Source organism: Dendrobates tinctorius, unplaced genomic scaffold, assembly GCF_039654945.1.
Source record: "Dendrobates tinctorius isolate UK_male_01 unplaced genomic scaffold, ASM3965494v1 ptg000383l, whole genome shotgun sequence".
Classification (NCBI taxonomy): Eukaryota; Metazoa; Chordata; class Amphibia; order Anura; family Dendrobatidae; genus Dendrobates; species Dendrobates tinctorius.
In genome coordinates, this window is record NW_027362049.1 from 2,716,423 (window position 1) to 2,860,601 (window position 144,179).

The following is a 144,179-nucleotide window of genomic DNA, read 5'->3' on the forward strand; positions in this document are numbered from 1 at the left end:
AATAGCCAACCAGCTTGGAGTGAATAAATCAACTGTGGGAGCAATAATTAGAAAATGGAAGACATACAAGACCACTGATAATCTCCCTCGATCTGGTGCTCCACGCAAAATCCCACCCCGTGGGGTCAGAATGATCACAAGAACGGTGAGCAAAAATCCCAGAACCACGCGGGGGGACCTAGTGAATGAACTGCAGAGAGCTGGGACCAATGTAACAAGGCCTACCATAAGTAACACACTACGCCACCATGGACTCAGATCCTGCAGTGCCAGACGTGTCCCACTGCTTAAGCCTGTACATGTCCGGGCCCGTCTGAAGTTTGCTAGAGAGCATTTGGATGATCCAGAGGAGTTTTGGGAGAATGTCCTATGGTCTGATGAAACCAAACTGGAACTGTTTGGTAGAAACACAACTTGTCGTGTTTGGAGGAAAAAGAATACTGAGTTGCATCCATCAAACACCATACCTACTGTAAAGCATGGTGGTGGAAACATCATGCTTTGGGGCTGTTTCTCTGCAAAGGGGCCAGGACGACTGATCCGGGTACATGAAAGAATGAATGGGGCCATGTATCGTGAGATTTTGAGTGCAAACCTCCTTCCATCAGCAAGGGCATTGATGATGAAACGTGGCTGGGTCTTTCAACATGACAATGATCCAAAGCACACCGCCAGGGCAACGAAGGAGTGGCTTTGTAAGAAGCATTTCAAGGTCCTGGAGTGGCCTAGCCAGTCTCCAGATCTCAACCCTATAGAAAACCTTTGGAGGGAGTTGAAAGTCCGTGTTGCCAAGCGAAAAGCCAAAAACATCACTGCTCTAGAGGAGATCTGCATGGAGGAATGGGCCAACATACCAACAACAGTGTGTGGCAACCTTGTGAAGACTTACAGAAAACGTTTGACCTCTGTCATTGCCAACAAAGGATATATCACAAAGTATTGAGATGAAATTTTGTTTCTGACCAAATACTTATTTTCCACCATAATATGCAAATAAAAGGAAAAAAAACAGACAATGTGATTTTCTGGATTTTTTTTTCTCAGTTTGTCTCCCATAGTTGAGGTCTACCTATGATGTAAATTACAGACGCCTCTCATCTTTTTAAGTGGTGGAACTTGCACTATTGCTGACTGACTAAATACTTTTTTGCCCCACTGTATATATGTGTGTATATATATATATATAAGCTCACACAAAACACAATTTTATTGCCAATAAATACATTAATATTCAATATACAAAATGCTGTGCGGCATGAGTATACCATGGAAAACAGAGTTTCCAAAGCCAGGACCTAAACTAAAAACAAAGAAAAGAAAGAAGAAAATTAAAATCATCATAAGAAAGCATTAAAAGAAAGCTGTTCATTCAGACCCCTAGGGGCTACAGTATCCAGTCTGAAAATCCATTTAGATTCTACCTGTGCGAGACGTTTCTTAATATCACCACCCCTGGCATTCAAAATAACATGATCAATTCCTCTAACTTTCAACAGAGATTCATCACATTGATGAAACAGTTTAAAATGCCTAGGCAGTGTTTTCAGAGAGTCCACATCAGAGACATCTTGTGCTGCTCTGATATCAAGGACATGTTCCCTCACTCTACGTCTGAGTTCTCTTGATGTCAAACCCACATACTTAAGATTACATGGGCAGCTCGCACAGTAGATCACTGCAGTAGTGGTGCAAGTAATCTGATGCAAGATCTTGAAGATCTTATTATCATCAGAATTGGAGAAATCCGTACACCTTTCAATTTTGGGGCATGCTACACATGATCCACATGGACGACAACCCCATTGAGGACCCCGTGTACCAAAAGGATTAGCCACCTTCTTCTTGTAATGGCTATGTGTCAAAATATCACGAAAATTCTTAGACCTCCTATATGTAATAGATGGCCTAGGTGATAGATATTTAGTAAGAATTGGATCTGCCAGATTTGATCCATTTTTGGCCATTAAAGACTTACATCTTTTTGCCCGTAGATTGCTTCTTAAAAAACTTCACCATAAGACTAATGCTGAAGTGAATGATGATTTTAATACGGCGGAGGAAATTGAGGCATTGGATACTTTGAATGAATTGCTTTTGGAACAGGTCCCTAATAAAAGTAAGTTCCCTGATGCTTTGGTTCCTAGGTCAAAGAAATTTCCTCCTTTGACCCTTAATGCAAATATTGATCTGTTTGTAAAGTTGGTCAGTTCTGACCTGAAAAAGGTTCCAACAGGGATCTCTGAATACAATTGCACTTTGGCACAGGCAAAAGCAATTAAAGAACTATCTCTCAGAACAGATGTGGTTATTAAACCATCTAATAAAGGTGGTAATACTGTTATCTGGCCATGTACTATGTATGAAAAAGAGGTATATAAACTGTTGAGGGATACTAAATGCTACAGGAAACTTACTTTTAATCCTCTTAATTCCTTTTGTTCACAGTTGAAGACAATCTTGTTATGTGCGGTTGAGTCCTCAGTTATCACTCAAAAACAGATGGAGTATCTCACCTTGGAATATCCAACTATTGCGACTTTTTATATTCTTCCCAAGGTACACAAAAATTTAACCTGTCCACCTGGCCGCCCTATTGTGGCTGGCAATAACAACTTTTGTGAACCTATTTGTAAACTAATAGACTATGTACTTCATCCTTTGGTAGAAACACTACCTTCTTACCTGAAGGACACTAATGATGTTTTGAAGAAGATGGATGGCTTACAATTAGAAGAGGACATGATTCTTGTGACGTGTGATATCGAATCTTTATACACATCCATACGCCATGAAGACGGTCTGTTTGCCGCTAAGCAATATTTGATCATGTCTAATGAAGATGGTGAGTTCTGCAGTTTCATTGTGGATCTCCTCCAGTTTGCACTCACCCATAATTTTTTTATTTTTTCTGATCAGTTTTTCCTACAGCTCCAGGGCACCGCTATGGGGGCGGCTTTTGCGCCCTCATATGCTAATCTGTTCCTGGGGCTGTGGGAAAGGAAAATCTTTATAACTGACCCTTTACCATTGTGGATAGAGTGCAATACTGGAGGAGATACATTGATGATATTTTATGTATTTGGCAGGGCTCTATGGATGAATTGGACATCTTCATGAATCATTTGAATAAGAATGATTTGAATTTACATGTCACATAAAAGCAGGAAGATCTAATATCGAATTTTTGGACATTATTTTTCAAGTTGATGATGCTGGTTTTGTCTCCTCTGATGTCTTTCGGAAGCCTACTTCTACAAATAGTCTTTTACACTTTTCTTCATCACATCAACAGAGTCTCATACGTGGTATACCAGTAGGACAATTCCTTCGTATGCGACGTATCTGTTCTAAAGAAGAATTGTTTGAGAAACAGAGTATGGACTTGATTCGCAGATTTAGGGAAAGAGGATATCCCACTGCTTGTATCAAAGGGGGATATTGGCGTGCGAAGAACACAGCACGTCTTGAGACACTTCATAAACGAGGGAATGATAAACAATCCTCAGATAGGGTACGTTATATTCAAACCTTTAATTGTAAATGGCGTGAGATTAGTAATATATTGACTAGGCATTGGCAAGACCTTCAATTAGATCCAATTCTTACTAAATATCTATCACCTAGGCCATCTATTACATATAGGAGTTCTAAGAATTTTCGTGATAATTTGACACATAGCCATTACAAGAAGAAGGTGGCTAATCCTTTTGGTACACGGGGTCCTCAATGGGGTTGTCGTCCATGTGGATCATGTGTAGCATGCCGCAATATTGAAAGGTGTACGGATTTCTCCAATTCTGATGATAATAAGATCTTCAAGATCTTGCATCAGATTACTTGCACCACTACTGCAGTGATCTACTGTGCGAGCTGCCCATGTAATCTTAAGTATGTGGGTTTGACATCAAGAGAACTCAGACGTAGAGTGAGGGAACATGTCCTTGATATCAGAGCAGCACAAGATGTCTCTGATGTGGACTCTCTGAAAACACTGCCTTGGCATTTTAAACTGTTTCATCAATGTGATGAATCTCTGTTGAAAGTTAGAGGAATTGATCATGTTATTTTGAATGCCAGGGGTGGTGATATTAAGAAACGTCTCGCACAGGTAGAATCTAAATGGATTTTCAGACTGGATACTGTAGCCCCTAGGGGTCTGAATGAACAGCTTTCTTTTAATGCTTTCTTATGATGATTTTAATTTTCTTCTTTCTTTTCTTTGTTTTTAGTTTAGGTCCTGGCTTTGGAAACTCTGTTATCCATGGTATACTCACGCCGTACAGCATTTTGTATGTTGAATATTAATGTATTTATTGGCAATAAAATTGTGTTTTGTGTGAGCTTATATATATATATATACACACATATATGTGTTTGTTTTTTATTTTACTTTATTTTCACTTTCACTCGATCGCATGTGTGCTGCACTTTACTTTCTTTTTTGCACTTCATTTATATTCCTATATATATATATATATATATATATATATATATGTGTGTGTATTTTGCAATTTAGCATAATTGCTTTTATTGTGCATTCACTTTTTGTATACCTTTGGATATTTATGTTTATTGGTATTTAAGTGCTTTTTGTGCTTATATTCACCATTACGAGTTTTTATTTTTTATCTTATATTGATTATGTATTATTTTTGTATGGGTTGTTTTTTGTATTATTATTAGAGAGGAGATTTTGTTTTTATATATATTTATACATCTTTTGCCTATCGCCTTGTCATCAGAATGCTGCTGTCTATTTCACTATTGAGCGCTCAATAACGATATGTTATATCTATATATATATATTTTTTAAAATATTTATATACATATATACTTTCTGTTAATTGCTGCGCTATTAGAATACTACATTGATGACATTAGGCTTACATTTTATTAGTGAGTACTTAGCATTTACATGCTATGTTTATTTACAGGGGAGGAGAATTGTATGACGCGTCTTTATGTGTTAAGTACCCACCCCTGGTTGCGTCATTTTCGGTTACGCAGGCATCGACAGTGATTAGCGTCTTATGTTATAGTCCTCCCTACTGTCATTTTGACAATGTTATGCTCATATTTTATTGGTATGCGCACAATGGTGACCTGTTTTCCATACAGGGGAGGAGATTTGTATGACGTGTCTCCATCTGTTAAGTACCCGCCCCTGGTCGCGTCACTTCCGGTTATGGGGGCATTGGTTGTGACCAGTGTTTCAGGTTATATGCCTCCCTTCCTTCTTCCGGTTTTTGTGATGGCGGCGGTAGCGTGCGTTCCAAGTTGGAACGCATATGATTATACCGATATCCCTCTCTGATTTGTTGATTTTCACCATGTGCTTCCGGTTTCGGGATGACAGTGGTGACGCACTATATACCTTTTGTAAGATTAATAATCATCTTTTTATCACTTATATATTAATATGTCACTTTTTGGACGCTATTTTATCACTTGTGCTAATTGCTCTGTATTTTGCACATGGGCTTTGTTTATTGATATTAAATCTAGGAACTATGGTTTTCATTGGTTGGGGTTACATATATATACTTCCCCTATCTCATTTGCACTACACTCCTTGAAAAAGCCACGGTGGGCGAAACGTACGTTGGAGGAAGCCTGGACACATTGAGCCACACATTACGGGTATATATGATTTGGATTTATATATAATTCTTGCGCATCTTTTATGCACTTTATTAGGAGCTGATTTTTCAGCCCATATATATTATGCACTTTATTATTATTATTCTCATCATTTTTGTATGATTATTTATTTACAGTGCTCACTTTGTCCTTTTTATATGTATTTTTTACATGTATTTTTCTGTAGTTATGGTATGTTACTATGTCTGGTTCTGTATACTCATTGGTAATTATGTAATAAATTTATTTGAGTCTTAATGTTTTGGACTCCGTTTGGTGTATTCATTTTTTGAATAGGTTATTGTATTTATTATGAATATCCATTTATGACTTATTATTTGGTGAATTTTTTCATTTAGTTGTTGGCTTACTCATCATGTAGTATAATGCAGCCCCCCATAGAATATAATGTAGCCCCCTCATAGAATATACTGCAACCCCCTCATAGAATTTAAAGCAGCCCCCTCAGAATATAATGCAGCCCCCATAGAATATACTGTAGCTCCCTTATATAATATAATGCACCTCCCATAAGAATATTAAGTAGCCTCCTCATATAGTATAGTGCAGCTCCCCCCATAGAATATAATGTAGCATCTTCACTTCTTCATAGGATATAATGCAGCCCACCTCCTATAGAAAATAATGCAGCTCTCTGACAGAATATAATACAGCCCACCCCCCATAAAATATAATGTAGCCCCCCACCCTCCCCCCATAAAATATAATCCAGCCTCACAGTCCAGTACTCACTCACTGATAGATTAAAAACAAAAAAACACAATACTCACCCCTCTTCTTCATTCCCCGTGCTGCTCCAGGCTCTTCTCCAGTATCAGCAGCTGCACTGCCAGGCACACAGCAAGTGCGTGATGAAGTGACGTCATCGCGCATCCGCAGTGTCAAAACGAGGCAGAGGGGAATGATAGGGGAAGGAGCGTCATCTGACACCCTCTCCTCCATCATTGCTTTCAACTATATCGGCATCTATGATGCCGACACAGTTGAATGCGGCTCGCAGGTGGGGGGTCGGTGATGGCACTGGGCGGACCCCCCCGGCTCACAAGCCAGCGGCTGCGTGGTGTGCCGCTATTAGCGGTACGCCACTGGCTGGGGGGCCCCTGAGGGAGCGGAGGACCTAGGCAGCTGCCTAATCTGCCTGCCACTTACGCCGGCCCAGCCCGCAGTAGTTCCCAATTGTGGGCACGTACCCTTACGTTTTGACCAAACAGTCACTTTATCAAAATCTACATAGCCTTAGGCTATGTTCACATGTTGCGTTTTTGCTGCATTTTTTTTCTGCAGGCAAAATCTGCTCGGTTGGCAGTAAAGCAGCTGCTTATAAGAATAGATTTTTCTGAGTTTTTGCTGAGTATTTGCAGTGTTTTTGCTGCGTTTTTATTGTCTCTTATGCATGCTTGATAAAGTTTAGTGTCCCCCCAAAAACATGATGCAGCTCCCTTAGGCTTTTGCACCAAAACGCAGCAAAACCTGATATCCGTGTTTTTGCTGTGTTTTTGGCACTGAATCATGCAGAGGTCCATATGTTCAGTCTATACTTGATTATTTGCCTTTGAGATGGCTGGAAATAGCCAAGCACTGTGCTTGGCTTTTCCCCACCTTGCCATTGATATTGATTGAAGTGGAGGCTAAGTATATGGATCACTGCTCCCTTCAAACCCTGTCCTCTTAGCCTCATTGTCGGACATTACTGAGATAATCTCAGAAGCTGAAGGCCCTGCGATCAACAAGTTATTCCCTATCCGGTGTGTAAGGTGCCATGGATCAGCTGCTGCTCCATAACTCCCTGGCACTCTACAAATAAACGATTTCCCAGTCCATATGTGTCATGCTGCAAAGTTTGCTTTGCACTCCCTTGCAGGCCAGAGGCCTTCGCTGTATCTATAACATGCAAACATGAAAAATGAATTGCTTTACTGCATTAGAAGTATGAAAAATTGAGAAAGTTTAGCGCATAAAATTGCCAATTTATGTGTACCTGGAAGCCACGGTAAGGCATTTCTCGTTTTCCAGGACCTTAACCTAATGCCAATCCTCACCTAGACTAAAGTCTTCATCTGAATGGGAACCTATGTAAATCATCTACTTAGACTGTTAGCCGCAGGCGGTTTTAATCCAAGCAGGGCCACCACCCCTCCACAGAGATATAGACTTCAGTCTAAGGAGAGGATTTACATAGGTTCCCATTCAGATGAAGACTTTAGTCTAGGTGAGGATTGGCATTAGGTTAGGGTCCTAGAAAATGAGAAATGCCTTACCGTGGCTTCCAGGTACATATAAATTGGCCATTTTATGCGCTAAACTTTCTAAATTTTTCATACTTCTAATGCAGTAATGCAATTCATTTTTCATATTTCATGTTTGCATGTTATGGCGCTACAGTGTGCTTCCTTTTTTCTTTGAATGTATGAGTTGGTGACTCTAGGTTCAGCACCTGTTCACACTATGTTTATGCTTGGATATGACGGTCAGTTTTTTGAAATTTGATATTCGCTGTATCTATGTCCTTGGTTCCAGGTTCAGCCACACACACATGAGGGGACACCCGGTTCCTGTTAACAAGTTCAAAAACATCAGTCTCTAACATGCAGTATTGGGCACAGCACCCTCTGGTTCTTGTTCTATCAACACAGTACATTTCAAGCATTTGCGTACGTTCAGCTCGGACTGTCCCTACTTTAACAGATCCTGTTTGCCCTATGGACTCCCCATCCAGTACCAAAGCATTCCCAAGATTTGCTACATTTCTGTTATGATTGGGTCACTGAGGAGGAAAGCAAGACCAAGATAAGCAACAGAAAACCAGATAAGTTGGTAACTAAGCAGATTGCAGACCCCTGATCCTATTCACACAACTAGCAGTAGCCGTGGAGCATACCTACGATGATACTAGACGCCTCGACACAGCCGGAGAACTAAATAAGCCTAAAGCAAGAAAGGGGAAATCTAAAGTGCCCCAGAGCAGACCCCAAAGGAATAGATAGCCCCCAAACATATATTGTCGGTGAGACAAGATGAAAACACAAACGCAGGCAGGAAAATAGACTGAGCAAATGATGGGGCCCTCACTGACTAGACAGGACAGGAAAGGAAAGACACTGTCTGCAATCACGCAAAAAACCCTGCAAAAAATGCCCATCACATCTGATAGAAAAATACTGAAGTCACTAGACTTCGCCCACTATATCAGCACTCTGGTATATTCTGAAAGCAGAGCAAAAAGAGGCCAATCTAATAAGGGACAAAAACAAAGTGGCACAAGCAGTAACATAAGGATGGAAATTCAGTACAACCCCAGCCGGAGCTGGCTGACCACACAAAATTGAAATAGACAAAACCAGATCAAATGTGAACAATAGCAAAAGAACACTTAGCTGAGCATGCAGGGACTGAGCTGGAAACTAAGACCTCAGGAGGCAGGAAAAAATCACCAGCAGGGATAGAGGGAGTCGGCTGTCTTAAATCCAGTCATAAACTCCAGATCTCCAGTCATCCTCCTCATTATCAGGTGGCAGGCCTCTGTTAATTAGATCAGCTCAATTACCTCCAGTAACCACCAGAGAGAGCCCGGAAAGAGAACTCTGTCAATATAACCAGCTCCACTACCCTCACTAGTAACCAGAGGTAGGCCAGAAAGCGAATTTACAGCACATTTCCCTGTCCGGCTATCTCAGTATGGAAGGAAATAAGGCACACTCCTTAGTGCCTAGTTTGGGCCGTAGGCCCCGGACATTACAGGAAGGTCCATAGGAAATTTGGTACACCCTCATGCTGCCAGAACAATATGTACTCCACGTGCCTCCAGCCCACTGCACTTTGAACTTCAGCTTCACACGAACCTCTGACTACATCTCATTAACTAAACCAGGAAGTTATTCCTCTTTTCACTTTACCATATACCCTCCCAACCTGAGCTGGTCCTAAACACTATGTAATAAAAGATAAGAAATATTTGTTCATCAGGTCAGTACGATTACAGTGATACCAGGTTTATATAGTTTTTTTTTGTTTTGCTGCTTTTACTCATTAAAAACGATATTTTACAAAAAGTAATTAGTTTTTGCATTGCCGTATTCTGAGAGCTATAACTTTTTTTAATTTTTTTGCCGAATAAGGCTACTTTCACACATCAGGTTTTTGGCGTCAGGCGCGATCCGGCGTCGTGCCGGAGCGCCGGATCCGGCAAATATTTCATAAAACCGGATGTAAGGGATCCGTTTTTCTGCCGGATCCGTCTTGTTCTTGACAGACAAAACCGGATCCGTCTCATCCGGTTAATCCGGTTTTTGTTCCGTTTTTTGACGGATTACGCCGGATCCGGTTTTTAAAATTGACCCTTGTGGCCTTCCGAACGGGATTGGCTACTGAAAAACTATATATAGCGTGTTCCTACAGCCCTTCTTTGACAGGTTGTAGAGGAGAAAGTGCAGGTTGGAGAGAAGAGCAAGTTACTGGCGAAGATGGATGTTGTGATTGGAAATATTTTGAAGAATTTGGCGGATTTTACAGCGGAGGCGAATCGTTTGAGGGTGATTGTTCTGGAGAAGGAGAGAGCGAGACAGCAGCGCATTAGGCATCGTAGACGACGTTTGTGGATCCACCCCATCACAGCCAAGAGAATGACGCGTGGGGTCTATTCTACACTCTGCATGGACCTTAGACGAAACCCGGATACATTTTTTGGATATGTTAGGATGAAAATGGAGAATTTTGATTACTTGGTGGAGCGCATTGCACACCTCATAAGAAAAGCGGACACCTATTGCCGCTTCTCTGTTTCACCCGCAGAGCGTCTGATGGTGACTTTAAGGTAAGCCACATTTATTGGATGTGCACGCATCAGAGCACACTTTCACTGCAATCTTGTTGGTGGTAGTTTGTATCTCCAAGTGTTATAGCTGAGTTTTGGTATGTAATGCTGTGATTTAAAACTAATTGATTGTTTTTTAATTCCCCACAGATTTCTTGCAACTGGAGAATCCCTTTCGTCACTGCATTTCCAGTACAGACTCGGGATTTCCACCATATCTGGAATAGTGAAGTACACATGCCGTGCACTGTGGGACTCCTTAGCTGAAGAGTTTTTACCAGAGCCCACAACAGAGAGGTGGATTGAAATTTCAGAAAAGTTTCTACAGATATGTCAGTTTCCGAACTGCTTGGGCGCTGTGGACGGGAAACATATCCGCATTGTAAAGCCAGCCGGATCGGGATCGGAATATTTCAATTACAAGAAATATTTTTCAATTGTCCTCATGGCCATCGCTGACGTGGAATACAAATTTATTGCTGTTGATATTGGGGCCTATGGCCGCTCCAATGACTCTCAAGTTTTCAAACTGTCTGCCATGGGGCGTAAACTGTATGGAAACACCTTCCAGTTCCCACCCCCTAGACCGCTGCCGCAAACATCTGGTCCACCTATGCCATTTGTCTGTGTAGGGGATGAAGCCTTCCAGCTGTCAGAACACCTTTTGAAACCGTACTCTAGCAGAGGATTGACAAGAACAAAACGCATTTTTAATTACCGCCTCACAAGAGCAAGAAGAATGGTTGAATGTACCTTTGGTATTCTGACAGCCAAATGGCGGGTCCTATTGACTGCGATCAACCTCAAGACAGAAACTGTGGACGAGGTGATCAAAGATTGCTTGGTACTCCACAATTTTGTTAGCTGCAAGGAACCCATTTCCATTGAGGACACCTCTGAAGACACCACCTTGCAAGATTACCATGACATTACCACTAGAAGTTCTGTGACGGTTTCAGTAATGAGGGACAATTTTGCACTATACTTTATGTCACCTCAAGGCAGAGTACACTGGCAGGATGACAGAGTGTGAAAGATTTGTGCCCTTAACCAAACTTGTGTACCTTTTGTACCAACAGTATATACCTTTGCCAACCAAAGTTGGCTATCTTGTCATGGTCTTACTATTTTTACCTTTAGGCCACAGGTGTGTACCTGGTTGTGTTTTATGCAAAGTATTTCACCTTTTAACAAAAGTTGTGTACATCGTTAGGAAATCACCAACAATAAACACAACTTTTTAGGTGAAATACTTTGCTTCAAACACAACCAGGAACACAACTGTGGCAAAAAGGTAAAATGTACCCACAGTTATATACCTGGTTTTGAATACCTTTTTACCTTTGAAATACCCTGTATTTAACCTTTTTTTTAAACATAGTTCGCCGCAGAAAGAAATGACAGACAACCATTGTAAAAGGATAATTTAACTTTTATTTAAAATATTTTTTTTTTTGTAAAATGTTTTTAAAGTTTAGAAAACTTTTTTAATAAATGTTTGAAACCAACTGGGCATTTTTATTACAGCAAAAAACATTATAACTCGGTGTAGTGTGGGGTGGAAATAGTGCTGGAGGGGCTGCGGGACACTTCGACACTGGGAGTGTGGAGAGAGGACTGGGATTGTGGTGGGGAAGGAACAGTTAGAGGTGAAGGTGTGGAAAAAGCTACAGAATGGGTGGACATGTGGGAGGCAGAAGAGGTGGTGGGCGGTGGAGTGGAGGGTTGGGCAGGGACTGTAGGAGCAGATGATGTTGATGGAAAGTTGTAACGGGAAGGAGTTTGGTACGGGGAAGGAGTTTGGTACGGGGCAGGTTGCTGGAAGTGGGGAGATGTCTGGTACTGGGGAGGTTGCTGGTATTGGGGAGGTGGCTGTTGCTGGGGAGGTGGATGGTATGTAATAGGAGGGGGAGGATGGAAAGTGGCTGGAGGGGGTGCAGGTGGAGGAACTACTGTGGTGGGAGGAGGAGGTTGGGAGGTAACGTGCTGGAGAGCACCGTGGCATGAATGCATTACATGCATCTGCTGGGTAGGAGAGAGCGTTTCCATGCGCTCCACAACAGACCTGAAAAAGGTGTGGTTTGGCGAAGATCTTGCTTCTGAATGCATGGTTTGCAGAAGTGTCTTCACCTCCAGAATGCTGGAGTTGATCTGCTGAAAGCCTGCGGAGATTTGCTCTGACAAGACTTTTAGACAGTTCTGGAAAGATGCATTCAGATGCAAGAACTCTGGTGCATAAGTCTTTTCCTGACCCCTCTGCCGCTGCCGCCCAGTACCCGCAGGTGTACTAGAGGTGGCAGGGGCAGAAGGGTGGGGTAAAGGGAAATCGACCTCCTCACCAGCAGCTTCATGTAATGTAGGCGGCCACGATGCTCCTGTGCTGGTGGATGGGACAGATGGGTCGAATGTGTGGGAAGGCTGGGAAGGTGCAGATGTCCCGGGGCGGTCGAAGTGTCCCTCGGTGCCGGTCTCCTCAGGGATCGCCTCAGAAGGGTCCAATCGTGCAGGCTCCCGAGTGCTGCTCACCGTGCTGTGGAATAAAGAGAAAAAAAAACAATTAAAATAGTGACATGGTATGGCCCTGGCTGAAAAAAAAAAGTTACATCTAAACATTTTTTTTCACATGTGGTGTGTAATATTTACCTTCTGGTGACCATTGTTTCCCGGAGGAACGACAGGGCTTGTGCGTACTTGTACTTGCTCCTGCGTCCTCCAGATCCACTCGGGGCCCGCATCTCTTTATTGAACTCCTTCTTGAAACGATCCCTCACAGACCGCCACCGCTTCACAATTCTGTCCCCTGAAACGAGAAAGGAGTGGTTAGTATACAACATCAGTGTTTCCCAAACTCGAGTCCTCATGGTCCCCAGGGGTCATGTTTTCAGGATTTCCATAGTAAATGGAAATCCTGAACACATGATCCGTGGGGACCATGAGGACTGGAGTTCGGGAAACACTGGTTTACATCAAGCAACCGGTACTGTATATACTTACGCTCTTTAATCTGGGCCCGAGCATCGAGGTCCTCCCAGCAGTCCACAAGGAGCGAACAGATTTCCTCCCAGAGTCGTCGGGTAACGATCAGGTCAGCATGGCGGTGATCAGCCATATTCCATAGCGGCTCCCTTTCTCTGACGAGATCGATGAGGTGGTCCACATCAATCCCTCCATCCTCACCGTCAGAGTCGGGAGCACGCTGTGAAGGCAGTTAAAGAAAAAGACAAAAATAACATAATTTGCCTCCACAAAAGAAATGAAATAAAAAGTGCAAAAAAACAAAGCAAAAATATTTATACTTACACACTGGTGACCGCCGCGTTGCTGTCGCCGACGACCCTGGGAGGCACTGCGAGGACCTCTTTGCCGAGCACCAGATTGGGAAGACTAGAGAAGAAAACAAAAAATGTTATGTCTTTGGATGTAGGCATTTGTTTGCTGTGTGTGGTCTGCAGAACATTGTTTTCTATGTGTTGTGTGTAGTGTGATGTTGTGTTTCTGCGTTTGATGCAAAAAACTTACCAATTCTGAGCCCACTCCAGGTGTCTGTCCACCCCTTCCTTCTTCTTCTGGGAGCTCCTCTTCATCTTGTGATTCCTGTTTTGAAATAAAAGGCAATGAATAGACATATATTACAGAGATGATGGATTTTGGAAATAAAAACTTACCGTCGAACGCTGACGATGCGAGGGAGGGCTCCCAGAAGAAGATGTGCTGTCTTCCTGCTGGCCAGACTCCATGCCTGTGGGTGGTGGTACTGCTGCTGCCAGTGCTTCCAGTGCTGCCACTGTTGCTGCTGCTGCATCTCTTGGGCGGCTGTTGAATAAAGAGAAACAAAGGGGCAATGAATATCTTGATATTCCATGGCCCTAGTTTGGAGGAATGGGGGATTTGATAATTACCGTCTCTCATCTGCTGCTGGACTCCCCTCCCGTTGTTCAGCATGCTGCTCCATTTGGGGTGGTGGTGGTGCTGATGGTGCTGCTGCAGTGGTCTCCTGCCTTCTCCTGCGCCTGGTTGCTGTCTTGGGTGGCATGTTGGGTGTGGCTGAGGGTCCCACTGTCATGCTTTTATATATGTATCTTGTGGGCAGAGCTACTGAGCATGCTCAGACCAAAAAAAACGGATCCGGCGCATTGCGGCGCTCATAGGTTTTCATTGTTTGAAAAAGCCGGACACGCCGGATCCGGCGTGTCCGGCTTTTTCGCCGGAGACAAAAAACGTTACAGTAGCCGTTTTTTCCAGACGCCGGATCGCGACACATTGCCGGATCCGGCGAAAACCGGATGAAACGCATGGCCATCCGGCGCAAATGCAAGTCATTGGGGGGAAACCGGATCCGGCATTGCATTTCGCCGGATCCGGTTTTTGTCAAAAGCGCCGGATCGCGCCTGACGGCGAAAACCTGATGTGTGAAAGAGGCCTAAGTCATATTAGGGCTTGTTTTTTGAAGTTTCATTTATACAATTGTTTTTTACATATGACTTTTTGATTGCTTTTTATTAAATTTTTTGTGTGTCAGTATTATGAAAAAAGTGACATTTTTGGCATTTTTTTTACAGCGTTCACCGTATGGAATAAATAACGTAGCAGTTTTGTAGATCAGGGTGTTCTGGATGCGGTAATAACAATTATGTGTACTTCTATGTTTATTTTTGTTTTATTACAAAGCCTGTGTTTTTAGTGGCAAAACAGATTTTTGTGCGCTTTTTTGTGTATTTTCTTTTAGTTTTTTACCTATTGTATTTTATTATTTTTCACTTAGTCCCACTGTGGGACATGTATATTTTTGACTTCTATCGTTGGTCTCATGCATTGCAGTACTCATGTACTGCAGTGTCCGAGACCTGTCACTAAGTCACTTAGAATCATAGAATCATAGAATCATAGAATCATAGAATGGTAGAGTTGGAAGGGACCTCCTGGGCCATCTGGTCCAACCCCCTGCTCAAAGCAGGATTCGCTAAATCATCCCAGTCAGATGTCTGTCCAGCCTCTGTTTGAAGACTTCCATTGAAGGAGAACTCACCACTTCTCGTGGCAGCTTGTTCCACTCATTGATCACTCTAACTGTCAAAAAGTTTTTTCTAATATCTAATCTGTGTCTCCTCCCATTCAGTTTCATCCCATTGCTTCTAGTCTTTCCTTGTGCAAATGAGAATAAAGTTGATCCTTCTACAATGTGACAGCCCTTTAGATATTTGTAGACAGCTATTAAGTCTCCTCTCAGTCTTCTCTTTTGCAAACTAAACATTCCCAAATCCTGCAACCTTTCCTCATAAGACAGGGTTTGCAGACTTGACTGTGCATGTGAGACCCAGCTTATAGCTGGATCTTACAGGCCACTGTACTCTGGGGTCATCAGATGATCTCAGGGTGCCATTGCAATCAGGGGCAGACACTGACAGCTTGGGGCTCCTGTGCAAGAAATGGACCCCCTTCCTTTTATGGCGGCAAAGCTCAAAAAATTAAAGGGAACACTAAAATTCCACATCCTAGATATCTCTGAATGAAATATTCCAGTTGCAAATTTTTATTCATTGCATAATGGAATGTGTTCAGAACAATAAAACATAACAATTATCAATGTGAAGCAAAATGAATATCTCATGGAGGTCTGTATTTGGAAAGATACTCAAAATCAAAGTGGAAAATCAAATTACAGGCTGATCCAACTTCAGTGGAAATGCCTCATGACAAGGAAAAAATGCTCAGTAATGTGTGTGGCCTCCACGTGCCTGTATAACCTCCATACTGTACAACCCCTGGGTATGCTCCTGATGAGGTGGCGGATCGTCTCCTGAGGGATCTCCTCCCAGACATGGACTAAAGCATCCGCCAACTCCTGGACAGTCTGTGGCGCAACGTGACGTTGGTGGATGTAGCGAGACATGATGTCCCAGATGTGCTCAATCGGATTCAGGTCTGGGGAACGGGTGGGCCAGTCCATAGCTTCAATGCCTTCATCTTGCAGGAACAGCTGACATACTCCAGCCACATGAGGTCTGGCATTGTCCTGCATTAGAAGGAACCCAGGGCCAACCACACCAGCATATGGTCTCACAAGGGATCTGAGGATCTCATCTCGGTACCTAATGGCAGTCAGGCTACCTCTGGCTGACACATGGAGGGCTGTGCGGCCATCCAAAGAAATGCCACACCATTACTGACCCACTGCCAAACCAATCATGCTGAAGGATGTTGCAGGCAGCAGATCGCTGTTCATGGCATCTCCAGACTCTCACGTCTGTCACATGTGCTCAATGTGAACCTGCTTTCATCTGTGACGAGCACAGGGTGCCAGTGGAAAATTTGCCAATCCTGGTGTTTTGTGGCAAGCATCCTGCACGGTGTTGGGCTGTGAGCACAACCCCCATCTGTGGACGTCGGTCCCTCAGACCATCCTCATGGAGTCGGTTTCTAACCGTTTGTACACACACATGCACATTTGTGGCCTGCTGGAGGTCACTTTGCAGGGCTCTGGCAATGCTCTTCCTGTTCCTCCTTGCACAAAGGTGAAGGTATCGGTCCTGCTGCTGGGTTGTTGCCCTCCTACGGCTCTCTCCATGTCTCCTGGTAGCGCCTCCAGCCTCCGGACACTACGCTGAAAGACGCAGAAAACCTTCGTGCCACAGCTCGCATTGATGTGCCAACCTGGATGAGCTGCACTACCTGAGCCACTTGTGTGGGTTGTAGAGTCCGTCTCATGCTACCACGAGTGTGAAAGCACAACCAACATTCAAAAGTGACCAAAACATCAGCCAGAAAGCATTGGTACTGAGATGTGGTCTGTGGTCCCCACCTGCAGAACATTCCATTTGCACAGCAGCATGTGAAATTGATTGTCAATCAGTGTTGCTTCCTAAGTGGACAGTTTGATTTCACAGAAGTTTGATTTACTTGGAGTTATATTTTGTTGTTTAAGTGTTCCCTTTATTTTTTTGAGCAGTGTATATATATTATATAGCCACACACACATACATGTATATATATTACATAGTCTCCTTTATTATGTATATTGCCGTCCCTTATACTGTACCCTTTCTTGCTATGTACAGCACCGTCCCTTACATGTTGGATTATATAGAGCCCTATTTTTTATTACATACCGTCCTCTCTTGTTAGATATATAATGCAGTGATGACTAATGGAGCATGGGAAAGCTTCTTTTCTAAAGGAGGAGATAATGGACTGGTAGTCTGGTCACTGACTCCTCCATCAGCAGTCATTTTATATCTAACAAGAGAGCGGACTATGTAGTAAAAGAGGGCGCTGTGAATAACAAACATAACAAGAATACACTATGTAAGAGACAGCACTGTACATAACAGCAGAGGAAGCTATATAATAAGGGATGGCACCATATATTACTAGAGAGGATAGTATGTAATAAAGGAAGGTGTTATACATAACAAAAGGGGAAACTAAGTAACTAAGGATGGTGTTATACATAATAAGTGAGTACACTATATACTAAGGGACTGTGCTATACATAAGTGAGTACACTATATACTAACAGACTGTGCTATACATAAAGGTGACTACACTATATACTGAGTGATGGCGCTATACATAATAAGCGAGTACCCTATATACTAAGGGACTGTGCTATGTATAATAAGTGAGTACAATATATACCAAGGGACCGTGTTAAACATAATAAGCGATAATAACGTCTTCCTCAACTTCCTCTTATTCCTAAATCCATTATAAATCCCTCTTCCTCCCTTCCCAGTCCCCCACACCCCTCATTCTCTTCCTCCCCCCGCATCCCATTATTGTCCTCTCCCCCTCCCCCATCATTGCCCTTTCCACCACCTCTATCATTGCTTTCTCCCCCACCACCCCATCATTGCCCATTTCACCACCTCCATCATTGCCTTCTCCCCCCACCACCCCCATCATTGCCCATTCCACCACCTCCATCATTTCCTCCCCTATCACTCCCATCATTGCCCTTTCTGCCATCATTGTCCTTTCCTCTACCATAGAATCATATATGTCATCCCCTGAAGAAGTGTTTTTTCACTTTGAAACGCGTTGGGAATAAATAGTTAAACCGTTCAAGTGGTGATTTTATCCTGGTTTCAGCAGCGCACAGTAAGCCTGGTTTAAATCTCTCATCCAAAAGGAGTTAGAATCGTAGAGTTGGAAGGGACCTCCTGGGCCATCTGGTCCAACCCCTTGCTCAAAGCAGGATTCGTTAAATCATCCCAGACAGATGTCTGTCCAGCCTCTGTTTGAAGACTTCTATTGAAGGAGAACTCACCACCTCTCGTGGCAGCCTGTTCCACTCATTGATCACTCTCACTGTCAAAAAGTTTTTTCTAATATCTAATCTGTGTCTCCTCCCATTCAGTTTCATCCCATTGCTTCTAGTCTTTCCTTGTGCAAATGAGAATAAAGATGATCCTTCTACAATGTGACAGCCCTTGAGATATTTGTAGACAGCTATTAAGTCTCCTCTCAGTCTTCTCTTCTGCAAGCTAAACATTCCCAATTCCTGCAACCTTTCTTCATAAGACAGGGTTTGCAGACCGGTCACCATTCTGGTCGCTCTTTTCTGAACTTGCTCCAGTTTGTTGATGTCTTTTTTAAAATGTGGAGCCCAAACCTGGACACTGTATTCCAGATGAGGTCTGACCAAAGAGGAGTAGAGGGCAATAATGACTTCACGTGATCTAGACTGTATGCTTCTGTTAATACATCCTAGAATTGCATTTGCCTTTTTTGCTGCTGCATCACACTGTTGACTCATATTCAGTCTGTGATCTATTAGTATACCCAAGTTTTTTCACATGTGCTGTTGCTTAGCCCTATTCCTCCCATTCTGTATATGCTTTTTTCATTTTTATTGCCCAGATGTAGTACTTTGCATTTTTCCCTGTTACAAACCATTCTGTTAGTTGCTGCCCACTACCACCATCATTGCCTTTTCCCCACCCCCATCATTGCCCATTCTACCACCTCCATCATTGCCTTTTCCCCCCGCCACCCCATCATTGCCTATTCCACCATCTCCATCATTTCCTCCTCTCTCACCATCCCCATCATTGCCCTTTCCACCACCACCATCATTGCTTTCTACCCCACCACCCCATCATTGCCGTCTCTCCCATCACCCCCATCATTGCCTTGCCCCATCACCCTCATCATCTACCCTGTAAACCCCTCCTGTCCCCACACATGCTTCCCTCATCCAGCACCATGACAACCAGCACAGCAGAGTCCTGCAGACACCAAGAGGCAGGGCTGTGGGCACAGGACATGTGTTGAGGTCACAGGAGGGGGCAGAGTCAGGGGTCACATGATCAGGAGTTTGGACAAAGGCTCCCGATCATGTGACCCCCTGACTCCTCCCCTCCTGTGACTTCATCACAGGTCCTGTGTACAGAGAAGAGAGCAGCCAAGCGACGCTGGGGGGGGGGGGTGTCTCATGCTAGGGCGAGGATGGGGTGCTTATCTCCCTGCAGTGCAGGACAGAAAAACCCCAGGAGGGTTGGAAACTATAACCACTGTGCACGCAGAGGGTCGGCGGCAGGAATAAGAGCCAGGCCAGTGGCCGCATCAGCTGGCAAGCGGCCAGATGAGTGGGCGCTGCCGCCCGCGGCCTAGCGGGAAAATGCCCGGTTGGGCATATTACCAATCCGGGCCTGAGTCTTCTCCTCCTGAGCTCCTCCCGGGACTTGCCTAGCCTGGAACCCTGTCCTGTCCTATTTATCCCCTTCGTAGGGAATTCCCCCCCCCAACTAAACGCTTTCTAAAGCCCTTTCTAAAGCCCTAAGCTGCTGTCAAGTCCTGAACTACACTCCCCCTTGCCATCTTGTGGTCAAATCTAGGTACTGCACTCCTTTTCCATCTTCCCCAGCTGTTTCCCTTCTGTCATTACAAATATCCCTCTACAGTGCACAAACCGTCCCTTCAGTCAAGTCGGTCCGTCAAGTCACCTTCCCCACAGCCCTGCAATAGAGGGTGCACAGGCAGCAGTTGCACTTCTGGGGCCGGGGCCCTCTCCTTCACCCATAAAAAGATTAATGAAGTATTCCTATTCAGGCCATTACTACACACTCATCTTACATAGCTGACAAAGCGCCAGAGATGAATGGGTTAATCGTGCCTCGCAGAGGAAGCTGCTGGGAAGTGTAGTACAATGCGCCCTTCCTGTGATACAGTTACTGCTCCTTTGCCGCATAGTCTCCTGCAGCAGGCACAGGTGTGTGCTGGGGTGACCCCCTCAAAGCCAGATACAAGTGTTGTGTGGTGTGTCCTTAGTCATAGACACTACGGCCTGCTCCGGTGCAGGGAGCTGCTGGTTACCATTGTACTGCATTTCCCAGCATGCCCAGCGCGTCTCCGCCTTAGTCAGCTGACTCGTGTGAGTAGTGTGGAAACAGCTGCTGACTGCACAGGTCAGGTGACCGGTTCTCGTTCCTTGTCTGCTGCCCGGCAAACTTCTCCCACTGATGTCAGCAAGGTAAAAGAGGTGCCGGGGTCACACAGTGCCGTGTCCTGACGAGCCGGTGTATGCCGCCATCGCTCTGTGACCCTGCAGGTGGTGGGAAAACTACAACACCCAGCATGCCTTCCCAGCCCCGGGATTGTGCACGCATGATGGGAGCTGTAGTTCTCCAGCCTATGCAGAGTTCTCGCTATTGATGTTTTCTAGTAGCAGATCATTGTGGTTGTCAGATGTGCTGTAGTTTCCAAGCAGGGCCTCTGATTTTGGGACAGTGGAGATTGGGGGTTCTGTTCATACATTTTGTCATTACCCAGCTATTTGTCATTTCTCCAGAGAACTCTGTTAAACCAAAGTCACATCTGGAGATTTCCTAAAGCAGCCCCCTGAATTGTCAGTATAGGACCCTGCAGTGACCGCACTAAGCGCTCGGGAGCCGGAACTGCTCTGCTGTGGCTAATGGGGGCTCCTGAGTTAAGCCCCTGCCCCATATGGTGTGTGTGTGTGTATATATATATATCTATATCTTCATACCACTCTTATGGGGCGTATTCTACACAAAACTGACCTCCCTCGGTTCTGCTGACAGTCCTATGCTACTACATGGGGCTGCCAAACCGTCCCTAGATTTTGGAGAACAAATGGTAATTTAGATGGTAAGTGCTGATTATATTGTCTTTCTCAGATAAGCGGCCCCATGCACATTATACTAAAGTCATCTGAAGTTGCAGGTGATTGCCAGGGCTGTCTCCTAGAAAACACAGGAGCGCTTGGCACAGAAAGCGTTTGTATATGGGAGAGATGGCTATCGACAAGCATATAAGGGTCTAATAATGTATGCCTGTGATGGCCCCCATAGATATTAGAGAGCTGTCCACGATCTCCCCAACTCCTCTTACAGCGTCTTACTTCCAGCCTGAACAAGAGAGGCGGCCGTTGAATCTCATCAGGCCGGACCCTGTTCTCCCCTGACACCTTGTGTGTTAGGAGACAGTTTGGCGGCCCCCATACACAGTAGAAAGATGACTTATCTAATGTAGAGATGGGCAATTCTATTTCCCAAGGGGCCACATGAGAGGGCTGAACCAACCAGCTGAACTTGATTCTTCCTAATAATATAGTAATTTTGTTTTAAACATATATTTTTATTATCAGTTAATATTGAGCAGAATGAAGTGTGTTGAGCAGCAAGTACTGCTAATACATGTTATGATGGGACTTATTGTACCCTGTATTCTTACCTGTAGCAGCTAATCAACACCATATAATTTTACGCTTTTTCTAAAGTTGATAAATTGTACGCTCCTGTTATTCAGCTTTAAGTATATTTAACATACGGATAGATGTACCTTGATCGTCAGCTGTTCACACACTGTCTTCGGCGTGCTCGAATAATATATTCAAGTCCCCGCGGCTTCATGTCTCGTGGCTGTTAGGCAGCTTATCAAAGAGGCAAGCCCTGCATGTGTTACAGTTGTCGAAAATCCACAAGACCTGCAGCCGTGGAGACTCGAACATATTATTCGAGCACTCCCAAGACACTCGGTTAGCACTCGAGCATGCTTAGATAACACCATATCCCAGCACGTTCGCGCATCGCTAGTAGTTAGTTGCTTGAAGTCGAGACTGTAGCAAAACATCCCAAACCAGTGTTGGGAGCCCGGGATTTTTGGCCGGATCGGTGACTAAGGCTCCGTATGCATTGGCTGGTAACAGAACCTACCCTGCACATTAGGATAATCATTGCTGCTGCGCATAGACCAATATTAATCCATGTGATATATGTGTAATGGTAGATTACTCCAATTCTTTGCTTCTTTCTCCAGCTGCTGGCCACAAGATTCCATCCAGTTTTATTCATTCCCTCATTCTGATAAATCCTGGGAAAAATGAGTCCGGAACAGAAGAAACTGTTGAACATCTTCATCCTGGGCATTTCTTTTATGTTTATGTTCACGGCCTTCCAGACCTGTGGCAACGTAGCGGTAAGTGTGCCGCCACTGACAAAGCAACTCTCTCTTCCCGTGTGTCTAGTGATTAGAAAGATGGCCATACACCCTTTCCCCTACACTATAGTCACAAAGACCCTATTTGTGACCCTCTCCCTGAATATAATGGCTGCTCTTTACTGGTTATCTAAAAAATTGCAATGTTTTTACAGACGCCATATAGGCAGCAAATCGTTTAAGGAGAGTTTCCAGTTCCGGTAAATACTCAGTTTTCTGACATTTTTTTATTACCCTTAATAACCACCAAATGCACCATTATGCTGATTGCAGATATAAGAGAATAGCGCCCCCTGATGGGTGAGAATTCCGCAGCTGCACTATAGCGGACAACCTGCTGCATCAGTCACAATCAGTGTTGGCACCGACCATGGCCGTTTAACCACCCAAGCTGCTGCTGTCAATAGTGACTATGGCATCTAGCTGGTTAATAGAGGGTGAGCTCTCCCTCTATGACCCCTGCAATCATGAGTTTGTGGTCCTGATGGTTGCCATGGAAATCCAAAGCCGAGTGATGGCCTAAGTCTGCCATCCATACTGGCCTGTTCAGATATTAACAATATTTTAGTGGTAAAAATATAAAGTCGCCTTAAAGCTAAATAGGTCCCTATAAAAATAACATGATTTGTAAATTTCCATCATAAAAATGAAAAATTGCTGCTAAATAATTAAATATTCTAACAAAATAAAGACATTTGACTATTACGATTAAAGAGGTTGTCCGCGGTTACAAGTCTTCAGTCACGCTATGTGACTGCAGACTTGTTAACCCTCAGTGTGCCTACTGCTCTCTGTGAGGATTCTCTGGGCTTGGAGAAAGCAATCATGTGACTGCAAGTATGCAATTTGCGTAATCCTGGCCACATTCCAACTAGACGTGTCGGGCTACGCTCAACACTTGCATTGAGCGAGGCTGCGCATGTCTAGTTGACACAGGACCGCATGTGTGCAGTGCAAATCACAGACTTGCAGTCATGCATCCGCCAGTCCTGACACTGGGGAATCCTCACAGTGCATGCGCTGTGAGGATTCCAAAGTCTGCAGTCGCATAGTGACTGCTGACAGGACCCTAAGGCTGCCCTATATGCCTAAGGCCTGTTTCACACTTCAGTTTTTTTGTGTCAGTTAAAATCCGCCAAAATGGCGGAAAGCGGATCCTTTGCTAACTGATGTGAATGGATGCCAAAAAACGGATCCGCCTAACAAAATGGAGGATCCGTTTTTTTTGCAAAACGGCGTATCTTGACTGATGGACAATAACTGAAGTGTGAAACAGGCCTAACCGGCCCTGTATAAGGCTAGTTTCACACTAGCGCTTTTGAGCGCAGCGTCGGCCTGTGCACGGCCGCCGCTAAGCCCCGCCCCTGCCACGCCTCCACCGGTAGCTCCGCCTACCGGCGCATGACGCTGCATGCGTCCTGCGTCCCCTATCTTTATCACTGGGGGCGCAGGCCGTGCGCAGTATGCGTTTGGCGGCGCATGCGCCTTTTTGACGGTGCACCGAGCGCAACCAAACTGCAGCAGGTTGCGTTTGGTGCAGGTCGGCGCACCGTCAAAAGGACGCATGCGCCGCCAAACGCATACTGCGCACGGCCTGCGCCCCCAGTGATAAAGATAGGGGACGCAGGACGCATGCAGCGTCATGCGCCGGTAGGCAGAGCTACCGGCGGAGGCGCGGCAGGGGGCGGGGCTTAGCGGCGGCCGTGCGCAGGCCGTCGCTGCGCTCAAAAGCGCTAGTGTGAAACTAGCCTAACTTCATTGAGTGAAAACAAGGTATATAAAAATAGCATTTATATTGTCCCCGTGTCCTATGCCAATGGGGGCTTTGACTAGTCGATGGGGCGTTTGTTACCCCTGACTAGTCAGCCTTCTTTCCATGTTATCACGCCCCTGTGAGCGTGATAACATAACTTGCGTCATCGCCGTTCATGCATATCTAGTGCACGTGCGCGGCTCATTCCGACAGCGTCCCTTCACCTCTGAAGCCAGGTGTTTGCTTTCTGGCCTCAGAGGCGAGCAGTGCTCATGCCTGGAAGCCATCTTCTACACCTCCGGGCAAGCGCGGTACGCATCTGAATTTGGGAAGCATACACCTTCAGAGGTGCAGGGATGCTGCCAGAGTGAGCGGCAACCAACGTCCCATCGACTAGTCAAAGCCCCCATTAGCATAGCACACGGGGACGATACAAATGCTTTTCTATACCGTGTTTTCACTCAATAGCATTATACAGGGCTTTATACAAATAACTTCTATTCCTTTGTATTTTGCTGTTGCTATATATTATATTATCATGTAATTCTTACTAGTATGCTCCAGGCTTTAACTAAGTAAATTCTGCCAGAATATTGACTCAATTTCTGCTTAAGAAAAAAACCTTATTTTTTTATGTTTTGGACCATCTTTGCGACTCAATAGCCAGTTTTTAAAAGATGTAAAGTCCTAAAACGTGACAGACTTTTGATCCACAATAAGATTGTGCATGACTAATGTTAATATAAAGTAAGACAACCAAGAGATGGCGTAGGGAGAGAGAGAGTGTATGATATGTCGCAGTTCTTTCACAGTGTAGGCCGCTGTGGTGATTTTTGGCCGCCTAGCTTTTATACTGTCTTAAGTCACTCATACACAGTAGTGGAATATCAGAGAATCACAATAATCTTAGCTGGACTGGCGGACCATCCTGTGTGTATCGGGACCTCCTGGCCTTACCCTTACAGGTGATTTTGGGGGACAGAAGGATTTGGCATGTTGAGCCAATAATGAATGAATAATGAATACATAAAGTAGCATACGTTTCCTGTTAGGTCAGCCATAAATATCATCCCAAACATAATCGCAATGTGTGTAGACTGGATTGTATTTGTGTAGGGCAAATGTTTGTCCGAGGCGGAAGAAAAGCAGCACCTCTGGCTGAACAGGTTGTTCAGCAACATTAATATTCAGTAGATACAAAAAGTTTACACACCCCTGTTAAAATGCCAGGTTTCTGCCATGTAAAATTACACAAAAAAACAACAACCATACCAAGACGTATCAGTTCAGAATGTTTTCCACCTTTAGGCTTCTCTTACATTTGCTCAAAAATAATCTGTCCCATGGTCGGACCAAAACAATTGCAATCAAGGAAATGAAGTCAATATGTGAATATATATTCCCTTTAAACACCTTTAATATTCAGATTGTGAAAAAAATTGGTTAACTACCAAAAAATGAAACTGACCAACATACTTGCAAAAAAAAGCCCTGCAGTAGGCCTAGTGATTCCTCTGCCTGGCTGTGGAGGTTGGCACCCTAAAGAACGATTTTTGGCGCCCCCACTCAACGTGGACTATCCCTCACTTCGCTATTACAGCCCTATCACTATAGGTGGGAAAACAATATCTCATAAAGGAGATATGAGAAAAGTTAGTACTTTGATGCCTTGAATAGCTATAAGAATCCCCTGCAGGTGTTTTGTAAGGCCGACTTGATAATGTAAATACCATTCCAAAATCCTGGCCAATACCCCACAGTGCAACACATAATACAATATACTTTGGCCCGCTGCTAAATAGTCCAGGCCAAGTATACTTGCAGCTAGATAAGCAGTCAAACAATATATAAGATATAATATAGAGTAGGATTTAGCATGAATCGGTTGCATCCCGACATGTTTCCCCGCTAGCACGGTTCATCAGGAGGTAGCTTTGATGTTTGAGATGCCGGATACCATCATGGTCATCAGTAGCTGTTAATCTTTTCCAGGATCACTTACAGTTTCCTATGCTACAGAATTGTAATGTGTTCGTAAAAAACGGGTGCCATACTGATTTTCTGTATGCGTGTTTTTTTTTTTTTTCTTGCACTGTCCGATTTTTGGAGTGAAATCCCGGCTTGCTGAGACTATTTTTCTCATGCCAAATACAGCTGAGAAAAAATATGCAGATCTGCACGGCCTCCCAGAATAACATTGGCTGGGCCAAGTGCAATCCAATTTTTTTCCTTTATTTTTTAATCAGATTGCACTATTCCAATTTATACGCCAGTGTGAGTGAACCCTTAATGTCACTGATAACCTGTGGGAATTCATAAGGAAAAAAATCTGAAATCCTAATTTAAAAAAAAAAATAAAGAACTAAAGTAATGTGGTTGCATAAATATGCAGAGTATCACTGATCTGAATGGATTAGTAAGATAAGTATTAACCTTTATTATATGTAGTTACGTTTCCCCGTACTAAGTGCAGGTGTATCCAGCAACATATGACATGCAATGTTCAAATTAGTATGTAACCAATCTCTAGGGAATACTTTCCTCTCATCAGTACTGGCCTTTCCTATCTTCCAGTGCGCTGAATTTCCCTTGCTCCCAGTTTTTTTGCTTTACTGTCGTAAGGTAACTGTAGGGTGCTTTTACATTACCGGACACACTGTACCCTATTCTTTTCACTTTCACTGCTATTTGTCTGACTAACTTTGTAAAGGTCCTGTAGAAACTGAAATGGCTCCGCTACAAACCTGGACTGCAGCCTATCTGTAAGAAACATACCATGAAATGCTGAGTACAGATTTTTTTCAATTTTTATATACGGCCAAGACATCACTACTGAATGCTGAATGAAAATCATTTAAAAAATATAGTGTCACACAAGTATTGGGACTTTGGGCGCTTACCAGGGTCCTAGAACTAGGGGCGCCCTGGTCCATCCCCTTCCCCTGGATTACTCCTGAACATGGACACGCTGGGTTCTCATTCCTTGCTATGCTCCTATATCTACCCTGATCTATCCCCTCCCCCACCCAAGGTAGTGGGAAGCTGAAGTGTATAGGAACACACTAACCAGACAAACAAGGGAAGACTGCCCAGGAAAAATGAATATGAGAACCTAATAAAATACACACACCACCTAACAGAATGGGACACAGGAGAGATAAAGGAAGGAGAAACCAAATAGGATAGGATGAGGATGTGCACACAGAAAAAAACTCCAAGCAACAATCTCCAAACACCACCTCCAACTCAAAACCAAACAGTAAGAACTAACATTGTCAATCCCTAAGTGCCAGAGGCGAGTATATATAGCAGATAGGGAGTGGCCAACACTGAACAGCTGAGACAATCCAGGTAGAAAAGCTTTGGGAGCTTCAACTGAACAGATAGATTAATGTGAAGGACCTTGCAGAAATCACTAATACATAGTGGAGGAAAAAGTGAATATAGTATTCATACTCATCGGAGCTGGTCACAGCTAATCAGTGGTGGTGATATAGATGAGGTATTGGAGCAGCAGAGCACACGCGTGACCATTGCCTCATTTTCTACTATAGGACTGACTGCTTGGTTATCTCTGCCAGTCCCATGTTCACGAATGCACACTACTGCTCCATTCACAGAGTGGATAGTGAGAGCCCAGCAGAGCCATGTGTTTAACTCTTATCTGTCACTTTAGAGCTCTCCAGTTAGCAGAACCTTTATTATAGATATGGGTAGGTAAGACTTCTACTGTGGTTGTGGGGCTATAGGAGGCCAGCCACAAGAATGGTAAAGTTGTTCCGTGGCCTCACTTCCCATTGCATTTCAGTGTGTGGTCATGGTTGCGCTTAGTGGGTGAACCCTATGACTCTAAAAATCGCTTCCTTTTACAAAAACCGTCTTGACCTATAGTCACATGGCCCCTCTAATGCTGTAGAATAAGGTCAAGTTCACACAAGTGTAACACAGGCGCATTACTACAGCTGCAAGTCCTGACCCAACCACAGGTCTTATGACCCAAACTAAGAGCATCACACGGGTCATTAGACCAGTCGTCAAGTGACCTGTCATATAAGTGCAGACATACATCAATGTTATGCCTTTATGCTTATTGAGGAACATCATGGGGGTGAAGGGTGCTTTTAATAATTATAGACATTGTGTGTATAATATAGATACAGATATAGATAGATATATACACATACTGTAGATAGTTGTAGTTTGATTCACTGTGACATGGATAAAGTCCTGCTGCTTGAAGAACATCAAACTCTTAGAGAACATTTAGGATCCAATCGGTTAAAGGGGTATTCCCATTTCATTCCTATGACATATCGTCAGGATAGCCTTTACATGTATAGTAGATACAGATCCTACCAATGTGATCCACATTTAACTCTAGAACAGGGTCTTATCGTGATGCAGTCAGTGAAGAGGTGGTCGGAATTCCCATAGAAACGATTAGGAATTCCACCCACCTCTCCACTGACCTGGCTCATATCAGGGCCAATTAGTGAGCTAGATTAAGATGCCAACCGTGGGCCACATGTACTGTGTATATACATCTTTAACAATTCTATTACTGTTGCTGAAAGCAGGGACGAGTAAAGGATCCCCTATAAAAATGTGTTAATATATTTTATTACTGAGATACATGAGGGCCCAGCATATTAACATGGACTGTATAAGAGGCAGATCATATATAATGTGTGTTCTGTTCTTCCTCCAGCAAACTGTGATTGCCAGCCTGAATAACACAGACTTCCATGGCAGTGGATATACAAGGTATAACATTTAATGCACACAGACTTTCTTTTGTAATGTTACAAATAAAAATGTTCTAATATAATTCATTAGCAAGGTTAAGAATATTTATAAAAGAGGAAATAATACTGTCTCGCATTAGGACACAGGGGGTTTCCTGCAGCTCCTCCGACAGTGACGGCCATGTGTGTGCCCACTCCGGGCACTGCAGCTCCACTCATTTTAGTGAGCAGGCTGCGGTCATAGATCCAGGTGGAGCCACGCTGCTATAGACTGCTTTGCTGTGAATTACCACCACCCTGTGGATTCAGCTCATTTTGGCATTCCCAGGTGTCACGCCCCACAGATTCCAAAACTAGGCCATGAGCTGGAAATACTGCTTAAGGCCCCAATACACATTATATTAAACTGTAACTAGAAAACAAGACATGGACCTCACATCCAAAAATCATACACTGATCTTCGTTTACCATTCTGATCAGACTATATGAAGCCCACTGCCATGTCACTGTGAACCTCTCAGTGGGTCCCTAGCCTAAAAGGTGTGATGCCATGCACTGACCACTGCTTAAGTGACAGCGCTCAAGCCGGCCTAGTGCCCCACAGCAGACCTGCTGCAAGGCAAAGCCCCTAGGGTTCCAGGCCACAGCACCTCACAGGCACAGCATCAATTGTTTTACTTGGACCTGCACTCCTACCTTTTGTTTTAAAATTTGGAGACTACAAAAGGGGTTCCACCTATTTCTGCTCATAGTCTGAAAACATGTGGAGGATGAGGGTTTTTTTTTTTTAGCTCCTTTCACTTGGTGTTGGTGTTTTGTGGTGATGCGTGAAGTCATAGGAACTTTGTCTTGCAGCATGTGGTGCACTATTGCTCCGGCGATTGTCAGTGCATGATGTTGCACCTTTTAGGCTAGGGACCCACTGAGAGGTTCATTGTGACGCGGCAGTGGGCTTCATACAGTCTGATTTAGAATGTTAAACTGAGAACCTCATCTTCAGTTTTGTAAATCAATGTATAACTTGTGGATGTGCGGTCCATGTCTTTTTTTTTTTTTTCCTAGTTATAGCACATTGGATTAAAATTGGTCGGGTTCTTTATCATGCAATGACATTTCTTGACTCTCGGTATTTAGGCTGATGCCCTATCCTGGCATCTGCTTACTCCTCATTTGGTTGGCAGCTATGTAAGATGTAGGGGCACCTTTACACTTTAGTCCCGTTTCACCAGTGACGGCTATTCGATGTATGCTGTCTGATCTAGTCTCCTTTTTTATTATTTCAAAAGAATTTCTATGTTGGTGTCCTTTTAATTGAAATTCACATTGTTGCAGTCTTTGCTGGCAACATTTTCCATATCTTCAGACATTGAGGAATATTAGATGCTGCATAAAAGGAGTTTTAGATAAGTGGCCCCTTTTACACTGGCAGATTTCAGGCCAGTAAGGGCCCATTCACATTATATTCATTAACATCAAACCAACCCTGTGACGTTGGGGGCACGGCAAAAAACACAATCCTGTAAGTAGGGTCCCCGACTCTTCTCAGCAGATATTGTCAGAGGAGGGAATGATACAGTTTGTCTGGGAAAAGTGAGTGCTCCTGTGCGGAGGAGTCGGGAAAGTTGTCGACCGAACCATCGTACCGTTTCCAGCTATCTATTGTATATAGGGGCTTTCAGTGACCGATATTGAAGTTGCTCATTTACCAGGATGTTATGGGCGACACATCCCCAGTTTCCATAGTGGGATAAGTTTACCAAAGCCAGGAATGGGGGTTGACTCTCTTTCACCAATTTTTGTCTTGCAAATGATATTATCCAGTGATCAAATGGATTATAAATCCTCAGAATACCTGGTCTCGTGTTTCTGTGCAGTCGAATGTCATCTGTCCTGACTGGGACCAGCTATTGTGGGCTGGGGTGAGACTGACTATACGTTCCTCGATGGAATTAGGGATGATGGTGATCCTGCGACAGGGATATTGCTGGACTTTGTTCTCTTCTATATCTTGAGTAATGTATATAATATTTTTCTCCATCTCAGAATTTAGCAGTAGTAATTTATGACCATGGTGTTTTTTTTCAGCATGGCTATTATATATGGAGTGTTCTCTACCTCCAACCTTATCGCTCCTTCTGTGGTCGCATTGATTGGTACTCAACTATCCATGTTCTTCAGTGGAATATTTTACAGGTAAGTGATGGCTCTGGAGGGGCTGTGTAATGAAGGACTTTTCTTTGGAGAGTGCTATCACTGGATTAGACTGCTATTTCCACACTATGATGAGCTCCGTAATATATCTTATATTATCCTGTGTACAATCGTTGTTTTTCTTTCTGTTTTTCAGTGCATATATCGCAATGTTTATCCAGCCGTTCACTTGGTCATTTTACACTTTATCCGTTTTAATCGGGATTGCTGCCGCTGGTGAGTGACTTATGTTAATAATAATAATAATCCTTATTTTTATATAGCGCTAACATATTCCGCAGCGCTTTACAGTTTGCACACATTGTCATCACTGTCCCCGATGGGGCTCACAATCTAAATTCCCTATCAGTATGTCTATGGAATGTGGGAGGAAACCCATGCAATCACGGGGAGAACATACAAACTCCTTGCAGATGTTGTCCTTGGTGGGATTCGAACCCAGGACTCAAGCGCTGCAAGCTTGCAGTGCTAACCACTGAGCCACCGTGCTGCCCATGTTCTACATCCTTAGAATTTGTCATTCTGTGAAAGATTAACTCATTGGCACCTTTACCTTGTCAGTCTGTTGCCTGAAACTTGAGAAATCCACTTTTCTAGCTGTGTGCACTTAATGATACTGCATCCTCAGGTTGACATTCTTGGTGCCTCCGTCTCTGTATTGATCGGTAGCGTACGTACCGTACATCTGAAGGCAGGCGCCTGCCGAGAAGACTACATGTTGCGCAGAGCAGCAGTCGTCTCACATCTGGTCACTTAGTTGCCCTTCTGAGTGCACAGGCTTCAGTGCTCGCAGCGCAGGAGAGTAAGAAGGAGGCACCAAGAATGTTACTAATCGAAGAGACAGGGTTTCATAAAAGCCTCAATCCAGTGTTTTTTTTTATTTTATTTTTTTTTTTTATTTCACCTTTGGAGTGCTTCTGCTTATCGAAGTTCCCTACCCTAAATATTATAATCGCCAGCTGCAGTCTTCAGCTGTTTCCGGTGACGCTTCCATCATGTACCGCCAGCTTCTAACTGACTGGATGTTGGAGGTAATGGTCACAAGCTGTAAATTGCAGTTTGTGAGCCTCATTCTGGCTCCCGTAGACTTACATTGAATTGTGACTTCCAGATCGCCCAGCAAACACTGGAGCAATCAGATAGGTCATAATTTTCAGAAGATGATGGAAGCATCACCAATGACAGAAGATGATGGCTGATAAATATACTAGGGGCAGGGAACTTGGATTAGTGACACCACTCCAGCACTGCCATAAAAAAGAAATCCTGGAGTGGTTCTTTAAGAGCATTCTGCCGTCCATTGCAATAAAGGGGTTGTCCGATGAATAAACTACATTGTAACCTATAGATCTTTGAATAATTAGTAATCTCCACATGTCAATGTTTAAATAAAATGTTCCTGTGCTGAGATAATCTTATAAATGTGCCCCTGCTGTGTACTGTGTAATGGCTGTGTCTGACTGTACAGGAACATGGTCTGACCATACCACAGCTCCTGGGCAGGGGAGGAAGCAAAAGAGAGGATACAGACAGGACCGCATGGGATGTCACAGCTTATTCTTTTGGTAAAGTAAAACTTGTTTGAAAACAGGCAGGGAAATGGTTTCCCTCACAGAATAAATCCTCTGCGATACCATGCTGTGATGTCTGTATACTCTTTTGCTTCCCCCCTGCCCAGGAGATGTGGTACAGTCAGACATGGCCATTACACAGTACACAGCAGGGGCACATTTATAACATTATCTCAGCACAGGAACATTTTATTTAACACATCCAATAGTGTAAATTTAATATTATTGCAAAATCTACTTATTAAAATGTATTTTATTTGTGGGACAGCCCCATTTAACTTATTTGCATATTGGTAAAAATAAGGATTTTTCAAAAATCCGGCAACGGATTGGCAGTGCAAAGGTAACAATGGGTTAAAGAGTTTTAGCTGTGTAATATAATAACAGCATGTTGTAGGGCCTAAAACACTGAATTCAGCTGTGATGCTTATTTACAGTGAAGGTTTTATCACTGAAAGATTATCATTGCCCAGACTAGCTGCCTCATGCCAAGTCATCTGATCCCGCCCCCTCCTGAGATAAGCCGCTCACTGTTGATAGACTATGTAAATACAGATCCTGGTGGGGACGGGGTTCGCTTTCTCCACTCTGCTGCATTCTACAACTTAAGCCTCTCTCCCACTTGCTTATAAAAAAAAAAAAAAAAAAAAAAAAAAAAAAAAGTCAGTCACATACACTCTCATCCAGGAGAGTGGGACGATTTTTTTTTTCTCATTTGTCATCTGTGCGCATATGCAATCTGTGTTGTGTTTTTTTTTTTTTTTTTTTACTCAGCAGCTATAACAGGACCATTTGCAGTTTCCTACAGAGCTGTCACCAGAGATTTTAGGGCCCCATCCTGGCAACATTTTCTGGCCCCCTTGAGATTCTGCCCAGGCTCCACCCTGCGAACTTTCCACAGTTCTACCACCCTCTCTTGGAAAAACTTTTTTAAAATGCTACCACAAAAAGGTAGACCCTTTTGGCACAGCCCTACTCTACTCTAATCTATTAAACATTTGTCATACCCAATACTCTCTTTGTAGGTATATTTTAATTTGTTTTTCTTTAAGGGAATGTGTTACATAGATTTTTTTTTTAAAATGACCAATAATAGCACATACAAGGAACAAATACCGCCACACCATGACCAGACCACATATCACCACCACATTGTGACTGAATACTAAAATACTGCTCATTAATAAAAAAAACACACAATACTAATATCACCATTAGTACCATAATACACAGGAGCTCTGTACATAGTATACAGCGTATAGTGTCAATGTACAGGCAATGGTGACTCACCAGTGACATTATACACAGGAACTCTGTACGTAGTATACAGTGCGTAGTGTCAATGTACAGGTAATAGTGACTCACCAGTGACATTATACACAAGAGCTCTATATATACGAAGTATTTTATAGTGTAAGGGTACCGTTACACCTAGCGATGCACCAGCGATCCCGACTAGCGATATGACGCGGTCAGGATCGCTGGTGCATCGCTAAGTGGTCGCTAGTGAGCTGCCACACAGGCAGATCTCACCAGCGACATCGCTGGGGACGGGGGTCGCCACTTACCTGTCAGACGCGGCGATCCTGACGTCCTCCCGCCTGGCTCCACGCGTCGCTCGTCTCTCCACAGGAAGCCCAGCAGGAAGCTGACGATGAGGAATGGTCCAGGACATTCTCACGCGATCAGCGATAACCAGCGGGGGAGCCGGTCGGAGGTAAGTATCACATGCAGCGATATCGCTAGTAATATCGCTGCTACATCACAAAATCGGTGACTTTACAGCAATATTGCTAGCGATATCGCAGTGTGTAACGGGGGCTTTAGTGTACAAGTAGCAGACTGACTCACCAGTGACATTTCTAATTGTAGATGTTCATCTTCGCTTTGCTTCTTCATCCAGTGTAGACCACTATTATAGGACTCGTCTCTGTAGAAAATAAGTTATCTAGAGCACATTCCTCAATTTCTCCCGAAGTTCTACACTGTGACAGTGTTTTCCTACACAGTAAAAGGACCCCCCCCCCCACTGTAAAGTGTCCTCAAAAGTAAAATACATCACATCAGTAATAATATCCGTTATTTTGCCCATACAGTAATAATGTCCTACATTCTGGCATCTTCCTGTAATAACATCCCCCATCCTGGCCCCTGTGTGTCTCATTACTGAATGTAAACCATGTGTCATTTCATGTCAGAGTGGGGAATGATTTTACAGAAGCCGGCAATTGAATTAGCGGCTATTCTGCTATGAAGAACTCTGTGAAAAATATATATATCTATCTATAATAATATATGTGTGTGTCTCAATGACGTGTGTGTGTGTGTGTGTGTGTGTATATATATCTGTATTCTATGTGTATATATCTATTCTTTTATTTATTAAACCTGTCAGTGTGAGTTTACTGTACAGCGCACTGAATTGCCGGCTTTGCTAAAAGACACCTGGTGCGTATTTCTCGCAAGTCACATGTGTGGTCCGTGTGTAATCCGTATTTTTTGCGCGCCCATAGACTTGCATTGGCGTATTACGGGCGTAGTACGGTGACAATCGCAGCATGCTGCGAGTGGCACGGACCGTAGAATACGGATGAGAAATATACGGCTGTTGGGACCTGCCCCATAGAGAATCATTTGTCCGTGTGCAATGCGTGCTTTTTACGCCTCCCACTCGTCCGTATTTCACTCTAGTGTGATCCCGGCCTTACAAGCAAACACTGACAACTTTAGAACTAATTACCAAGTAATTTGAAGGTTGCTAAGGCTGGTTTCACATTAGCGTTTTTTAGCGCTGCGCTTCGTGCACGTCCATGCGCATGCGTCCTGAGCCCCTATCTTTAACATGGGGGCGCATGGTCTAGCGTATTCACACGTTTGTATGCGTTTTCGTGCACATGCGTCTTTTTGTAGTGTGCGCCTAGGCGCGCCCGACGCAACCTGTTGCATTTTTGGTCCGTCCAACCTGTCTCCAAAAATCACATTACAGTCTATGGGAATGCAGGTGTGTGCATGGACATGCGCACGCCTGCGTTTAAAATCGCATGCGTTTTAAGAGTTAACAAGGCTAGAAACTGGTTAAAACGCATGCGCCTAAAAAAAAAAGCAAATGCATGATGCGTTTTTTGCATGCGATTCTATTGCGCACGATGGACAGCGCTAAAAAAACACTAGTGTGAAAGTAGCCTAACATAGAATTAACTGGATAATATTGGATTTTTTATCTGATCAATAACAGGGTTTATCTTATAGCTGTCAAGGCAGAACCGTGGGCAGCGCAGTAGCACAAGGACAACTGTAGAGAAAGTCCAGTGTTTTGTGTAGGGTTCTACAAAGCCAGTAGGGACATTAGGTGGCGATTTGCAGAGTTTTAAAGTTAATCTGTCAACAGTTTCTAGCAGCATAATTTAGAAACAAGAGACCCTGACCCCCAGTGATGTGTCACTTACTAGGCTGTTTGATTTTGTTTTTTGTTTTTTTCTTCATAAAATCAATGTTAAATCAGCAGGAGATTATCACTAGAAGACTAGTAAACCTGCTTTCAAGTAAGCCAACCCCAGCTCCACCTCTAATTGGAGGCTTTCTGCCTGTGCACAGTGTACAGGGAAAGCTGCCAATCAGTGGAGGGCATGGTTATACAGAGCTCAGTTAATCAAAACTGTAGCACCCAGTAAGTGACACATCGATGGAATAGGGATCTCTGTTCATACAGCATGCTGCTTTCAGATTTGGTAGCAAAAACCTGGTGACAGATTATTTATAAAGAAGTTTTTCCACTGGAAAAATATGTTCTTGATCACTGTTTGTTTCTTCCTGTAGGACCCCCACTGATCACTACATTGCAGGGTGCTAAGCGCCTGTTCCTCCCTTCTTTTATTAGAGATTGAATAGTCCAACATTGTGCACTATCCTTCCATTCATTGTGGTAGGATTGAAGGAGACTGCTGAGTACAGTGCTCAGGGACATCTGGCCACTCCATAGACAACGGAGGGACATGCAATCCATGCCTCTTCATTCCTCAACCCCTACTCCTTCCCCAAAATACAGTGTGAAATCATACCGTCTTTACCCCATTTTTGGAGTCTTATGGTAAAATAAGCAGCATGTTGTCACGACTGAAGATTGGTTCATTTAGTGAAATGGATAATAATCTGCCTGTGCTTTTCGTTAGTTCTTTGGACTGCTCAAGGGACGTGTTTGACTGTGAATTCTGATGACAAGTCTATTGGGAGGAACAGTGGCATTTTCTGGGCGCTGTTACAGTTCAGGTATGCAATTAGTGTAATCGTAGTTTTCGGAGTATAGAGCACACCTTACTATTAGACACATCACAGTTGTAAACATCAGAAAATAGCAATAATATATTTTTTACTAATTAAAACTTACCTGGTGGTTTAAATTAGTACAGGGGCCAATATCTCCTGGGGTCAATGACCTGCTCTTCGGACCTCCTAGACAGAGGTAATATAGTGGGCTCAGAGTCAGCTCCTGTGTCCTTCATATTATGTACCCAAAACTTCTAGGCGCACAGTACGCACACAGTTCTCCGGCACGAGAACTTTGTGGTTTGCGATGTCAATGTGACACACACCTTGTATATACTAATGCCATTACAGATTTGCTGTTTTGTGATTGGTTGATTTTTTTAAATCTTGATTACAGAACAAGTTGCCTCCGGTCTATAAAATGCCCTTTCCTTTTAGTTGGAGAATTTTTTTCCTTGTTGAAAAAAAAGCTTTTTAATAGTGATGGAGATTATAGATATATTCCTTTTTTTTATAGAGAGTGTGTGTGTGTAGTAAATATATTATAATTGTTTATACCAATGAATTATACTCATTATTATTTTCTTTCATTCCTGTAGCATGCTTTTTGGAAACCTCTATATCTACATTGCGTGGAAAGGAGAGAACACTATATCGGGTATGTTGTATATCGATTTTGGATCTGTGAAACTAGCATACTTTAAATTTCAGGTCATTTGCTGCACCAAGGTCACCCTGCATTCTAGATGGGACTTATGGCTGTCCAGCTGTTGAATTCCTAAGGATATTTTGACAGCCTTAGGCTGGGATTTGTAGTTCCACACCAACTTGAAAGCCGTAGGTTGGAGATCATTGCTTTAAAGAGGTTGTCCACTACTTTTGGAGTGATTACCTATCCTTAGGATTTGTCATCTATGTCTGATTGGCTGTGGTCTTCCACTCAGCATCTCAGCTGATCAGCTATTATCGGTGTTGCTGGCTCGAAGCACTGTATTGCCAACTGTTTAGCAATAAGGTTCGGATATGGCTTTAAAGAAGGCACCACTTGGATATGACACAATTTTATTATACAATGATTAATTTAAATGATAAAACGCCAACTTAATGGAATATATGATAATGATATAGCAATTACGGGAAATAGAAAATAGTATGATATTGCGTATACTTATATATTCAAACTACAAAGGTTTTGGTACATATACTCACATCAGAAAGAAGAAGAGAAAGAGTCTTCACTAGGGACATTTACATCATCTGTCCGGAAATACTTCAGCTGGAGAAGCGGTCAGCGAAGACAGAGAATGCTTCCTAGGATCTACACTGTGAAGAGCGTCCCCTTACACAGGTCCACAAAAGCTTCTGTTTTCAGTGACTGCTTCACCAGCTTTTATATGCTTTAAACAAAGGTTTACACGATATAATATTGTGTAAACATGAAAGTACACAAGTTAGTTGTCTGATGTTCCAATCACATGACAGTGGCCAGCTATCATGAATAAATGACATCAAACAAAACTTGCCTCTTCGGACTATTTACTCTTGTCCTAATATTTACATATGATAAGAGTAAATCATACACCGGGGTATAAACCAGAACAAAGTTTCTTTCCAACAATATACTATGATCAGAACCCTAGCACAAAATATATATATTTCAGACTACAGTTAAAGAGATCTTTAAGATTGTATACACTATAATGGGTTTCAGATCGCCAACTATAGTCCTGGTTCTACATTAGACTTCCCCAGCCATAATTTCCCTTCCCCATGACAGCACCGCAGACATGAGAGATGGTATCCGCCCCCAGGAAACTTGTAGCAGAGACATAAGAAGGGGGCGGCACCTCTCTCCTCAGTTTGGTTTCCTGTTTCCCGCAGGCGGATGCCTGGGGCAGAGTCCATAACTCCGGAGGGATCCCCCTCTGATGTCAGCCGGCCAGGAGGCCGAGGTCCGCAGGAAGAGGAAGGCAGCGGGGCACGGTGGCGCGCGCCTGTCAGCCCGGCTCTGTGAGCAGTGCTTCTCCTCGTGAGACTCCCCGGCGGCCGCTCCTGTGGGAGGCTGGGCCGGGGGAGGCGTGGCCACCACGACGCTGGCGCCGTCTGAGTGGCGACGACTTCCGGGGTCGCACCGGAAGTGACGTCACACGCCGGGGGAGCGGTGTACTGGGCACTTCTGGGAGGGAGTGGTCCCAGAGGCGCGCACCGCTCCTCCATAAATGAGAGATAAGGCAAGGTGCCACCGGTCCCTGAGAGGCTGCATACAGGCTCCGGAGTAGCAGAGTCAGACCAGCAGCCAGACGGCTAAAGCGTCAGATGGATCCTGAATGCGGGATGCGCGCACAGGAGGAAGAGCCACATGCGACTGGGGTACCCAGAGGGCCGGGTGAGTGCCTTTGTAAGGCAACACATAATATTAACGACTGCCCTATGTCATGTCTCTCTTAGGGAAAGGCCACATCAAAGCAAAAGAATAAGGAGTGTGCATTATGCAAAAAGGCCCTAGTTAAAACTTACAAGAAGCGACTCTGTCGCTCATGCATTAAAAGAACAGTGGCCGAAGAGTCACCGTCTCTTCTCCAGAGCATTAAAACTATGATCCAGGATCAAGTAAAGTCGACAGTCAAAGATGAATTGAAGGAGCAGACTACACTTAGCTCCGACGTAACACCTGCTTCACCCCCACCCCCACCTCCTCCTCTTCCTCCCACAGAAATAACTACCGACATAGAGTCTGAGGAAGAACAAGGAGAGATAGGGGCCTCGGACTCAGACCTAGACTCCTCGGACGAGGAAAAGGGTCATCCATATTTCCTATCCGAGGACATTGGGAAGTTACTAAAACTTGTAAGGTCCACAATGGGACTTGAAACACCTAAAGAACCAAAATCAATTCAAGATGCTATGTTTAGTAATCTTGAGGGGAAAAAACGAAGGGTTTTTCCCTTTCATGATAACCTGTTAAATTTAATTAAAAGGGAATGGTAAAAACCCAACAAAAAATGTCCATACCGCAGGAGCTCAAACATAAATACCCGTTTGATGAGGAGGTATGCGATAAATGGGAAAAAGCTCCCAGACTAGATGCTGCCATTGCTAGTACCTCCAGGGGGATAGCATTGCCATTTGAGGACATGGGTGCCTTAAAAGATCCCCTTGACAAGAAAGCGGATGCTTTTCTAAAATCTGCTTGGGAGGCATCGGCTTGGTCGTTTAAACCCGGGGAAGCCGCCACTTGTACAGCGCGTGATATGGTCAAGTGGTTGGACGAATTAAGTGACCAAATTAAAAATAAATGCCCAAGAGAGACACTGCTGGCAGCAATACCTTCCCTACAGAAGGCAGCGGGATTCCTGGCTGACGCCGCAGTAGATTCCGTCCGAGGTGCCGCTCGTGCATGCGCCCTTTCGAATTCGAAGCCTTCCACCTCAACGAGTAAAAGTGACCCGGGTAGCCAAAAAGAAACAGGCCACGCTGGAAAAGGAGATTCAACTCCTCACACAAAAAGAGGTACTAATAAAGGTACCGTATCATCAAGTAGGGAAGGGGTTTTACAGCACTCTTTTCCTCACGCCAAAACCAGATGGGTCACTGAGAACAATATTTAATCTCAAAGCCCTGAACCAATACAACAGAACAAAAAAATTCAAAATGGAGACCTTGGGATCAGCAGTGAAGCTACTCGACCCAGGCTGCTACATGGCAGTAATAGATCTTACCGACGCCTATTACCATGTGCCAATATGGGGGGAACATCAGCAATATCTAAGATTGGTAGTAGAGATTGCTCAAGTCCCCACTCATCTCCAGTACCAATGCCTACCCTTCGGGGTATCAGTAGCCCCTCGTATATTTACAAAAATCATCGGGGAGGTATCGTCCTTTTATAAGGGAAAATATCCTGTTGGTACCCTATTTAGACGATTTCCTCGTCATAGCAAACAGCACGCGAAGTTGCGAAAATGCAATTACGGAGGTTCTGGAAATATTAACCAGGATAGGCTGGATGATCAATCTAAAAAAATCCAGATTAACTCCAATTCAGTCACAAGAATTCCTTGGAATTCAATTGGACTCATTAAAACAGCAGTGCATTCTTCCAGAAAGGAAAGTTGGGGCTATCCAACAAATAATACAACGGATACAATCCGGTCGAGCCATATCAATAAGAGAGGCAATGTCGCTCCTGGGCACTCTGACAGCAACAATCCCAGCAGTCCGGTGGGCACAAGCCCACACGAGAGAACTACAGTGGCAGATCCTATCCGAGCAGGGGAGGGGTCCTTACAATTTAAATCGGGAGATCATTCTCTCACCTCAGGTGCAGGATTCCTTAAAATGGGGGCTGAGCACCGAACACTTCAGATCAGTGCCCTGGACTACTCAAAACTCGGTGGTACTAACCACGGACGCAAGTCCGAGTGGTTGGGGGGCACACATAGAGAAACGAACCCTACAGGGCCAGTGGGAACCCGTAATGAGGGATGCATCCTCAAATCTGAAAGAACTGGCGGCTGTAAGGCGAGCCCTTCTCCTAGTAAAACAAGAAGTGCAAGGGAGGCATGTCACAATATTATCCGACAACAACACGGTCATAGCATACATAAACAGACAAGGGGGTACAAGGTCGGCAACCCTTTGGCAGAGGCCAGGGAATTATTCGCATGGGCGGAAGACAATCTTCTGTCCTTATTGGGTACACATTTAAAGGGGGCAGACAGTTATCTGGCCCATTATTTAAGCCGTCATGTACTGCACCAGGGAGAATGGTCCCTAAATCAAAAAATATTTGGGGAAATCTGCTCTCCCTGGGGCACACCGGAGGTAGACCTGTTTGCTACAAGACAAAATCAGAAAGTGGACAGGTTCTACTCCCTAAATCCAAGAGAACGACCAGAGGGGGTGGATTCGCTGCTACACCGCTGGAAATTTCGTCTGGCCTATGCGTCCCCCCCCCCCCCCCCCCCCCCGTTTCCATTGATTCCACTAGTCTTAAAAAAGATCCGACAAGACAAAGCTCGAATAATCCTGGTTGCGCCCTTCTGGCCGAAAAAGGCATGGTTCACATGGCTCAGACGCATGTCTATCTCGGACCAATGGATCCTCCCAGATACCCCAAATCTGCTATACCAGGGCCCAGTAGAACATCCCTGAGTTCACAGGCTGCACCTACCTGCGTGGAACTTGAGAGGGGACTCCTTCTAGCAAAGGGTTTCTCAGTTCCGTTAGTAACCACCCTGCTCGCTAGCAGGAAGGAGGTAACTTCACGTAAATACCAAAAAATTTGGGAAAAATTCTTACAGTTCACGGGCCGACAATGGACTGGGAAAGGCCAAAAAGTACCAATAAAAGAGATCCTAGAGTTCCTCCAGAAAAGACTAGAAAAAGGACTGACCACAAGCACCTTAAAGGTGCAGGTATCGGCCCTGGGGGCGTTGTTTGATCAAAAATTGGCTGACCACCCTTGGATCTTTAGATTCATTCGGGCCTCCTTTACATCCAGGCCCACAAAATTGCCAACAGAGGTAGCTCCCTGGGATCTAAATTTAGTGTTAAGGGCACTGACATCGTCTCCATTTGAGCCTATTGCTTCCATCTCAATAAAGGCGCTAACGCTAAAAACAGTACTCTTGGTGGCCCTGACTTCAGCTCGTCGTGTCTGCGAGCTGCAGGCAATATCTGTAAATCCACCATATACCACCTTTTTGGATGATAGAGTGATCATAAAAACTGATCCGGCCTTCCTACCGAATGTTATTTCCAAATTCCACAGGGAGCAGGAGATAATTTTGTCCTCGTTTTGTCCAAACCCTAAATCCCAGGGAGAGACGTTGCCTGCTTCAATATATAGAAGCCTCAAAATCATGGTGACAGTCATCAGCCCTTTTTGTCTCCTTTCAGGGGAAAACAGGGGTAAGAAAACTTCAAAGTCAACGATTGCACGATGGTTACGTATGGGTATTGCACTGGCTTATTCTTCAGGTCAGACTCCCCCACTGGGTGTAACAGCTCACTCTATGAGAGCTATAGCCACGTCCTGGGCTGAAAGGACAAATGCTTTGGTTGAGCAGATTTGTAAGGCAGCGGTATGATCCTCACCATCCACTTTCTTCCAACACTATAGACTAGACCTAGGGCCCTCAAATCTGGCCTTTGGGAGAAAAGTGTTGTCTGCTGTTGTCCCACCCTAGGAGTCAATTCTATCTTTCCTCTCATGTCTGCGGTGCTGTCATGGGGAAGGGAAAAAATGATAATTACTTACCGGTAATTTGATTTTCCAGAGCCATGACAGTAACGCATTTTTCCCGCCCTATCTTGGTGATGGTTGTGTGGTGCACCAGAAAATTTAAAGTTGTATCTGGATATGTAAATCTATGTGAAAATATATATAGATATATAAAAATAAAAAAGGAAAAAGGTGAATATTAATGACCTTTGCATACTCTGAAACGAACTGAGGAGAGAGGTGCCGCCCCCTTCTTATGTCTCTGCTACAGGTTTCCTGTTTTCTGGGGGCGGATACCTACTCTCATGTCTGCGGTGCTGTCATGGCTCTGGAAAATCAAATTATCAGTAAGTAATTATCATTTTTCTATGGCCTTATGTACAATAATGTGCAATTGTCTATATGCCCGGTCCACTTTTAACCCCCATATGCTTTAAAACACAAATATCAGGTGATGCCTTGTCAATATACTCACACCATACACTGCTCTTAAAATTCAAGTAAGTCAACAGCGTACACAAAGGTTAATTCTTTCCAGTAATCAAGATTAAACATACTGTTTCAACAAGCATTGTCTTTTACTATACTCAACACTAAAGGGGGTTTTACACATAGCGTTATTGCTAGCAATATCGCTATAACGTCACCGATTTTGTGACGTTATAGCGATATCGCTATGTGTGACACTTACCTCCGACCGGCTCCCACGCTGTCCATCGCTGATCGCGCGAGATCGGCCGGCTCCATTTCTCGTCGGGCGCTTCCTGCTGGGCTTCCTGTGGCGCCGACGAGCGGAGGCGGGCGGGAAGACGTCAGGATCGCTGTGTGTGAAAGGTAAGTATCGTCCGCTGTATCGCTGCTGCATCGTTGTGAGATCTGCCTGTGTGGCAGCGCACTAGCGATCATTTAGCGATGCACCAGCGATCCTGACCGGGTCGTATCGTGGTTGGGATCGCTGGTGCATCGCTAAATGTAAAAGGGCCTTAAAGCTGCATCTCAATAGCCATTGTGGGTCTGACCTCATGAACCCTGGTTTTCAAGAACTGGACATGAGGCCTTCAAATGCTGACATTTCAGGTTCCTATATTTCAATATACAGTAATTTCAATATGGACTCAAAATAGGCATTTTTTATATAATTCACACTACAATCCACCCTTGGCTATCTGAACCATATATTATTTATATCCAGTACCATATCCTAAAGGAATAACATCAACAGATGAGCGACATAGAGAAAACAAAGGAGGAGTACATTGTATACAGCAACATAAAGCAATACATGCACAGATTATTCCAAAAATTACTCCTAAAATATAGCGTAAATACCCAAAATCAGGCAGCCAGGAAAATAACCAATCCCACCATCTACTGTCACTTAATGTGATGTGATTAACATATTCCTGTAACTGATCTATCTGAGACTGCAAATCCTGGCTGTGATCAGACAAATTAAAACAACACATACCATTAAACTCTTGACATCCATGATTATGAATTAACAACAAATAATCTATAGTTCCCCTATTTTGTAAAATTGCTTTCCGGTAACTTTGTATATCCAGTAATATATTCTCTAAAGCTCTACTAGTAGTATTTATTGATCTAGCTATAAGACAAGATAATCTACCTACAGTATTGGCAGCATATGCCATTATAGCAGGGGATCCTACAATCGTTAGATACATTCCTCGAATTTCTGATTCAGTTAATAAATTTACGTTATAATTACAATCTTCTGTTAAGCGGGAAAATCCTCTTTTTGAACGCTTAATTTTATGAGATGGGAATAAAGGATACATCATTAACCCTAATCTAGAAATAACACACGGCCCACCTGTTATATTAGCCGGAATATAGTTAAAAGTTATATTCCCAAAAGAAAACATCCACCCCTTGGGCAATTTTACATGTTGTGTGTATGAGGGGGAAATTACTGTATTGTTACACCTCATATTTTTTCCCCATCTTATTATCTTACACTCTTTATCTGAGCGAGAACTACAAATAATATTAATCTCATTATGCCCTGTTTTTCTTTCTATTTTCATTTGCTGACATTTACCTATGTTATTCTGGTCACAAGTCAATTGATAACATAACTCAGCAGATGCAATGTTTTGAGTCTTTATAGTGATCATATCTTCTGTAAGAAAGTCCTCTCCAGTACAGTTTATGCAAGCATAATACGGGTTGTACGTATAATTCTGGAGCACATATCTTCTTCAATCTCCTCATCTCGGATAAATCCCCCTGTCAATTTGGTCCACAGTCGTAAGGGGGTTGGTATGGCTACCATACAAGTTTCCAACACATTTGTAACAGTAGCAGTCTTTGCCATACAAAAATGGCTCATGTTTGTCAGTTGTGCCAAATAGCTCCATAAATTCTGCTTGGTTTTCCATAAAGCCTCATTTTCCTTGACCGGAGTTTCTCTTTCCCCTCTGTATAACGGTTGGGTAGTAACAGAGACCAAAAGGACCATGCCTGTAACACCGGTCATCCACCATCTCCAATTTTGAATCTAAAAAGAAGATATATCTATACATTATTCTCTGAGATAACACCTGTCTGTTGGGACATGTTCCCACTTCTCTTGTCCTGGCTTCATCACGATTAGCACATTGTGTGCCCCTTGGGCAATCACCTCTGCATGTTCTGGTGGATCTTTATCTCCAGGCTGCTTCACCCAAATCTTTGCACCATCATTCAGAGAATGAGTGGAGCCAAAACCTCGGTCTCCTTCGACTGTTATTATTGTAGGAGCTGTTCCCTTGATTACTTTCATTTTCTGGATAGACAGAATTAATAATTGAGCTAGCCTGTCTCCTTTTTGGATCAACAAGTCACTTTTCCCACTATTCAACAGAAGCACCTTGATTTCACCTTGATAGTCCTGATCTGTCACTCCTCCCATCGCTTGAATTCCCCTTAGGGCCAAACCTGATCTTGGAGCTATAAGACCAAAATGCTCAGGAGGCATTTGCAATCCTATAGCAGTTCTGATTACCTTTACAATCCCTATCTCTAGTCTGATTTCCTCATGAGAGTGTAAAGCCCCCGTTACACATAGCGATATCGCTAGCAATATCGCTGTAACGTCACCGATTTTGTGACGTAGCAGCGATATTGCTAGCAATATCGCTATGTTTGATACTTACCTACGACCGGCTCCCCCGCTGCTCATCGCTGGTCGCGCGAGAACGTCCTGGATCATTTCTCGTTGGGCGCTTCCTGCTGGGCTTCCTGTGGCGCCGACGAGCGACGCATGGACGCGGGCGGGAGAAAGTCAGGATCGCCTCGTCTAACAGGTAAGTAGCGACCCCCGACCCCTGCTATGTCGCTGGTGAGATCTGCCTGTGTGGCAGCTCACTAGCGACCACTTAGTGATGCACCAGCGATCCATATCGTTGTCGGGATCGCTGGTGCATCATTAAGTGTAACGGTACTCTTAATCTAGTCCTGCTGCCTGTGGGGTGGCTCTATAAGGTCCCAGAGCTCCTGGCTCTAGTTCCCAATAGAGAACTGTCTGTCCTGTGGTAGTAGCTTTCAGAGGCATGATCTGTAAATTGGGGGTAATCATCCTCATTAATGGTGTTTCCTGTTCTCCAATCGGTCTGTTATTAAGAATATTAAGGGCTTCATTTAAATGTTTTCTCCACCCTTTGTAGGTTTCATTTCCCAATTTCTTCAATTGTTCTTTCAATAACCCATTCATCCGCTCAACCAATCCTGCAGCTTGAGGATAATATGGGATATGAAAGATCCACTCAATGTTATGTTCTGAGCAGAACTCTGCCACCTTTCTGTTTTTGAAATGACTACCATTGTCACTCTGAATTTGCAATGGAATACCGTAATATAATATTATGGTTTCCATGGTTTTGATGGTACTGTTAGCATTGGCCGTTTTACACGGACAAGCCATCATGTACCCTGAGTACGTATCCACAGCCGTGCATACGTACACACTAGGCTGACCGCAAAAAATAGATGTTGGAATTTTGTTCGTCTGGACCCCACAAAACGATTCCCCTTTCCAGATATTGAGAGAGCCAAAATTTGCGCTCAATCAAACGACGTTAACCCGTGCCGCTCGTCGCTCAAAGTTTGAAAGAATCCAAATTGAGGTATTTTAAGATTTAGGTATTTTGCATAGTCTGTTGGACTATAAAGAATGTGACAACAACATTGCAGAAATAGCCCTGACCAAATTTTCGAACCATTTGTGGTATTTGAATGCAGAGTTGGTGGGATTATCGGTTTTTGATCCCACCATTACAGACAATGAAAAGGTGTTAATGGCTAATAAATTGCTCAATAGCACAGATGAACCATCAGAGCACGCTAGGGTTGTAAATCCAAAAGTTAGGAAAGAAAAATTAAGAGGTAGGAAGTAACCGACTTTAACGACCTTCTGACAAAAGATGAAGAACAAAAGCAATATGTCCTGCAAGTTGTAAGCAAATGCCGAGCATTATATTCTGACGTTTCAAAAACTACTTTAACAAAAGCTCTAGAATAGATTAGATAACTATGTAAAATTATCAACTCATGTAGGTTAGCGTGCTCTGATGGTTCATCTGTGCTACTGAGCAATTTATTAGCCATTAACAACTTTTCATTGTCTGTAATGGTGGGATCAAAAAACGATAATCCCACCAACTCTGCATTCAAATACCACAAATGGTTCGAAAATTTGGTCAGGGCTATTTCTGCAATGTTGTTGTCACATTCTTTATAGTCTAACAGACTATGCAAAATACCTAAATCTTAAAATAACTCAATTTGGATTTTTTCAAACTTTGAGCGACGAGCGGCACGGGTTAACGTCGTTTGATCGAGCTCAAATTTTGGCTCTCTCAATATCTGGAAAGGGGAATCGTTTTGTGGGGTCCAGACGAACAAGATTCTGACATTTCCCCCCCCCCCCATATGAGATCCGGTCACCCTAGTACACACATCCTCCATCTTGTGGAAGGGGGCCAATGTAATCTACCTGCCAAATTTGTCCTGGCAGTTTACCTCTGGCTATTTGACCCCTAACGACATGGGGAACAGGTCTTTGTTGTGAATATTGGCATACTGGACATTTCATAATTGTTTCCTTGATTACATCTAACCTGATGGGCACCCCTCTAGTTTGTGCCCACTGATAAGTGGCTTTCTCTCCAAGATGTCCGCATTTCTGGTGTGCCCACTGAGCCAATCCAAGTAATTTCTCGGCTGGGTCAGGCTCCTCACTGGCATCAGCAGCTAATATTTTGGAGTGTTCATCTGCTATTGAATTGAAGAGTCTTTCCAGGGTATCTTAAGCACAATGAGCATCAACATGAAATACAGTCACTTTAATTCTTTGCACAATTGCCCAGGTGTCTTGCCACAATTCTTTCCCCCACATTTCTTTGCTGTATGTTTTCCAATCATTCTGAGCCCAAGTTGGTAACCATGTAGTCACTCCATTTGCCACAGACCACGAGTCTGTATACAAATAACATTCACTCAGTGACTCCTGTCTCAGAACACTGTAAATTGCATAAAGTTCTGCATATTGGCTGCTCTTCCCCTCACCAGTGGTGATTAAAGGTACTGTCACACTTAGCGATGCACCAGCGATCCCGACCAGCAATATGACGCGGTCAGGATCGCTGGTGCATCGCTAAGTGGTCGCTAGTGAGCTGCCACACAGGCAGATCTCACCAGCGACATCGCAGGGGTCCGGGGTCGCTACTTACCTGTCACACTTAGGCGATCCTGACGTCCTCCCGCCCGGTTCCACGCTCGTCGCTCGTCTCTCCACAGGAAGCGCCGCAGGAAGCTGACGACGAGAAACAGTCCTGGACGTTCTCGCGCGATCAGCAATAACAAGTGGGGGAGCGGGTCATAGGTAAGTATCACACACACAGCGATATCGCTAGCAATATCGCTTTAACGTCACAAGTTATAGCGATATTGCTAGTGATATCGCTTAGTGTGACAGGCCCTTTACATCCTGTTGCTTGCTGGTTGATACCCCACCGCCTTCCACACCCGATGGTTACCTTGACACCTGGCTGACCCATCAGTGAACCAAGCATGTTTCCGCTGTTCAGGACTCAATTGTTCAAAAGGAACCCCCCATACCACAGGTGATACCTGAACTGACCTCTCTACCTCCTGTGGCTGAAGTTCTTCTGGGACTTTAGCTATTTTCTCATGCAATGTTGTAATCCCACTTACTCCTGGTTTCGCCCGGTCCTGAATATACCATTTCCATTTAATTACCGATGATTCCTGGGCATGGCCTATGCGGTGGGTTTTTTGGGGTACTACGTATCCACTGCATGATTGGAATTTCTGGTCTAATCGTTACCTCATGTCCTATTGTCAACGGTTCTGTGTCAATCAATGCCCAATAACACGCCAATAACTGACATTCAAAAGGAGTATAGCGCTGGGCCGCTTCAGGTAATTTTTTATTCCAAAACCCCAAGGGTACTTTGTTTCTCCCCTGCTTTTGCCACAGACTCCAATTAGCATACCTTTCCTGTACTGGCACATTCAATTCCACAGGCTCATCATCCAACACCGGCCACAGATCCAATGCCTTTTGCACTGCTTCCTTGGCTCGTTCAAATGCTGTCTGTTGCTCCTCACCCCATTCAAACTGATATTTTTTCCTTGCTACCTTGTAGAGGGGGGTGAGTATTTGGCCAAGGTGTGGAATGTGCTGTCTCCAAAACCCAAAAAGTCCAATGAACTGTTGTGTCTGTGTTTTGTCTCTGGGCATGGCAAAATCAAGAATCTTTTGCCTAGCCTGTGGTGTCATTTCCCTGTGTCCCTTGTTCCATTGGATACCAAGGAACATCACTGTTTGTGCAGGTTCCTGCACCTTTTTAGGATTAATCTCCCATCCCTTACTCCTCATGTGTTCCAACAGTGCATGTAACTGCTGGGCTACTTCCTCTTCTGTGTCTCCCTGCACCATAATGTCATCAATGTAATGAGATATCTGCATGTGTGATGGAAGGACAAACTCATCCAAGTGTTCTCCCACTACCCTGTGACAAATGGTTGGACTGTGTAGCCACCCTTTGGGAAGACATGTAAATGTATATTGTCTTCCCTTCCATGTGAAAGCAAACTGATTCCAGTATTTTTTATCAATTGGTATGGTGAAGAAAGCATTAGCCAAATCCAACACTCCATACCAAGTCCCTTTTGTGTTTCTGTATTTGTTCAATCAAAGTGACAGTGTCGGGTACTGCGGCTGTGAGGGGAGGGGTGTGTTTGTTCAGTTCCCTATAATCCACAGTCATTCTCCATGAACCATCGCTTTTTTTCACTGGCCAAACCGGATTGTTCCATTCAGTAGTTACGGGTATAAGCACGCCAGCATTCAACAAATCCTGAACTGTCTCGCTGATCTCTTGTTCCCCCCCCCCCCCCCCTGGGATTCTGTACTGTTTCATACTAATCACCTTTGAGCTGGGAGGGATTTCTACTGGAGGCATTTTAACTTTCCCAACCATCACTGGGGCTGCTTCCATGAAAGGCCTCACTGATAGCTGAGAAAGTCTGGCTGTCACTGAGGGGGCACCCCAAATTGATACTTGCCATCCGGTAATTGCAATGTCATCCCTTTCAGTATGTCAATGCCAATTATATACTCAGGTATAGGTACAATCATTACATTGTACATGGCTGTAGGCAGATTCCCTATTTTCAATGACACTTTAGTCTGTACTGCTTCTGTTTGTTTGCCCCCTAATCCTTTGATTATCACCTTTCTTCTTTTGAATTGTTTTGGATTACCATAAATTAAACTGGCCTCCGCCCCCGTATCCACTAAGTATTTTACACACTGCCTATTTTTATTTTTCCAATTAATGGTCAAATTTAGATGAGGGCGCTTATCCAGATGGAGGGCTCGGCCAGAGAGTCAATTACTCTTATCTCCCTTTGACTGAGAAACCACTGGGGAATAACTTCCTTCCCCATGTTTTAAGTGTCTGCAGTAATGATGCCTTTACCTCAGGAAAAAGATCGCAAAGATCCTCAAACCCCGGCGCTGTGGGTTTCACTGGCGACAAAGAGGGAGTGGGCCCTCTCCCCCTTCGTGTCCAACTACGCCCATGCTGTGGAGATTCAGAATCTTTCACTGTCACCTTTTTATTTTGGGAACTTCCTGATTTCTTATGAAGCCCTCGCTTTTGGTATAATTTCCACATTTCATCTGTACCAATGCCATCAATTTTCTCTCTAGGAACCCCATCTTTCAGCAAGGCAATAAACATATCTTCGCGTGAGGTGCGGTGGCCATTACTATCGCCTCTGGACTCTCTACGCTGCTCCCCAGATGTATAGTTACCACTGTGCTTGGTGTTAAGGCCCCGTCGAGAGAGAGAGAGAGAGAGAGAGATATTTTTTTTTTGTCCGGCAGACAGAATTTCTGGTTAACCTCCGTTTTTAAATCTTTGAGGATGGTGACGGACAGCAATCCGCCATTAATGCAAGTCAATGGGAAAAAAAACTGATCCTCAAAAAAAATTTTTTTTTTCTTCAAAACCTGGCGGATTGTGACTGATTGTAAAAAACGGAAGTGTGAAAGAGGCCTAAGCGATCTCGGTAGCGAGATCGCTGCTGAGTCACAACGTTTGTGACGTAACAGCGATCTCACCAGCGAGATCGTTGTGGGTGGCAGCGATCAGCGAGCGGCCCCCCTGCCGGTATCGCTGATCGCTGGAAGAAACCTCTGGACATTTCTTTGGTCGCTGGTCTCCCGCTGGCCAGCACGCATCGCTGTGTGTGACAGGCGGGAGACCAGCGATCAGGTGTAAAAAATAATAAAAAAAATAAAAAATGTAGTTATTCTCACCTTCCGACGTCCCGTTCAGCCATCCTGCCTCTCTCCACGCTCCGGTCCCACTGATCCTTTGCACGAATGACCGCGAGACTTTGTTATCCCTCGAGACCGTGATCTCGCGGTCATTCGTGCAAAGGATCACTGGGACCGGAGCGTGGAGAGAGGTGGGATGACTGAACGGGACGTCGGAAGGTGAGAATAACTATATTTTTTATTTTGATTCTATTTTTTACAGTGATGGCAAGCGATGCCGGGCGCTCGGCATCACTGTGCTGATCGCTGGTGAAGCTGTCTGTGTGACAGCTCACCAGCGATCACATAGCGACTTACTAGCGATCCTGACACCTTGATATCGGTGTCGGGATCGCTGGTAAGTCGCTTAGTGTGACGGGGCCTTTAGAGATAGTTTTCCCAGTTTGATTCACCATCAGGGTCATCATTACATGTTTATAAGCTGGGGAAGCAGCCCTGATTATGCGATTCCTGATGGACGCACTGACAAGGACATCCATGTAAGTGTCATATGTATCTGCAGAAATGGCATTTTTCATAATCTCTTCCTTTAACATCTGACAACAATCTTTTAAAGTAAACCATGGCTTCTCATTAGGGGGCCAATCTGCTTCAGATGGATATTTATGCCGTAATGCCATGGCCACTACATCCAGCATACTGCAGACTACATGTGGCTGCCGAATCTGCAGTGTGCGGAACGCTTCCTTCACTACAGGTTCATGGCTCAGCTGCACAAACTTTGGACCATCTACCATGTCCAGTCGCACCCCATGGGCTCCTGTCTCCCATAACCTAACTGCCCAGGTAATCAAGGATTCATTAGATTTTTGGGAAAAACGATCATGAAGATCATTGAGTTCTTGTTGGCTAAAATCCGCCATCACATCTCTCTGCTGTCTACCTGCAAGGTCTCTACGATCCGCCTGCGATGCATAGGATGTGCCTTCACTGAGTCAGCAGGAGGATCAGTCTCCCTCTGCTCATTGAAGTACCATCCTGATCAGAGTCAGTGGAATCCCACACATCACCATCCCATTGGTCGGGATCCCACTGAACCCCAGCCTTCGCTATGGCCAAAGCCTCCTTTATCTTATTCACTTTACCACGTCTCTTTTTATATTTGTACTGGGCTACACGTAAGGCTGCCCTCTCTGCAACATTCTGGTACCCTTCACATTTATCCATTAAAAAACACAAAAATTGAGCTTAGTTTGAGATGATACACATGCAGCGTATAAATGCATGTTGACATTGGCCATAAAACATAAAACCTGCAAAAGACAAAGTGAGCAAAAACCCTGCTGTAACTAAATAAGTAAAAGCAAAAGTGCATCTAAATAATACAGAGTTTTTAGTAATACTGTTTTTGATCAAAAGTAGCATGAAAGCCATCCCACCACGACAAGGTAACTCTGTTCGGGATAGTCCTACACTGTCTAATATTAAAAACCTTGCTTTGTGTCAAAGTTGACCTCAATGTGTGAACAAGGGCAGACAAAAGGACCAGGTCCCAAACAGTAGACACCAGTCTGGGGAAGCCTTATATACAATTTCCAGCTCAGGAGAGGGAGGCCACACCCCAGCTTGCACAGAATGCAAAAAATACAAAGAAAAAACACAAAAATTGAGCTTGGTTTGAGATGATACACATGCAGCGTATAAATGCATGTTGACATTGGCCATAAAACATAAAACCTGCAAAAGACAAAGTGAGCAAAAACCCTGCTGTAACTAAATAAGTAAAAGCAAAAGTGCATCTAAATAATACAGAGTTTTTAGTAATACTGTTTTTGATCAAAAGTAGCATGAAAGCCATCCCACCACGACAAGGTAACTCTGTTCGGGATAGTCCTACACTGTCTAATATTAAAAACCTTGCTTTGTGTCAAAGTTGACCTCAATGTGTGAACAAGGGCAGACAAAAGGACTGGGTCCCAAACAGTAGACACCAGTCTGGGGAAGCCTTATATACAATTTCCAGCTCAGGAGAGGGAGGCCACACCCCAGCTTGCACAGAATGCAAAAAATACAAAGAAAAAACACAAAAATTGAGCTTGGTTATCCATTAGCATCTTATTCTGACAGTGCACCATTGTCACAGCACTCTGCATCTCACACACTTGATGTTCTAATGCTTGCATTCTTTGCAGCAATTTAAGCCGTTCCTCATGCTGCCTCCTATATGCATGTAACAAGATCCATCCTCTCCTGCCCACAGCACCCAGCTCTTTGTTTTTTTTCCACTCTCACTCTCTGCAGACATGTCACCAGATCAGCAGGTTCAGCCTCTTTTAAACATTTATCCCATGATTCACTTAATCCGTGGGCGGCACGGTGGCTCAGTGGTTAGCCTTGCAGCGCTGGGGTCCTGGGTTCAAATCCCATGAAGGACAACATCTGTAAGGAGTTTGTATGTTCTCCCCGTGTTAGCGTGGGTTTCCTCCGGGTACTCCGGTTTCCTCCCACATACTAAAGACATACTGATAGGGAATTTAGATTGTGAGCCCCATCGGGGACAGTGATGATAATGTGTGCAAACTGTAAAGCGCTGTGGAATATGTTAGCGCTATATAAAAAATAAAGATTATTGTAATCCTACACATTGCAACCATTCATTGGCCAAAATATGGTAAGGAGCCTGCTCCCACCCTGGAATTTCAACAGAAACATTTACAACCTCTTTTTTTCTTAAAGAGAGACATTTTGTACGCAATATCACACAATTTTTCTGGACTATCGGAATTTGTAGTTTAAATTCCGGATTATCGGAAGTTTAACAAAAAATTCAGTTCTAAGCCTTCTGCGTATCCTGCCGACTATGCCAATTTATGTATTGCCAACTGTTTAGCAATAAGGTTCGGATACGGCTTTAGAGAAGGCACCACTTGGATATGACACAATTTTATTATACAATGATTAATTTAAATGATAAAACACCAAATTAATGGAATATATGATGATATAGCAATTACGGGAAATAGAAAATAGTATGATATTGCGTATACTTATATATTCAAACTACAAAGGTTTTGGTACATATACTCACATCAGAAAGAAGAAGAGAAAGAGTCTTCACTAGGGGCATTTACATCATCTGTCCGGAAATACTTCAGCTGGAGAAGCGGTCAGCGAAGACAGAGAATGCTTCCTAGGATCTACACTGTGAAGAGCGTCCCCTTACACAGGTCCACAAAAGCTTCTGTTTTCAGTGACTGCTTCACCAGCTTTTATATGCTTTAAACAAAGGTTTAAACGATATAATATTGTGTAAACATGAAAATACACAAGTTAGTTGTCTGATGTTCCAATCACATGACAGTGGCCAGCTATCATGAATAAATGACATCAAACAAAACTTGCCTCTTCGGACTATTTACTCTTGTCCTAATATTTACATATGATAAGAGTAAATCATACACCGGGGTATAAACCAGAACAAAGTTTCTTTCCAACAATATACTATGATCAGAACCCTAGCACAAAATATATATATTTCAGACTACAGTTAAAGAGATCTTTAAGATTGTATACACTATAATGGGTTTCAGATCGCCAACTATATTCCTGGTTCTATATTAGGCTTCCCCAGCCATATTTCTATGGCCTTATGTACAATAATGTGCAATTGTATATATGCCCGGTCCACTTTTAACCCCCATATGCTTTAAGACACAAATAACAGGTGATGCCTTGTCAATATACTCACACCATTCACTGCTCTTAAAATTCAAGTAAGTCAACAGCGTACACAAAGGTTAAGGCTGGAGTCACACATAGTGACTCACCAGTGATCCTGACAACGATATCAAGGTGTCAGGATTGCTGGTGAATCGCTATGTGATCGCTGGTGAGCTGTCAAACAGACAGCTTCACTAGCGATCAGCACAGCTGTAGGGTTGGTGGGCCGGACTGGGGGGTGGTCCCTCTGGGTACCATGCAGCAGCGTATAGACACAAGATGAGGCAGGTTTCGGGTTCAACAGGTCCAAGTTTATTCTCTCACCGTCCGACTGACGGCCCTCACGGTACACCACAATATCTCCTTCGCGGCCATCCATATCCAGGGCCGCTTCACGCACACCGTACTTTACACCGGGGACGTATATGTACGCACCGTCCCCCTCTTCACTCTTAGACGCTCCTGTCAGATCCGTCACTGTGGCCGCCTTAGGCCCGTAAACCAACAGTACTTTTGCTGATCAGTTGTCTCTCTCAATACGGTATGTTTATCCTCTGTGTCTCGTCTATGCTGCGGTAATTTCGTGTCAGGACCACCCCCCTGACTTTCTCTCTCCTCAGTCCCCCTGGTTTTGTTCTCTCACAGTGCACAAACTGTCGTCGTCCTCCTGTCACTTGAGCTCCCCCTGGGGACTGGAACTTTCTGGAACCCTCCTGTCAAATTTATAACTTTCCCGATTCCCTCTGACTCCGCCCCCATGACCAACTGTTTCTTAAGCCCTAAGCTGATGTCAAGTCCTATGCTCACACTCCTCCCTGCCCTCTAATGGTCAACCCAAGGTACTGCACGTCCACTACTCTTTCCTAGCTGTTTCCCCACTGTAATAACTGACACCTGTCTAAGCTGTGCAAACCTTCCTTTCTCTATTCTGACAGGTCCATCCGTCAGGTCACCTTCCCTACACAGCGACGCCCGGCGTCGCTGTGCACGTTAGTAACCAGCGCGCTGATGGAGGAAGCTGGTAACTAACGTACACATCGGGTATTCAAGGGACGTGCGTCCCTAGATACCCGATGTGTACGTTAGTTACCAGCTCCCTGCATCAGCGCGCTGGTAACTAACGTACATGTCGGTTATCTAAGGCAGGGGTCCCCAACCGCCGGTCCGCGGCCCAGCACTGGGCCGCTGCAGTGCCCTTGCCGGTCCGCGGACACAAGGGGAACCAGGGGCGGTCAGTGGCGTAGCGGGGGCTGGGGCGGCGCGCAGCAGCTCTTAGCGGCGGCCAGGGAGCGAACCAAGCAGCTCCGCTGCCTGCAAGAGGGAATAGCAGGAGCGGAGCTGCAAGGACCCGTCCACTGCATCCAGCTTCCTGCCCGCCGCCCGCGCTTCCTGTCTCTGACACAGAGAGGAGCGCGGCCGCTGCTGTGTGAGAGCAAGGAAGCGCGGGCGATGCTGCGACAGGTGAGAGGAGAGAGGTGGTGTGTGTGTGTGTATATGTATGTCTGTCTGTGTGTGTGTGTGTGTGTGTGTATAATGTGTGTGTACATGTATGTCTGTGTGTGTGTGTGTCTGTGTCTGTGTAGCCTGGCCCTGGAGGAGATGGGGACATGAGGAGAAGGCCATGAGGGGAGTGATGGGGTGAAGGCAATGATGGAGAGAGGGGAGTGATGGGGTGAAGGCAATGATGGGGAGAGGGGAGTGATGGGGTGAAGGCAATGATGGGGAGAAGGGGGTGATGGAGCACTTATTCAAAACCTATGGTGAGTTGAGTCACATTATAAATGTTATTTAATTATAAGTATGCACTGCTACACTACAACCGTGTCCATAGCCCCGCCCCCTTATGACCAAAGCCCCGCCCCTGCCACACCTCCATCCCCGCCCTGCCGGGCCATGGAAGAATGGTCTTGCTTGAAACCGGTCCCCGGTGCAAAAAAGGTTGGGGACCACTGATCTAAGGGACGCACGTCCCTTGGATACCTGATGTGTACATTAGTTACCAACAGATCTCTGGTCTCCCGCCTGTCACACGCAGCGATGCATGGTGGCCAGCAGGAGACCAGCGACCAAAAAAAAAAGTCCTGGCCTTTCCTGCAGCGATCAGCGATACCGGCAGGGGGGCCGGTCGCTGATCCCTGTCACACACAGCGATCTCGCTGGTGAGATCGCTGTTGTGTCACAAAAATTGTGACTCAGCAGCGATCTCGCTAGCGAGATCGCTATGTGTGATGGGGCCTTAATTCTTTCCAGTAATTGTCTTTTAGTATACTCAACACTAAGGCTGCATCTCAACAGCCATTGTGGGTCTGACCTCATGAACCCTGATTTTCAAGAACTGGACATGAGGCCTTCAAATGCTGACATTTCAGGTTCCTATATTTCAATATACAGTAATTTCAATATGGACTCAAAATAGGCATTTTTTATATAATTCACACTACAAGCACTCACTTGTGGAGCTGGCCGTCTTCTTTAAATCAGTAGGAGGAGGATGTGTAATACCCTGCAGCGACCACTGCCAGAAAACTGCCATCTCCGTACGACATAAATTAAAAAAAGGTTATCCTCATAGTGGTAGCATACGGTGCGTACGGAAAGTATTCAGACCCCTTTACATTTTTCACTCTTTGTTTCATTGCAGCCATTTGGTAAATTCAAAAAAGTTAATTTCTTTTCTCATTAATGTACACTCTGCACCCCATCTTGACTGAAAAAAAAAAACAGAAGTGTAGAAATTTTTGCAAATTTATTAAAAAAGAAAAACTGAAATATCACATGGTCATAAGTATTTAGACCGTTAGCTCAGTATTGAGTAAAATCACCCTTTTGAGCTAGTACAGCCATGAGTTTTCTTGGTAATGATGCAACAAGTTTTTCACACCTGGATTTGGGGATCCTCTGCCATTCTTCCTTGTAGATCCTCTCCAGTTCCGTCAGGTTGGATGGTGAACGTTGGTGGACAGCCATTTTCAGGTCTCTCCAGAGATGCTCAATTGGGTTTAGGTCAGGGCTCTGGCTGGGCCAGTCAAGAATGGTCACAGAGTTGTTCTGAAGCCACTCCTTTGTTATTTTACCTGTGTGCTTAGGGTCAATGTCTTGTTGGAAGATGATCCTTCGGCCAAGTCTGAGGTCCAGAGCACTCTGGAAGAGGTTTTCATCCAGGATCTCTGTACTTGGCCGCATTCATGTTTCCTTCAATGGCAACCAGTCATCCTGTCCTTGCAGCTGAAAAACACCCCTATAGCATGATGCTGCTACCACCATGTTTCATTGTTGGGATTGTATTGGCAGGTGATGATCAGTGCCTGATTTTCTCCACACATACCTCTTAGAATTATCACCAAAAAGTCCATCTTCGTCTCATCCATCCAGAGAATCTTATTTCTCATAGTCTGGGAGTCCTTCATGTGTTTTTAGCAAAATCTATGCAGGCTTTCATATGTCTTGCACTGAGGAGAGGCTTTTGTCGGGCCACTCTGCCATAAAGGCCCGACTTGGTGGAGGGCTGCAGTGATAGTTGACTTTGTGGAACTTTCTCCCATCTCCCTACTGCATCTGTGGAGCTCAGCCACAGTGATCTTGGGGTTCTTCTTTACCTCTCTCACCAAGGCTCTTCTCCCACAATTGCTCAGTTTGGCTGCACGGCCAGGTCTAGGAAGACTTCTGGTTGTCCCAAACTTCTTCCATGTAAGGGTTATGGAGGCCACTGTGCTCTTAGGATCCTTGAGTACTGCAGAAATTCTTTTGTAACCTTGGCCAGATCTGTGTCACAATTCTGTCTCTGAGCTCCTTGGCCAGTTCCTTTGACCTCATGATTCTCATTTGGTCTGACATGCACTGTGAGCTGTGAGGTCTTATATAGACAGGTGTGTGCCTTTACAAATCAAGTCCTATCTGTTTAATTAAACACAGCTAGACTCCAATGAAGGAGTAGAACCATCTCAAGGAGGATCACAAGGAAACAGACAACATGTGACATAAATATGAGTGTCTGAGCAAAGGGTCTGAATACTTATGACCATGTGATATTTCAGTTTTTCTTTTTTAATAAATTGGCAAAAATGTTTACATTTGTTTTTTTCCGTCAAGATTGGGTGCAGAGAGTGTACATTAATGAGAAAAAATGAACTTTTTTGAATTTACCAAATGGCTGCAATGAAACCGAGTGAAAAATGTAAAGTGGTCTGAATACTTTCTTTACCCACGGTACGTACAGTGTCACTGTGTAAAGAGAAATATATATGATCAGTTGGCTCTGTTCTCTATATTACTGTAACCAATTACCCACAGAAAAAACTTAGGTAAAATATAAATACTTTATTAATGAAATGGACATGTATACATGTGGCAAAAATACACAGACTAAATAGGTGCCTCACAGTATGAGGGACATTGAAATTGATGTGGTTTTTCTTACATGAGACCCCCTTCGTGCATGCTGGATTTGTTCATGTGTTGATGCGAGAGACTCCTGCGAGTTTCTCACATCACACACGATAGTGTGATCCCGGCCTAATACAAAATATATATAGAATGTGTGGGTAATCTCTTAATGTGATATCTAAGTGATTGCCTGTCCCTGACCAAATAAATATAAGCCGGGTTATCGTACAAAGTCAGATGTGGGGTCCTCCCTCAGCGAGAGCTGGCACTGTCCAACTGAATTTTATTAGTAGAACAAAAAGATCATGACAGGAAAAGGGTGTTGCACAATCTTCTGAACAACCATGGTGTCAGTCTGTGATTGGTTCATGTTAGGTCTTCTCCATATATGGTCTTTGCTGTATCCTCTTCACATTCCTAGGATTCCTTCCAGGGCAATGTTCCAGGATGCAGACGCCATCTTGTCACCCCACATCTGAACTAGCTTATGTAAGGTTAATAATTTGATTTCATTAGCCAATCTCTCCTTCACAAGAATACTCTACAAGCATTTGCTATAACACTGGTCTAGAGATAATTGAATTAGTCATCTATGGAATTGTCCAGTATTATAAGCATGGTGTTGCAGCTGCTCTTTGTGTCTAGGAGTAGTGATGGAATAGACTGATCAGACAAACTTATTCCCAATATAGATGCTCTTAGCAAGTGCCAGGCTACTTTGAGAGTGTATAACTGGCGATCAGAAGCTAGTGTTTGTGTACACTTACATTTTACTTCTTTTCAATTTATGTTTCCAGTGATCCTTGGCAGAGGGCAGCATTGCTCTATTCTCGCCAGTAAAGTTAATAAAAACCAGATAGACCCATTAGTCCCACAGTAATATGGATCATAATGTATTTGTTATGTCCATTATGGCTCTTGTAAAAACAGGTTATGACTCTGGTGTGTACAAAGCCTTTCTCATTAAAAAAAAAAAAAGCAAGCAAAAAGCCCCGCGTTCACACCGTTTCCACTATTGAAGCACCAGGTTATTACTTGTGCATGTATTCGTCTTATACCACTAGATGTCATACGTATCTGTAATAAAGACCTTGTCTTGTCATTATTTATCATGTATATATTTTTCCGAACCAGAAAGAGCCCGCAGGACCGTATTCATCGCTCTTACTGTGATCAGCTTGGTTGGGACTGTCCTATTTTTTCTGATCAGGACGCCAAAGCCGAATGTATCAAAGCTGAATGAAGAAGAGGATGATGGCAGTTCTGATGTCCTGGAAGAAAGCGCGTGAGTGTATCATACTTTAATGCTCTATATAGACAAATGAATCAATACTGCCATTAGGGTAAACTTCAGCCTTATTTTTTGTGGTATTGGATATCTTGCTGCAGCACAAATCCTATTTGTTGCTGTACAGAGCTCAGTGCATTTTAGGAACGCTAAACATAGAAAATTCACAAAGAAATCTCATCAATTCAGTGTTCCATTGTTTGCTAAAAGTAAACTGGTGACACTATTTTATCATTCATTTCTACATTGTAATATCCCTTTAGGGTAAGTTTCCACTTGAAAAATGCTAGATTTTTTTTTCCTGCAAGTGTCTGCACTATAGACATAATGGCAATCTGCTCTGATTGTTGTGTTTTTACTATTTTAATTTTCCACTATATTAACGTATTTTTGGTACAGAATTGATACACTGTTCCCCAGATGTGATTTTTTTTTTTTAATCATTCAGAGACACTGAGATTTTGCACTTTAAAGGGGCTGTCCGATATACAAAGTAATTTTCATCCTAAATCCCAATCTATTTAATGCCATAGTGTAAACTAATTCGTAATATACTCAAATTAAAAATTCTCTACCTTTCCCTAACTACACTCTCTAACTGCCTTTTTTTTTTTTTTTCACTACTTTCCCTTTTGATGATGCATGGTTTCAGAATCCCAGTGCATGCTGAGATACTCAAATGAAGCATCATAGACTCTGCCGCCCTGCTCGTTTCAGGGGCTGGGCTAGTCCCTGCATTATGATTGCACTCTCTGTTGCTCTCTCAGATCAGCAGTAATGAGCTGTCAACAGTGCGCCCTGTTAGTGTCTTCTTATACTACCTGGAGTGCATAGACCAGCGCAAATGACGCCAGGAAGTAGTTAAAAAAAAAAAGTTAATGGAATTAAATAGATAAGAATTTAGGATGAAAATTATTTTGTATGTTTGATCACCCCTTTAAGGCTATGTTCCCATGAGAAGCACTTGGTGCGCTTTTTTTCAGCTTTGTCCTTTCATGTTCAAAAACCTTAGCGTCTTACAGTGAGATATAAATCTCATGCCCACTGTGTTTTGGTTTTTTGCAGTGGAAACATAGTAAAAACAAATGTAAAAGACTTATGACTTTATCAGTAACATTTTATCAAATAAAATCAATAAAAGCAAAATAACAGAAAATAGCCAAAGCAAATTATTATTTTTTTTAAACCTGACAGACCAAAAAGAAACCACAAAAACATGTCTGAGAGAGCACAATAAAACATTTGTTAAAAAAAAATTACATAATTTAGATATTGTTCTGACCAATCATAAGCAGGCAGCAACACACATAGAAAAGAATATGCCACCATAGCTTAGGGCAGATTTCTCAGTGTCTGTGTGGTGTATAATGACAGACAGCCCTGATCTCTGGGTCTAACCTCCTGCATGATTAGAAAGCACAAATGACTAACACCTTTCAGATAAAGTCCCTGTAGAGTGAGGAGCAGTGCAGCTGAGTTTAGCTGTTAGTTTTCAAACCATTCTGTCAGCTCTCCTACCACAGTCACATCTGCTGTACTACTCCACCACCACACTGCTTGTCCAGAGATAAAAGTTCAAAGTGTCAGTATCGCTGTTATGTCTGTTGTTCACAACTTGTAATCGCTCTGCAATGAGAGCAGAGCAGGGTGTTTTTATATGTCACACAGGAGTAGCAAAAAGCATGCAGGTTACTCCTGTGTGAGATGTAGTGACAGCTCTGATCTCACTGCTGTGCTCAAGCAACTTGTAATCGCTCTGCAGACATACCCTCAGTGTTATTACTGACACACTCTGCAGTCAGGAGACCTGATAGAAGAGTTTGTAATGTGACACAGGTAAAGTCAGATGTCCCACACTGACTCATGCAGGAAGTTAGACTGGGAGCTCAGGGCTGTATCATTGGTCTCACAAACTGAGAAACCTGTGCTAAGCTATGGTGGGAGGGGGGGTGTTGTTCTTTGAGTGTTGCTGCCTGCCTATGATTGGTCAGCATCAAACAGGGAGAAGTACCCGCCCCCAGTGAAAACTGTCTGATAATAGCCCCTTGGACTTTTTTTTTTTCTTTTTTTTTAACTGAGCTTAAATCTTCACACAAAAATAAGAAATTAAAAAAAAAATTCTGCTCTGCAGCCACTATTACAATGTGTGTCCATTTCACTGTGAAAAAACTTGAGGAAATGTCCTCTTTAAATAGAAGATTTTGAGAGCACTGAAGGGGGTGGGTTTCTAATCCCTGGAAACCTATAAAGTCTATCGTAAGGGGATGGCATATCCCTAGATCTATTCCATCATATTGCAAGAATAACTCTTAGAAAAGGACACTAAACTTAGAAAAGTGTTAACAACAGTGTGCAAAGGAGAAATGCCAATTATTGTCTCATTCTTTCCATGTTCCTTCCATGTACTTCTAACACAGGTCTTCACAAAGTTACATGACTAAAGCTCTGGATGCCTTCAGTAAGTGTGTACAGAGCCTGTGAGTATTTTTTTGGCCTTACCTGCTTTTCTACAGTCACCATTATTTGTGCTCTTCTTACAGCAAAATCATTGAAGCTGTCTATAACCAAAGAAATGTTACTGCTTAGCGTATCCATGGCTTATACAGGTAACATGGTTCATGTTCTTGAAATTGATGTGTTACTTTACTATAGATTTTGATTACATGCTAATTATACTATGAGAGGTGCTATTTTTATTTAGCGCCTGGTCTCTTTGTAAGGCTACGGCCACACTATCAGTATTTAGTCAGTATTTCACATCAGTATTTGTAAGCCAAAACCCGGTGTGGGTCAAACATTAAGAATTGATGCACTTGTTTCTATTATACCTTGTCCTCCGATTGTTCCTCACCGCGTTTTGGCTTACAAATGCTGAGAAAAAATACTGAAAAAATACTGATAGTGTGGCCGTAGCCTAATACAGATTATTCTCCAATTGTTGTGCATCTCTCGGATAACTATATCTCCTATAGCTTCATTGCGCTGTCAGACTAGACAGGCCATCCATCTTCTTTCTCTGGGTTTTTGACTGGCCACTGTATAACTCCCACAGCAACAGCGATTCCTTTTTTTTAATAATTGAAAGCTCCAAACACAAACTTTCCATTTTCAATTATCAAGTATGATATAATTCCATATTCTAAAACAAGGACAAAGCATCACAACTTCAATTCTCTAGCCCTCCCTTAACCTATATCCCAAAAGGAGTATAAAATTTGTCTTTGTGTAGGGAAAGGTAAGGGCAAAAAAGGGCAAATGATTAAGGAGTAACGTCATATATTCTATCCTTAATTAGAAGATTTGCTTGTAGCTCTGAAGAATCAAGCCAGGAACATAGCTTTTCAAATTTGCAAAGTTGTGTTTAAAGGGAATCTGTTTTTTGTTACCTAATCTGAAAGCAGCATAATGTAGGAAAAGAAACTCTATTTCCAGTGATGTGTCATGTAGTTTACTGGGTGCAGTAGTTGTGATACTTTCAGAGTTCTTAGATATAATACTATAAACACGGAGCAAAAAGTCGTCAAATTAACCGGCATATTTCTCGTTCGCCTTATTGGGGGACACAGAGACCATGGGTGTATGCTGCTGCCACTAGGAGGCTGACACTATGCACAAAAAAAGTTAGCTCCTCCTCCGCAGTGTACACCCCACCGACCGGCAGGAAATTCCTCAGTTTAGCTTAGTGTCAGAAGGAGGTGGACACGGGTCTTTCATTAGACCCATATCTACCTCGTTGTGCGTCGTTTCTTTTCAGGTTATCCGGAGGGATACAGAGTGAAGAGTCACATCTGTACTCCCACAAAGAGACTGAGTACGGCGTGTACTGCCACCCCGTATCCTCATAGGTCTCTACAGCAGGACCAGGAGATCCGAACACGGATGTGTGTCAGGCGATCCAGATGGTCCTCGTCCCCCGTCACACACCCACTCGCCCACTAGAGCCTGTCGGTCAGATGAGGCGCGGATACTCTTCGTGACAACACACGCTGGATGAAGGTACCTTTATTCATAGAGACGTATCAGGCAGGGTAAGTATGAGGCCCCAGGTCCCATTCTCCCCAGCAGCTCCAGTGGTCACTGTGGCAGTGCTGCGACGCATCCGCGCCGCCCCGCGCTTACCGGCGGCCGCCGCATTTAATTCAGGCCCCGGCTTATCGGCCTGTTCTGCCGCAACTTGCCCCCTGTGCATTTCTAGGGGTTTTTTTTCTCCCTTCCGGCCCCAGCGAGCCTCAGGAGTGGTCACCGCGGCAGTGCTGCGGGGCCTCCGCCCCGCGCTGACAGGCGGCCGCCTCATCTAATCCAGGCCCCGGCTTCATCTTGGGCCTTGTCCTGCGTCGCGGCCACGCCCCCCCCGCCTTTTTTCTCGGGCGGGCTTTCCTCCCGCCCTCTTTAAACCTGCCCATCACCTTCTCCCCTCACTCTAAGTCTCCCTGAGGCGGCGCTGTCTCCACCCACCCCAGTCTGGATAGGACGGCGCCATTTTTTAGCATCAGCGGTTAGCCCCGCCCATCTTCTTCCTCGGTCTCTGCAGGGAAGCGCTCGCTTCCTGCTCTGTTCTCAGGCTGCCGCCATTTTCACAGCCTGTCAGCCGGACGCTGTCCTATCTGCCGTGCCCCCTGCAAGCCCAGACGAGCCGTGCACCTTCATTTGCTGGAAGCTGCGACAGGACACCGGACCGTGAGTAGCTCTGCGACTGCAGACTGACACCCTCCTCTGCCTCCTGTCCCCCAACCTTCCGGCACTGCCTCAGTGACTGTCCGTCAGTATGTCTAATTCTAAGTCTGACCGCTCTCGTCCTCCTGCCTCCTCTTGCACCTTAGTTAAGTACTTTGCGTTCTCTTCTTGCAATCCCAAACTTCCCTCAGGTCAGTCCACCCCCCTCTGCCTAGACTGCAGCAATCCGATTCAGCCTGACGCCGCCCAGTAGCCATCTATTGCTCCATGCGAGAGTGAACCCCCCCCATTCCTAGCTGGGCTTCGTCTCTCTCACAATCGGTGGCAGACCTCACCAAGGTGTCTCAGTCCCTAGTAGCAGTTCTCGATAAGTTGCCCCTGGACACTTCTGCAGGGTCCAGCAGGTCTCAAGAGATTCCGTGTGAGCCAGCCAGCGTTAGTCGCAAAAGACCCAGGCAGGATCTCCAGCCGGATGCCTCGCCTCGTCCCATCTCACCGCGTAGTCCTTCTCAGCAGCCTCCCTCCCGGGCCTCCTCTCCCGAGTCAGGTGAAGCGTTCTCGGACAGGTCTTCTGAGGGGATTTTAGAGCTTGATTCGGACCAGGATGCGAACATGAAGGTTACGGTGCAGAACCTCATTGCAGCGATTTACCAGACCTTCGAGATTGCTGACCCACCTGCGAAATCCTCAGATCAGGAGGTTTTGTTCAGATGGGCTGAAACACCCTCCAGGGTATTTCCTTTCCATTCCGAGTTTGGAAAGATTTTTACCAGGGAAAAAGAAGATCCGACCAGACGCTTTCAAAGAGGAAAGCGTCTCGGCGTACTGTACCCGTTTGCTAAAGAGCTCATGGACAACTGGTCTGCTTCTCCCTCGGTGGACCCGCCCGTGTCCAGACTTTCTAATAACACGGTTCTCCTGCTTTCAGGCGTGGCGTCCCTAAAGGATTCTAATGATAGGATTATAGAATCCCTAGCGAAGTCTGCATTCGAAGCGGCTTCAGCGGCGGTATGTCCAATCTTTGCTTCATCTTGGGCAGCACAGGCCATAGCTACTTGGGCAGAGGATTTTCGTCAGGGCATCCTAGATAAAGCACAACCAGAGCGATTGGCCGATCTCGCCAATCAGATTTCCCATGCGGGGGATTATCTACTTTCTGCTTCTTTGGATGCCGCATCCTGCACAGTTCAGGCGTCAAGCAACGTTGTGGCAATCCGACGTACAATTTGGCTCAAGGCCTGGCAGGCGGACTTGTCTTCTAAAAAGTCTCTTACTAATCTGCCTTTCCAGGGAGTACGCCTCTTTGGATCCCAATTGGACCAGATCATTAAGGACGCCACTGGAGGCACGAGTTCCCTCCTCCCTCAGTCCAAGCCTCGCAGACCTCCACTAAGGTGTCAGTTTCGACCCTTTCGGGCTTTCCGCCGTTTCAATACGGCGGAGAACCCATCAAACCAACAAAGACCGCAGGAGCGCCAAGACAAAGAAAGTTTCCTTCAGGCCCACTCCTTCCTGGCGATCCCACTCTGCCCAGGGCAGACCATCCAGATCCAGATCTGGATGGTCTACATCGGCATGACTATCGTCGGACTCCCGAGGGTCCCTTCCAATTGGGAGGTCGACTTCTCTTCTTCAGGGACGTCTGGCTGGCCTCAGTAGAGGACGCTTGGGTCAGGGAGGTTGTATCGTTAGGATACAAGATAGAGTTCATCTCTCTTCCACGGGATCGTTTCTTCGAATCCCGTCCTCCAAAAGATCCAGCCTTGATCCCGGGGTTCTTTACGGCCATCACCTCTCTCCTCAGTTCCGGGGTGATTTTGCCCGTTCCCGACTCAGAGCCGTTCACAGGATTTTATTCGAACCTTTTTGTGGTGCCGAAAAAAGGCGGGGCGGTCCGACCCATCTTGGATCTCAAGCTTCTCAACAAGAGAGTACGCCTTCGCCACTTCCGGATGGAGTCGGTTCGTTCGGTAATCGCTTCCATGGAGGAGCAGGAATTCATGTGTTCAATAGACATCCAAGATGCCTATCTACATGTGCCCATATTCTCCGGACATCAGAAGTTCCTGCGTTTTGCGATTCGCCAGGAACATTACCAGTTTGTCGCGCTCCCCTTCGGTCTCGCCACCGCTACCAGAGTCTTCACGAAGATCATGGCTGCGTTGATGGCCTTGTTGAGGATCAGAGGTCTCGTTCTTTTTCCGTACCTCGACGATATTCTGATCAAAGCTTCCTCTTTTCCACAGGCTCGCCTGAATTTGACGATCGTCCTAGACACCCTTTCCAATTTCGGGTGGATCGTCAACAGGAAAAAATCCTGTCTGATTCCTTCTCAACGTCTTGTGTTTCTGGGCCTGCTGTTCGACACTCGTCGGTCAAGGGTCTTTCTCCCACAAGAGAAGATTCTTTCCCTGCAGCAGGATGTACGATCGCTGCAGACCACACGATTTCCGTCTCTCCGAACAGCTATGAGGGTCCTGGGGAAGATGGTGGCGGCGATAGAGGCAGTTCCCTTTGCCCAATTTCACGCCAGACCTCTCCAGCACGCCATTCTGTCGAGATGGAACAGGTCGGCTCTGTCCCTCGATCGCCCTGTACGTCTTTCATGCCGGATCAAGCGGTCACTCAACTGGTGGTTGACGTCACCTCTTATCCACTTAGGTCGGTCTTTTCTTCCCATTCACTGGCAGATTGTAACAACGGATGCCAGCCTCCTCGGCTGGGGTGCAGTGTTCCGCAGGGGCTTGCCTGTCCGGATTCAGACAGACAATGCCACAGCAGTGGCATATGTCAACCGCCAAGGAGGGACACTGAGTGTCTCAGCTCTGGCAGAAGTGTCCAAGATTCTTCATTGGGCAGAGATTTCTGTCCCGACAATTTCCGCGGTACACATTCCCGGCGTAGACAACTGGGCCGCCGATTTTCTCAGCCCTGAGGGTCTCGCGGCGGGAGAGTGGTCCCTACATCTGGAGGTGTTTCATCTGCTCTGCCGTCGATGGGGAACCCCGGATGTAGACCTGATGGCGTCTCGCCTCAACAGGAAAGTCCCACAGTTTGTTTCCATGTCTTGAGACCCTCTGGCAGTGGGCGCAGACGCTCTGGCCGTTCCTTGGTCGCAGTTCGAACTCCCCTGCCTGTTCCCTCCTCTGCCGCTTCTTCCCAGGCTGTTGAAGAAGATCAAAGCAGAAGGAATTCCAGACATTCTCATCGCCCCGAATTGGCCCAGAAGGTCATGGTTCGCGGACATTGTCAACCTTCTCGCGGACGCCCCCTGGAAGCTTCCAGACAGGGCAGATCTACTGTCTCAAGGCCCGATTTGCCACCCCAATTCTCGGTCGCTCAATTTAACGGCGTGGTTGTTGAAACCGAGGTTTTAAAATGGGCAGGATTCTCCGATCGAGTAATTCATTCCATGATCCGAGCAAGAAAGCCATCATCTTCCAAAATTTATTATCGTACTTGGAAGGCCTATTTCACCTGGTGTGAGGCAAATGACATCGCGCCCATGTGCTTTTCGCTCCCTTCTGTTCTGGCGTTTCTTCAGGCAGGGCTGGATGCGGGACTTGCCCTCAGTTCTTTGAAGGGTCAAGTTTCGGCGCTGTCCATTTTATTTCAGAAGACGTTGGCCTCCCGCCCTCAGGTCAAAACCTTTCTTCAGGGCGTGGCTCACACGGCTCCTCCGTACCGAGCGCCCGTGGTTCCATGGGATCTTAATCTGGTTCTTGAGGTTCTGCAAGGTCCTCCTTTTGAACCTCTCAGGGATGTTTCTCTTTCGCTCCTTTCTTGGAAGGTAGCTTTTCTGGTGGCCATCACTTCCATCCGGCGCGTGTCGGAATTGGCGGCTCTTTCTTGCCGCTCACCTTTTTTGGTACTTCACCAGGATATGGTAGTTCTGCGGCCTCCGTCCTCTTTTCTTCCGAAGGTGGTGTCCTCCTTTCACCTCAATGAGGATATTGTTCTGCCGTCCTTCTGTCCGAGTCCAACTCACCCTCGGGAGCGGTCCCTGAACAAGCTGGATCTGGTCAGGGCGATGAAAGTCTATCTGTCTAGGACGACTTCCTTGCGAAAGACAGACTCTCTTTTCGTCATTCCAGATGAGGCACGGAAAGGTCACCCGGCCTCCAAGGCTACTATTGCTCGCTGGATCAGATCGGCAATTTTGGAGGCATACCGGGTTAAGCATCGAGTGGCTCCTCCAGGGATCAGAGCGCACTCTACCCGGGCAGTGGGTGCTTCCTGGGCGGTACGCCACAGAGCTTCCGCGCTGCAGCTTTGCAAAGCTGCAACCTGGTCATCGGTTCACACGTTTGTGAAATTCTACAAAGTCCACACCTACGCTTCGGCGGACGCCAGCCTAGGTAGAAGGATTTTGCAGGCTGCGGGTGGTGAGTCCGCTGGCCTGATGGAAGTTTGTTTCCCACCCCAGGGACTGCTTTGGGACGTCCCATGGTCTCTGTGTCCCCCAATAAGGCGAACGACAAAACAGGATTTTTGGGTTGCTTACCGTAAAATCTGTTTCTCGGAGCCTTCATTGGGGGACACAGCACCCTCCCATGTTCTTTAACTCCTGTTCTTCCTTTGGTTGATTGGTTACAGTTGAGTTGTTTGTTCTGTTTTCAATCTATTCTGTTGCTTCTCCTACTGCTTTCTCACTAACTGAGGAATTTCCTGCCGGTCGGTGGGGTGTACACTGCGGAGGAGGAGCTAACCCTTTTTTTGTGCATAGTGTCAGCCTCCTAGTGGCAGCAGCATACACCCATGGTCTCTGTGTCCCCCAATGAAGGCTCCGAGAAACAGATTTTACAGTAAGCAACCCAAAAATCCTGTTTTCTTTATGATATCATATAAAAAATTTAGGCACTCACATCTATACATGTAACAGACAAGATAATTAACCCCTTTCCGACATCGGGCGTAATAGTACGCCGATGTCGGACACCCTCCCTTTGATGTGGGCTCCGGCGGTGAGCCCACATCTTTCTTGGCACATGTCAGCTGTTTTGAACAGCTGACATGTGCCCGGAACAGCCGCGGGTGGAATTGCAATCCACCCGCACCTATTAACCCATTAATTGCCGCTGTCAAACTCTGACAGCGGCATTTAACATGCGCTTACGGCAGTTGTGCTGGAAATCCGCCCACCAGTGACCTCCGTGATTGTAGGTCACCTGTGGGTTGGCATGACAACCAGAGGTCTCCTGAAGACCTCTATGGTTGTCACTGCTGGCTTGCTGTGAGCGCCGTCCAGCGGTTGACGCACATAGCAAGTGAGTAATTTAGCTGCATACAGGCGAACTGATAATGTGCCCGCCGACCGCACAGAAATGCAACATGTTCCGTTCGGCGGGCACATCAAAACGACACATGCGGACGCATCCGCATACAACGCATGTCCCTGCGTACACAATGTTAAAGATATGTACGCAGGATGCATGCGGAAGTAGGCGGAGCTTAAGGGAATAAGTGTGTAAGTAGGCGGAGTTTAAGGGAGAATATACGCAGCCCTACGCACTCTACTCAAACACGAATGTGAACCTGGCCTTACCCATAGTTAACCCTGTTCAACACCTGACCTTTGGACCCAGGCCAGACATCTCTTACACAGCCAAACCAGATCTCTCACTTTGCACTGACCAGGGGCAGTACTCCGAACCACAGTGTCTGCAAATTGAGATTCTGGTTTTGGCTTTTGTCCTAAGTCCTGTGACACTGCTCGTTGGACCATTGATATTGACTTTTAGGATTGCTACTTCCTATAGGTAGCACTAGAGCTCTAGTCTTCTTCCTGTCTGAAGAGACAATTTGCACTTTATACACTAACACCAATGTTGGAGTAAGAGGAATCTCTGTCTCCAGAATACACAAAGGTGAGACCCATTTCACACTTTGTAAAAGAAGAGCACCCAACTTGCTCATGTTATCTCTATTTCCCCATCCATGGAGGTGTTGTAATTGAGATGCAATAAAATACAGCCATGGATCAGGAATGGCCAGTCCACCCTCATCCTTATTACGTTGGGGAGTTTGTAGTTTTATTTGAGCATATTGTTTATGCCATATTAATTCCCTAAACATGGTTTGTACTTTATAAAATATGGTTGGAGGAAGCCAACAAGGAGGAATATGTGGCACATATAACAATTGTGGCATAAGTATCACATTGATAAGATTTCCTCTACCCATAAGGCCTCTTTCACACGTCAGTGTCTCCAGTACCTGTGGTGACAGTTTTCACATGAACTGGAGACACCTACACAGGTAGACCCATTCAAATGAATAGGTCTGCGCACATGTCAGTGTGTTTTCATGGGCTGTGTGTCCGTGGACAAGACATGCTGACATGTCAGTTTTTTAACAGCAGCACGGGCTGCAAAATATCCCGCACACAGATGACATCTGTGTGTCATCTGCTTAACACGTACCAGCTCCTGAGAATAGCCGTACAATTTGCGCTGTTCCCAGGCACCAGGTGCTGAAGGCAGTTCTCATCATTGTCGCTTGGTCTCCCTGAGATCAGCGAGACCAGGCGTCAATGATAAGTTTTATTCAGCACCTGCTGTGTACATCGTGTATTAAATAAATATATTTTTTTAAATGGCTCCCGCATAATTTTCCTAACCAGCAGAGGGAAAGCAGACCACTGAGGGCTGATGTTAATAATCTCGGAATAGGACCAATATCCCAAAAGGTTCCCTTGCTATTAATAACAGCTCACAGCTGTTTGCTTAGCCTTTACTGGTTAGTTTATGGGGGAACCCAGAAAAAAAATGATATAGGGTCCCCCTATAATTTCTAACCAGCAAAGGTCTAAGCAGACAGCTGTGGGCTGATATTAACAACCTGTGATAGTGCCAGGGATATTGCCCCACCCACTCCCAGGCTGCGAACAATAACCCTCATCCCCCCTAGAATGGCACATCCATAAGATGCGCCAAATATGGCACTTAGCCTCGCTCTTCCCACTTGCCCTGGTGTGGTGGCAAGTGCATATTAGGGTTGGTGAGGATGTCAGCTAATTTGTAATGGAGAGGTGTCTTTAAGACACCCTGATTACTAACCCCCTTAGTCAAATGTAAAAAAGACACAGGAAAAAATACTTTAATAAAAATAAAGACAAAGATTGTTTATTTGAAATAAACAATCCCCACACTATTTTTCCCATTTTATTACTGTAATTTAAAAAAAACAAAAAAACTATTCCTCACCTGACCGATGAAAATCCATTGTCCCCCTAAGAGCCCAACTCTGCTTCATGTGGATTACATGGTTGAACGGTGGTATGATGCGACCACTCAGCCGTGAATCCTGGAGATACTGAGCTAATCTTGGGGCGCAGCTTTATTGACAAGCAGTAATGTCATTGAGGTTACCACAGGTCACAGCCAGCTGTTCCCATGGTCAGTTCAGTGTGAGCTGGCCGATGATCTCAAATTTCTCAGAGCCCAACTTTGCTCAACTGACCATGGGAACAGCTGGTTGTGACTTGTGATAATCTCAATGACCATTACCGCTCATCACTGTGGGCGTGATAGCATAATTTGCAGGAGCTGTCGTCATCGCCAGCCCCTACAAATCTCACTTTTCGGCAGCGTCACTGCAGCCAGAATAATTCTATGGCTCCTGGAAAGTGACAGTGAAAAAAGGGAAAAAATTTGCTTTTGGCCAAAATACCAAAATGAGCATATCCTTTAAGGGTTTGTCTGGGACTTAAACATTGATGGCCTATCTTTAGGGTACGTCATCAATATCTGATCAATGGGGGCGCAACACACTGCACACTTGCCGATCAGCTGTTCCTGGTGTCGGCGGTAGTGTTCTGTTACGGAGCTGCACAGCCCATCCTTCCAACGAAATAGTACCTGGTCGCGGCCACTATATAGTCAACGCAGCTGTGCAGCACCGTACCTGAGCAGTTCTGGCAGCCGCCAACACCGGGAACGGTTGATCGGCGGGTGTGCTGCGTGTGGCACCCCCACTGATCAGACATTGATGACCTATACTATGTCTAGACCATCAGTGTTAAAGTCCCAGACAGCCACTCTAAGGGGTTAAGACTCCATACAGAAGAGTTTATTATGTTACTTGTGACAAATTCTCTTTGTTTTAACATGTAGTAGAAAATGCAGCCTGGTTGTTGTTTGGTTAATGTACCCAGCAATCTCTGCAATATGCAGGAGCTAATTTGTGATGATTGCTGTATGTGGGTGGAAGGAGAGCGTTATTGTAGTTTACACAATAGGTAATGTTTTCTTCCACAATGTATAAGGATTTTTTTCTATTACAAAAAACAATAGCGCAGAAACACAAAGCAGTTTGTTCATCCAATTTCATTTGATGTTTTGACATTCTAGTGAGTATACTGCTGAGCCTCACAGTTACAGGCGCTGCTGTTCTTTCCCGCAATACTAATATAACTTAATAAGGCTGAAAATCTCCTTATTCATGAAGTCTTATCTAGAGGTTAATGGATTAGTCTATCTATGGAAATGTAATTTTTACTTTAGACCAGGTATCTGCAAAGTCCTGTGCTAGCATGCTTTTTTTTTTTTTTAAGAGATTAATCCTGATAATGGTGATCTTCTGAAAAGGCACACACTTGTGCCTACAGCTCTTTTGCAGACCTATGTGTATCCACGATAATACACTATGACCAATCCTTTTTTCGTTGGAGCCTGCAGTCATACCCTCTTCCTTCTTTCCCTTACCTCTTTGTAACCTACTGAATGTCTTGGCAGTAATTCCAGCACAAATGAAAGTGATGATGAATTCCCTTCTGTTTTTGAAATTTTTTTTTTTTTAAAAATGGGTGCAAAGACAGACATTTTATCTAGAGGGTGATGATTGCACATTTGTCTGTCTCTCCATAGAAACCAGTTGGGTGAGAATTAAAGGCCCTTTTACATTTAGCGATGCACCAGCGATCCAACCAGCGATCCGACCCGGTCAGGATCGCTGGTGCATCGCTAAATGATCGCTAGTGAGCTTTCATACAGAAAGATCTCACAGCGATGCAGCAGCGACGCAGCGCACGATACTTACCATTCACACACAGCGATCCTGCGTCCTCCCGCCCGCCTCCACGCGTCGCACGTCGTCACAGCAGGAAGCCCAGCAGGAAGCAGACGACGAGAAATGGAGCCGGACATTCTCGCGCGATCAGCGATGAGCAGCGGGGGAGCCGGTCGCTGGTAAGTATCACACATAGCGATATCGCTAGCAATATCGCTATAACGTCACAAAACCGGTGACGTTTTAGCGATATTGCTAGCGATATTGCTTAGTGTAAAACCCCCTTAAGAGTCTCATGTTGTTCCGACTGAGCCAGCTAGACTTTCCTCCAGGTCTGCAACTTCTTGTATTTTATAGAAGATGGGCATCTTTTGCAAACGGTCTGCCGAGTTGGTGAAGGTTAGCACAACTAGAAAAGGAAAGCAATAAGTAGTTGCCAAATGTGGTATTTGATCCCACAACTATGACAATAAGATTCTTGTGCTTTATGACTGAATTATACAGTCTTGTGATTCACATTGGTGCTCATCACTGCAGAACTGTGTGTCCGGTGAGGTGCCATCGGGTCTAAGTCCAGTAGGATCTGTTGGGATTACAGATACAGGCACATTCAAGCACTGATGGTTCAGTTGAAGAATTCTTGTCTGCTATGCGGAGATCTGGTTCGACTCCCAGCCAATGCAGCACAGCTGTTTTCCTTGTATGCTTCACCAAACCTTTCTAAAACTTTGGACTATTGTTGCTTTGCTTTGACTCCCCATATTCTTGAGCCTTCCCTTGCTTTTTATCCACCAGGGCTATGCAGTTACTCGCCTTCTGGAGCAAAATAGAGTATTTTGCAAATGGTTAATTTGTTGACGGGATAAGTACAACCAGAAAAAGAAAGCTGTGAGCATCCGTCCATTGCAGAGCTTGAACGTATGACCTTGAGTAACACCTCCATTCCCTCGGTCGCCTGCCCCTTCCTTTCCCCTTGGTTGCCTGCCCCTCCCTTCTCCCTTGGTCGCCTGCCCCTTCCTTCCCCCTTGGTTGCCTGCCCCTCCCTTTCTCCTTGGTCGCCTGCCCCTTCCTTCCCCTAGGTCGCCTGCCCCTTCCTCCATTCCTTTAAATGGTGATCATTGCACATTCTTCTCTACCTCTTCATAGAAACCTATGGGAGCAAGACCATTACTCTCAGAGTGGTGGGCACACATGCATGACCCCCACCAACGTGACCTGGGAATTGATGACTTCACAGCTTGGGAGTCCCTTGCCACCTCCACTGCAAAGGTAGAGGGTTATCAAATGAGTGCAAGAGAAAGTAAAGGAGTTGCTCTTTGCAACCAATCAGACTTGGGAAATGATGGCACCAGCCTCATTGGCGGCCATTTTCCCGCCATTTGCTTTAGTTAAATGTCCCTGATAGTGTTTTCTGTGTCATTTCTTGTCCCCTTTTTTCATCCAGTCTGAATATAAATCCCAGCTGTCATAGGGAAGGTGGTAATGGGATGTGAATGCAACTTCAGTACATCTGTAATTACTGTCGGACTTTTATCTTTGTATAACATCGTAGTGAAAGGGAAAGGCACAGAGTTGCTGTACAATTACTTTTTAATGCTATTTCTTTCCTACAAATGATTGTAGAGAATGGCACAGCAGGCAGCCGGATATTGATTATCGCCACCTACAGGGCAACCTCCGCCTTCAAAGCGGCATCCGTAACATCATGAAATACTTCGAGGGTTGTAAGCACCAAGCCAGCTAGAGATTAGCTCACTGCAAAAGGAGCATCACTAAAAAGCGGAGGCGTCCGTAACCCTGGTTCTCTCACATTGCTGTGCCTTAATGGATACCTGTGAGGTTATGTTAGGTTTCAGAAGGAACTTTTTTCAGAGCACTAGCGGCTAACAAGATATTTAATGTAACAGACAGAGGCCACTAGGCTAATAGAAAAAGCGTCAAAGCCGGTAAGATGGGAGGCCAGACTTCTATGTGGAAAATGGTCATCTTCACAATCCATTACTCACCGCTTATAATGAGGAGGAAGATTACATGGAAGACAGGAAATGTTCTTGCCACTGAAGCATTAAATATGGCCTGGCTAAAATTGTGTTTTCTCCGGAAATATTTATACTTTTGGATGCTGCATTTGCCTCTCATGAAATTCATTTTTTTTATTAGTTATATTTTGGAGGATTTATCTTTTTTTTTTTTGCTTACTGCTCCATCATGACAAGTGCTCTGTCTAGATGCTGAAAATACATTATATGGCTCCTCTTTGTTCGTTGTGAATATAGATATGTAGTTAGAAGTGATACAAACCTCTATTTGGACCCAGGCAACTATAGGCCGGTGAGTCTGACTTCTATACCAGGAAAGATCTTTGAACAAATTATTAAACAACATGTATGTCAATACCTGGATAAGAATGAAGTGATTAAACAGAGTCAGCATGGGTTTGTAACTAATAAATCATGTCAGACTAATTTAATTTCCTTCTATGACGGTATTACTGATTGGGTGGATCAAGGAAATGCTGTAGATATAGTATATCTTGACTTCAGCAAAGCATTTGACAAAGTCTCTCATACAATCCTTATTGACAAAATGACTAAGTATGGAATGGACAAGGCAACTGTTAGGTGGATTCATAACTGGCTTAGTGATCGGACCCAAAGAGTGGTCGTAAATGGCTGCACATCCAGTTGGAAGAATGTCTCAAGTGGGGTACCACAGGGCTCTGTCCTGGGCCCTGTATTGTTCAACATCTTTATCAACGATTTAGATGAAGGAATTGAGGGTAAACTGATTAAATTTGCTGATGACACAAAGCTAGGAGGGATAGCTAATACTAGAGAAGAGAGAGAGGATTCAAAAAGATTTAAATAAACTGGAGAAGTGTGCAGCAACTAACAGAATGGTTTTTAACAGGGAGAAATGCAAAGTACTACATCTGGGCAATAAAAATGAAAAAAGCATATACAGAATGGGAGGAATAGGGCTAAGCAACAGCACATGTGAAAAAGACTTGGGTATACTAATAGATCACAGACTCAATATGAGTCAACAGTGTGATGCAGCAGCAAAAAAGGCAAATGCAATTCTAGGATGTATTAACAGAAGCATACAGTCTAGATCACGTGAAGTAATTATTTCCCTCTACTCCTCTTTCGTCAGACCTCATCTGGAATATTGTGTCCAATTTTGGGCACCACATTTTAAAAAAGACATCAACAAACTGGAGCAAGTTCAGCAAAGAGCGACCAGAATGGTGACCGGTCTGCAAACCCTGTCTTATGAGGAAAGGTTGTAGGATTTGGGAATGTTTAGTTTGCAAAAGAGAAGACTGAGAGGAGACTTAATAGCTGTCTACAAATATCTAAAGGGCTGTCACATTGTAGAAGGATCAACTTTATTCTCATTTGCACAAGGAAAGACTAGAAGCAATGGGATGAAGCTGAATGGGAGGAGACACAGATTAGATATTAGAAAAAACTTTTTGACAGTTAGAGTGATCAATGAGTGGAACAGGCTGCCACGAGAAGTGGTGAGTTCTCCTTCAATGGAAGTCTTCAAACAGAGGCTGGACAGACATCTAACTGGGATGATTTAGCAAATCCTGCTTTGAGCAGGGGGTTGGACCAGATGGCCCAGGAGGTCCCTTCCAACTCTACGATTCTATGATTCTATGATTCTATTTCCTTATCTAGAAAAACAGCGGGAACAGAAGACTGGGAATTCAGATTTTATGTGTGTTATAATGGTTTTTATCAACTTGTCCTTTCATTTTTCTGCAAAATTTTAGTACAAAGTGAACAGAAATTAATCCATTTATATAATTGCCTTGTAATGTTTTCATTTCCTGTTCTGTCCAGATGTCACCGTATCCCAGAATTCCAAGCGGAGGAAGGTCACCGACCGTCATATTGGGACACCCAAGAGTTGGGTGTCGCAATATGGAAACTGCTGCTGGTACCAACCTATTGTGCAGTACCACCAGCAGAACACCTTCGCACCACACACACACACACACACACACACACACACACACACACACACACACACACACACACACACACTATACGCACCACACACTCACAGTCACACACACTCACGCAGCCTCTTGCGCGGTACCACCAGCGGAGCGCAGTGAATCATTTGGCTGATCCCGGTGGCAGATGCGCGACGTGTCTACAGGCAGAGGAAGCCGGTCACATTAAAGGGGTTTTCCCACAAACAAAAGTTAATATTAAAAATTGTCTGTGTCTAACCGTGTATGGAGCATACCACATCTCCTGAGCAGGGGAGAAAACAAAAGACAATACTGACATTACGGCAGGGGATCACAGAGGATTCATTTTGTGAGGTAAAATATTTCACTGACTGTTTTTAAACAATATTTTATCTCACAAAATGAATCCTCTGTGATCCCCTGCTGTAATGTCAGTATTGTTTTTTGCTTCCTCCCCAGGAGCTGTGGTGTGTTCTGTACACGGTCAGACACAGGGGTGAGAGAGACAGAGCACAGGGGGGAGACAGCTCAAACAGGACAGCACATGAGGGGAGAACACAGCACAGGAAGGAGAGAGAGAGCAGACAAGGGGGATAGCACAAAGAAGAGAGCACAGACGGGAGAAGTCAGCTCATGGGGAAAGAGAGTGGATAGGTGGGTGAGCACATGGGGGAGAGAGATTCTCAACGCTGCAAAGCCTGCCCCATCATGACATTACCGCCCTCTCGATCCGACAGCATCGGGCCTCCATCTAGGTCATATAATAAATATGCAGTGCCATGATAAAACATTAATAACCTGTGAGCTTTCCCACATTGCACCCATAAACTTAAATGTATTTTATTGGGATTTTATGTGACATGCCAACTCAAATTAGCAAGTATTTGTGAAGTGTAAAGGAAATGCTAGTTTTCTAATTATTTTAAAAATATAAATGTGAAAATTGTGACGTGGATTTGTATTCAGTCCTCTGTAGTCTGATATCCCTAAATAAAATCCTGAGTGACCAATTGCCTCAAAAAGTCACAGTAAATTGAGCCCAGCTGTGTGTAATTTATTGTCAGTGTAACTACAGCTGTTCTGTAAAAGCCTCAGAGGGATCAAACGACATCATATAATCCAAGTCACATACCAGACAAGTCAGGGATAACATTGTGGAGAAGAGTAAAGCAGGGTTCGGTTATAAAACGTAGCCCAAGCTCTGAACTGTTTACGGAGCACTGATGAATCTATCAATCCATTATTCAAAAATGGAAGACTTGTGGTGCAACTTCAAACCTACCAAAACATGGCTCTCCGCCTAAACGGATATCCCAAGCAAGGAGAGCACCAATTGGAGAAGCAGCAAAGAGGCCTATGGTCACTCTGGAGAGCTGCAGAGATCCACAGCTCAGGTGGGAGAATCTATCCACACAACCACTATTAATCGTATACTCCACAAATATGACCTTTTATAGCAGAGTAGCAAGAAGAAAGGTATATTTGATATCAAGCCATTAGAAGTCCCGTTTGCAGTTTGGAAAAAGCCATGTAGGAGACAAAGCTAGCATGTGGAAGAAGGTGCTCTGGTCAGATGAGATAAAAATAGAACTTTTTGGGCTAAATACAAAGCGCTATGCGTGTCAGAAAACTAAGACTGCACATCACCCTGAAAACACCATCCCCACCGTCCAGCATTGTAGTGGCAGCAACATGCTATGGGTATGTTTTTTATCAGCAGGGACAGGGAAGTTGGTCAGAGCTGATGGGAAGATGGATGGAGCTAAATACAGGGCAATTCTGGAGGAAAACCTGTTAGAGGTTGTAAAAGACTTTACACTGGGACATGTAGTCCCGCTGGAAGGTGATTCTAACTCTAAACATACTGCCGGAGTTACAATGGAACCGATTAAATCAAAGCATATTCATGTGTTTAAATGACAGTAACAAACCGAAAAATAGGGAGAGAGGGACCCTGCCCATGAGGGCTTGTAGGTGATTAAACAGAATGATGGATATAGATGATGATGGATATTGGTAGAAAGTTATGTACTTGATAATGAGTTTTCTAAAGCAGTTGACTGTTTTCATCCCTTCCTGACGTGTAGATTTTTCACTTTTGGACTTCCATTTTTTTTTTGTACGTCTACATAGCCATAAAAGGGTTTGTTTTTGCAGGGAGAGATGTGCCGTAGTTTTGACTGATGCCATTCATTTTATCATACAATGTACTGATAAACAGGCAAAAAAATCCAAGTGCTAAGAAATGGTGAAAAACACGCGATTCCAGCATAGCTTTTTGGTTTTGCAGGTATTGTTTTTACAGTATTGATTGTGCGGTAAAAATTACCTGGAAACATGGTATTCTAGATCAGTACAATTACAGAGATACAAAACTTGTATAGTTTTTCTTTTTTTTTGTTTGTGTTTTTATGTTTTTTTTTTTTTTAAGTGAGAAATTCTGAAATTTGTTAAATGGGGAGAAAAAAATGTGATTTGTCAATAGTAACTTCTTTATTTTTTCATTGAAGAAGCTGTATGAGGTCTTTCGTTCAGCATTGGGAGTTGATGTGTTTATTGATGCCATTTTGGAGTACACAATGTTTTGATAGCTTTTTATTGCATATTTTTAGGAAGGCATGGTCACTAAAATAAACACTGCAATTTAGATTTTTCTTTTATCGGTTAACCCCTTAACGACCGCCGATATGCCTTTTAACGGCGGCAGTTAAGGGTACTTAAGCCACAGCTCTGTTATTTAAAGGCTCTGAGGTTTAAAAGTTGTAGCACCCCCCCAGAGTCAGAATTTCTCCGGGGTCTCTGCTGCCGGGGGTAGCCGAGACCCCAGAGAACATGATTTGGGTCGGTTTTTGTCAACCCCGCTGTTGCGATCGCAGTTATTAATGGTATAACAGCGACCACAAAAGAAAAGTCTGATTTCCCATTTACTTTCTCTCTCCTCTGATGTGATCGCACATCAGAGAGAAAAATAGGGTCCCCGATCCCCTCGGTACCACCCGGTGTTCCTGGGCCTTCCTGCTGCTTTCCCCCACGGCTGCCAGCATCTTCTTCTAGGAAGAAAATGGCGGGTCCATGCGCAGTGCGCCCTGCCGAAATCTACTGGCTAGCACCCGGCAACAATGGGAGATTTTTCCTATTGGTTCATTTTGATCACTGTGATAGGGTCTATCACAGTGATCAAAATAAAACCATAGTAAATCAAACCCCCCTTTATCACCTACTTAGTTAGGGAAAAATAATAAAATAAAAAAATTATTTATTTCCATTTTCCCTTTAGGGTTCGATTTGGGCTAAACTTAGGGTTGGGGCTAAAGTTAGGGTTAGGGCTAGAGTTGGGATTAGGGTTACAATATTTTGTTGCACAAACTTTTGAGGCAATCGCTGCAATCAAACGATTCCTGTACCTCTCGACAGGTATTTTGGCCCACTCCTCAATAGTAAACTGCTACAGTTGTCCTGTGTTTGAAGGTTGCCTTTTCCAGACTTCATGTTTCAGCTCTTTCCAAAGATGCTCAATAGGATTAATGACTTTAAGGTCAGGGCTCATAGAAGTTAATTTCAGAATAGTCCAATGTTTTCCTCTTAGCCATTCTTGGGTGTTTTTAGCTGTGTTTTGGGTCATTATGTTGTTGCAAGACCCATGACCTGCAACTTACCAATCTTTGACACTGGGCAGCACATTTCTCTTTAGAATCCCTTGATAGTCTTGAGATTTCATTGTACCCTGCACAGATTCTAGACACCATGTTCTAGGTGCAGCAAAGCAGCCCCAGAACGTAACAGAGCCTCCTCCATTTTTCACAGTAGGGACAGTGTTCTTTTCTTGATATGCTTCATTTTCCTTCTGTGAACATAGAGCTGATGTGCCTTGCCAAAAAGTTCCATTTTTGGTTCATCTGTCCATAGGACATGCTCCCAAAAGCTTTGTGGCTTGTCAACATGTAGTTTGGCAAATTCAAGTCTGGCTTTTTTATGATTTTTTTTTCAATGGGTTCCTCCTTGGTCGGCTCACATGAAGTGAGTCCACTTTGGCTCGCACAACGACAAATGGTGCGATCGGACACTGATGTTCACCTTTAACCTGTTTAGAAGTTTTTCTGGGCTCTTTTTTACCATTCGTATTATCCATCTCTTTGATTTGTCATCAATTTTCCTCCTGCGGCCATGTCCAGGGAGGTTGGCTACAGTCTCATGGAGCTTAAATTTCTGAATAATATGTGCAACTGTAGTCACAGGAACATAAAATTGCTTGGAGACACATGTGATGCTAATTAGTGGACACACCGCGATTTATCATGTCCCTTTTGTCACATTATTTTCAGGGGTACCATCATTTCTGTCCAGGCCTATTTCATGAGTTTTATTTTTTTTTTAAATTCTGTGGAAGCATGGTGGAAAAGCAATGTCTGAATTTTGTCAGATTCAAGTTATTTCTGTCACCATTGTGTTTTTTTGTCATTAAACGAGGGATACCAACAATTTTGACCATGTGTGTAAGTTCCTTGGGTGGTCTAGTTTCCAAAATGGGGTGACTTGTGGGGGGGTTTCCATTGTTTAGTCACATCAGGGGCTCTCCAAATGCGACATGGCATCTGATCTCAATTTCAGCCAATATTGCATTGAAAAAGACATCCGGCGCTCCTTTCCTTCTAAGCTCTGCTGTGCGCTCAAACAGTGGTTTACCCCCACATATGGGGTATCTGCGTATTCAGGAGAAATTGCACAACAAATTTTCTGGTTCATATTCTCTTTTTACACTTGTGAAAATAAAACAAGTTGGTTCTGTAGTAAAATGTAAAAAAAAGTTAAATGTTACTTTTTTTTCCTTCCACATTGCTTCAGCTCCTGTGAAGCACGTAAAGGGTTAATTAACTTCTTGAGCACCTTGAGGGGTGCAATTTTTAGAATGGTGTCACTTTTGGGTATTTTCTGTCATGTACACCCCTGAAAGTCACTTCAAATGTGATGTGGTCCCTAAAAAAAAAATGATTTTGTAATTTTTGTTGTAAAAATGAGAAATCGCTAGTCAACTTTTAATTCTTATAACTTCCTAACAAAAAAAATTTTGTTTCCAAAATTGTGCTGATGTAAAGTAGACATATGGAAAATGTTGTTAACTACTTTGTGTGACATATTCTGATTTAAGGGCATAAAAATTCAAAGATTGAAAATTGCAAAATTTTAAAAATTTTCGCCATATTTCTGATTTTTTCATAAATAAACGCAAGTCATTTCGAAGAAATTTACCACTAACATGAAGTACAATATGACAGTGGTCAGAATTGTAAAAATTGGCCTGGTCATTAAGTAGCAAGTTGGCTCTGTCACTAAGGGGTTAATGAGAAAAAAATAAACTTTTTTGAATTTACCAAATGGCTGCAATGAAACAAAGTGAAAAATTTAAAAGTCTTAATACTTTCCGTACCCACTGTATTTAGGTACGTGGTGTGCAACATGAACCCCCAGGTGCTTCACAGAAGTTTAAAACGTTGAGCCATGAAAATAAAAAATATCACATTTTCCTGACAAAAATATTATTTTGGGAGTTTAAAATTTGTGGCGCAAGTGTCACGGATTTACCGCTGCAAATAAGACCGTAACCACACTGTTGTCAGAAAAATAAATGTTAGGGAGTGTATTCGCGCTGATAAATCCTTTTGTTATTTAGTTGGAGAATTGCTCAGTAAACAATGTTGCAAAATGTTATTTTGGCCCCAGATTTTGCATTTTCATGAGGGTAACAAGAAAAATTGCACCACACAATTTTAATTTGTTGTGCAATTTCTCTTGAGCACATCAATACCCCATATGTAGGGGAATACTACTTTTAAGGCACAATGCAAAGCTCAGAAGGGAGAGGCGCCATATTAGAGTTCAGATTTTGCTGGAATGGTTTGAGGGTGCCATGTCACAATGGCAGAGCCCCTGAGGTGCCAAAACAACAAAAATCCCCTTTATGTGAACTCATTTTACAAACTACACTCCCCAATGAATTCATCTAGGGGTGCAGTGATCATATTAACACCACATGTGCCTCACAGAATTTTATACCACTGAGCAGAGAAGAAAGAATAAATTACATTTTTGCCACTAAAATGTTGTTTTAGCCCCAAGTTTTTAATTTTTCTAAGGGCTAATAGGAATTCTTTTTACAACAAACTGAGGTCCATTTTTTTCTAAGTGTGCCAATACCCTACATGTAATCAGAAAATATTTTTCAGGCACAGAGCAAAGCTCAGAAGGCAAGGAGCGCCAGATTTTGCTATGGTTTGCAGGAGCCATGACCCACTGGGAGAGCCCATGAGGTGCCAGAACAGCAGAACCTCCATAAGTGACCCCATTTTACGAGCTACACCTCTTAATGAATTCATCTATGGGTGCTGTGATCATATTGACACCACGGGTGTGTCACAGAATTTTATATCATTGGGAAGTGAAGACAAATTAACTACATTTTTACCAAAAAAAAATTGTTTTAGCCGAAGATTTTACATTTTCACACAAGACGTAGGTAAAAATGGCACTAAAATATGTCCCACAATTTCAACTGACCGTGTCAATACCCCATATGTGGTTGTACAGTACTACTTAGCCATGTGGAGAGACTCGGGAGGAATGGAGCGCTATTTGCCTCCTGAAGCACAAATGTTTCTAGAACAGTTTGTGTACTCCGTGTACAGTTGTGCTCAAAAGTTTACATATCCCTGCAGAATTTTTACTTTCTTGGCCTTTTTTCACAAAATATGAATGATAAGACCAAAACATTTTCTTCACTCATGCTGGGAAAGAGCCTTTAAAGAGGTGTCCATAACATTGCATATAATGCACCCAGCATTATATATGAGTATATATCAGTATAATGTCGGCACAATCCTCATCTTGGGCGGGTCCACTGTGGGATACAAGCAGCGGGCATCCCGCAGTGGACTCGCTAGTGTGAAATTACCATAAAGATGTTTCCAGGGATTTTGTTACAGGGAATCTATCACTGATTTCATGATGTCCCAACTAAGGGTAACAAACTAGTAACAGATCCCCATAGCAAAATGATGGGTCACTCAGTTGTACCAAAATCTTGTATTGGAAGCTCCAGCACATAATGATGAGTCTTGAGTATTCATGAGTTCCTGACGTTCTCTGCCACCCACTAATTCAGTTAAAAAAAAAAAAAAAAGCTGTAAATCAGGGGCCGGGTGTAGAGAAAGCCAGGAGCTCAGGTACATCAGTACTCATCATTCGCTGCTGCCAGAAACTTATTCTCCTAATGAGATTTATTACAAGTATGTTTAACATCACTGTCCTTATTTTTATATTATATAAAAAAAGTTTATGATAGCTGTAGAGTGGTCCCCTATAGTTAATTCCCCCGGTGGGCCCTAGGCACCCCAGTCCAACCCTGCTTACACATCCCCAAAAAAATCAGCGATCAACCTCTATTCTTTACAGTAGGAATGGTGTTCCTTTCATCATAGGCCTTGTTGACATCTCTTCAAATGTAACGTTTATGGCTGTGGCCAAAAAGTTCAATTTTGGTCTCCTCACTCCAGATTACCTTGTTCCAGAAGTTTTTAGGCTTGTCTCTGTGCTGTTTTGCATATTGTAGGTGAGATACTTTGTGGCATTTGCGCAGTAATTGCTTTTTTCTGGCGACTTGACCATGCAGACCATTTTTCTTCAAGTACCCCCTTATTGTGCATCTTGAAACAGCCGCACCACTAGTTTTCAGATGAGTAAAGAAAGTGTAGTCAGTTTACCCGTCTGCAAAGCAATCCCCAAGCCTGCCAACACCCAGCACAGACTGTGGTGAGCATCCACATGAATTAGGAGCAAGAGGAAGAAAAAAAAGTGATGCAGCTTGAGACGGAGGCGGCTGCAATTTACAAAGCTTTATTGGACAACTTAAAAATATGTTGGTTCTTTAAAAATTTCTTATAGCAAACACCAAGCACCCCAGTGAGGAGGATCAACGCGTTTCAACTAAAAAATAGCAGTAGTCATGATCACATGCTACTAGTTTTCAGAGTCTAGTATTTCAGCTGATGTTAAATGTGGGTTTTTCATTGCATCCCAAACAATTTTCCTGGCAGTTGTGGACGAAATTTTTGTTGGTCTACCTGACCGTGGTTTTGTTTTTACAGAGCCCCTGATTTTCTATTTGTTTATCACAGTTTGAATGCTGCTGACTGGCATTATCAATTCCTTGGATATGTTTTTGTATCCCTTTCCTGTTTTATACAGTTCAACTACCTTTTCCCGTAGATCCGTTCACAATTCTTTTGTTTTCCCCATGATTTACAATCCAGAAACGTCAGTGGCTGGATGAAAGATGCAAGAGTCTGTCTGGATCCCAGAAATTCACTCAGCTTTTATGCACATACACTAATTACAAGCAAACAGGTCACAGGTGAGGATGTTACCTTTAGTAGCCTTTCAAACCCTTTTGTGTCAACTTCTGTGCATGTTATCAGGCCAAAATCACCAGGGTATGTAAACTTTTGATCAGGGTTATTTGGATGTTTTTGGTTGTCATTATGATGTAAAAAGAGAAAATACAGTAGTTTGACAGTAAATGGCTTCACCCAACCACTAACCTTGAGGGGAGAAAAAGTTTTGGTGTTATCATTCATATTCTCTGAAAAAATGGCCAAGAAAGCCGGGGTATGTAAACTTTTGAGCACAACTGTACAGAGCCCCTAAATTGCTAGAAGAGCACAATCCTCCCTCAAGTGACCCCATTTTGGAAACTATACACGGTGGGAAATTTATCTACAGGTGTAGTGATGATTTTGACTCCATTGGTATTTTCCAGAAACAAGCAGCAATAAATGTTGCCGAGTGAAAATTACAAACTGCCATTGTAGTGACCAGTACGTTATGCCCAGTCCGTGCTACTGGAGGCATACAACCGTAAGTTAGGCGGGCTCTCATCTCTTCAGAAATGCCAAACGTGGACGCAATATGTTGTTTAGGCACACTGTTGGGCTCAGAAAGGAGGGGGAATTTTGATTTTAGATTGGAGACTTTGCTGAATTTCGTTTGGCGGATAAGGAGCCATTTCTCTCTTTCAGAGCATTTGTGCTACCAGTAACATGGAAGCCCCCTATATTTTCATTAACAGATGACAGACCTGAGTGAGGACTTGCTTTTTTTGTGGATTGAGTTGAAGCTTTTATTGGGAACATTTTACATAATTGTCATGTCGGACGCTATTCACACCACAGCGTCCGGCAGGCAGCTGTAGTTCCATCTCCGTCCACTATAGCCTCAGTGGCGCCGACTTGATTTTACTCAGGTTATCGGGGGTTAATCTAGCTGGAAATCAGGTGGGATGTTTGGTCACGCCCACGGTCTTTAAGTAGTCGTGCTGGCCTGTGGGCGTCGCCGATTATAGCTTGTGTTTTATGCCAAGTGGTTCCGGTCTGGAGAGGTGGTGTTGGAGAGAGAAATTCATATCTGGTGTCGTATGATCCGTTGTTACCTTTTCGCCTTCCTATATTTGTGCTTTGTTTTGCCCTGTTCACATTACAGTATTGTCCTGTGTGTTTGCAGCGCGGTGTGGTTTAAGTTCTCCCTGTCTGTCATTACTGTGTGGGCTTTGGTGGTTTGACAGCTCACTGGGTGGAGGGTGGAGGGTTCAGCTTAGGGCTGAGCAGAAGATAAGGAAAGGTTGGAGGCTCAGGCATTTGCACCATTAGCAAAAACCCTGGGTTGAGGGTCAGACAGGGTTTTCCCTAGTTTGAGGGACTCCGCAGGGGCCCCGGGTATTTCAGCCTCCTTTGACCTAAGCCCCACATAACAATAATGTTTGGGATCACATTTATCCGGCCCTTTATGCCGAGCACTTACTTTGAGGTTTCCATCGAAATCTGAGTGACGTGATTCAGATGAAACCTCGAGGGATCCATTCACTATATTGAGGCAGCAGTGTTACTCTGGACTCCGTCTGCCCTCTCTTCAGCGGTGTCCTTTTCAGAAATGCACAAAACTGTTGCCGACGGCACTCATATGCACGCCTAAAATGACGGACACTGCTGGAAAACAGGTCAGATGGCATCTGCAGTGCCTCCATCTGCCTCATTATAGGGAATCTTCCACCAGAGGTTCTGTCTGAATCGCGTATTTCATAGATTTACACGGAAAGCCCCGGTGTAAGTGCTCAGTGCAAAGCGCAGGATAAATATGCACCGAGCCTTACTGCGATCTTTGGGAGGCAAAATAAAAAAATTAACAGCAGGTGATGAATTGGTTCTGTTTATTTTTTTTACACCGTTCCTCTTGTGTTATAAGTGATTATGTGATTTTATTCTTCGGGTCAGTGCGATTTCAGCTATACCAGATTTATATTGAGTTTTTGGCAGCGGTCACACACTAAAACACTATTTTTATTGCAAAAATTAGTTTTTCATCACCACATTTTGAGAGCTATAATTTTTTTTCATATTTCGGCCGACAGAGTCATGTGAAAGCTTGTTTTTTGCGGGACAAGTTGACGTTTTTGTTAGTACCATTTTCAGGCAGATGACATTTTCTGATGGCTTTCTAGTCCTATTTTTGGGAGACCTAATGACCAAAACCCAGCAATTCAAGAATTTTTTTTTTGTTTGGGGGGTTTGTCATTCCACATGTGGTAAAATTGATAAGGCAGTTTTATTCTTTTGGTCAGTTCAATTACAGCAATACCTCATTTACCGGTATATCTTTTTTTATGTTTTGGCGCTTTTACAGAATAAAAACTATTTTATAGAAAAAATAATTATTTTTGTGTCTCTTTATTCTGAGAGCTATAACTTTTTTATTTTTCCGCTGATGGAGCTGTATGGCGGCTTGTTTTTTTACGGGAGAAGATGACTATTTAAGCGGTACCATATTTATTGATATCCATCTTTTTATTGCATTTTATTCCACTTTTTGTTTGGTGGTATGATAAAGCATTGTTTTTTGCCTTGTTTTTTATTTTATTTTTTATGGTGTTCGCTAAAGGGGTTAACTATTGGGACAATTTTATAGGTTGGTTCATTGCGTACGCGGTGATACCATGTAAATGTACTTTTATTGTTTAATTTTTTTCATACAAATTTTTATTTATAGATACAAATATCTAGATTTTTATTTTATTATTTTTTATATTCTTAAACATATTTTTACATCTCTTTTTTTTTTTTTTTTTTTTTTTTTTTTTTTTTTTTACTATTTTACTTTGTCCCAGTATGGGACTATGATTTTTTTTTTTTTTGCAAGCTGATCACTTTGCATAGTATGGAGATGCAGCAGCATCCCCATGCTGTAGAAACTGTTAGCTTTGCACTGACAGGGAAAGTTGCTGATCATGCGCTGCGTATGATCAGCAACTTTTCTAGCTCTGGTGACCCGGATGTCGTCATGACGACATCGGGTCACCATGGCAATGATCGGGGACACCCTGGCCAGGAGATATGGCATGAGCAGACCATGTTCCTTCACGGTCAGACACAGCCATTACACAGTACATAGCAAGGGCACACTTATATTATCTTGGCACAAGAACATTTTTTTTTTAGCACATCTAATTGTGGAACTTATTTCTTTTCAAAGATCTATTGAACAGTCTTCCATTACTGAGATAGGAGATGACTGTTGGTTCTGATAAGATTCTATGTAAAGGGGGGAGAGACGAGGAGGAGGGAGGAGCAAGATACAGCTCCTTATTTCTCCTCTGTTCTACGTAGAATCTTAAGAGATGACAGTTGTTTTTTTGTTTTTTTTTTTTAAATTTAAGATTCCATGTTGAAAGGAGAGACTGAGGGAGGAGCTCTGCCTCTTGCTCACTTCTCCGCCTCTCTTCCCTGTACATAGAATCTTATGAGCACTAAAGCCCCCGTTACACACGGCGAGATCGCTAGCGATATCGCTGAAGCGACAATGATTTTGTGACGCAACAGCGACATCGCTAGCGATCTCGCTAAGTGTGACACGCGGAAACGACCGGCTCCCTGCTGCGATGTCGCTGATCGTGCGCGAACGTTCAGGATCATTTTTTGATCGCTGGCGTCACGCTGACCAGCATGCATCGCTGTGTTTGACGCCCCTTATCAACGACGAGCGACTTCGTTGGCGTCTCCGAACTCATATAGATAGCGCTGAAGGACGCCTATTCAAAGTTGAATCGCTATTATAGACAGTGTGTGACACGGTACCAACGATCGCCGTGGTCGTTAGTGACATCGCTGATCGCTGATGCGTCGTTATGAAGATCGGCCTGTATGACTGCTTACTAGCAATGCACAAACGATCTTAGCCAGATCGTATCGTTGTCGGAATCGTTGGTGCGTCGCTACGTGTAACGGTACCCTAATTGTCATCTTCTGTCTCAGTAATGGAAAGGTCTGTTTTCAGAGTACAGATTTTTCCTGTGAATTGAGAATTTTGTGAATAAATAATGAGTCCAGGAGTAGAATGAAACGCAATTCTCTCAGATATATTACAAACTAGCTTTATATTCATGTGTACTGTTGATTAATAAAAATAAAAATTAAAACAACAGTTACTTTTTAAATGTTTGAAACATTTTCTTTTTCTGGAAAGAAAAGTTATGATTACAAGATAAAGAAAGAGGTACCTAGTTGTGGGAAGTACGGCATGGGACAGATCCACATACTTGGCGGAGGGGGGGATTCAAGAGACAGATACACCACCCACTAATAGTAGCAATGTATGGACTAAATAAAAATTGTAGCCATAGTACAAAACTCCATTGCTGGGTTTGACCAAAAAAGAAAAAGTAAGTATTACCATGCAGGGAACCAGGAACCCTCCGCTCCCGATGCACGTTTCGCTACAGAAGAGTAGGCATACTTTTTTCACAACATGCAATGATGAAATCCTCATTTTTTATGAATGAAAAGAACATGTAAAAATTAAAATCTTATTTTTTTATTTTTTAGATAAACCTATTTATTACCGACCTAAATTGAGTGCAATATAATAATTAAAAAAATAAGTAAATATTATCACAGTTGAAAGGATGCCATGTTTCATTTTTAGTAAGTCCTGTCTCTCTTACCATTTCAGGTTTTGAGCTCACTTTTTACTCCGGTGTGTTTGGAACTTGTATAGGGGCCATTAATTGGTTTGGAACTGATGCCAAGAGTCTCATTGGACTATCGGGAATATTTGTTGGACTTGGGGAGGTTTTAGGTTTGTTTCTCATCTATAGTCTTAATTTATTGCATATCTCGCTGCATATTTAATCTCATTTAAAATTGTCCATTTATTTCCAGGTGGAACGATATTTGGATTGCTCAGTAAAAATAGTCGTTTTGGCAGAAATCCAGTGTACCTCCTGGGCCTTGTTGTTCACTTTTTGGCATTCTACTTGATATTCCTCAGTGTTCCAAATGATGCCCCTGTTTCCTCTGGCGATGGAACATACAGTCGTGCTTTTGTAGACCCAAGGTATAAAAAAAAAGCTAACTGTTGGGTAAAAACTAAAATGGTTCACAATGGTATGCAAAAATTTCTATATGGTTCCTACAGCTGGATATAGTCATGACCGAACGTGCCGGCACCCTTGAAATTGTTCCAGAAAATGAAGTATTTTACCCAGAAAATTATTGCAATTACACATGTTTTGTTATACACATGTTTATTTCCTTTGTGTGTATTTGAACGACAGAAAAAAAACAGGAAATAAGAGTCAAATTGGACATAATTCCACACTAAACCACAAAAATTGGGCCGGACAAAATTGTTGGCACCCTTAAATTAGTATTTGGTTGCACACCCTTTGGAATAAATAACTGCAGTCAATCGCGTTCTATAACCACAACAAGCTTTTTGCACCTCTCAACTAGAATTTATGGCCACTCTTCTTTTGCAAATACCTCCAGGTCTCTCATTTTTGAAAGGTGCCTTCTCCCAACAGCAATTTTAAGATCCCTCCACAGGTGTTCAAAGGGATATAGATTCAGACTCATTGCTGGCCACTTCAAAACTCTCCAGGTCTTTGTTTCCATTCATTTATGGGTGCTTCTTGAAGTATGTTTGGGGTCATTATCCTGCTGGAAGACGGCCTAGGAACGAAAATCCGCTTTCTGGCACTGGGCACTTTATTGCGACCCAAAATCACTTGGTAATCTTCATATTTCATGATGCCTCGCACACAGTCAAGGAACCCAGTGCCCGAAGCAGCAAAACAACCCCAAACCATCTTTGAACCTCCACAATATTTGACTGTAGGTACTGTGTTCTTTTCTTTTAGGCCTCATTTTGTTTTTGTTAAACAATAGAATGATGTGCTTTATCAAAATGCTCTATCTTGGTCTCATCTGTCTACAAGACTCTTTCCCAGAAAGAGATTTAAGCCCCCGTTACACACTGCGATATCGCTAGCAATATCGCTGTAAAGTCACCGATTTTGTGACGTTGCAGCGATATTGCTAGCGATATCGCTGCATGTGATACTTACCTCCGACCGGCTCCCCCGCTGGTTATCGCTGATCGCGCGAGAAGCTGCTGGACCATTCCTCGTCGGCCACTTCCTGCGGCACTTCCTGTGGCGCCGACGAGCGACGCGTGGAGCCGGGCGGGAGGACGCAGGATCGCCGCGTCTGACAGGTAAGTAGCGATCCCCGTCCCCAGCGATGTCGCTGGTGAGATCTGCCTGTGTGGCAGCTCACTAGCGACCACCTAGCGATGCACCAGCGATCCTGACCGCGTCATATCGCTGGTCATGATCGCTGGTGCATCGCTAGGTGTAACGGTACCCTAACTCGCGTACATTTTTGCAAACTGTACTTAAGCTTTTTATGTCTGTGTCAACAGGGGGGTCTCATGCTACAGAATTTCATTTCATTCAAATGTCGACGGATAGATTGCGTTGATAATAAATGCACCTTGAGCCTGCAGGACAGCTTGAATTTCTTTGTAACTTGATTGGGGCTGCTTATCCACCATCCAGACTATCCTGCATTGCAACCTTTCATCAAATTTTCTCTGCCGTCCATATTCAGGGTGATTAGATATAGTGCCATGGGTTGTAAACTTCTTGATTATGTTGCCACCGTGGATAAAAGACCATAAAGATCTCTGGATGTAGACCTTTAACTTTGAGAGTGTTGATTTATTTCAACAATTTTGGTTCTCAAGTCCTTAGACAGTTCTCTTCTCCTCTTTCTGTTCTCCATGCTTAGTATGACACACACAATGCAAAGCTTGAGTCAACGTCTCCCCTTATTATCTGGTTTCAGATGTGATTTTTCATATTGCCCACATCTGCTACTTGACACAGGTGAGTTTTAACGAGCATCACATGCTTGAAACTTGAGTTGTTTACCAACATTTTTGGAAAGGTGCCAATAATTGAGTTTGGGGCTTTGTTTGAAATTATGTCCAATTTATCTTCTTTTAATCCTGTTTGGGTTTTTTTTTGTGTTGTTCCAATACAAACAGGAAGTAAGCATGTATAACAAAACGTGTAATTGCAATAATTTTCTGGGAAAAATACTTACTTTTATGGAACAATTTCATGGCTTCCAACACTTTCGGCCTTGACTGTATAAACATTTAAATTTACAATTGAGGCAGTGTTTTAGCATAGTAACAGCCATAGCGTCTAGATTGTGACCTGTATAAGAATAACTGTAGAGGCAACGTAGATCGCAGCAAATGGCCGATAAACCGGTAAGGGTATGTTTTGATGGAGGCTACTGCCTGCCATCTTCGTGCCTAAAAGAATACTTCTCAGTTGATGTATTCCACTGTGTAATATGAGCAATCAGTCCCCTTCAAGCTCAAGTCTCAGAGTAGAACCAAAGATTAAAAAATAAGTTTTTAAAAATAAATAACTGTGCAATTCCCCCCCAAAAAAATGTCCCCTTAATAATAAATATATTTTTATTTTGTGAAAAAAGTATGCTAATTACGTTATTTTACCTGTAGAATTAATGAATTTCTTAAAAACAAAACCCAATGGCAAAATTGTTGTCTTTCCCTCTTTCGGTGTCACAAAGGATGCGATAAAAGGTGGTCAAAGTCACATGAAGCCCAATAAAAAAAAAATCAACTCGTCCCACAAAAAAACAAACCCTGAACTGCTCTGTTCTCAGAACAAAAAAATAATATTCATTGCTCTCATGAAATAAAAGCATAGGAAAAAGGAAAAAAAAAAATTTTTTTTAGAAAAATGTTTTCATTATGCAATAGAAAAGAAACTGTAAAAGTGTGATCACTCCTTAATTGTGCTCAGCTGCAGAATAAATTTAACATACCATTTATACTGTGTCAAAATCTAAAAAAAACCCAAAAAGTTGCTGTATTTTTTTTTTTCCGCATCCCCCCCGCCTACCGAAAAAAAAAATTAAAAAATCTAATCAATAAATTATAGGTACTCCAAAATGGCTCCATCGTAAAATACAACTCATGCAAACGAAAAAAGCCTTTACATGGCTATATTGACTGAATAAATTAAATAAATGTTACAGCTTTTGGAATATGACATTGAAAATAAAAAAATAAATTAGGATCTGGAAGGTGTAAAATATGTAATTACAAAAAAACGTAGTTCTAGATTTGACCCAATGGACTTTTAGTGTTGTACACAGACTGTGTAGGGTTTGTGTGTGGCTCTTATAGTTTCTTGCCTTTAGTGAAAAGCGGTAAGGTAAAAAGTTGGTAGCTGTTAGAACTTTCATCCTTTGCCCATTTGTTGTGGATGTGATAGGAGCCAGTGTAGCGCTGCCATGCAGGCTGCAGGGGTCACTGTTTCACTTTCCAGAGAAGGTCTAAAGCTGGCTTACATAGACATCTCCATGAAGAGAATGACAACATAGGCTTTCAGCTAGATCCCGAACAGAACAGGCAGCAAAACAATATAATTATAGCGGTGTCTATAATGAAGCTATAAAAGCACCAAACTGTGCAAACTCTGAAACACTATATCATAAAAGGGTTCCTGTGCCTTTTAATTTAGCGGATGAGCAAGGCTCTGTGTCATGGTGTGACTGCACATGTCAGTGTTGCATCCCTTCTTGTCTTCCAGTAAAGCCCTGGCCATCTTCTGCAGCTTTCTCCTGGGCTTCGGGGATAGCTGTTTCAATACCCAGCTCCTCAGCATCTTGGGGACCTTATATGCAGATGACAGTGCACCTGCTTTTGCAATCTTCAGATTTGTACAGGTAAAAAAATCTACAAGAGTTAGTACATGTACATCTTTTAATTTGTTACGTCGCCCTTGCCTGATCTAAGATTTTACATGTACGGTAGAAAAATCATGAATCTTTAAAGTGGACCTATTGCCTGCATTCTTTCCTCCAAACCAGTCATAGTGTCACGTACTTGCATGCATCCACGCAGCTCCCAATCCATCCCATAACGCATATGGAAATGATGGGAGACGTGGTCACTGAGCATTCCAGGACCAGTAAGAGTTTACTGTGTTTGAGACTTGCATGCAATTCTGGTTGGTTGACCTAAGAATGTACCCAACTGACTGAATCTGGCATGTCATTCAGTGGGCTGGAGGGACGCATGAAACGCTCATGAATATGCTGGATGACTCTTGGTACCAGCAGGCGTACCTCAGGTACGCACAAATATTGTGCTTTGTTAGGTGGTGAGGTCATTAGTGCGGGCTAACTTGTATTCCCGCATGTAGATTGCAGCCGGAGAGAAAAAAGGTGCAAGGTTTCCTTTTAGAAAGTCCACTAGAATTTATCTGATATTCAATATTATGCAGAAATACTCTCTACACATAACTTAGGTTTTGATCTCAGTCTTATTTTTCCTTACCAGCCAAGACCTAAACCAACATTAAATCCTAGATCACCTGGGTTTTTCTTTAGCTCCTGGTTCGGCAGGGCTAACTGTAGGACTTTGGAAAACAAGTGATGTATGTTCATCTCATCATTAGCCTCACTGATGAAACCTAATGGGTTGTCTGTGACATTTGTTGTCCAACCCTCAATGTTCTCATTGGCATGTTCAAGACAAAAAAGTAAGCAGATACCTTGAAATGGTTGAACATCTGCCTTTTATCGATCTGTAGTCTTAGCGAGTCTGTCACCAGCTTTATGCTGCCCCATCTGAGAAAAGCAAAGAGTAGGGACAGAGATTTCTGATGCTGGCAGTGTGTCACTCACTCTAGTTTTTGCTGAACTTTTCATAAAACATGTTTTTTTTTTTCTGCTGCAGCTTGGCTAGTCTTCTCAATGATGTGCTACTGCTATGTAGTCATCAATATTATTACCATTCCCCCCACCCCCTACTAATGACTGACAACTTACCTCCTATACATTGTGTAGTAAGGATGCTGTCAATCAGTGGTGTGTGGGGTGCACACAGCTTGTCAGTGAGAAGACTAGCAGATTAAAATGGTGATATAAAAACTACAGCAAGGAGCCCAGTAAATGATACACTGCTAAATGGGCCTGAAAATGAATCTGTCAGCAGGGGATTTCTATGTAACCTGAGAGCAGCATAATGTGGGGTCAGAGAGCCCGATTCCAGCTATGTATTACTAGCTCAGCAGCTTGCTGTACTTCCAATAGAATCAGTCTTTTATCAGCAGGAGATTATGACTGCACCACTACGAGCTGCGTGTAAATCAGTCCAGCTATTCTGTGTAACCACGCCCTCACCACTGTTTCCACCACTGGTAGTTTGCTGACAAAGTCCAGTGTACACAGAAATCTGCCAATCAGGGGTGTGGGTGGAGCTATACAGCACTCCACATTGTGAGCACTGCTACATCTAGAGCACAGAAAATGGAGATTTTGTCAAAACTGCACCAAGCAGTTGAGTAAGTGATACGTTGCTGGAATGTGGCTCTCAGCCCCTACATCATGCTGCTCTAAACACATAAAACCTGCTCACAGATTCCCTTTAAGACAGCCAGCAAAAAGATTCCCCTTGCTAACCCCTCCTCTGCATTATTTGTTAAAGAGGACATGTTTTTGATTATTGAAATGTGATATTAGAACATTTTTACAGTGTCAGTCTTATAATGGCGCAACCAGCTGCAGGATGCATGCCAGTCTTATAATGGCGCAACCAGCTGCAGCTTGGCTAGTCTTCTCAATGATGTGCTACTGCTATGTAGTCATCAATATTATTACCATTCCCCCCACCCCCACCCCCCTTATTCCCAGTGCCTTCTGGGATAAGTGAAGAGTCTCCGCGAGCTCAACGATCACTGGGTTTTGGCCGTTGCAGCTGAAAAGAGGAAATCGGAAAACCAGGGGAAGAGTCTTGAGGAGATCATTTGCATATTCCCAGTGCCTTCTGGGATAAGTGAAGAGTCTCCGCGAGCTCAACGATCACTGGGTTTTGGCCGTTGCAGCTGAAAAGAGGAAATCGGAAAACCAGGGGAAGAGTCTTGAGGAGATCATTTGCATATTCCCAGTGCCTTCTGGGATAAGTGAAGAGTCTCCGCGAGCTCAACGATCACTGGGTTTTGGCCGTTGCAGCTGAAAAGAGGAAATCGGAAAACCAGGGGAAGAGTCTTGAGGAGATCATTTGCGGAAAAACCGCGCGCCTGTCGGCGCGCGAAATTTGGCTCGTCTTTCATCGTTTTTAAGAAATCTCAAGATGGAAGAGGCCAGGAGCCATTTGGTGAGCTGCATTTCTTGCTACATGTTCACAGATTTACCAGTGGAAAAGCCAAACTTCCCATGCCACAAATGCAAGCTTGTGTCCCTGTTGGAGGAAAAGTTGCAAAATCTCGAAGAGAGGTTAGCTACGTTGAAGATCATTAAGGAAGGTGAAGAGTTCTTGGACAGAGCAGAATTATCTCTTCATGTTACAGAAAGAGAAGAAATTCGAAGTGCACCTGAAGAAACAGAGGAATGGAGACATGTGACCCAGAGAAGCAGGAGGATCAGGAGGCAGTCAGCACCCATACTGCTCAGAAACCAGTACCAGGCTCTCACGCAGGAAAACGATGAAGAAATACATCAGGATAAGACTTTGCCAACAAACAGCAACCTTGTACGCCTTCAGAGTCCTCCTGGATGGAGAAAGAAAAATGTTGTGAAGAAGAAACGGAGAGTGGTGGTCATGGGGGATTCCCTGCTGAGAGGAACAGAGGCCGCTATCTGCAGACTGGATATAACTACAAGAGAAATGTGCTGTCTTCCAGGTGCAAAAATTAAAGATGTGTCTGACAGGATATCAGGACTCTTCAGACCTACAGATGACTACCCATTCCTGCTACTACATGTGGGGACAAATGACACCGCAAGAAACGACCTGGAAACCATCTGCAGAGACTTTGAAGACTTAGGCAAGAAAGTGAAAGAACTGGGAGCGCAGGTGGTCTTCTCTTCCATCCTTCCAGTGGATGGCCATGGAACAAGGAGGTGGAATAAGATTCTGCAGGTGAACAACTGGCTACGTCGATGGTGCCGTCAGCAACGATTTGGATTTCTGGATCACGGAGTGAACTACTTATACGATGGACTACTTGCTAGAGATGGGGTGCACCTTACGAAGACTGGAAAGCATGTATTTGGAAGTCGCCTTGCTACACTTGTAAGGAGAGCTTTAAACTAGAACAACATGGGAAGGGAAGCAAAAGACCAGAAAAAGCCATACACCTGACAAATGCTATTGAGAACTCTGCTATTAGAAGTGGAAAGGAAGAACAAAGACGAAAGAATCTAATTAATAAAAATATTGGAGAAAGAGAAACCAATCACAAACTAAAATGTTTCTATACTAATGCACAAAGCATGGGCAACAAACAAGGAGAATTGGAACTACTAACACAGGAAAAGAAATATGATGTAATTGGAATCACTGAAACTTGGTGGGACAATACACATGATTGGAATACAAGACTAGAAGGATACAACTTATTTGCAAGAAACAGACTTGATAAACGAGGAGGGGGTGTCGCATTGTATGTTCGAAACGCGTATATCTGCACAGAGATTGAAGCTTCAGAGACTGGGAGTTCTGTGGAAACTGTTTGGGTAAGAATACAAGGACAGAACAATGGAAAGGACACCATTGTAGGCATTTACTACAGGCCGCCTGTGCAAGCCGAAGATATAGATGAACTCTTTATGCATCAGATGGCCAAGTTCTCCAAAAAATATGACATAGTTGTCATGGGAGATTTCAACTATCCAGACATTTGTTGGGAATCTCTCTCAGGCAAAACTAACAGGTCAAGGAAATTCTTATCCTCTCTTGCTGACAACTTTATCTTCCAAAAGGTAAGGGAGAAAACAAGGGGAACTGCTACCTTGGATCTAATCCTTATAAACAGGGAGGAAATGGTTGAGGAGGTAAAAGTGGCTGGGACCCTAGGAGGTAGCGACCATGCTATTTTAGAATTTTGGATAACTAGAGGTGGAAGACCTGTGAAGACTCAGATGTCAAGGTTAGATTTCAGAAAGGCAGATTTTAAGGGATTCAGAAAGAGAATTGGAGGGATCCAATGGCTGGATATCCTTAAAGACAAAAATGTCCAGGAAGGATGGGAAATCTTGAAAAATGAAATTCTCAAAGCACAGTTGTTAACAATTCCGAAAAGAGGGAAGACTAGGAAGCATTTAAGGAAACCAGGATGGATGAACACAGAACTTAAGCACATGCTAAAAAGGAAGAAAAAAATGTTTATAAAATGGAAAGAGGGAGGCATATCTAAAGAAGAATATAATGCTGTCTGCAGAACCTGCAGGGCACAAATCAGATTAGCTAAAGCTGAAAATGAACTGAGGCTTGCAAGAGATGTCAAAAGCAATAATAAAGGATTTTGGGGATATGTCAAAAGTAAAAGAAAAGTCAAAGATGCTATAGGATTTTTACAGGATGAAAATGATGAAATGGTAAGACAGGATGTTGAGAAGGCTGAACTTTTAAATTCCTATTTTGCATCTGTTTTCTCTCAGAAAGGAAATGCAACATCAACTGTTATTCACTGTCCTATTAAGGGAATAGAAGAATCCAGGATATCTATAAACAGAAAGATAGTGAGGAAACACTTAGCTAACCTAAATGAATTCAAGTCTCCAGGTCCAGATGAATTACACCCCAGAGTACTGAAGGAGATAGCAGAAGAAATTTTTGAACCCCTCTCCATAATCTTTGAAAATTCTTGGAGAACAGGAGAAGTGCCAGAAGACTGGAGAAGAGCAAATGTTGTTCCTATCTTCAAAAAGGGGAAGAAGGTGGACCCAGGCGAGTGAGTCTGACTTCTATACCAGGAAAGATCTTTGAACAAATTATTAAACAACATGTATGTCAATACCTGGATAAGAATGAAGTGATTAAACAGAGTCAGCATGGGTTTCTAACTAATAAGTCATGTCAGACTATCTTAATTTCCTTCTATGACGGTATCACTGATTGGGTGGATCAAGGAAATGCTGTAGATATAGTATATCTTGACTTCAGCAAAGCATTTGACAAAGTCTCTCATACAATCCTTATTGACAAAATGACTAAGTATGGAATGGACAAGGCAACTGTTAGGTGGATTCATAACTGGCTTAGTGATCGGACCCAAAGAGTGGTCGTAAATGGCTGCACATCCAGTTGGAAGAATGTCTCAAGTGGGGTACCACAGGGCTCTGTCCTGGGCCCTGTATTGTTCAACATCTTTATCAATGATTTAGATGAAGGAATTGAGGGTAAACTGATTAAATTTGCTGATGACACAAAGCTAGGAGGGATAGCTAATACTAGAGAAGAGAGAGAGAGGATTCAAAAAGATTTAAATAAACTGGAGAAGTGGGCAGCAACTAACAGAATGGTTTTTAACAGGGAGAAATGCAAAGTACTACATCTGGGCAATAAAAATGAAAAAAGCATATATAGAATGGGAGGAATAGGGCTAAGTGACAGCACATGTGAAAAAGACTTGGGTATACTAATAGATCACAGACTGAATATGAGTCAACAGTGTGATGCAGCAGCAAAAAAGGCAAATGCAATTCTAGGATGTATTAACAGAAGCATACAGTCTAGATCATGTGAAGTCATTATTTCCCTCTACTCCTCTTTGGTCAGACCTCATCTGGAATATTGTGTCCAGTTTTGGGCACCACATTTTAAAAAAGACATCAACAAACTGGAGCAAGTTCAGAAAAGAGCGACCAGAATGGTGACCGGTCTGCAAACCCTGTCTTATGAGGAAAGGTTGCAGGATTTGGGAATGTTTAGTTTGCAAAAGAGAAGACTGAGAGGAGACTTAATAGCTGTCTACAAATATCTAAAGGGCTGTCACATTGTAGAAGGATCAACTTTATTCTCATTTGCACAAGGAAAGACTAGAAGCAATGGGATGAAACTGAATGGGAAGAGACACAGATTAGATATTAGAAAAAACTTTTTGACAGAGTGATCAATGAGTGGAACAGGCTGCCACGAGAAGTGGTGAGTTCTCCTTCAATGGAAGTCTTCAAACAGAGGCTGGACAGACATCTGACTGGGATGATTTAGCGAATCCTGCTTTGAGCAGGGGGTTGGACCAGATGGCCCAGGAGGTCCCTTCCAACTCTACGATTCTATGATTCTATGATTCAGTCTTATAATGGCGCTATCAGCTGCAGGATGCATGCCAGTCTTATAATGATGCTATCAGCTGCAGGATGCATGCCAGTCTTATAATGGCGCTATCAGCTGCAGGATGCATGCCAGTCTTATAATGATGCTATCAGCTGCAGGATGCATGCCAGTCTTATAATGATGCTATCAGCTGCAGGATGCTTGCCAGTCTTATAATGGCGCTATCAGCTGCAGGATGCATGCCAGTCTTATAATGGCGCTACCAGCTGCAGGATGCATGCCGGTCTTATAATGGCGGTACCAGCTGCAGGATGCATGCCGGTCTTATAATGGCGCTATCAGCTGCAGGATGCATGCCAGTCTTATAATGGCGCTATCAGCTGCAGGATGCATGCCAGTCTTATAATGGCGCTATCAGCTGCAGGATGCATGCCAGTCTTATAATGGCGCTATCAGCTGCAGGATGCATGCCGGTCTTATAATGGCACTATCAGCTGCAGGATGCATGCCGGTCTTATAATGGCGCTATCAGCTGCAGGATGCATGCCGGTCTTATAATGGCGCTATCAGCTGCAGGATGCATGCCGGTCTTATAATGGCGCTATCAGCTGCAGGATGCATGCCGGTCTTATAATGGCGCTACCAGCTGCAGGATGCATGCCAGTCTTATAATGGCGCTATCAGCTGCAGGATGCATGCCAGTCTTATAATGGCGCTATCAGCTGCAGGATGCATGTCGGTCTTATAATGGCGCTACCAGCTGCAGGATGCATGTCGGTCTTATAATGGCGCTATCAGCTGCAGGATGCATGTCGGTCTTATAATGGCGCTACCAGCTGCAGGATGCATGTCGGTCTTATAATGGCGCTACCAGCTGCAGGATGCATGCCAGTCTTAGGGTGGTTTCACATTAGCGCTTTTTAAGCGCACGCACGGCCGGGGGTAGCTCCGCCCCCGAGCCGACTCTCTGCCCGGCGTGCCCGCCCCTTGCTTGTAGCGCCGCCTCCTAGCGCACAGCGGCGTCTGCGATCGGCGCACCCTATCTTTAGCATAGGGTGCGCAGATCGTGCGCAGGCCGTGCGCTAGTTGCGCTTTGACCTGCGCTGCTCACTTTTGACGGTGCGCCGTGCGCGCCAAAATCCGAAAAGTTTGATTTTGGCGCGCACGGCGCACCGTCAAAAGTGCGCAGCGCAGGTCAAAGCGCAACTAGCGCACGGCCTGCGCACGATCTGCGCACCCTATGCTAAAGATAGGGTGCGCCGATCGCAGGCGCCGCTGTGCGCTAGGAGGCGGCGCTACAAGCAAGGGGCGGGCACGCCAGGCAGAGAGCCGGCTCGGGGGCAGAGCTACCCCCGACCGTGCGTGCGCTTAAAAAGCGCTAATGTGAAACCACCCTTATAATGTCGCTATCAGCTGCAGGATGCATGCCAGTTTTATAATGTCACTATCAGCTGCAGGATGCATGCCAGTCTTATAATGTCGCTATCAGCTGCATGATGCATGCCAGTCTTATAATGGCGATATGAGCTGCAGGATGCATGCCAGTTTTATAATGTAGCTATCAGCTGCAGGATGCATGCCTGTCTTACAATGACGCTATCAGCTGCAGGATGCATGCCGGTCTTATAATGGCGCTACCAGCTGCAGGATGCATGCCGGTCTTATAATGTCGCTACCAGCTGCAGGATGCATGCCGGTCTTTAATGGCGCTATCAGCTGCAGGATGCATACCAGCCTTATGGCGCTATCAGCTGCAGGATGCATGCCAGTCTTATAATGGCGGTACCAGCTGCAGGGTGCATACCGGTCTTATAATGTCGCTATCAGCTGCAGGATGCATGCCTGGCTTATAATGGCGCTGTCAGCTGCAGGATGCATGCCAGTCTTATAATGGCGCTATCAGCTGCAGGATGCATGTCGGTCTTATAATGGCGCTACCAGCTGCAGGATTGCTTGCCAGTCTTATAATGGTGCTATATGCTGCAGGAGTTAATAGTATGCCAGGGGATGGACTGTATCAGGCTGGTATATAAGCAGACCTTCCAGCATACTTCATTATGGACTTAGTAATCAGGATGTTGCTCTTTAATTCTGATCATCATGTATCTGCTAAGGATTTTTTGCTGCAGAGTGCTCGTATTTATAGACTCTTTAAGTGATTCATGACAAAACAGATGCCTTTTAACAAACCGTGTGTATAATCTGCTCTTCTCTCCCTCTCTTCAGTCCATCTGCGCAGCTGTCGCCTTCTTCTACAGTAACTACCTCCTCCTGCAGTGGCAGCTGTTAATCATGGTGATATTTGGATTCTTTGGCACCATCTCCTTCTTCATTGTAGAATGGGGAGTGGTCAGTTTAGATGCTCAAGAGACTCGCTATGGCAGCATTTGATGATGCCAACCCTTTTCTACAGCTGCTGGTATCACAAGGTGCCAAGACCAATATCCATCTGGTACCAGAGGTTAAGAAAGGAACAATGAGATCTGCGCTGGCCGCAGGGCATTCCTCAGTTCCCGTTCGTGTTCATCGTGAAATTTGAGACAACTTGACCACAATGCACTCTCCCAAAGGACCTTTGGGGCTAAAGCCCCATGGCAGTGCTTGCTAGACATTGCCAGAACAATAGCTGCTAAATTCGTCGGCCTGCAGTCCTCTGGGCTCATTACCATTGCATGACAATTACAGAATCTGGAAGGTTCACTAGACATCCTGATTACAATTCTCTGGCCGCTGAATGCAGTTCACTTCTTCACACACTCCCAGCCCTTTATGTTGTGAAATCTTACATTTTAAATATTTTTTTTTTTTCTTTTTTTTTTTTTAGTTTTTAAGAATACAAATGGCTTTTTTTTTTTTACTAAGTGAATTATTTTACAGGGTCTATAATTTACTTGTGAAAAATGTCAAATACTGTGCACAGAAAAAATTGCTGTTTTTACATTTGTGTTGGTGCCAAATACACTCCAGCCTGAGGCATTTATTGCTTTCACTTGTCCAAGCTTACAAATATCTCGTGGGGTGAAGCTATGTAGGGTGCAGACATAGCGGTCTCATCCAAACTCACTGGCTTTATAGGCCTTCTGTCATAAAGAGACACCATATTGAAGATGGCAGGTGGTGATCGCTGTTACAGGGTAGTGCGCCCTAGAGCTTCACGTTACATTAAGCTATATCTAGACCGAACTGTGCCCCTGTGCAGTACCAGTACTTGGGCCCTTTACAATACAATAGCTCATCATAATGAAAATTTTCACCTGCATTGCAGGTGGAAATTTGCCCCCTTACGTCTTGGTCCCCTGTGCGACTGCACAGGTTGCACAGATGATATAATTTAGATCAGCGCTGGACATATCTGTTGACTTATACATCAGTTATTCTCCCCAGAATCTGCTATGAGTGAACCGAATGTTTAGCTACTTCGTAGAAGTGGATGTGTAAGGATTAGTGAGGAACGAACATAAGGTGCTAACCGAGTGTCTTTGGCCTGCTCAAATAATGTGTTCGAGTGTCTACGCCTGCATGTCTCGCAACTGTTTGACAGTCGTTACACATGCAGGGTTTACATGTTTGTTAGGCAGTCCCTGCATGTACTGCGGCTGTCAAACAGTCTCGAGAAATGCAAGTGTGGGGAATGGAACATATTGTTCAAGCACACCAAAGGCACTCAGTTAGCACTAGTAAAGATCTAAATGGATTGGCATTCTTTCTTATGTAAATATTCCTTAACCCCTTCCTGATTTAGGATGGAATAAGTCCCAATATATTGAGCGGGCTCGGGAGCTGAGCCTGCTCCATACCCAGCAGTTCCCACCTGTGTAACAACCAGAATCTACCAGAGCTTGCGCTGATCACTGTTCTTTAACCGATTAACCTTTTGAATGCAACTGTCAATCACCAACAGCAGCATTTAAAGGGAATCTGTCACCCCATTTTTGCCCCATAAGCTGCGGCCACCGCCATCAGGGGTTTATCTACAGCATTCTGCAGTGCTGTAGATAAGCCCCCAATGAAACCTGAAAGATAAGAAAAACAAGTTAGATTATACTCACCGGGGAGCGCGGTCGGGTGCGGTGGGTGTCGCGGTCTGGCGCCTCCCATCTTCATACGATGTCCTCCTTGCTTCTCCTTCGGCTCCTGCGCACGTGTACTTTTTCTGCCCTGTTGAGGGCAGAGTAAAGTACTGCAGTGCGCAGGCGCCAGGAAAGGTCAGAGAGGTCCAGCTCAAGACAGGACGGTGACACCCATCGGACCGGACCGAACGTCGGGGTGAGTATAATGTAACTCTTTTTTTCTTACAGTATCTTTCAGATTACTTTGGGGGCTTATCTACAGCATTACAGAATGCTATAGATAAGCCCCTGATGGCGGTGGCAGCAGCTGATAGGGCTAAAATGGAGTGACAGATCCCCTTTAAATTATATGATTGGCGGTGCATGCGAGCTCCCATCTGCCTCCTGCAATGTGATTTGAAGAGTGCGGATGGGTTATCATGGCAGCTGCTGTTTAAGGCCCTTGTCACCGTTCTCTTTTTACTCATGTGAAGCAAAGTCATTTTCTCTATATACTAGGCTCAAATGATCGCAGGTTCAAGTCTCCTAAGTAGAATAAAAAATAAAGTGAAAAAATACATTTTTAAAAGTATTTGAAATTCACACTATTCTATTAAAATAAAGAAATAAAAAAAAAAATCCAGAGTTCTCTTTTGACTGTCTCACCTCCCTAAAAAATTGCAATAAAAAGCCATCAAGCAGTCATGTGTACCACAAATTGGCATCAATAACAACATCAGCTCATCACACAAAAAACAAGTCTTCACACAGCTCTGACAGTGATTAAAATATATATTTTTTAATTTAAATTTCTGATTTTTTTTTCTACCACTTAAAGAAAAAAATAGAAAAAAAACACTATTTAAATCTGATGTTGATGTAATGACCTGGAAAATCATGTTGCTCGGTTGTTTTTGCCCCATGGTAAATATTTTTCAGTACATTTGGTAAAGTTGACACAGTCACTCAAAGCTAGATCTTATCACACAAAAATAAAAGGGAAAAAAAGTTATGGAAATTTTTTTAAAAAGTTATGTTTATTTGGGGAAGTAAAAAAAGAAAAAAAAATGCAAGCTTAAAAATGGTCTTCAAGAAGACGTTAAAAGAACACTCCACAAAGAGCAACATGTTAATGTGTTATGACTAATGCAGGACTTGAGGGACCCAAGGAAGGGAAGGGGAGAAGGTTGTTGATTTCAAGAATACCAAAAATAAGTCACGCGTCTCAGGCCCTGCAGTAGGAATAACCAATCATGTCACTTTTCCCAGGACTACGCCTTGGCTTTTGACAAAGTACTGTATTGATGTAGTGTCCACATATTCAGCCTTTTGTGTCCACTCAGGTCTTTTTAAACTGCTGGTGCTTGTTTTGTCTCCTTCGATGTATTGGGACACAGTCCATGTTTCCACTGTTAAGCACAGTTGAGCTGTGTGCGATTCTTGACTCAAATAGCCAATGACATGGTTCACGCAAGTTGGCGTAGTGGTAAAAAGCTTCATGATGCCCTGTAGGCTCCCTGAGTCATGTGACAATTGTTTCACTCTCGTCCTTATTGCTTGCTGGAGGTGCTTCTTTTGAAAGCCGTATCGGATCCATATCACTGCTTATCTCCTATCTGTGCCATGGGCAAAATACAGAAAACAGCTTAACACCTGAGGAGATCAATCTTGTCTTTCTTGAAGCCATCATCTCTAGGATGTGACAGGGAATATAAGACTTGGTAAAAGCTGTTGAAACCATGTACATGAGTATTCTGTATGAAATACAATTCCTGTCTGACATCTTTATCATGATTAGAATAATTAAAACCTATTTTTATTTACTCGGAAGTAAACTATTGTCTTATGTAACCTCTCCGCGGAGATCATTTACTCGGCACAGTAAGGCGCACACTTCACCACGACAACAACAGCAGGTAATTAAAATTTTAAGAGTCCTTAACAAAATGAAAATAAAGATAATTGACATCAGATTTACTGTAGTGGAAGAATTTTTCAGGTTTACGCGTAACACAATGGCTGACTTTGAGGATATTGAGCTTGCGAGTTACTTTTTTTCTGACTCTGGCACGGTGAGTATTCTGTTGGCATTATTTGCGAATATATGTTTAGTCAAGGACTGTGTATCATGATGGTACATCATCCATCAATGATGTCAGTATTTTGTGATAGTACCAAGTGGGACAACTGCAGTGAATTTCATAGTCCCGTTCCTAATTTACCTATTGCCAAAACCTTAACCCCTTAGTAACAGAGCCAAATTTTTAAAATCTGACCAATGTCAATTTATCTGGAAATTACTCTCGAACGCTTCAACAAATCCCAGTGATTCTAAGATTGTTTTTTCATGGAACATTATTCTCTATGGTAATGGTAAATTTAGGTTGATATGTTTTGTTTTTAGTTATAAAAAATATCAGAAATTTGAGAAAAATGTTAGCAATTTTCAAACTTTGATTATCCCTTTAATCCAGATAGTCATACCACAGCAAAACATTAATAAATAACATTCCCCACATGTCTGCTTTACATCAGCACCATTTCTAAAATGTTATTTTATTAGCCTTTTAGGAGGTTTAAAAATGTAGCAGTCATTTTTCATTTTTTCAAGGAAATTTACAAAATTTGTTTTTTTAAGAGAGCTATCCATGTTTGAGGTGACTTTGAGGGTCATATGTATTGGAAAACCCCAAAAGTGATACCATTTTAAAAACAGCACCTCCTGACATATTGAAAACTGCAGTCAGGTAGTTTATTAACCCTTCTGATGATTTTTAGAAATTAATGCAAAGTGGCATGTCAGGAATGAAAATTTGTATTTTTACCACCTAAATGGCGCTTACTTTTGAACAGGCTACAACATCCGTCAGACTCTAAGGCCGCTATTTGCTCGTGAATTGCCATGCCAAACATCAGGACCACACAATCATGATCTCAGGGTGCCGATGGAGATAAAGAGGGAGAAGCCACACTCTGTTAACCATTTGCATGATGTAGTCCCTATTGACAGCAGCATCTAAGGGGTTAAACAGATTTGGACGGTGCAAACACTGATCGTGGCTGATGCAGAAAGTTGTCATCAAGAGTGTACAGCCGACAGCTGCTGGATAGTCCCCTGGATGGGGATGCTATTCTCTTAGATCTCAGGTCAGTTAAAAGACGTATTGGCGGTCATTAAGGGGTTAAGGACCAAATTGGGTACTGGCTGAATAGGGATGAACATCTGATTGACCAGACCTGTGATTTTATTTTCAGGGTTCTAGTCACAACTTGGATTAAATTAAGTTTTATTCCAGATCTTTCATAAATTGTTATACAGTGATCCTAAACAACGTCCGAGAACCAGAATTGTTTCTAAAATCGCAGCTGAACAAACCAAAATTTGGGCACAATCTAACCAGTGACCTTTTTCTAAACCACTTTATAGAGTGTTTTTTTTTTTCTCCCTGTGTCCAGGAGTTGTCTGGTGTTTCAGCTCAGCCCCATGACAATCTACAACCTACAAAACATAGTGCTACCTAAAAACTCATGTTAAAGGGGGCTCTAAAGCACATGTTGGCATCACACTGGGGTATGTCCAATGATATTGTATTAGTATCTGCATTAAGAAATGCAGTTCCTTTGGAACAGTACACAATAAGACATGATCAGGTCATATGAAGATGCTTTGCCTAAATAAATTGTTCACCAATATTTACTTTTAAAAAACCTTATTAATAAGACAGCCAGAGACTCGAATTGGTCAATTTAAGAAGGGACTGGATGCCTTTCTTGAAAAGTTGGTTATATACACTAGTTTCTTTGATATTGCGTTGATCCAGGGAGCTAGTCTGATTGCCGTATGTGGAGTCGGGAAGGAATTTTTTTCCCCGATGTGAAGCTTACTGTTTGCCACATGGGTTTTTTTTTGCCTTCCTCTGGATCAACATGTAAGGGCAAGTTAGGATAGGATATGGGTTGAACTAGATGGACTTAACGTCTTCCTTCAACCTTAATAACTATGTTACTAAAGGCCCTTTTACATTTAGCGATGCACCAGCGATCCGACAAGCGATACGACCCGGTCAGGATCGCTGGTGCATCGCTAAGTGGTCGCTAGTGAGCTGCCAAACAGAAAGACCTCACAGCGATGCAGCATCGACGCAGCGCACGATACTTACCTTTCACACACAGCGATCCTGACGTCCTCCCGCCCGCCTCCACGCGTCGCTCGTCTCACACAGCAGGAAGCCGACGAGAAATGGAGCCGCCCGATCTCACGCGATCAGCGACGGACAGCGGGGGAGCCGGTCGGAGGTAAGTATCACACATAGCGATATCGCTAGCAATATCGCTATAACATCACAAAACCAGTGACGTTTTAGCGATATTGCTAGCGATATCGCTATGTGCAAAAACCCCCTTAAGTCTCCACTACAAAGTGAGAATTTGCATAAAACAAAGAGCAGGCACAATTTAAACTAGGGCTTCCTCTATTAGTGAATAAAACAGAGGAGAGATCACATCAGCTCACCAGGTCTGGTAATTGAATGCTTCTTGTAGGGCATGGAGCACAGAAGAAACCTTGTGCTGGTTACCAGGCAGAAACAATGGTGAAGAGGAGAGGATTTCCAGCAACTGCAGAAAAATATACCTTATATACTATGCAAAAACATTAAATATGCTATTAAAATGTAAAGATAAAGGGTAATAAATGGAAACACTTGGCCTCTATGTGTTTCGAGCATTAGGTCTTAGCATAGTCTTAGTCATTGCTATGACTATTTAAAGAGCTCTAATGCTCGAAACTCATAGGAAGTTTCCATTTTTTTACCCTTTATCTTTACATTTTTAAGAGCATATTAAATAAAGGATGTTTTTATAATATATATATATTTTTTCAGTTGCTGGAAGGCCTCTCCAGTATACCATTTTGCTCTGTCAGGCTGTCACGATTTTTTAGTTTTGATGAGGTTGTTGGCCCATTTGAATGAATTTGACTAATTATTATCTGAGACTTTTGCTACGGTCGGGGAGAGGATGGAAACTCCATGCCGGTGATCATGATCAGATTCAAATCCAAGACTCCAGTGCTACAAGGCAACGGTGCTGATCGTTGAAACCTCAAGCTGCCCATTTGTTTTCCGCATTGTACAAAAGTGGAAGGAATGCATCACGGCTGTAGATTCTAGCCGCAGCCTTCAGGAGCACAATGTTTTGCAAAGCAAGGATTTCTTCACATTGCAGATTTATTGGGATGCACGTTAAGTCCACTTTAAAGCTATATCTATGAGAGAAATCACAGTTTTCTGAATTTTCTAATTCCTGGATTACAGACAGTGTCCAAGTCTTGTAGATTTAAATAGTCTAGCGTGTTCATGGAGGATTATAGCCTATAGGGCAGGAGTCTCAAAGATGTGGCCCTTAAAGCTATGACAACCCACAGTCAGGGACCAATTATAATGAGGGCAATCTGGGCTAATGCACAGGGTTCCAAAGGGGTCCATGGCCAGATTGCCATCATTATAGTTTTTTCTCCATCATTGGCAGTGCCTATCACTGGGCAAAGAGCATTCCTGCATGTCCGCTGACAGAGTATCTGCAGAAAGCCATTCTCTGCCCTGTGTTTTCTCTATAGCACAGCATGATGACATTGTTATGCCGGCTGTGTCATCAAGATGGAAGAGGGGCTGTGAGGGATTGCCTGGAGAGGCAAGTGATTACTTTTTTTTTCCCCTAACACTGGGAGAGCACTGCGGGTGGTGTTGGGGTAGGAAGTATATTTGAGCGAATAATTTGCCATATTTGTGCCATATTGGTACCCTATACGTGCCTAATTTTATGTTTGTTCGATTCTGAACGTATTCATTCATTTCTACTCCCATTGATTCCAATGACGTTCGGTGAATATTGCGAAAACAATATTTGCCGTCGATCGTAATCAAATGTTGAAAAATTTACTCAACTCTTAGTAGGAAGGGAAGACACGTAATTACAATAAATTGGGGGTAAGAGAGAGGACTTAAAATTTGAATGAATTGGGGTTGTGGGTTGGTGGGTATGGAATTTCAATAAAATCCTACAAAGGAAAAGTGTACACCCAGTAGATAAGATCAAAACCTTTATTAAATTACAGAAAAATACATGAAAGCATATGATAAAATAGAGAGTGAACACTGATAACTGTCACTCCACCCAAAATATATCAGGACCTCTGTCACTCATGTGCCTAAATCCAAAAGAGTGCAAACAATGGAATAAGTGGTGATTAGGGTTGGACCCAGCAATGTGTCATTATATAGTAACTAGCAGCAGCAATAATGGTATTAAATATCAATTTTTATTTTCAATGGTCCATTGCACAGTGCCTAGTTATATATTAATGATGTGGTGGTGCATATCTATTCAGTGGCGTAGGCTGGAGGAACTTTTCTAGGTTGCAGCTAAAGTTGCCATGTAGCCCCAGTCTAATTTTATCAATGCGGCCTATGCCCTAACAGGATTTTTCTAAGTGGCCTTAGCCTTAGTTTATTTTGAGACCCATACTGCTGAGGAAGTGTAACTATAGTGGGTGCAGGGGATGCAGTCACACCTAGGTTTTGGAGCTTAGGCGGGATCAAAGGTCCCTTTGGCCTATCGGAGAAGAGCAATCCTATTAAAAACCTGTGATAATTGGTGGCCCATGAGCTTCAATTTATGTGACTATTTGGAACCATCATGGCTTCAGGCTTTTACTTAAAAATAAAGATTTAGGATTTTTTTTTATAATATCATACTTTTCAAAGCTCATCTCCTTTTTCGTGAAACCAAGGTTTTCATAAGTCTACACAAAGAACAGCAAACACTGAGAAGAGGATAACGTAATTGACTACACACAAAGCTAAAATCCAGAATATTATTCAGACCTGCAGATTGCTGAACACAGTGGTTAATGAGAAGCAGCAGAATATAAATTATTTAAGATCAATGGCTTTTCAAGTTCCCTTTTCTCTGTTCTTTAACAATTTACATTATTAGAGGTGATGCAGGCAGACAAGGCATTTTATTCAGTACCACCTTTTGAGGCAGTGCAGAAACTAGACCCAGGGGTTATGGAAAAACTTCATGACTTTATATGAAAGTATCCAGACTTCTAAACTTGTCAGATGTGTAAAAAATATACAAATATATTCTCAGCTAATTACCAAGCACCTAGAGCTGAGTTGCCATGTGTAATCTATGGCTCAGCAAGATAAACATCTCTTATAAGGCTCCCCTAAGTTGCAAAGTGACATTTTAATACTGGGGTCTTATATGGGAGACAGACCTTTAGGCTCCAGGAAATAAACAAAAAACACTGGCGCTCAGGTTAAACGCTGGAGCTGCTGGGAACTTGAGAGGGGCCAGGGGCGCACCTATAATAAGGCAAGATGAGACAGCTGCCTCAGGCTTCAGGCAGCTGCTGTGCACAGGGGGTGGCATTATGCGCTCTGCTACCTGCAGCACCTACAATTGAGCCTCTGCACGCTGGTGCTGTTGGTAGCGTGCAGAGGCTTGTAACTGAAGAGGTCACTGTCACAGAAGGGAAGAAGTCGGCCCCCTGATCATGTGACCCCTGACTCCTCCCCTCCTGTGACCTCATCACAGGTCCTGTGCGCACAGCCCTCGGTGTATGCAAGACTCTGCTGTGCTGGTTGTCATCGTGCTGGATGAGGTAAGTTTGTGTGTGGGTCAGGGAGGGGTTTACAGGGTGGATGTAGCAGAGCCACGCGTGTGTGAGGTGTACGGAGCAGAGCCGCGCATGTGCAAGGTGTACGGAGCAGAGCCACGCTTGTGCGAGTTGAACGGACCGGAGCCGCGTGTGTACGGAATAGAGCCGCACGTGTGCGAGGTGTACGGAGTGGAGCCACGCGTGTACGATGTGTATGGAGCGGAGATGTGCACGGAGCGGAGCTGCATGTGTGCAGAGCTGTGTGTATGGGGTGTACAAAACAGAGCCCTGTGTGTGCGGAGCTGAGCCGTGTGTATACGGAGCGGAGTCGCGTGTGTGTGCGAGGTGTACGGAGCAGAACCGCGTGTGTACAAGGTGCATGGAGCAAAGCCGCATGTGTACAAGGTGTACATAGCGTGGCCACGTGTGTAAAAGGTGCATGGAGCAGAGCCGCATGTGTACGAGGTTTATGGAGTGGAGCCATGTGTGTGCGAGGTGTACAGAGCGGAGCCGTGAGTGTACGAGGCATAAAAAGCGGAACCGTACGTGTACAAGGTGTATGGTGGGGAGGAGCATTAATACCTCCCAGCGTGACAGTCCTGATTTTGAGAGAGTCTGACCCAGCCGGGACCTTACTTTTCCCGTGGACACAGGAGTACGCGGTGGAGCCCCGAGGAGCACTTTAAAATTCGCACGTGACGTTCCACCGGAAGTGACGTGCTAGAAGCTGATCGGAAATGAGGTAATTTCTGGAGGAGATTGTGACGGAACCATGGAGGCACTTCAGGGAATGCTTCAGATCCATCATCGTGTCCTCCGACGACAGCGCGGACAGCGGGATCGCCTTGGACTCGGGGATGCAGGCCATGTGAGCGGATCATGATATGTCCTGCATCGGGAGGCTAAGGTGGGCACTACAATGGGAGCCGGGCTGCTATAGTATCTTTATAGAATCTTTATCTCTCTGTTCTTTCTTTCTCTCTCTAATCTTTCTTTTTTCTTTCCCTTTCTGTTCTTTCTTTCCTCTCTTCCTTTCTCTCTCTGTTCTTTCTTTCGTTCTTTCTTACCCTCTCTAATCTTTCTTTTTCTCTGTTTTTCTTTCTCTGTTCTTTTTCTTTCTCGCTCTCTCTGTTCTTCCTTTCTCTTGCAGTTCTTTCTGTTCTCTTTCTTTCACCTCTTTCTATCTCTGTTCTTTCTTTCCTCTCTCACTCTTCTTTTTCTCTATGTTCTCTCTGTTCTTTCTTTCCCATCTTTTTTTCTCTGTTCTTTCTTTTTTCCTTTCTAACTTTCTCTGTTTTATATTTCTTTCCCCTCTTTCTCTCCCCCTCTCTGTTCTTTCTTTCTCCTCTCTTTTTCTCTCTGTTCTTTTTCCTGTCCACTCTTTCTCTCTGTTCTTTCTTCTTTCTCTCTGTTCTTTCTTCTTTCTCTCTGTTCTTTCTTTCTTTCCCCTCTTTCTTTCTCTCTGTTCTTTCTTTCCCCTCTTTCCTTCTCTCTGTTCTTTCTTTCTCTTTCTTTCCTCTCTTTTTCTCTCTCTAATCTTCCTTTCTTTCTCTCTGTTTTCGCTCTCTCTGCTCTTTCCCCTCTTTACTTTCTCTGTTTGCTCTCTCTGTTTCTTTCTCTCTGTTCTTTTTCCCTTCTTTCTTTCTTTCTTTCTTTCTCTCACTGTTCTCTTTCCCCTTTTTCTTTCTTTCCCCTCTTTCTTTTATCTCTGTTCTTTTTTCTGTCCCCTCTTTCTCTCTGTTCTTTCTCTGTTATTTTTCTTCTTTCTTTCTCTGTTTTATTTCCCCTCTTTTTCTCTCTGCTCTCTGTTCTTTCTTTCGCTCTGTTCTTTCTTTCTTTCTCTAATCTTTCCTTCTCTGTTCCTTTCTTTCTGTTCTTTCTTACTTTCTCTGTTCTCTTTCCCTTCTTTCTTTCTATTCTTTCTTTCTCTCTGTTCTTTCTCTTTCTTTCATTCTGTTCTTTCTTTACCCTCTCTTTTTACTCTCTCTGTTCTTTTTTTCTGTCCCCTCTTTCTTTCTCTCTCTGTTCTTTCTTTCTCTCTGTTCTTTCTTTCCCCTTTCTTTCTCTCTGTTCTTTCTTTCCCTGTTCTTTCTTTCCCCTTTCTTTCTCTCTGTTCTTTCTTTCCCCTTTCTTTCTCTCTCTGTTCTTTTATTTCCCCTCTTTCTTTCTCTCTCTGTTCTTTCTTTCCCCTTTCTTTCTCTCTGTTCTTTCTTTCCCCTTTCTTTCTCTCTGTTCTTTCTTTCCCTGTTCTTTCTTTCTCCTTTCTTTCTCTCTGTTCTTTCTTTCCCCTTTCTTTCTCTCTGTTCTTTCTTTCCCCTTTCTTTCTCTTTCTGTTCTTTCTTTCCCCTTTCTCTCTCTGTTCTTTCTTTCCCCTCTTTCTTTCTCTCTGTTCTTTATTTCCCCTCTTTCTTTCTCTCTGTTCTTTCTTTCTTTCCCATCTTTCTTTCTCTCTCTGTTCTTTCTTTCTTTCCCATCTTTCTTTCTCTCTCTGTTCTTTCTTTCTATCTCCCTCTCTGTTCTTTCCCCTCTTTTTTCTCTCCCTCTGTTCTTTTTTTCTGTCCCCTCTTTCTTTCTCTCTCTGTTTTTTCTTTTTCTCTGCTTTCTTTTTTCTCTCTGTTCTTTCTTTCTTTTCCTCAGTACCAGTCAGTGTGCCCACAGTACCAGTAGAATAAGAGGGGTAGGAAACTAGGTGGCACTGGTCATATTGAGCCTCTCATACCTTTTACTGGTGTATAATCATATGCCCTGAGCACCCCCATAAAGTGGGCCAGCCCCAGACAACAGGGTACAAACAAATCACTATTACTATCCAAGTGGACAATTATGTGCGTAAAGTTAACGATGTCCCTGTGCCAAGCAGTGTGGAGGATCAGAATACACTGAGGAGACCAGAGCAGCGGGGTATGGGGAGAAGAATTATATGGGGCCCATTATGCTGTATGAAGTAATATATGTGAGGCCTTATATAGACAGGTGTGTGCCTTTACAAATCATGTCCTATCAGTTTAACCCCTTCATGACCCAGCCTATTTTGACCTTAATGACCTGGCCATTTTTTGCAATTCTGACCAGTGTCCTTTTATGAGGTAATAACTCAGGAACGCATCCCAGCGATTCTGAGATTGTTTTTTCGTGACATATTGGGCTTCATGTTAGTGGTAAATTTAGGTTGACAATTTTTGCGTTTATTTGTGAAAAAATCAGAAATTTGGCGAAAATTTTGAAAATTTTGCAATTTTCAAATTTTGAATTGTTATTCTGTTAAACCAGAGAGGAATATGACACAAAATAGTTACTAAATAAGATTTTCCACACGTCTACTTTACATCAGCACAATTTTGGAAACAAATTTTTTTTTTGTTAGGAAGTTATAAGGGTTAAAAGTTGACCAGCGATTTCTCATTTTTACAACAAAATTTACAAAACCATTTTTTTTAGGGACCACCTCACATTTGAAGTCACTTTGAGGGGTCTATATGGCAGAAAATACCCAAAAGTGACACCATTCTAAAAACTGCACCCCTCAAGCTACTCAAAACTACATTCTAGAAGATTATTAACCCTTCAGGTGCTTCACAGGAACTAAAGCAACGTGGAAGGAAAAAATGGACATTTTAATTTTTCCAACACAAATTTTCTTTTAGCATCATTTTTTTCATTTTCACATGGGCAACAGGATAAAATGGATCCTAAAATTTGTTGGGCAATTTCTCCTGAGTACTCCGATACCTCATATGTGGTCATAAACCACTGTTTGGGTGCATGGCAGGGCTCAGAAGGGAAGGAGCACATTTGACTTTTTGAATGGAAAATATGCTGGGATATTTAGCGCTTGCCATGTCGCGTTTGGAGAGCCCCTGTGCGCCTAAACATTGGCGCTCCCCAACAAGTGACCCCATTTTGGAAACTAGACCACCCAAGGAACTTATCTAGATGCATAGTGATCACTTTGAACCCCCAGGTGCTTCACAAATTGATCCACAAAAAAAAGTACTTTTTTTCACAAAAATTATCTTTTGGCCTCAGTTTTTTCATTTTCACATGGGCAACAGGATAAAATGGGTCCTAAATTTGTTGGGCAATTTCTCCTGAGCACACCAATACCTTATATGTGGTCATAAACCATTGTTTGGGTGCACGGCAGGACCCGGAAGGGAAGGAGCACCATTTGACTTTTTGAAAGGAAAATTAGCTCCAATCGTTAGCGGACACCATGTTGCGTTTGGAGAGCTCCTGTGTGCCTAAACATTGGAGCTCCCCCACAAGTGACCCCATTTTGGAAACTAGACCCCTTAAGGAACTTATCTAGATGTGTAGTGAACACTTTGAACCCCCAAGTGCTTCACAAAAGTATATAATGTAGAGCAGTGAAAATAAAAAATCATTTTTTTTCCTCAAAAATGATTTTTTAGCACGCTATTTTTTATTTTTACAAGGGTAACAGGAGAAATTGGACCACAAAAGTTGTTGTCCAGTTTGTCCTGAGTACGCTGTTACCCCATATGTGAGGGGAAACCACTGTTTGGGCGCACGGCAGGGCTCAGAAGGGAAGGAGCACCATTTGACTTTTTCAAATGAAAATTAGCTCCAAACGTTAGCGGACACCATGTCGTGTTTGGAGATCCCCTGTGTGCCTAAACTTTGGAGCTCCCCCACAAATGACCCCATTTTGGAAACTAGACCCCCAAAGGAACTTATCTAGATGCATAGTGGGCGCTTTGAACCCCCAGGTGCTTCACAGAAGTTTATAACGCAGAGCCGTGAAAATAAAAAATATTTTTTTTTCCTAAAAAAAAAAATATTTTTTAGTCCACAATTTTTTATTTTCACAAGGGTTACAGGAGAAATTGGACCCCAAAAGTTGTTGTACAGTTTGTCCTGAGTATGCTGGTACCCCATATGTGGGGGGGAACCACTGTTTGGGCACATGTCGGGGCTCAGCAGGGAAGTAGTGACATTTTGAAATGCTGACTTTGATGGCATAGTCTGCGGGCGTCATGTTACATTTGCAGAGCCCCTATGTGCCTAAACAGTAGAAACCCCCTACATGTGACATCATTTTGGAAAATGGACCCCCCAAGGAACTTATCTCGATGCATAGTGAGCACCTTGAACCCCCAAGTGCTTCACAGAAGTTTATAACGCAAAGCCGTGAAAATAAAAAATCATTTTTTTTCCTCAAAATAAATGATTTTTAGCTCGCAATTTTTTTTTCACAAGGGTAACAGGATAAATTCGACCCCAAAGGTTGTTGTCCAGTTTGTCCTTAGTACGCTGATACCCCATATGTGGGGGATGACAGGGCTCGGAAGGGAAGTAGTGACATTTTGAAATGCTCACTTTGATGGAATGGTCTGCGGGCATCATGTTATATTTGCAGAGCCCTTGATTTACCTAAACTGTGGAAATCCCCCACAAGTGACCCCATTTTGGAAACTAGACCCCATAAGTAACTTGCCTAGATGTGTGGTGAGCACCTTGAACCCCCAAGTGCTTCACAGAAAATTTTAACGCAGAGCCGTGAAAATAAAAAATCATTTTTTTTCCTCAAAAAATGATTTTTTTAGCTCGCAATTTTTTATTTTCACAAGGGTAACCGGAGAAATTGGACCCCAAAAGTTATCCAGTTTATCCTGAGTACGCTGGTACCCCATATGTGGGGAGGAACCATTGTTTGGGCACACGTCAGGGCTCAGAATGGAAGTACTGACGTTTTGAAATGCAGACTTTGATGGAATAGTCTGCGGTCATTATTACGTTTGCAGAGCCCCTGATGTGCCTAAACAGTGGAAACTCCCCACAAGTAACCCCATTTTGGAAGCTAAACCTTCCAAGTAACTTATGTAGATGTGTTGTGAGCATTTTGAACCCCCAAGTGCTTCACAGAAGTTTATAATGCAGAGACGTGAAAATGAAAAAAATCATTTTTTTTCCACAAAAATAATTCATTAGCCCCCAATTTTTTATTTTCCCAAGGGTAACAGGAGAAATTAGTCCCCAAAAGTTGTTGTGCAATTTTTCCTGAGTACGCTGATACCCCATATGTTGGGGTAGACCACTGTTTGGGCACACATCGGGGCTTGGAAGGGAGGGAGCACCGTTTGACTTTTTGAACGCAAAATTGGCTGTAGTCAATGGTTGCACCATGTCGCGTTTGGAGACCCCCAGATGTGCCTAAACAGTGGAAACACCACAATTCTAACTTCAACCCTAACCCCAACACATCCCTAACCACAGTCCTAACCCCAACACATCCCTAACCATAACCCTAACCCCAACACACCCCTAACCCTAATCCCAACCCTAACCATAACCCTAACCACAAGCCTAATCCTCTTTCCAACCCTAACCCTCTTTCCAACCTTAACCCTCTTTCCAACCTTAACCCTCTTTCCAACCCTAACCCTCTTTCCAACCCTAACCCTCTTTCCAACCCTAACCCTCTTTCCAACCCTAACCCTCTTTCCAACCCTAACCCTCTTTCCAACCCTAACCCTCTTTCCAACCCTAACCCTCTTTCCAACCCTAACCCTCTTTCCAACCCTAACCCTCTTTCCAACCCTAACCCTAACCCTTGTTCCAACTCTAACCCTAACAATCTTTCTAACCCTAACCCTAACCCTAAAGGAAAAATAAAAATAAAAATATTTTCTTTATTTTATTAGTTGTGCCTACCTATGTGGGTGATAATCGGGGGGGGGGGGGGGTTTATTTACTTTTTATTTCATTTTGATCACTGTGAGAGTGATCAAAATGAAAGAATGGAATCTGCAGCCGGCAGATTCGGGCGGGCGCACTGCGCATGCGCTCGCCATTTTCCAAGATGGCGGCGCCCACGATCTGGACCCGCGGGACACCGGGAGCGACAGGGGGACTCAGGAGGTACCAGGGGGGGTGAGGGGGATCGGAAGCTGGCGGGGAGCAGAGGGAATGGGAGGGGGGCAGATGATGACAGCGGCAGCAGATCGACGCTGTCATTCAGTGGCGGGGGGGGGCGATCGCTGGTGGGGGGGTCGGATCGGTGTCTCCAGCCATGACCGATGCTTCAGCAGCATCGGCCATGGCTGGATTGTAATATTTCATCATTTTCATTGATGAAATATTACTATCGCTCTTTCACTTTTAACAGCCAATCAGAGCAATTGTAGCCACGTGGGGGCGAAGCCACGCCCCCTGTGGTGAATTACAAAGCCCCCTGTATCTGCGGGTCAGGTGACTTTTCATTGACCCCGGTCACCCGACCCGCAGGGGGCTTTGAAGTCATGACACAGGGTATGCGTCATGGGTCGGATTGGCACCGACTTTCATGACACGTACGCTGTGTCACAGGTTGGGAACCAGTTAATTAAACACAGCTGGACTCCAATGAAGGAGTAGAACCATCTCAAGGAGGATCACAAGGAAATGGTCAGCATGTGACGTACAGATGAGTGTCTGAGCAAAGGGTCTGAATACTTATGACCATGTGATATTTGTTTTTCTTTTTTAATAAATTTGCAAAAATTTCTACATTTGTTTTTTTCAGTCAAGATGGGGTGCAGAGCGGACATTAACGAGAAAAAATAGAACTTTTTGAATTTACCAAATGGCTGCAATGAAGCAAAGAATGAAAAATTTAAAGGGGTCTGAATACTTTCCGTACCCACTGTATGAGATATCTGTGTATTCAGGAGAAATTGCACAACAAATTGTATGGTGCAATTTTCCCCTGGTAAAAATAAAAAATGGGGCTAAAAGCAGGGCTGTGGAGTCGGTAAGCCAAACCTCCGACTCCTCAATTTCCCTTCCACCGACTTGACTCCGACTCCACGACTCCGACTCCAACATATATTGCTTATATTTAAGTGAAAAATTAATTGTAGTACAATGTGAGCATCAGACATTTAATCATTATGATACAATAATCAAGACATTTAGATAGAACATAATATGTATTTATTGGAATACAACTTTAGAACACAAAAAACTGTAATAAATTGTAAATATGTAATACACTATGTAATATTGATTACATACACTCACTGGCCACTTTATTAGGTACACCATGCTAGTAACGGGTTGGACCCCCTTTTGCCTTCAGAACTGCCTCAATTCTTCGTGGCAGAGATTCAACAAGGTGCTGGAAGCATTCCTCAGAGATTTTGGACCATATTGACATGATGGCATCACACAGTTGGCGCAGATTTGTCGGCTGCACATCCCTGATGCGAATCTCCCGTTCCACCACATCCCAAAGATGCTCTATTGGATTGAGATCTGGTGACTGAGGAGGCCATTTGAGTACAGTGAACTCATTGTCATGTTCAAGAAACCAATCTGAGATGATTCGAGCTTTATGACATGGCGCATTATCCTGCTGAAAGTAGCCATCAGATGTTGGGTACATTGTGGTCATAAAGGGATGGACATGGTCAGCAACAATACTCAGGTAGGCTGTGGCGTTGCAACGATGCTCAATTGGTACCAAGGGGCCCAAAGAGTGCCAAGAAAAAATTCCCCACACCATGACACCACCACCACCAGCCTGAACCGTTGATACAAGGCAGGATGGATCCATGCTTTCATGTTGTTTACGCCAAATTCTGACCCTACCATCCGAATGTCGCAGCAGAAATCGAGACTCATCAGACCAGGCAACGTTTTTCCAATCTTCTACTGTCCAATTTCGATGAGCTTGTGCAAATTGTAGCCTCAGTTTCCTGTTCTTAGCTGAGAGGAGTGGTACCCAGTGTGGTCTTCTGCTGCTGTAGCCCATCTGCCTCAAAGTTCGACGCACTGTGCGTTCAGAGATGCTCTTCTGCCTACCTTGGTTGTAACGGGTGGCAATTTGAGTCACTGTTGCCTTTCTATCAGCTCGAACCAGTCTGCCCATTCTCCTCTGACCTCTGGCATCAACAAGGCATTTCCGGCCACAGAACTGCCGCTCACTGGATTTTTTTTCTTTTTCGGACCATTCTCTGTAAACCCTAGAGATGGTTGTGCGTGAAAATCCCAGTAGATCAGCAGTTTCTGAAATACTCAGACCAGCCCTTCTGGCACCAACAATCATGCCACGTTCAAAGGCACTCAAATCACCTTTCTTCCCCATACTGATGCTCGGTTTGAACTGCAGGAGATTGTCTTGACCATGTCTACATGCCTAAATGCACTGAGTTGCCGCCATGTGATTGGCTGATTAGAAATTAAGTCTTAACACACAGTTGGACAGGTGTACCTAATAAAGTGGCCAGTGAGTGTATATACAGTATATAATATATATATATATATATATATATATATATATATATATAACACTATGTAATGAACTATGTAAGTGGCAAAAAACAGTTTTCAACAAAAACATACTAAATAACATTTGTGCAGTCTATGAATTTGTTCTAAGAAATAGAATTGCCTCCATCAGATCCTCCTTCATAGAATACCTCAAATCTGACCTAATAATTTTAAGGCCAGAGAACAACCTTTCTACACTAACTTGGGTTGGAGGCAAAGCCGTAACCACATGGGCAACATCTCTAACAATTTCCAAGTATAAAGGAATTGCCTCATGCACAGTCAGTTTTGATGAACGGTTGAATTTTTCTTTTTCTTTGAGAGCAAGTGAAACATTTTGCTGAAATATGGTCAATCTGCTTGCTATAGGAGACGGAGTGAAATCTTTTTCCTTGCAGCAACGCTTTGCCTGCTCCATATCATCCAAATACTTGTCAAAATCAAACTCCTCATCTGATGAGGCTGAAGATATGGCGGCAGCAGTAGCAATGTCAGGACCCAAGTCCTCTTGCACCTGGCAGTCCTCCTGTAAGCTACTCATCCTAATTGCTACCTCAGTCAGAGCTTCTTTTCCTTTAGTAAGCTGTTGATCATCAAGCAATATACGATGACTTGGGTCCACATAAACAGCTGCCAGAAAAATTTTATTTTCCAATAGCTGTGTCTCTCTCCGTTTCATTGAAGCAGAAATGCCATCTGCGATTAAATCTCCTCTTTGGGACAGGCAAAATAGCAAGTTCTTCCACTCCCTTATGAAAATGCCAGGAGTTAAATCCTCAGCTTGTAATTTTTTAGTCATGGTAAATAGGTGATTAAGCAATTCCTTCAATTCAGCCACCTGTGTCCATTGACCTTCATTTAGGGTTACCTGAGGGTTCGCCATATCTATAAGAAACGGTTTTAGCCAGGATCAAAACTAGGGGGGGGGGCAGAACCTCATACTGTTCCACAGAATCTCATACTGCACACCTCAGCTGCTGCAGAACCTTATACTGCACACCCCTACACTTGAAAATAAATCTTGCACCTTAAGATGTGATGAATGCAGTCTATTTATTCCAACTATCAATTGATGTTGATGTGTTACTGAAGACAAGCAATGCCTGTCCTGGGCGTCGTTTTGGGCAGTTATAAGGTGTACCTGACTGGTGCTAAAAAAAAAAGAAAGGAGTGTTAGTCTGTGTGCTACCCGGCTTTCATTCTTTTTGGTACAGATAAGATATGGATAGACAGATATGGATAAATGGATAGATAGAGCAGATTTCTAATCTGCTTTTGCTATTGAAAACATAATCTATGAGCTCAAAAACCTTTCAGGCGATGTGGTTTTATAAAAAGCTGATCTGCTTTTGCAGCTGAAAAACATATCCTCATGAGGGAGTGGAAAAACTTGACCAGGTCACCAGGTCCAGGGGCTTAGCGGGTGCTCTTCAGGACATCCGTCTCTGCCTGAGACTGCCCAACACTACCGCCTCACCAGGTCCAAGGTCATACCACGTGCTCCAGGGATCCGAATCGGAGACAGTGGAAGGACATCTCGATAAAGAAAGAGTCCTGAGACAAATGGCCGGGCACAGGAGCTCGAGAAAGAAGTCTTGGAGCTCAAAGAAACTGTAAGTGGTCTTCTGCGGGAGAAGAACTTTGACAGTGATGAACAGTGGCCGGGTCCGACTGGTGGTGGAACAGAGCTGCTGGTGCCCGTCTTGGCAGACGGTCATGGAGAGATGAGATCTCGTGAAATTGGGGAGCTAAGAACTGAAGAAGGCAGTCACCCGGTCGGGTCAACTGTAGTGAGGGAAGTGTCCGTGGTAACGTCAGAGCCTCCTGGCCAGGAAGAGAGCAAGGCCACGACCTTCAAGTTTGTGATTGATGTACCAAAAGACATGCAAGAGGCCTGTACTGAGGAAGGTGTGCATGAGGCTTTCAAAGAGGCGGTCAAAGTGTGTAAGGTGCAATGGGCGCCTGAGACTCTGCAGTTGGTGATAATGTCAGCCAGAGAAGACACAGCAAAGCGGGTGGCTGTCCTGAAAACATGCATCTGCAGTGTCTCCATGTCAAACAGTTGGTTAAGCGGAGTAATATGAAAGCTGCTCGATGCCTAGAGTTAGCAAGAGAGGCTATGGATCGGTTGGGTTTGCGGAAAGAGGTAGTTCCGGTTCCCAAAGGTCTGATTGGGAGAATCATTGGAAGATTCGGGAAGGTAATGCAAGACCTTGTAAATAGCTCCGGGGTGGTGAGGGTGAGGATCCCTCCTGATGATGAAGACCAGGTATCCAGTGAATAGGGTAGGATTCCCATCCTGGTGGTTGGCTCCATGGAAAGCCTGAGAAACTTTTGGATGCTCTTGGAGTATCGAATGGGGCACCTGCAAGAGATAGAGCAGTTGAGGCTGGACCGTCGGCGAATCAATAAAGAGGTTCGGAACACCAAGTGGCGGCCGCCTTCAACCCAAGATGTAAGGACTCGAAGGGTTCCGCCAAGAAGTGACATGGCAGATGGCCGAAGAATGTTAGCAAGTGGTAGTTCGACTGGCAGGATGATGTTGAGAGACCATAGTTCCTGTGAGACGCTGAATGAGTCAGTCTCAGACTTAACTAAGACTTATGACCGCTGGGGACGGGGGAGGCTGTATGATGGACTGAGATGGATCTCTCGACCTGTGGGGCAAGGTGTAATGAGTGCCCGGTCTCGAGATCCTGGTGTAATGTTGTGTGTTCAACCCCACAAGTTTGAACAGAGGGGGGAGGTATGTGGTGTAGTGACCACTGTGTCCACTAGGGGGCGCTGTATGGATGTCCCAGGAGAGTGGATGAATGGCAAGATACTGAATGACCGTTATGTATCTCAAGGTGGGTGGCCTTGAGATGGAGATTTATGTGTGTGTTAATCAGCAGTGATACTGCTGAGGTGCTGGTTCAATGTGTCAGGGACTAGTTACCTACAAACCCACCAAGGGGGTGTGTTTAATCACGCTATTGTAAAGTGTATATGTGTGTGTGTGAAGGACCTGTGATGAGGTCATAGTCATGTGACCCGGTGGGCGTGGCTATAGACCATATAATGTGGCCAGGGTAGGTCACATAGGGTGAATGCTGGGACCTGGTTGGTCCAGTGTGGAAGGTCCCGTCTGAGTGAGATGGGGCTGCCTTCTGACAGCAAGTGAACGCTGTGTTAATGGCTGCACGTGCCTGGGAGCTCTCTGGAGGGAATGGACGTCTGCAGTATGCTAAAGGAACCATGAGTGACCCTGACGTGGGTGAGATAACTGATACTAGAAAGCCTGTGTATGCTTAACCTGTGTGACCACAGGGATTACAGAGCTGAACTCTGTCATGGACGCTATGCTGTTATATGAACTTTATGTTACTTCTATGGGTTTATGCTGCTGAATAAACCGCATGGACTGTTATGAGTTTATGGAAAATCTGTGCCGGATCTGATTTTGTGGCTGCTGAGCGAGTATCCCCTACTTGAATGACAGTATGTACAGTATATGCATCTGTGGGTATGTAAGGTATATATATGTACGGTGTATGTGTGATCACTGGGGATTTGACCACTGGGCCCCCCAGAGATTCTGAGAACACGGCTCTGCAGTTTCGTCCTGAATGGAGCAGAGTTGTGCATACGTCCTCTGCTCTCTCTATTATCTAGAGAAATGCTGCTGAGCGCAATTTCCATTAGTTCCATAGACAATGAATAGAGTAGATACCAGATGATATAGATACCAGGCATATAACGCAATATAATATATACATGGTCGGGCTCTGCTGTTTCCAGCAGTAATCACATAATCACGAGGAAGCGCTTTGCACACTTGCTGTCATGTGCCAACTAGACAGTCAGCTATGTCTGCAGTGTTCTATTCACTGACATCAGACACTAGTTGTCACCTGACTGCAAGTCTGACTGCACTGGAACCAGCAGAACTGAATGCTAATGGATGTATACATATATTTATTGCACACACACACATACACACAGTGTATATATATGTATATATATATATATCTCCGTCTCATTAAAAAAATATAAATATATTGTGCTCATTATACTGTGTGGAACAATATATGGGGCTCATTATTCAGTATGGAGCAATATGTGGGGTCCATTATACTGAATTGAGCAATATATGGGGCTCATTATACTGTATGGAGCATTATATTTGGCTCAGTGTTCTGTAAGGAGCAATATGTGGTACCCATAATATTGTATAAAGGAATATAAGGGGCTCGTTATTCTGTATGGAGCACTAGTTCATGCCCACAATACTGTATGGAACAATATACGGAGCTTATTATGATGTATGGAGCACTATGTGGTGCTCACAATACTGTATGGAGCAATATATGGAGCTCATTATTCGGTATGGAGCACTATGTGGTGCTCACAATACTGTATGGAGCAATACATGGAGCCTATTATACGTATTGGGAAATATATAGTGCCCATAATAATGTATTGAGCAATATGTAGGGCTCATTGTTCTGTATCAAGCACTATGTGGTGCCCATAATACTGTATATATTATATACTGTATATTCTGTATGGAGCACTATGTGGTTTCAATAATGTTTGGTGGAATAAAAGAGGTGCATTATACTGTATAAAGCACTATGTGGTGCATATAATACTGTATGTGTTAAAGAAGCCCACTGAGACTCTTTCGCTCGGGGCCCACGAAAACATGGAGTTGGCCTTGATTTCAAGGGTGTCAATACTTTTGCCATGACTGTAAGTAATCGCTGACTGCAGCAGTAAGTGGTACTATGTATTCACTGCCTGTGAATGTGACATAAATGTACAAAGAAACATTAATGACGGGGTCATTTTCATTTATGAGGGTTTTAGGGTGGTTTCACATTAGCGCTTTTTAAGCGCACGCACGGCCGGGGGTAGCTCCGCCCCCGAGCCGGCTCTCTGCCCGGCGTGCCCGCCCCTTGCTTGTAGCGCCGCCTCCTAGCACACAGCGGCGCCTGCGATCGGCGCACCCTATCTTCATAGGGTGCGCAGATCGTGCGCAGGCCGTGCACTAGTTGCGCTTTGACCTGCGCTGCGCACTTTTGACGGTGCGCCGTGCGCGCCAAAATCAAACTTTTCGGATTTTGGCGCGCACGGCGCACCGTCAAAAGTGCGCAGCGCAGGTCAAAGCGCAACTAGCGCACGGCCTGCGCACGATCTGCGCACCCTATGCTAAAGATAGGGTGCGCCGATCGCAGGCGCCGCTGTGCGCTAGGAGGCGGCGCTACAAGCAAGGGGCGGGCACGCCGGGCAGAGAGCCGGCTCGGGGGCGGAGCTACCCCCGGCCGTGCGTGCGCTTAAAAAGCGCTAATGTGAAACCACCCTTAATTGTTTTGTGTTATAAATAAAGTGACATTATAAAGAGGAAGAAGATTTTGTTGACCCCGGAGATGAGTTCTGATAAGGCATAAAGTGGAGCAGTGACCCGTCCTTCCCTAGGGTTGTGGTGGGATTACTGTATATCAAACGTGATCGATTATTGGTAACGGTACAACCTGTACTATATAGAACACTGATGGCTTTATTATATACTGCCCCAATATCACCATATTCCTGCCTTCATACATAGTGTATACTCTATATCAGCGCACATATAACAACCTTCATCATTAGCACACGTAATAATACTAGCCACTGTGGCTACATACGTAACATCACCATCTACAGCTGGCCACATGCTCATTATATGGTATAAATGGCAGACCAGCACCAACCAAAGTGCCTTATACCAGTGCCAGTCAGGACCTCTGTATAAGTGACTGTGCCATCACGTGTCCCCCGCACACAGTAACCACATGCACAGTACAATAGCGCTATAAGGCTCCATTCACACTGTACATATAACTGCCAATGACACCTGTCCGGTCTGGTGTATGGCTGTTTTGGCAAAGTATAATAAAGGGAACACTTGCACATAGGATCCTTTGTGTAAGTGTTCCCTTTATTTTTTTGAGCAGTATATATTATCCCCTCTCCCATTCTCTATTGGGCACCTTGAGTGGCACTGATATGGGAACCATCTTACTGATAATGGTAAGGCTACTTTCACACATCAGGTTTTCGGCGTCAGGCGCGTTGCGGCGTCGTGCCGGAGCGCCGGATCCGGCAAATGTTTTGTAAAACCGGATGTGACGGATCAGTTTTTCTGCCGGATCCGTCTTGCGCTTGACAGCCAAAACCGGATCCGTCTCATCCGGTTCATCCGGTTTTCGATCCGTTTTTCGACGGATTACGCCTGATCCGGTTTTTAAAATCGCCCCTTGTGTCCTTCCGAACGGGATTGGCTACTGAAAAACTATATATAGCGTGTTCCTACAGCCCTTCTTTGACAGGTTGTAGAGGAGAAAGTGCAGGTTGGAGAGAAGAGCAAGTTACTGGCGAAGATGGATGTTGTGATTGGAAATATTTTGAAGAATTTGGCGGATTTTACAGCGGAGGCGAATCGTTTGAGGGTGATTGTTCTGGAGAAGGAGAGAGCGAGACAGCAGCGCATCAGGCATCGTAGACGACGTTTGTGGATCCACCCCATCACAGCCAAGAGAATGACGCGTGGGGTCTATTCTACACTCTGCATGGACCTTAGACAAAACCCGGATACATTTTTTGGATATGTTCGGATGAAAATGGAGAATTTTGATTACTTGGTGGAGCGCATTGCACACCTCATAAGAAAAGCGGACACCTATTGCCGCTTCTCTGTTTCACCCGCAGAGCGTCTGATGGTGACTTTAAGGTAAGCCACATTTATTGGATATGCCTCGCATTAGAGCACACTTTCACTGCAATCTTGTTGGTGGTAGCTGAGTTTTGGTATGTAATGCTGTGATTTTAAACTAATTGATTGTTTTTTAATTCCCCACAGATTTCTTGCAACTGGAGAATCCTTTTTGTCACTGCATTTCCAGTACAGACTCGGGATTTCCACCATATCTGGAATAGTGAAGTACACATGCCGTGCACTGTGGGACTCCTTAGCTGAAGAGTTTTTACCAGAGCCCACAACAGAGAGGTGGCTTGAAATTTCAGAAAAGTTTCAACAGATATGTCAGTTTCCGAACTGCTTGGGCGCTGTGGACGGGAAACATATCCGCATTGTAAAGCCAGCCGGATCGGGATCAGAATATTTCAATTACAAGAAATATTATTCAATTGTCCTCATGGCCATCGCTGACGCGGAATACAAATTTATTGCTGTTGATATTGGGGCCTATGGCCGCTCCAATGACTCTCAAGTTTTCAAACTGTCTGCCATGGGTCGTAAACTGTATGGAAACACCTTCCAGTTCCCATCCCCTAGACCGCTGCCGCAAACAACTGGTCCACCTATGCCATTTGTCTGTGTAGGGGATGAAGCCTTCCAGCTGTCAGAACGCCTTTTGAAACCGTACGGTAGCAGAGGATTGTCAATAACAAAACGCATTTTTAATTACCGCCTCACAAGAGCAAGAAGAATGGTTGAATGTACCTTTGGTATTCTGACAGCCAAATGGCGGGTCCTATTGACTGCGATCAACCTCAAGACAGAAACTGTGGACGAGGTGATCAAAGCTTGCGTGGTACTCCACAATTTTGTTATCTGCAAGGAACCCATTTCCATTGAGGACACCTCTGAAGAAACCACCTTGCAAGATTACCAGGACATTACCACTAGAAGTTCTGTGACGGTTTCAGTAATGAGGGACAATTTTGCACTATACTTTATGTCACCTCAAGGCAGAGTACACTGGCAGGATGACAGAGTGTGAAAGATTTGTGCCCTTAACCAAACTTGTGTACCTTCTGTACCAACAGTATATACCTTTGCCAACCAAAGTTGGCTATCTTGTCATGGTCTTACTATTTTTACCTTTAGGCCACAGGTGTGTACCTGGTTGTGTTTTATGCAAAGTATTTCACCTTTTAACAAAAGTTGTGTACATTGTTAGGAAATCACCAACAATAAACACAACTTTTTAGGTGAAATACTTTGCTTCAAACACAACCAGGAACACAACTGTGGTAAAATTTACCCACAGTTGTATACCTGGTTTTGAATACCTTTTGACCTTTGAAATAATTTAACCTTTTTTTTTAAACATATTTCGCCGCAGAAAGAAATGACAGACAACCATTGTAAAAAAGTTAACTTTTATTTAAAATTTTTTTTTTTTTTGTAAAATGTTTTTAAAGTTAAAAAAAACTTTTTTAATAAATGTTTTAAACCAACCAAATGGGCATTTTTATTAACAAAAAAACATAACTCGGTGTAGTGTGGGGTGGAAATACTGCTGGAGGGGCTGCGGGACACTTCGACACTGGGAGTGTGGAGAGAGGACTGGGATCGTGGTGGGGAAGGAACAGTTAGAGGTGAAGGTGTGGAAAAAGCTACAGAATGGGTGGACATGTGGGAGGCAGAAGAGGTGGTGGGCGGTGGAGTGGAGGGTTGGGCAGGGACTGTAGGAGCAGATGATGTTGATGGAAAGTTGTATGGGGAAGGAGTTTGGTACGGGGAAGGAGTTTGGTACGGGGCAGGTTGCTGGAAGTGGGGAGATATCTGGTACTGGGGAGGTTACTGGTACTGGGGAGGTTGCTGGTACTGGGGAGGTGGCTGGTATGTAATAGGAGGGGGAGGATGGAAAGTGGCTGGAGGGGGTGCAGGTGGAGGAACTACTGGGGTGGGAGGAGGAGGTTGGGAGGTAACGTGCTGGAGAGCACCGTGGCATGAATGCATTACATGCATCTGCTGGGTAGGAGAGAGCGTTTCCATGCGCTCCACAACAGACCTGAAAAAGGTGTGGTTTGGCGAAGATCTTGCTTCTGAATGCATGGTTTTAAGAAGTGTCTTCACCTCCAGAATGCTGGAGTTGATCTGCTGAAAGCCTGCGGAGATTTGCTCTGACAAGACTTTTAGACAGTTCTGGAAAGATGCATTCAGATGCAAGAACTCTGGCGCATAAGTCTTTTCCTGACCCCTCTGCCGCTGCCGCCCAGTACCCGCAGGTGTACTAGAGGTGGCAGGGGCAGAAGGGTGGGGTATAGGGAAAGCGATCTCCTCACCAGCAGCTTCATGTAATGTAGGCGGCCACGATGCTCCTGTGCTGGTGGATGGGACAGATGGGTCGAATGTGTGGGAAGGCTGGGAAGGTGCAGATGTACCGGGGCGGTCGAAGTGTCCCTCGGTGCCGGTCTCCTCAGGGATCGCCTCAGAAGGGTCCAATCGTGCAAGCTTCCGAGTGCTGCTCACCGTGCTGTGGAATAAAGAGAAAAAAAAAAAATTAAAATAGTGACATGGCATGGCCCTGGCTGAAAAAAAATTGTTCCATCTAAACATTTTTTTTTCACATGTGGTGTGTAATATTTACCTTCTGGTGACCATTGTATCCCGGAGGAACGACAGGGCTCGTGCGTACTTGTACTTGCTCCTGCGTCCTCCAGATCCACTCGGGGCCCGCATCTCTTTATTGAACTCCTTCTTGAAACGATCCCTCACAGACCGCCACCGCTTCACAATTCTGTCCCCTGAAACGAGAAAGGACAAAGTGGTTAGTATACAACATCAGTGTTTCCCAAACTCCAGTCCTCATGGTCCCCAGGGGTCATGTTTTCAGGATTTCCATAGTAAATAGAAATCCTGAACACATGATCCGTGGGGACCACGAGGACTGGAGTTCGGGAAACATTGGTTTACATCAAGCAACCGGTACTGTATATACTTACGCTCTTTAATCTGGGCCCGAGCATCGAGGACCTCCCAGCGGCCCACAAGGAGCGAACAGATTTCCTCCCAGAGTCGTCGGGTAACAATCAGGTCAGCATGGCGGCGGTCAGCCATATTCCATAGCGGCTCCCTTTCTCTGACGAGATCGATGAGGTGGTCCACATCAATTCCTCCATCCTCACCGTCTGAGTCGGGAGCACGCTGTGAAGGGGCTGTTAAAGTAAAAGAGAAAAATAGCAAAATTAGTCACCACACTTTAAGACATGAAATAAAAAGTGTACCAAAATTTAAAACTTAAATATTATACTTACACGCTGGTGACCGCCGCGTTGCTGTCGCCGACGACCATGGGGGGCACTACGAGGACCTCTTGGCCGAGCACCAGATTGGGAAGACTACAGAAGAAAAGAAAAAAATTTATGTGTTTGGATGTTGGCATTTGTTTGCTGTGTGAGGTCTGCGGTACATTGCTTTCTATGTGTTGTGTGTAGTGTGATGTTGTGTTTCTGCGTTTGATGCAAAAAACTTACCAATTGTGAGCCCACTCCAGGTGTCTGTCCACCCCTTCCTTCTTCTTCTGAGAGCTCCTCTTCAGCTTGTGATTCCTGTTTTGAAATAAAAGGCAATGAATAGACATATATTACAGAGATGATGGATTTTGGAAATAAAAACTTACCGTCAAACGCTGACGATGCGAGGGAGGGCTCCCAGAAGAAGATGTGCTGTCATGTTGCTGGCCAGACTCCATGGCTGTGGGTAGTGCTGCTGCTGTTGCCAGTGCTGCCAGTGATGCTGCTGCATCTCTTGGGTGGCTGTTGAATAAAGAGAAACAAAGGGCCAATGAATATCTTGATATTCCATGGCCCTAGTTTTGAGGAATGGGGGATTTGATAATTACCGTCTCTCATCTGCTGCTGGACTCCCCTCCCGTTGTTCAGCTTGGTTGCTTTGCTGCTCCATTTGGGGTGGTGGTGGTGCTGATGGTGCTGCAGTGGTCTCCTGCCTTCTCCTGCGCCTGGTTGCTGTCTTTGGTGGCATGTTGGGTGTGGCTGAGGGTCCCACTGTCATGCTTTTATATATGTGTGATGTGGGCAGAGCTACTGAGCATGCTCAGACCCAAAAAACCGGATCCGGCCACCGGATCTGGCTTTCGCCGGATCCGGCGCATTGCGGCGCTCATAGACTTTCATTGTGTGCAAAAGCCGGACGCGCCGGATCCGGCGTGTCTGGCTTTTTCACCGGAGACAAAAAACGTTACAGTAGCCGTTTTTTCCAGACACCGGATTGCGTCACATTGCCGGATCCGGCGAAAACCGGATGAAACGCATGGCCATCCGGCGCGATCCGGCGCAAATGCAAGTCAATGGGGGGGAAACCGGATCGGGCATTGCATTTCGCCGGATCCGGTTTTTGTCAAAAGAGCCGGATCGCGCCTGACGGCGAAAACCTGATGTGTGAAAGAGGCCTAAGAGGTAGTAAGTGGTAGAAAGTGTTGGTTATACAGAGAATATGAAAGCTCAGGAAGAGTTTACAGCTCAGTGTATACTGTACATGGAGATACAGTAGTGCCGGCTGGGTGGCACTGGGGGTAAAAGGTGCCCACCACTTTGGTGGAATAAACACTTGGAAAAATTGATAAAGAAAAATGTGACATGTAGGAAATATGTGATAAGAAAGATAGAAAAACTAATAAAAATACTAACTTTAGAGGACATAAAAATTATAGTTATAAAATGGAACAATGATGAAACACATAGAGGGATTAATAATGTAATAAAAAAAACACTGGAAGTGACCATGAAGTTCTCTGCCGTTCCTCTGGACTCTAAACTGTCACCCATGAAGCCCACATCACAGTGTATAGGGCAGAGCAGTGCCAGGAGCCGCTGCCTGGCAAGTACCACCTGAGAGCTCCGTAACCTCTTACCTCTGGTCACCTGCACACGACCAGCTGCCGTTTACTTTCCAAATGTTGGCTGAAGCGATTGGACGGAGGTCTACAGATTAGAAGAGATTACGGAGCATGGCGACTACTGGACGCGGAGAAGTGAGCGAGGCGAAGAGGAAGAGAGAAGAGGACAGCGTGACCGGATTCAAGAAGATCAAGAAGAGACGAGTCAACATCGAATTGGAGGAACCAACACCTGGATACAGTGGAGATCCTGGATCATCCAGCCCCTATGCCAGGCATAACATCAGCAGCTTCAACATCCACCAGGCCTTGGGTAGGGGCGCCTTTGGAAAAGTAAGGCCTACATATCTTTTAAATCATTTGAAACCAGAAGTTTTTATTATATCCCCATGAATTGCTCTGTTATCATCCATGTCTTGCTTTGTTATTGCTCATTGTATCGTTATTCTGTGAGATGACTTATAAGACCTCACCATAGTTAGGTTTAGTGCTGACATAACGTGGTATTCTTCTGTACTACAGGGTTGATCTTAGGGGGTGACAGCTGTAGGGGGCAAGGGACATCATTTTATTTCCATATCATCGGCAATATCAGTGCATATTAGCTGCCATATTGTATATACATTGGTCTCCGTTTTTACAAAATCTAGATTGACAATGATATTTGAACCAAGCTAATGCCAACTCTAAGTATGACAGTTGGTGCTGATAGTACTCTATGAAGAGTTAAATGCAGAACTACTCCCCGATCCCTCTTACATAGAATATTATCAGCACCAACTGTCATCTCCTCTCAGTAATGTAGCAATCTGTTTTCAATGAATATAGATTTTACCTGGAAAAAAATAATTTTTGAATTTTTAAAATTGTAAATGAGTCCTGGTAGAGAAAGAAGCAGATTTTTCTAATAAGATTAATTAAAAAAATGCTTATTTTCATGTGTATTATTGATTTATTGCATAGAAATGAAGATTATTCATTAAGACCTCTCCATAGCCCATCCATGGAGCAGGCAGTGCATTGTGTTGATAGATAGATCTGCTCTTCTACATGGTCCTGATTACCAGCTGCCTGAGCAACCACTCAGTTTTCTCATCTGTCCTGTGCACTATAAAATCCAGATCATTCCACCCCCTGCAGACACCTTCTAAGTATTCTCCATTTGTGTTTTAAGGTGGTCCTGGCATCAGTCCCCAGCTGTAACATCAATGTGGCCGTCAAAATGATCACCAAAAAAGGGGACAATGAAGACACCATCTTGAGAGAGTGGCGGATACTCCTGGCAGCCAGAGACTGCCCATTCCTATGCCACCTCTATGCCGCACACCAGTCTCAGCACAGGGCATATTTCATCACGGAGTATCTGTCCGGTGGCAGCCTGGAGGATTTAATCAGGATGTGCGGCTGCCTGAACATTGGCAATGTGAGGTGAGAAAGCAGAGAATATCTAAAACAGAGCTAAGAGGATGGGAAAAAACCTGAGGCCTGAGTGCAGCTAGGGGAGCACTGGCAGAGCATATAATTAGGGTGCTGGATGCAGGAAGTGGGGTACCAAAGTATTTGGGGATTGCTAGAGAAAGATTTTATGACATTGACCTTACATTCTGTTCTCTCCATCAGATTCTACACAGCAGAGATGGTATGTGGCCTCCAGTTCCTCCACGGACACAACATCATCCACCGGTAAGCAGAACTTTCCTCCTCTCTGTCCCCTTTACATGCTAGAGATATGGCCCCAGCTTTCCTGGTGTCCTGCCGCCTATTCTAGCTGATCTTGTAGTGACCCATTTTCCATTTCTTGTATCACTGAACAGATTTCTTATTTTCTTTTCTTATTTTATTGCAGAGATATAAAGCCGGATAACATCATGCTGGATGCAGATGGCCACATCCGTATCATCGACCTTGGGCTTGCCCAAGATATGCGTACCCTCCTCCAAAAACATCTCTGGAGTGACGGGCACTTTCCATTACATGGCCCCTGAGGTGCATTGTAGAAAACGATACAGCGCAGCAGCGGACTGGTGGAGCCTGAGGCTTGTGGTGTCCAGGATGGCAGCAGGATGATCCCCATTTTACAACGGCCCTGTCAAGCAAATGGCTTTCAAAGCTATCATCAATGAAAAGCCAAAATTTCCATCTTGGCTTGATGCTGACGTGAAACATGTCATCAAGAAGCTGCTGTGCAAAAACCCTCAGACACGCCTGGGTGTCCATTCTTTACCACCATCGGCTGGAAGGATCTGGAGGAAAGGAGAGCAGAGCCTCCATTTACACCATTCAGGAGAACCACCATCTGCAGTGGCCGGAGCACACAGTCCTTCACCCCGTGGCCGGATTTACGTACGTGTCTCCAAGCTGGGCCCGGTAAGGATTTCCTCCATCTGGATAACACTCATCAGATGCTGTTCTTTAATTGTGGTAATCATCATCCAACTTGTATTTTTTCACTTTTTCTGCCAATAACTTTATGTCTCTATTTTTCTTAGGTGGATGAAAAGATCTCGACTGTGAAAAAATCCACGACCATCTGGTGACTGATCACTGTACACACTAGACACCTATTGTATCAGTACATTGTATCTTATGTTACATAGAGGAATGGTTCATTATAAAGACCATTCCCCTAATGTAACAGAGTATCTGGTAGATAGAAGATTTCATGTCTTCTTCTTATGTCTTGCAGGATGAGCCCGTGCCAACTGCCCAGAACTTCATGCCTCCTGACCCATGCCTCATGTCTCTACTGTTGTACATCACCTCGGCTGCCCTTCAACATCAACTCTCTCTATACCATCTTCATACCGGACCACTGCCATTGCTGCCCCAGACCCTTGACCTTACCTCCTCCAATCCTGGGCTGGATTCTGACATCCTTCCAGCCCCAGGAGCAGCTGGTGCTAACTTTCCATCTGGTGAGTTCAGGAACAATAGTCGCACCTTGCAGTCCTGGGGCAGAATGTAAGAAGCGACCATTATCCCTGAACTCACCTTAGCACAGGCCTGGTAAGTATCGCACCCATCACACAACACCCACACTACATGATCAATGCAGGTCCCCAAACTACATCATCAGTACAGGCACACACATAACACTCAGTACATTTCGGCACATAGATATAGTGCATAGATTGGCTTTTGATCCTGGGATTTAATCTGATCGCCATATTTGGGGTCAGGAAGGAACAATTGGCTCATTCCTCATAGGGGGTTTTCGCCTTCCTCTGGATCTACACGGCATTAAATAGGTTTAGCATAAAAGATCAATAAGTTGAATCAAACACTATTAGCATAAGAACAAAGTTATAATAGAATAAAAATACCTTAGTTTAAAATAAAAAATAGATCTAATAAATATAAACAATAATTAGACTAAATAAAAATATTTTTTTTTTGCAGGACAGCTACATTACACATGCTAGGTAGATTACACAGGTTAGGTACATTACAAAGGTTAGATACATTACACAGGTTAGGTACATTGCAGAGGTTAGGTATCAGCTTTTGATCTTGGGATTTGTTCTGATTGCCATATTTGGGGTCAGGAAGGAATTCCCCCCCCCCCCCCCCCCTGTTATCAGGACAATTGGCTTATTCCTTACAGGGGGTTTTCGCCTTCCCCTGGATCAACACAACCTATAAATACGTATGGGTCGCCCTCCCAGGGCTGTGGGGTACTCGGTACCGGGCCGGTATCAGTGGGATGTGTCACAGCAGCGGTGACCCGGACCGTGGCCCTGGGCTCCCAAGTAATAGGAAAATGTGAATGGTGGAATGTAGTTAGATGAATAATTCGTGACGCCACCTGTGGTGCTCGGCAAGGGAGGTGTTAAGCCGACGCTGCATGCAGATCTGCTGGGACTGATGGTATGGTGCAGCACAGATGTAAAAGCTCCCCAAAGGCGAAGCTATAGTCCCAGGGCAGTGTAGATGTGGTTGGCACAGGGATGTAGCAGTGCCGGAAAGGTAGGAAGCAGACAAGACACAGCGGGGTGCAATTTCTGTACCTTTACTTGATAACTGCAGTCCAGGGTCCTGATTACAGATGGTATTGGAGCAGGCTAGCCTGGAAGCAATTCAGGGATTCTCTCTCAGCAGATGGGTTGTGCAGTCTCCTTACTAGTGCTTATTTGCGGGATCTCCAGTACCGAGTTACACTGAAGTTCCTCCTGTCAGATGTTCTCAAGAATCTCACTTGCACGGCAGACAGCTGTAGCCTCTCTCAGGGACTCCTCTCTCCTAAGCCCCGGCTCACTATCCAAGCTGCTGTTGTGCCCTCAAGTCTTAGATGGGAGTAGGCATTTACAGCCTCCTACTCCTCTGGTGTCTGTTACAGGACCGTTAGTATCCGTACAACTGTGGAGACCAGGCTCCAGTTCATGCGCTCTCTCCAGAGATGAGCTCTTCCTCTCAACGCTATCTCAGTGCTCCTTCCACACATCTGCACACTTCACCCTCCGCAGACTAACTCCCTACTCCTTCCTCTTGGCCCTTAGAGAGCACCCCTCCCCTTAATCCCGGTTCAGAGTTCCCCCTGCTGGCCTGGAGTGGAACTGTGTTGCATGCATAGATTGACTGCGAGAGAGACCCATCATTGCCTCCAAGCCTGGCATTACCCTCCCCTGCAGGAAGGCAAAGCCACTGTGGCGACCATACTCCTGGGGGCGCCACACGTACTTATTAACCTATCACACTAAATGTAAGTACACACTTTCAGAGCATAAAAAGATACAAAAAAATAAAATAAATAATAATTGCTATTAATAAAATATTTAGTTTAAAAAAATGTTAGTTAAGCCAAATAGAGACATAAATTAGTCCAAATGTAAAATAATTTTATTTTGTATATATTTTTAGAATTTGCACCTACATTTTAATATATTGGGGTCAGGAAGGATTTTTTTTTGCCTCCCTCTGGATGAACACGTCCTTAGTCTACTTGTTCTAGTCACATATTAATGGCACAATGTACTGTACATAAAAAATAAATGTTTTATTTAATATCATTTATAGCTGACACACACGCATATATATATGCACTTGATCCTGGGATTTATTCTGACCGCCATACTTTATTTGGGGTCAGGAAGGAATTTTCCCCCCTGATGAGGATAATTAATTGGCCCATTTCTCACAGGGGGGTTTTCGCCTTCCTCTGGACCAACTCGGCCCATAAATAGGTTTAGTCTGATAGATGAATAATTTACACATATACATTATACTAAAATATATAATGGCCCCATCTATAAATAAAATCTTCTTTTTTACACCCTATATCTTTGTGTTGTCTTTACTCCATTGCTCATCCATATAATCATTTTTATTCTGCCCCCAATGTCTTGTGAGCGCATACAGCAGTGTCCTTCAAACTCCCGTTCTCACGGTCCCCACACATCATGGTGTCAGGGCTTCCTTCGTATTTCTCAATGGAGAGCGGCAGCTTCTGATGCCTCGATAATAATTCCACCCCCGGGGCAAAACGAAGGAAAGTCTGACACCAAGATGTGTTGGGGCCGTGAGAACTGCTTGGGGATCACTGTAACACATGAGATAAAGCTGGATGAGCTCCGATATCATTATATCCTATGGTTATAAATCATCTAATTGCTCTGATTACTGGGAGTATTCCTGTAACGTGCTGCTGAAGTGCAGTACAGCGCAACCATGAGAAGACGTAGTCGGGGTACAAGCCACAATCAAATCTAGTCGGGGAGCATGGTATCAGAGATGGGAAACAAGAGATGGAGTCCAGAGATCAAAACAAGTCATATACAAATATGGGAAGTCAGAGGCAAAAGGATCACTAGGGTATACGGGTCAGCGGCTCTAGCATGAAAGGACTGAAATAGCCCAGCCAGCTCCAAAACGAGGCAGAGGGGATTAACCCCCGCATGACCAGTCCAGGAAGAAGACAGCTGAAAACAAACCCTGGACTGGATCATGACAGTACCCCCCTCTCTATGGGGGGGCAACCGGACCCCCAGGCTTCCCTGGATAACGAGCGTGAAAGGCCCGGACCAACCAATCTGAATGGACCGAACGAGCCGGCACCCACGACCGGTCCTCAGGACTGTATCCTTTCCAATGGACCAAATACTGCAGTAAATGGCAGCGCATACGAGAATCCACCACCCGTTCCACCTCATACTCGGTCTGGCCATCCACCACAATAGGCAGCTGGTTCGAGGGAGACTCAACTGAGGAAGGCACCAACGGCTTCAGAAGAGCCTTATGGAATACATTGAGGATCCACAACGACGGAGGCAAACGCAGGCGAAAGGCCACAGGATTAACCAACTCTAAAATTTCAAAAGGGCCAATAATCTGGGGACCCAACTTAGCAGAGGGAATCCTCAATCTAATATTCTTAGTGGATAACCATACCTTATCCCCCACATGATAAGCTGGCCCCATAGAACGTCATTTATCCGCAAAAAATTTATACTTGCCCGGAGCCTCCCCAATGTTTCTCTGAACCTCCCTCCAGATCTCCCCCAATCACAGAAAGGCTGAATCAGCCCCTGGACACCCTGAATCCAGCCAGCAAAATTCACGAAAGTGAGGGTGAAACCCATAGTTGCAGAAGAACAGGGAAGTACCAGTGGACTGATTGACACAATTATCGAAAGCAAATTCTGCCAAGGTTACCTCAGAGCACCAATCATCCTGTCTGGGCGTATCAAGACATTGCAATATGTGCTCCAAAGACTGATTAGTCCTTTCAGTCAGACCGTTGATCTCAGGATGGTAGGCCCATGAAAAGGTCAGACTGATACCCAGCCTTTTACAAAAGGTCCTCCAGAATTTTGCAACAAATTGCACCCCTCTATCAGTCACCACACTGACAGGCACACCATGCAATCGGACCACATGCTCAATGAATAGTTTTGATAGAGTCTCAGCATTAGAGAGGCCCGCCAAAGGTACAAAATGCGCCTGTTTACTGAACCTATCAACAACTGCCCAGATCACTGTTTTGCCACAAGAGGGGGGAAGATTGGTGATAAAATCCATGGGCAGATGAGTCCACGGTCTATCTGGAATTGGCAGTGGCACCACAACAAGTTTCACAGGAAGACACAAACCCAGTGATGTCAGAAACCAATGAAGGCCACCAAAACAGCCTAGTGATGACTTTACGTGTGGCCGAGATTCCAGGATGCCCACACACAGAGCTGAGTCATGGAACTCCCGAAGCACCCTTATCCGATACTGAATAGGCACAAAGAGCTTATTATCAGGTACAGATGAAGGAGCAAGAGATTGGACCTCACGAATCTCTCGTTCCAATGCCGTGGACACCGCAGCCACCACCACCATTCTACTCTGAAGAATGGAGGAATGAGGTTCAGCCCCCTCCAAAAAATGCCTCCATTCTTCAAATGCCAATTTAATGACCAATAGCTCCCGGTCACCCACATTATAATTCCTCTCAGCAGAGGAAAATTTTCTCGAAAAGAAGACACACAGCCCCCATTCCCACCTCCGAGGCATCTACCTATATGATAAATGGTTTAGACAAATCAGGTTGAACCAGTACAGGAGCAGTCATGAAACAGTTCTTCAAAGAAGCAAATGCAGCCAGAGCTGGAGCTGACCAGTTTTTGAGATCAGCCCCCTTACGAGTTAAATCCGTGAGGGGTTTGACCACCTAAGAAATCCCCTTAATGAACTTTCTATAATAAATTGGCGAATCCCAGAAAACGCTGAAGACCCTTGAGATCTCTGGGTTGCACCCAATCTACAATAGCCTGCACCTTCCTAGGGTCCATGCGAAACCCCTCAGCAGACAAAATATGATGCTTAGAAAGGACAAAAAATGAACACTTCTCTGGTTTAGCAAATAGTGAGTTCTCCCTAAGCCTCAGAAGAGCTGCATGGAGGTGGCCCATGTGACTGTCAGAATAATATATGGGAAAGTCATCCAAATAAATTACCATGAAACGTCCAATAAAATCTGAAAAAACATGATTCATGAAATTCTGAAAAAACTGCTGGCATGTTAGGCCAAAGGGCATAATCAAATTCTCAAACAGACCCTCAGTAGTGAGAAATGCAGTTTTCCACTCATCCCCCTCCCGCATATGGATGAGACTGTATGCCCCCCTGAGGTCCAACTTAGAGAACCACTTGGCCCTCGACAATTGATTGTACAAATCGGGTGTAAGTGGGAAGGGATATGTGTTTCTTATAGTCATTTTATTGAGTTCTTGAAAATCGAGGCATGGGCGTAAACCTCCATCCTTTTTCTTCACGAAAAAGAACCCCGCCACCACAGGAGAAACAGATGGCCGAATGTGCCCTTTACAGAGGCTATCAGAGATATACTCCTTCATAGTGGTCCGCTCATGGGGCGGAGAGATTGCACAGATGAGCCTTGGGCAATTTGGCACTGGGGACAAGATCAACAGCACAATTGAATAGGCGGCGTGGTGGTAGAACCCTAGCCTCCTTTTCGGAGAACACATCCTCAAAGTCCTTCAGGTACT

At 44.0% G+C, this 144,179-nt stretch overlaps 2 protein-coding genes across 6 annotated transcripts; both read left to right on the forward strand.

Moving 5' to 3' along the window:
- Positions 1-20,478: 20,478 nt before the first annotated feature.
- On the forward strand, positions 20,479-108,941 carry MFSD11 (major facilitator superfamily domain containing 11). Of its 3 annotated transcripts, none has more exons than XM_073563187.1 (14): positions 20,479-20,681; positions 22,751-22,909; positions 29,392-29,447; positions 31,514-31,621; positions 31,776-31,855; positions 37,380-37,476; positions 38,073-38,131; positions 61,755-61,905; positions 64,326-64,366; positions 64,449-64,514; positions 92,630-92,755; positions 92,839-93,013; positions 96,597-96,732; positions 105,296-108,941. In XM_073563187.1, exons 2-14 carry the CDS (start codon positions 22,814-22,816, stop codon positions 105,458-105,460), a joined length of 1,356 nt encoding a protein of 451 aa, XP_073419288.1. In that variant the 5' UTR covers positions 20,479-20,681; positions 22,751-22,813; the 3' UTR covers positions 105,461-108,941. The 3 variants fall into 3 exon arrangements, with proteins under 3 accessions (XP_073419288.1, XP_073419287.1, XP_073419289.1); XM_073563186.1 differs by lacking the exon at positions 20,479-20,681 and adding an exon at positions 20,713-20,942; XM_073563188.1 differs by lacking the exon at positions 20,479-20,681 and adding an exon at positions 21,558-21,580.
- A 27,796-nt stretch (positions 108,942-136,737) lies between these two features.
- LOC141075968 (protein kinase C-like 1) lies at positions 136,738-139,247 on the forward strand. Of its 3 annotated transcripts, XM_073563174.1 has the most exons (5): positions 136,738-137,118; positions 137,311-137,373; positions 137,537-138,057; positions 138,180-138,223; positions 138,377-139,247. In XM_073563174.1, exons 3-5 carry the CDS (start codon positions 137,788-137,790, stop codon positions 138,684-138,686), a joined length of 624 nt encoding a protein of 207 aa, XP_073419275.1. In that variant the 5' UTR covers positions 136,738-137,118; positions 137,311-137,373; positions 137,537-137,787; the 3' UTR covers positions 138,687-139,247. The 3 variants fall into 3 exon arrangements, 2 of the variants coding, with proteins under 2 accessions (XP_073419275.1, XP_073419276.1); XR_012227380.1 differs by having other exon boundaries at positions 138,180-139,247; XM_073563175.1 differs by having other exon boundaries at positions 137,537-139,247.
- The last annotated feature ends 4,932 nt before the right edge of the window (positions 139,248-144,179 follow it).

Bases quoted from the DNA above. Each gene is read 5' to 3' on its own strand.
- MFSD11 (XM_073563187.1), top strand. From the start codon at position 22,814: ATGAGTCCGGAACAGAAGAAACTGTTGAACATCTTCATCCTGGGCATT. The intron at 92,756-92,838 runs GTTTGTTTCTCA...ATTTATTTCCAG, and splicing joins TGGACTTGGGGAGGTTTTAG to GTGGAACGATATTTGGATTG. The intron at 93,014-96,596 runs GTATAAAAAAAA...CTTGTCTTCCAG, and splicing joins CGTGCTTTTGTAGACCCAAG to TAAAGCCCTGGCCATCTTCT.
- LOC141075968 (XM_073563174.1), top strand. From the start codon at position 137,788: ATGGCTTTCAAAGCTATCATCAATGAAAAGCCAAAATTTCCATCTTGG. The intron at 138,058-138,179 runs GTAAGGATTTCC...TATTTTTCTTAG, and splicing joins GTGTCTCCAAGCTGGGCCCG to GTGGATGAAAAGATCTCGAC. The intron at 138,224-138,376 runs GTGACTGATCAC...TATGTCTTGCAG, and splicing joins AAAAAATCCACGACCATCTG to GATGAGCCCGTGCCAACTGC.